This window comes from Rhodamnia argentea, chromosome 10, assembly GCF_020921035.1.
Source record: "Rhodamnia argentea isolate NSW1041297 chromosome 10, ASM2092103v1, whole genome shotgun sequence".
NCBI lineage: Eukaryota > Viridiplantae > Streptophyta > Magnoliopsida > Myrtales > Myrtaceae > Rhodamnia > Rhodamnia argentea.
In genome coordinates, this window is record NC_063159.1 from 10,763,571 (window position 1) to 10,892,281 (window position 128,711).

Here is a 128,711-nt window from a genome sequence, read left to right on the forward strand (position 1 = left end):
AAGCTATTATTTCAACCATAAAAAATATCAAACTGTTACATACGTGATAAATTTATCATAAATTAAGTATTTTTACCATAAAAAATCCTAAACTGGTACACATGTGACAAATCTATCCTCCGTTTATTTTCGTTAAATAGGATTAATACCATGAAAAATCTCAAATTGATACACATGTGACAAATAGAGGGTAAAAGCATCAAACATGTACATCCGGCAACCGTCATATGTCATCCAACTCGGCAATTTGACGATAAAATTTAATGAAAACTAACGGAGAATAAAATTATCACAGGTGCTCCACTTTGGAATAAATTTTTCATATGTGTATCAATTTGAAGTTTTTGACGCTAAAAAAAGTGATTTGCGATAAATTTACCACATGTATACCAATTTAGAATTTTTCGTTGTATTAACCTTTATGGCTTTAAATTGAGAACTAAGTACTTAGCTACCGAATCATTTTTCAAGTTTTGTCGATCATGAGCTGGACAATTCCGATGATGCCCATCAGTCCTCAAGCCACACACATAAATAGCTGCAAAAGATTTTAAGTGAGGTGGGCCCAGCATGCCCAGCCAAAGATTGGATTTTCTTGTGGTTCTTTTATAGCCATGTCCTTCCGAAATTGAAGCGAAAATTGCGGAGAGATCAATTCAATCCATCTCTCTCCGTATCGTCCAACCATATTTCAAGACTCACAGTGCAGTCCTGTAACACGACCGATAACAAACGATAATGGATTCGCGAAACGCACTTACACTATAGCGTCTTCATTCACACTCTCTTTAACCTTTGCTTCAATACTTACACACGACCAAAACATTGCCACACCTCTTTCATACTCTCATCGGCCAAAGCTTAAAACAGCAATAACATGGACGACGACCGACGACCGACGACGACGACACTTTAGGACTCCGACCAAAAAGCTCAGTGCTTGGAGGCGAAACGGTTGACGAGAGCGAGGGCGTTGCTGGTGACCTGGGCCATGTCGACGACCCTAGCCCGGATCGACGTCTTGAGCCGCCCTTCCGTGGCCTTCTCGGAGAAACCATCCATGCAGGTATTCTCGTCCGTCAATGCCGCGCTCACCCACGTCTCCACGTTGCTGGCGTGCCAGACGAAGTCCTGGCCCTTGGATTGCGACCCCATCCCCTTGAGCTCCTTCATCGACTTCCCCAGACGGTCCACCGAGTCCCCCATCTCCTCCAGGCAGTCCTTCACGGCCTCGTACTCTCTCGCCTTGAGCCCCTTCAGCTTCGCCGACCGGGTCACGAAGTCCCTCGCGGCTTGGGCCCTGGCTAGGCTCACGGCCAGCGCCGCTAGGGCCAGCTCCTTGCGGCTCAGCTTGACGGTGTTGGCGTAGGCGGAGAGGGACTGGACGCACAGCGCCGGGTAGCGGGTGGTGCTGCACGAGGCCTTGATGAAGTTGGCGGCGGCGGCGGAGGCGGAAGAAGGAGTGGTCGCGGCTGAGGTGGGGGAGATGAAGAAGTATGCGAAGGTTGAGATTAGGAGGAGGAAGGGAAGGCTGGGTCTTGCCATTTTCATAAGATGTCTTGCTTAGGGGCAGTGGCAGGTGCATTTTATATATTGAGGTGGGAGTCTTAATGATCTTTCGCCGCACGGTGGTCCCACCAAGTATGAAAGTTAGATAAAACAACTGTCACCTGCTAAAGAAGAAACTGTACATACTTTTTATTAAAATATGACTTTACTTGTACGGTATTTCTTTACATAGAGCAACTTTGTCAGAAATGAGATAAGAACGTCTAGATCGTTTCACTATTCTTCCTTATCTAGACGGGGGATCTGTTTTCTGATGGTCCGATTCCCAACCAAGGATCGAAAATCAGATCAAAGTGGCTGATTCCCTGACTATATGAAACCGAGAACCCGACCACCTGCTACTGGATTTGGATCGGTTCAATCCGGTTCTTAGATTGTCCAATGGAACCGATGGCATGTTTCTTCCTCTCTCTCTCTCTCTCTCTCTCTTTTTTTCTCCTCCAATGGACCACCTGTTAAGTGAGCGAGCCAGCAAGCGTGAGTGTGCCGTTCAGAATGAGAGCAGCGTTTTTTCAAATTCGGTAAGAAATAAACAAATTAAATTTTAAATTTTAAAAATACTCAGAGTGAGCCGGACCGAAATTTCCGGTGATCTCAGGAATCGCCCAAAACTAGCAGATTCGTTCTTGATCCGGGCGGTTCCTTTCGCTCCCCCTACTGAGTAACTTTTTCTAAGCATTAGAGTTGGATGACGAGATAAGAATGTATTTCAACATATTAAGCTTCATAATCAATTTTTATCATAACTACTGAGTAGAGAGTCCATGGAACGAAATGAAAAAATTAAAATTAAAAAAAAAAAAAAAAAAAAAAGGGAAAAGAAGAAGCAGAGAAAAGTCATTGGCTCAGAAAAGAACCAAATCTTCAACATAGATGGGCTATAAGATCCGACGGCTAGAGGTAGGAAAAGCAATGATAAAGACGAGTGTCGGGTGATGTCCAAATATAATATAAATGGGAAGACGACAATGACTATATTGTCTTTGTGCAGCCATCCCCCAATCAAGCACACAATCGAGGGGGGGAGCTGTTCAAATGTTTCGGGCGTTTCTAGATGGCGGGCATTATTTTTATGGTACGTTGGTGTGAATAGGGAGGAAAGGGAGCCCATTAAAACTTTCCTACCGACATAACCCGGAATAAATTCGCAGACATTGATCTCTCCTCTCGACTCTGCCAGGTCATCAACCATTTGCTACAATTATTAAGCACAGGGTGATGGTGTCGGATAGCTAGATCTAGATTCAGCTCATCCGTAAAATTATTGTTGCTAGTATAGACTGGGATTTTATTACGAATTGGAGAAAGTGCGCAGGACCTGTGTGGACTTGTCTCGTGTACGGCGGCTGAAGCCGTCTCTCTCCATATTGAAAGGAGCTTCTCCTCATTGCGAGCAAAACAGCACAATAGATAGGATCTAGTCGCGCCCCCAGTCATGAGGGTGCATAATTAGGGCGCAAGGACAATTATTCAGTGGGCCAAAAGGGGTCCTCCCCGTCCTTCTGTCTTGGCTACTAGCCTTTGCAAGCTATGAAAGAAAACAAAACCCTCCATGGGCCCATAGTTGGCCCAATAGAACTCTTCTCTGGCAATAGAATCGAATTCGAGCACAAGTCTTCTGCCTCCAACCCCTTGCAGAATTCATCTGAAACAAATTGTGAGCACAGGTAGCAAACGTTTATATCTTGATTCATCTTTGCATAGACTACCAGAGGATTCCAGCAACTGTTCTTTAACTTTAACCCAGTTGCAAAGGTAAATACCTTGCATTGCAAGGATTATGCAGTTTGTCTAAACAGGGGCTATATACAACCATTGGGAAAAATGCGGGGGAAAGAAGCTTCAAGAAAAGAAGAATCTCCCTTGGAGGCGAAAGCTGCCTCCTTATCATTCAAAAATTAGAATCCCAGATATCTGCCGGGAACTTTGCTAGCGGCACATATGAAGTTTCATTGTGCTCCCTGCATCAGATAGGGGAAAAAATTTATCATAGCCCAGCATCATAAAACAAAATGTGGAGATCGTGCTTTGGGGTCAATTGCCAAAATACTCGTAAGACTTCTAACATGACCCAATAGCAAGCACAGAATGAATGTGAACAAGTAATTCGGAAATTAGCTCAACAGAGAATTCTCAAATATTGTAACAAACATAAGGAAAAGGAAAGTTCTCTGATATAATCTCCAAGCATGGTGCCAAGGCAATAAAATTACATATGGTGATGCATGAAATTGAAGAAAACTGCTAATGTGAAGTAAGAAACAAGATAAACCATGGTAAAAGCCAGTTCGTGAAGCAGGTGAAACAAAACACACCTCACATGCAGCAAACACAGGGCGAACTCGTTCAAAAATCTCATCTTCTGTTCCAATAGCATCAATCTGCAAGCATTAATTCCATGAATACGACAACAAATTGAAGCCTTTTCCCACTAAGTGGAATGGGCTACTCGGATTTTTTTACGTCATTAGGCTCAATATTTAACGAATTCTCTGACTGTGCTAGAATAACAAGTACCTTAAAGAAATACTAAACTAACTATGACATTAATTAACATTGCCAAATAAAAATGGACATTCTTTGATAACTGTTTTGCTATATCCAGGAAAACGCAAACAAACTCCTGAGTGTTCTATGCAAAACCCAAAGGATGCAGCTAAATGCTCAATAACTAGTAACTACCTTGTATAACTTTCCTTTCTTTGAGTAGTGTTCGATTACAGGATGATGTGAAGCCGCAAACACTTTAAGGCGTTTCCTAATAGTATCGATATTATCATCAACTCGGCCCTGCAGAAAGCATACTTTCAAATAAAGCCATTTGATATTGGCTACGCAAACTGAAAAATCGAAATAGAAAACACGAGCACCTCATTACGGCTCAAAACCCGCTTTATCATCTCTTCTTCAGGACAATCAAAGAAAAGAACATTGTTTGGTTCAGCTCCAATCTGTAGTTTGAGACATGGTCAATATTTAAAACTATGTCTGCTTAGCTGAGACTTTGACCCTTAATTTCAGGTTCCATGGATACTAGATTTGTGATTGGACTACAAACTCAAGGAGATCCTCCTGATTTGACTTAGAGGACTTGACGACAATAAAATTCCAATGAAAAGAGTAAAGAAAAAGTTCGTTTAGCAGATGACATAAAGAGACGAAATGGACAATGGAACTTACAATCTGTTCAAATGCTATGCGGTTCTCCTCATTCCGTGGGAAGCCATCGATGAGAAACTTACAATTACCACAAGATTCCATCTCTTTCTGAATTAATTTCACTGTCACTTCTGAAGGAACAATTTTCCCTTCTTTAATAGTGTCAAGAAGCATGGCCCTGAATGGCAAGTTCTACAAATATCATTAATAGGACCATACTAACTGTCACTTCTGAAGGAACAATTTTCCCTTCTTTAATAGGGTCAAGAAGCATGACCCTGAATGGCAAGTTCTACAAATATCATTAATAGGACCATACTAAATTGTGTCCCTTGGGCCCTTGTTAAGCCTTATTAAAGGTAGACGCTGCTTTTTAACATAGAGAACAAGGTACTTTACCCATCTTCACTGTTTGAAGCTATCTCCCGTCTTAACAATTCTCCAGCACTTAGATGTGTATATCCAAAGTTCTCGACAATTTTTGCACATTGAGTGCCCTTTCCACTTCCAGGGCCACCTATACAATACAACAAAAACACATCCGATAACTATGTCTGAGCATCTCATTTGGTTTGACAGCTTTTTCGAGCATATTATTGTAACAATATAGTATCCAAAGCTTTCAAGTTGAATCACTGGAGACCCGTATTTAACGTTATGGGACAATAGATGGAAATCCACTACAAACGCTGCCACATGGTTCAGCTAAAGCTAGTTCTTCTATTACGATTATCCATTCTTCTCCAGTGTTACTTCTCCTCTTTGTAGCTTGAAAAGTGTGCCACTTGAGAATGAGAATGACTTACCTCAGATTTCTTTTTACATTTCTTTGTGTTCTTTCAACAATGTGCATGTATCAGGAAAAAGAGCAGATATATAAAAATGAACTCTACACTAGCTTACCTAGGACAAAGGTTATAAATAGATTTTTCTCTTTCGAGAAATAACCTGCCCCCTGCATTCAAGGAAGAATTGACATCAACCAACAATCTACATTCCACAATTGGAACAAATAAATTTCGAGTCCGGCACGTGAAAAGTCCTGTATCTTATCCACGTCAGAGGAGTATACACACAGAAAAGCAAGAATCAACAAATCAAGCAAGTGCATTAACAATATAATCACTGCAAATTCTGTGGGTATTTGATTTCAACTATCGGGCATTTAGAGGAAAGAGAGAGAACCCATTGATTCAACCAACATTCTCTATGATGTCCCATATCGACTATGGACGAACAAATGACACCATAAATGATTCGCATACATGAAAAAGAAGTCAAAGGTGAAGAAGAAGAAGAAAGATGAACCAGCCCAGCAACATTGACCAGGAGAAATTTTTTTAAGGAAACCAAAGCATTATCTTAACATGGTAGCCCTAATTCAATACGAATTTACGTACCAGTGTTTGAACATCTCAAAAACGATTAGACAGAGCAAACGAGTACCTTAGAGGAATCTGCACAGAAAAATTTCCAGGCCTTCAATGAATATGCTCCCTGCTTTAAGGAAGCCAAAGTCAAGTCCAAAAATATCATATGTAGAATCCATGTTCCAAGAGAACAGCAATGTGAGGATGCAAAGTGAATAGGGTTATACACCAATTCCACAAGTCTGGGCATATCTTAAGCTATCAGCTGCTCGCTGCTTGCTACAAACGTGAATCACATTAAGTCCTCGCTAATACACTAGAAACAAGAGCGTGTCTACCATCCTTACCACCCAAATTCATTCCAAAGAGTCCCTATTCCTCAATTTACAAGCTTTCTAGCAAATGTATTTCCTTAATCCATCAGTGTGTTTTGTTAACTGTTAGGCTTGCGGATTAAGATCAAGTGTGTGACGAGAGACGCACGAAGCCACAAGACTTTCTGAAACTGCCGCTTCTACCATCGTGACAAATCCGAGTCAAATTGGCGCGAACAGAAAAGATCACGACGTAACACGCACTTCAGATGGAATGCGGTGCAGGTACGTGCGCGCGTACGAATTACCAATTCGAATTTGGGATCGCGAGATTGAAGCCACTACAGAGGGGGCTAAAGATGAAACAAAGTGGCCTGACCGGCGACGCGAAAGGTCAAACTAAGCGTCATAGGAACGGAGGTACCTGATCACGGAGAGGCTGACTAGAGGAGAAGATCAACGAGGAAAGCGAAGCAGCGCGCCGCCACATCTCCTTGGCTTGGCAGCTGAAAATGGCGGTTAAGGGCGTTATCGCCTTCACTGAGGAATATAGTCGAACATGTGGGGACGGGGACACTGGACAGATTGTCTCCAAGAGTCATCGGAGCAGGTGCCACCATCTAAAACAAAGGTAAAGGCCAATGAATTCGTCTTGTAACTGGGCCTTTGGTTGCTTTTGGGCCTATTCAAGCATAAACGCGATTAAGCGAAAACTAGTGAGATTGATTATAGTAAATTGGATGTGGAACGTGACACTAATCCCAGAATTGATGTTACTCTAGAGAAATCAACAGTCAATTCTAGTGCATAGGCTATGACTATTTTGAAGAGCTAATTTGTCGTTACTTTGATGAATTTTTTGCGATATCGATGGCCAGCGTCGGCCTACGTAGAGAAAATTCTCCAAATGACCTCCCAAGGGCCTGAATCAGAACAGACTTGGGAGCTAAAAGAGACCACATCTAGTTGCAGAGATTGCCGCAACCGAATTGCAGCTTGAATCCTTGATCAACCGTAACTTCGTGCCTACTAGTTTATCCACGCATTTTGATCTCAAGTTTAGTTTGATGCAAATCTGTCCTTGGACAAAAGAAACTATTAGACAGTTTATAAGTACCTAATATTCCTCATAACCACCAAACCAAAGTGAATAGATGCATAAATCTCCCTCTCTCTTTTTTTGTGTGGCCTCCAATGCATAAAATATACCAAAATTTCAATCTTATGCAGCCCAGAGAACCTGACAACTTCTGGACACTACTTATGAAGAAGCTCAAAGCCAAAGTTCCCACTTTCTCCTTGTCTGTAGGGGTATTTTCTTGCCCATACTTCATCCACATCCATCCACCATAGACCAAGTGAATCTCACACCAGTGATTATTGGTCCCACATTGACCCACATCATCCAACTCTCCAGAGCACACAGCCCGCGATGGATTTAAGTCTAGGCAACAATTTGTCGTTGTACGAAGGGAAGTCATATTAACATCGACATAGCTCTATTGGTTTCTATACATAAACTGAAAGGGAAAAGCACAACGGCTATATGGTATTAACAATATCATTTCAACTTGATATTGATAGTGGAGAACAAAATTTCATTGACTAGGTACATCATGCTTATATATACACAACCACAATGTCGTCGCAATCCCAGGGCTTGAATACGAGATGATCACCGCTGTTAGCATCATTGAGAATTCATCCTCAGTTCCTCTACGCCTTTAGGGAAAATGCCAGCCAGACAGTGTTGACCTTAACCATTCAGGTTATCTAGATTTCATCCGCATAAGGAATCATCACCTCAGTTCAGATGAACAACTCATCAAGAGGTTCTGCCAAACCCATCGTCCTCGAAGGAAAATCATGCTTTGATGCAGTCCTAATTCTCTCAGGAGGGCTTCAAGGAACACATGGTTTGGAAACTTCAGGCGCATCTTTATTATTCTTCACCATCAAATCATAGTTTATGGAAGCTAGCTGAGACAAGTTCTGGAGGTGGAGAAGGATAATTTTAAGGATGAATTGTCATTGTAGAACAAAACTTTAAACTTCTGCTGGATAGTGTTCATATTCCATATTATGTCTAAATTTTAAAATCACATTAACTCAGCATAGGACAACGATAACAGTATGAATGATATTAATGATGATGGTCCTAAAACCCTGATGTCACCAACTTAGAATTGTCTATTGCAAACTTATGTTTAAGTTGATAAGTTGAATTAATATCACTTTCCCTCTTCGCAGCTGACATTCATAAAATGCATATTCCGAACACTTATGATGTCTTGAGCTATCACATATTTTTTCAGCACTGTTAAGATCTCACCTTAAAAGAGAAGTTGCTGAATGAGTACTGCACGGCGAGAGCGGGACTTTTGAAATCTGCCAAACTTCCACATTCGTCTCCCTGATTTACAAGCGTAAAACAAAAGGCACAATCAAGAGTCCGTAGAACTACATTCAGGGGAGACAGAGAACATCACACTATTTGAATTTTAATTCTAGCATAGTTGATCCCGGCAATGAAGCTACACTAGTAACACAGTTTAATCCTAATGGTTTCAGGTTAGATTGATATTTTTTTTGTACCATTTACTCAGTTCAAACTGAATTGGCACAGAAATTCAAGTGCAGATTGGCATGTGCACTTTGATCAGGTTGAAACCCCTCTATACCAAGTCATCTCTTCAGTAGAAAGCCTCCCAAGTACAATGAGTCTATGTTTCTACTTCTAGTGGCCAAAAAGAAAATTGAGGCTATTTTTATGGTGCATGGACTGATGGCCTCCCTCTTCAGAGGGGAATATCATGAAAAAGAAAGCAGGAGTACCTCTTCATCTGGCATGTTACTGAATGAGCTGCCGCTACATGATTCGCTGCAGGTGTCATTCATTTCGTCAAAGTCACTACCTCCTTGAACATCTTCATTCTCTAGGTTCCATATATAACGACTCATAAAATAACTGGTGTCTTGTGGTTCTGCTGATGGTATGAACATGGCCTGCAGTAAAAGAACAGTCATAATAGTCTTCTGCATGTTAAGAATTCTTGACGTACGTAAGGTATCGGGAAAAAACCTTCTGCCTTGCGAGTGTATCCCAATTTATATTCTCAAAGAAGGGATGTTTCTTCACCTGCCAAAAAAGTTTCAGATTCACTCAGCGTCCCTTGTCACAAGTACTGCAGTACAAGGAAAATTTAGATCAACAGTTTGTGAAGACTACCTCCCTGGCTCCAGTTGCACCTAGTCTTTGAACTGGAGTTTCAATGAGCAATCTGAAATTTTTTAAAAAACTTAAATCAGTAGATTACTGAGGTAGAAAAATGGCCAATGCAGACTAATCCGTATCTGTTTGAAAAGTGACCAAAATGGAGTTCAATCATTAGGGCATCTACCACAATTTCGAATGTAGGGACCAAAAGAAAAGTACTTCGCCATATTTATAGAATCCAACACTACTAATTCCAGGACAAATTGTGCAGAAGTATGTAGGGGGGAGAAGTCTATATGAAATGACCATCTCAAATGAGAGTTAGAGGTGAAGACATTCATCTGAAATAATTAAGAGATGTATTCCTTGAATGAAGGGTCTCATCTAGATTTGGTGCTCGAATGGTTAGACTAAATAGTGAGCATTACTCCCTCCAAACAATGACCTTATTCCTTTCTCAGAAGATAATTTGACTGGCACTTCAGATAAAAGCAGAAGCAGCACGGAGCAAATTGTAACATGGGTCGCTCAATCTTACTTATTGATCAAATCGTATGCTTCAAAACTGATCTCCTCTGGGACTTTCGGCCAAGGTATGTCTCTGTTCATGATGTTGTCAAAAATTTGCTGCAACACGAAATGAGCCGTAAGCAAAGATATCGACTTTACGTTTGGCAATGTCAAGTAATTACAATAGCATCCAAATATAGAATCAAAGCACGAAAAAAAGCAGGATAATTGAAAAGTAGATTGCCGTAACTCTTTAAAGACCATAGAATCAAGAGAGCAACTGGAAATGTAGATATCCAGGCAAACAACGTTACTAAATAGAATGACTTAAAGATGCAGTAAAGCTGCCCGCAAACGCAAGATAAGCCTACTAAAATGAATGCAAGTGAATGTTTTCGAAAGTAATGAGAGAGTTAAAAATTTGTCATGAAGGAGGCAATGATGGAGGTGACACGGCAGCAATGGTGATATATTCTTAGTCACGAACTCTTTCTCTTTTGGGGGTAATCCACAAACTTAAACTTAGTTATAAAGCCTATGAGGAAGCAATTACAGAATTCCACAACTTACTATCTATATAACAACTTAAGCTCACCAACTACCGAATTCATTTGAAGTTCAGTAATAGTCAAATGGACGTGATCCAAAAATGGTAAAATATCATCCTCCTTCCTTATGCCTCATGAATAAAGGCATTAATAATTATCTTAATCGATCTGTGCAGCAGCATATGTATTGGATAGATACCAATAAATTAATCAAAAACCATCCAGAATTCCCAAAAGCCCTTTAGTACATAGCTTACTTGTGGATGTTCTGCATTGAATGGCGGAATTCCCACAAGCATCTCAAAAAGAATGACCCCGACGGACCACCAATCTGCAGTTGCACCTGGATAAACAACATTCTTTCCAAATGAATAATTAAATTTTCGCCACCAGGTGAACATTCTGAACCAGTCAGTTATGATCTCATACCGTGTCCCATGCCTAGAAGAATCTCTGGAGCTAGATAATCTGGTGTTCCAACTACCGAGTGTTTCTTCCTCTCTTCTCGTTTAATTGAATGTGGATATTTTGGCTCCTCATCACTAAGAAATCCTGCATTGCAAGCTGGTGGGCCTGAGAAGTCATCGGTGCTATTGATAAGCCCAACCTTTGAAAGCCCAAAGTCTGTCAACTGTAACGGAAGGGTTAGACACAGCAGACTGTCACTGAGCAAGGCAGTACTGAGGTGGTGTGTGAAAAGTTTCCAAACAAGTTGCAACAAAACAATTGCAGAGTATCTAAGGACCAGACAGGAGATTGCAAATTGAATGCTGGTAGAGGGATCTGGAAGCATTGACAAACATGTTTACTTGATGTCTAGATGAGAGCAGGAGCCAAATTTAAGTGCGTTGGAGAAGAGGGAAAAAAAGAATTCAACTTCCGAACTGGCATTAAATCTCAGAAAGACAGGTATATATATATATATATTTTTTTTTTTTTTCCGAGTCATGTAGAGCTTGTAGATTCAAATTCTGCAAACTAATGGGAATGCATTAGAGAGCACAAATGAAGAAGCTGTTCATGTTGCAACCAAAGTGGATCAACCGTTTGTGGTTTTTCAGTAAAAGGAAAACCGCAGTCAATCTTATCTAAGTCTACTCGATCCTAAGAAGACTAATACTGTTTTCAGCTGTTCCAACTCTTAACAGATATAATTCAGAGAGCCAAGACAACACCTTCTCATTGAATCCATTCGACGGACATCTATGATTAGAGAGACATAAATTCCTAGAGGCAAAAAAATGCCACTTCATGATAATCAAAGTGGATTCTGCTACGGATCTATTTCCTAGACTAGTGAGACAAGAACACAAACTTTACGGAACTTAGGCAATGATGGGATTGCAAGCTCTCAGCATCACACCATCTGGAAAAGTTGAATATGTGACCTCATCAAACCTTCTCTAATCTACTGCTGGAAGTCATTAGTTATCTATTGGCATGATTGCGCATAGAACAATTAGCTGAGGGATCATACATTCTGTGTGGCCTACTCCAATTTGGACTATGTAGGAACTACACACTAATGACCGAAAGTTTATTGTGCTATGCGAACTAAAGAAGAAACAAATTTAAATATGGCAAGGACTTAAAACTTTGCTATGAAAATCGAATATTATTGACCTTAATATGTCCATCTTGACCGATCAGCAAATTATCAGGCTTCAAGTCTCTGTGAATGACATTCAGTGAATGCAGATACTCCAAAGCAAGGACCTGAAGAGTGTATAGCTCATCAGACATGTACGTACACAGTAGGCATTGGGGAATAGGAGTTGAAGCATGTATAGCAACAAGTCCTTACTAATTCTGCTATATATATACGAGCCATATCTTTGTCTAAGCAGCCTAAGTTTCTCAACAAAGAGTAAAGATCTCCACCATTTAAATACTCCATGACTAAATAAAGATTTTCCCTGCATGTGAAAGAGTAGAAAAAACGAACCTGCTCAAGAAAAACAATCTATGTGTTAGAAATTACACGAAGAAACAATACATTTTCAGAAAGTGAACCAGCACTGTGAGAAGTGCTCACCACAAAAGGATTGCGAACTGATATGAGGATGTCACGCTCAGCTAAAATGCTTTCAACAGCATTCTTGCGAATCATGTCAGCCTTTTTAAGAACCTGTCAGAATAGACATGTTTCAAGGAACCTCTAAATTTAATTGTCCTTTTTAGCCATTCAACAAATTAAGTGCTTTTTGAGAATCAAATAAGCAAATACAAACACGGAATATATGTGCATTTCAGGTATCTTCTTTTTTCTCTGTCATTTCAGGTACCTTTTACGTCTACTAGGGTGGTGAATGTACCGAATGAACCAAAAAGATGATAGGTTTATGTGCTCAGCAGACTGAGCTTATTTAAGGATGTCTATGGTGGATTAAAATTCGGTTAATCTTGGCATATGCCTTGTGATTGATGTCATTCTCAAAGGTTGCAGGGGGGAATGCATTGAAAGTGAAGCCAATTTCATGCACTAGCAAGCTGATTATTTGGATGAATACTCTCTGTTTATCAAGAAAAAGGTTAAGTGCAGTACAGCAAGGAGCGCATAACATTAAATGAGTTAATCTCCTTGACTCCAAGTACACAGGTGACAGCAACATCTGACTCACAAAGTTCATAGAAACAACCAGAAGTTTAGCAGTACGTGATGCATGGTATTTCGAATATGCTATTTGTTACACAACGTCTGATGTATAAGACCAATTCAACAGGCATATATGCAACTTATCATCTTTAAATTGACAAAAGGATGACTATATTCTGACCTTTATGGCAAATAAATCACCAGTTGCTCTTTTCCGAGCAAGGAAAACTCGTCCAAATGCACCTCTGCTAATGGGTTTTATTATCTCAAAATCTTCTATGGATGTCCTATCCTTACAGCTTGTACCAATGGGGCTTGCACGCAGGCTGCGAACGGGATCATCTTCCATCGAGCTGTCTTCATCATCCATACAATTATCCACTTTTTCATCCTCTATTTGTCCACAAAGATGTACGTATTTTTCCCTGTACATGTTGGAGAATAGTAGCTCACATTTACAGTCACACTTTCTGAACCAGTTAATGACTTTACTATTCTGGAAACGCAAAAGGAAACATTAAGTATACACTCACTGAAGTAACTTCTCTATCCTTCTACCAAATGTCTCCAAAACAAGAGCATCAACCTTTCGGTCCTGGATGACGTACTTCAAGTCCTCTAGACGCTCAAGCATGTACTCCAATGTACTGTACTCAAGGGTGTTCACATTTGCAACAGAACGTGCAATATCCAATAGCTTGTTTATCTGTCAAATAATCTCCCAAATGAAGAAATATAGAACTGGGCTTTACATAAATGTGGTAGAACAGAATAACTTGGTCTGGAAAGGCTAGTACAACTATTAATTAAGGAACATAAGAGTAGAATAATGGGTGTGACTTGGTGTTCAAGGGTCCATAGTTGGTAGAACTCCTTCATAAAGGCCAGCAAAGTTATTGATAGAACTCCTTCATAAAGCAGGAGATTTGAAGAGCTAAAGAGGCATAGACTCTGAAATAAGTGTCCATAGTTGAATACCTGCTGAGAATTCTCAAGTTCTGACAAGATCTTTCCTCCATTCAGCAGCATTTCAATTTGGCTGGTCAATGTTGTTAATAATGGCGAGCGTGGTGTCCAGCTTCCCCCGGAGGAAGTCTTCGAACCAAGACCAGAAACCATCAAAGAATGAGCTTCACCGGACATGTCCCGTGAAGCCTTCAAACTATCCATGACAGAAGCATTAAGAGAGTCAGGGACACACTCGAGCATGTCTTCGGTGTAGCGGGAAGACAGGTCATTCTTTTGGGGTGACAACTGATCTAGCCCCTCATGCATGCATGATGCATCTGCTCTGGCAGCGCGGGGACTTCCTCGTGGAGAGACTGCACTTCTAGGTGTGCTTCTAGGTGTCAGAGATTCTAATATCTTCTCGAGTGTCTCTGCAACTCTTTGGAGTCTTTCATTTACATTTAAGCCCTTCAAATCACACCTATCAGCTATTGTGCATATACGAGAGTGCTCTTCTACGTGTACCGTAGGTATTTCTACCTCACAAATACGACAGATCATCAGATTCTCATATGTCAATCCCCAGGAAACTTTTTTCACTCCTACAGATCCCTCTGAACTTTCAGGAAGGCCAACTAGAGCATCCAGATTATCGATATGACAATCACCGTCAATTCTCGGTTCATTTTTACCATGAAACCGATCAGATGTATCTTTGGAAGGAGTTTCAGCAGCATCAGAGCCTTTATGATTTTTCTCAGCAGCAGAAGGAAGTTTCTTCCAAGAAGACATTCTGTAGCTACCAGTCGATGAAGCGATGCTTTTAGCAGTGCTGACTTCAATGCCATCACCCCCATTACTTAAATTCTTTTCTACTTCAACATGTCCTGAATTTAAAACACCTTGTTCCCGACCATGTGACTTCTTCATCTGCTTACCATTCCCTTCCTTAGCACTTATTGGGCCGCTGAAGTCATGCTGTGAGGCTTCCAAAACTTGCTCTGGATAGACTCCAAGATCACTAAGCTGATGAAGACCCAAAATGTGGTCGTCTTCATAGCCACTTTCCTTCTTAAACTGCACGAGCCTTGTGCATCGAGTGAGGATAAAAAGAAGGCGGGTATGGACTTGCTTAAGGGTCCCCATTGGCAATTCTTGACGCCGGTCATCTAGGTTCTGGACAATGGCTTCACACTTAATCCAAAATTCATTGGGCGACATCTTTGCACATCTGCTTGCGATGACCAACAAATCCTCCAAACTCTCTTTCCACTCAGGATGAGTTCCTGAAGACTTTTCAAGTATACCCACCAAATCTCCAGCAAAAATACCTAGATCAGAATTAACCTCTTCCTTCATTTTGTCAAACTTTGCGCGGATTGCTACCATGATCTCCTGCAGACAACATAAGGAATATGTCATATAAATATGTAAAAAGCCTACTGCCAAGGCAAGTAAAGGCTATAGAAGTGAAGGCTATAGAAGTAATGACCCAGAAATGCTTAGGGAAGTGAAGGACTAAAGAGAACAGAATACCCAAAAGCTGGTGTCGGTACCTCCATGTGTACGAACGCACGAGGCTTCCAAACAGGGAATGGCTTAACCCCTTTTGAATTAAGCTCATGAGAGAAGCTCTTTATATGCGGTGCCTTCTTCTTACGGCCGCTTGTAAGCCGCAGTATGGCTTGGAAACGAGGAGACTGTATTTCTTTAGCAAAAGCTGCATGATGAGCCTACGGGAAGCAGCAAAGCAAATAGCGACAAAGTTGAGGTCGTGTTACTCTCGAAGGACAGGCATAAAAAAAGAAGAGAAACGAATCATGAAGAGGTCTCTTACGTCCAAAGCAGGATTAAGAGATGGTCGCTTCTCCAACGATTTCGACTGACTCCATAGCACCTTTTTCCCTATAACTGCAACTCTTCAACTCAGGCAAATGAGAAACAGACGCAAACTTCCTCCAAGTTAATCAGAACATGGCAGAACAGAACAGTCCAGTAAAATGGCAATAATATTCCCATAGACAAACATCGAAGCAAATATCTCCATCCGCACAGACTAATTTCACCACCGAAAACCACTTGGCACTCACCTTCGCCCTCAGAAGTTGTCCTAGGATGTGGAAGAACCGCTCTCTTGGGCCTCGCGTCCACCGCTTTATGTCCCTTCTCTGTACGCCCTTCGTTGCCCACGGACGCCGACGAGAACCTGAGGTTCGAAGGAGGGGGAGATCTCGTCCTGATCTGGTTCAACCGAAGCGACGACGGGAGAAGCGCGGGCATCGACGGGTTAGGATCGCCGTCGTGGGGTTTCTCGTCGTCGCGATCGTAGCCGCCGCCGTCGCTATCGTCCGCGGCTTCCGACGCCTTGCGGCGAACGGGGATCGGAGGGATCTTCCTGAGCTTCGCCCTGGCGGACGGCGGAGTGGACGCCGACGGCGGCGTCGCCGGGGGCTCCTGGTTTTCTAGAGTCGACATGGGAGGCGGAGGGATGCGGCGCTGCCGCGATCTTCATTGATCATATATTATTAGTGGGAGAGTGATGATGATGCTGCAGAAGAGAGAGAGCGAGCTCGAGATGCTTCGAGACATTGATCTGGAGAGATGGCGCTCAGGGAAAGAGAGGAAGTCGTCTCGAGAAATGGGGGCGTTCGAGGATGACACGACGGTTATTCAGTTTTGAAGGTTTCCATTTCGTAACGTGCTTCCCGCGAACCGCACTGAAGCGCCTCATGATGAGATTGGGAAGTCCTCGGGGTGAAATAATTCCAAACGACGGGCCTGTCACTCAATTTCCTATGACTGACCAATTGCGTTTCGCTGTCACGGACTACTCCGCTCCAACGCGTGTGTCGAGTTTGCCGGATGTCTCGGGAGTCGGACCCTTCTTTTTCCCTTTTTTTTTTATTGGAAAAAAACAGATCGAGTTTTTAATTTTGGCCTACTCCAATTGTTATGACGTCATGTTTCATTAGTTTCCAGAGAGTATAAGAAATCGGAAAGTAAATTCCAATTAATTAAATCGGATGCAATGATCGGTAGAATTCATTAGACGTTCATAATACCATAACTGTTGAATTAATTATTATTAGGGATCCGATCAATTTTAATGTGAATCGTCGCGAGCATTTCTATATATTGTTCGGAACCTTAACAAGCACTAGAATTTCAAATGCTAGTAGTGCTACTTTTATTGAGCTTTTGGATATTAAAATCAGGCTTTTAATAATATAGGGTGGCTTAAATTTCTTAAATTCAACGTTAGTTACCACCGTAGTTTATCTTTTGGCAAATAACAAAATTAATCTTGTGGGATATCCAAATGGGTTAACCACGCGTCAACAGCCAAAAGGATCAGGAAGTTTAAACAAATCAGCCAAAATCATGGACGAAAACTAAAAATGATCCACATAGTTATGGGGCTAGTGTGTCATTATCGAACTTATTGGGGAGCGCATCGTAATTATCCGAAACCTTTAGCCACTCCCACAAAACTCCCACCACCAACCGAAAAACCGAAACGAAAATGGCGATAACTCTCCGCTCTCCACCTTGCTTCGCCAGCAAACTCCGTCATCGTCTCCACCTCTCTCTCGCCACGAGAAGAAAGCTCGCCGTCAAATCTCAAAACCTGTCGAGCGATGAGAATTCGACCGCCGAGACCGACCAGCCGTCCCCCGTCGCAGCTCCGGCCAAGAAGTCCGCGTCGCCAGGGCTGGGATTTGGCTCGAGCCGTTCGTCGTCGAGCAAATCGACCTCCGCCGCGGTTACTAGCAAGATAAAACAGGGAGGGAAGAGAGAGAGAGCGTCGATCATTAGGCGGACACCGGTCGAAAAGCCTGCGTTCTTTTCGAAGGAGGACGAGGGAAATGCGGAGGAGCAGGGGAGGAACGAGAGTGCGTTCCTTCTTACTTGGTTAGGTCTTGGTGGAATCATCCTCGTCGAGGGCATTGCTCTCGCGGCTTCCGGTAATTACTCAATCGATCATGTAATTGAATTTGATCGAGTAAATTGACCTTGAGTTTGGGTGATATACCCTGTTAGAGAGAGGCATGTAGTCAAAATTAGAGTGGACGACCCAAAGCGAGAAGCATGCCGCTTTGTTTATCAAAGCAGACTTCTGAATAAAGTCCAATTGGCATAAGCTTAGCTTAGATTCGTAATCAAATGCTACGTTCTGTTTCCCATTGAATAAGTAGAGGTCACTATACAAGTGAAGACCTCCTTAAAGATTTTACACTTGATAAGGGGGTGTAGAGAATGTTTAGGAAATGTAATACAACATTTTCTTTTATTGAATGAATAAGAAAAAATTAGGGATCTTTATCAAGTGTCCCCAGACCCATAGGCAATACAGCATTTGCTTTCTTACAATGAATACCTCCAAATGAATGAAACGAGTGAACGCATTGACTGAGACGTTGAGCCGAAGAAAAAGAAAGAGATGGTGAGCTTATGAGTGATTGTTATAAATCAATATTGAGTGTTAAGAATCTGCTAGCTAAGGCTAACCAATGATCTCTTAGTTCGTGGTGAATATGCCAGAACCTTAATCTTAGTCCTCTTTGAGAGTTCTTCTGCTCTCAATGGCCGTCAAGAGAGTTGAAAGTGCAACGCATGGATTATAATCAATTATTTCCCCTTCTACATCTGCTTTGGCCCATTTCATAAATGTGAAAATTAACACAAGACATCAGCACGATCGCATGCTTCTTTGCCAATGTTGCTGAAGCTGGACAACGGCTAAACATGATCCAGTTTATTGCATGTACTGGCTCCATTGGCTTAATCAACTGGAAAATGACAAAGAATGCTCTTAGGGAACTTGTTTAAACTTATTAAATGCACTTGGAAGTGTTGCCATTTCTATGTGAGGTGGATGATTTTCTTGTAATGCATCCTCTTTCAATTTTCAGGCTGTCTTGATTGTTAATTTCAATTTTTTTCTCATAATTGCTGTCTTAAGGGCACTTCTTACCAGACAATTTCCAAATTAGTGTGTGATAAGCATTCAGGCATCATGATTTGATTAGCATGAGCTTGTTATCAGTGACACCGACCTCTTTCTATTGTTTAACTAGCCAGTGTCTGTGACCACCTTTATCCTCTAAATTTCTCTGGATATTCTTCTTTTCAACTATTGTGCTTTCGTTGGAATGACAGGAAAGAAGCAATTTATCATGTTCATGCTGATGATTCTTTAAAAGTCCATGAATATGAGGTGTTAGTAGTGATTCCTGTTGGTGTGCTTGGTCTGAATCATATGCTCCCATTTCCTTAATTGCTATGCTGTAGCATAATCTTGGTTGGAAGGTTTAGTAGCACATATCTTGGAGCTTCTTTTCTTTTCTTTCTTCACATTTATTAACCTGTGAGCTTGTTCCATGCCTTCGGGAACTAGTGGATTTTCAGATTTGCATTGATATAAATCTGAAGGAAGAAACTTGGTGACAGTCCAAGCTACTCAAAGCCCCATTCATGCTGCCCTTTGTCTTTGCCGTATTTCTTGTTTCACCTTTTTGGAGTCGTTTCTTTCTTAGAATTCTCGCTTGAACATGTGTTTTAGCAAAGTGGTTATTTAAGAATGTGTCACTCTTGGTGACTTTTTCATGTAACAAGCAGTCAACCTTTTCCTCTCTAATTGCTACGTGCAACTTCCCCAGTCTTACTGAGATATTGTTCTGAAGCATTCAAATGCAGCTCGTGAATCTAACCTTATGCTTCTCTCTGGACTGTACAGGCTTCTTACCAGATGAGTGGGATAAGTTTTTCGTGAAGTATCTGTATCCGTCTTTTACCCCGACAGTTGGCCTGTTTGTTGCTGGATCTGTTGCATACGGCGTTCTGAAGTACCTACAGAATGAAAATCTTGAAGCCGAAGAATGAGTTCCAGTTGATACTTCCAGGTTGTACAAACGACTGACAGTAAATAGTTATGGCTATGCATCACCTCATTTTATTTGGAATTCCTCCCTCTAAAATGTTGGATACGAGCCTTGTGAGCAAAGATAGTTTTTGGACAGCGCGATAGCAACTTCATGCGGTGGACACTGTACTGCATATAGTGATTTTGATCACTAGCCTAGCCATATCATCAGTTTTAAGCGTTTGTGATTCATGCTATTTGATGATGCCTGAACTCACTCTAGCTCAATCAAGGTCCGTGGCTCTCACGCATATCCTCAATCTCTGAGTGCTGGGCCTAGTCCATTCGCCTCTCATAAATCATACTGCAGTGCTGGACTCATCCAAGATGCGGGTTAATTGAAGTGACTCTTCTGCTTCTCGGGTCATGACCATCTGGGTATCATTGGCGAGCAAGACAGGTCATCTAGTTATTTTGTTGGCACTCTTTGTTAACTGGATCAGTCTGATAGAAGTACCCTTAACGCACGATGCATAAACAAATTAAATAGGTGTACCCAGCTGCCCGGTCTTTGCACAGATCATCGTTTTTTTCAGCACGTTTCAGTTACTGAGCCTTGTAATTGTTACCTAATTGCGCCATTATTGCACCGAACTCAAATTAGCTAACAATACCCAACTTGAAAAGTTATACCAGCCAGAGAGCTTCGAAATGTCTCAGGACCATATTTAACTCCGAGCATCAATAAGGCGTGAAGCTCCTGATACGGGGTCGGTGACACTGATAATTTTAGTTGGACATTATAACATCCGTTGCTGACCCTTCATTCGAGGCTGTGCTAATAACAGCACCTATCCTAGCGGTCAAAGTAACAGCATGATTGGGAGACAGCCAAAGCAGCTCTCCCTCCCATGTCAGTTGGATATACGATGGATATACATGCCTGCTAACCTTTCAGTTATAGCTTATAGGCATACCTGTTGCCTGATCAGGTGCATTTCACATATTTCATTCTTTTCGGAAGGGGGAAAAAAAATACCCCCCATGTCATGGTGAACCTCTCCTGAACATTCCACTTAAAAACGAAAAAAAAAAAAAAACTACCCGTCAGGAACTCAACCCAAGTCAAAGGTGAGTCTCATGCGTCAGTTTGTGGATCGCGGCCTCTTTTCCTTGTTCCTGTTCCTAACTCCTCCCGGTAGTTCCCAATGTTTGGCACTTTTCACGTAACCTTATTTATACCATTCCAATACCGAAAGGGGAAAGAGCAAGAAAGGAAGAACCGTAGCTACAGGATGTGCCTACCTTTTTGCCTTTCTCTAATGCTGTTAAATAGGAGTCCACTTTATAGGGGATGATGCATGCAGTGTCTTTTGTCTAGCCAGTGAATGGTTCGTTTTATTGCTTGGACATACCTGCACTGCACGGGGTACAGTCATGTCTGTTCTGTCTTGATCGAAGTCTGAGACATTGTTCGCGATATTGGCACAAAATGAGGTGTCCAGACCGATCAAAGATTTGCGTATCTGGAAGAATGAGATTGCTCCTATGCCATGGAGAAGCTCCATACAACATAGCAGAAGCATTGCAGAGGCAGCGATAGCTCGGTCACCCCCATTCTAGCTTTCTTCGAAAGATACCAAACTATCAACAGCACTTGGGAGCCAATTTATCAACTGCCCTTAAAACATCTGAGAGCTACGGCTGCTAAATGAACGATGCCCATATTCCGGGAATAACCGAGAAGTCTGGTCCCTAATGACCCATGACGGGGTAGATGTAAGCGATCGCAAACCATCGTATTCTGACCATATCAATGTTGTGGGTACGTGGATCATCGAGTGGGACTATGTGACTGCCAGTCTTAAAGTATCGGATGTTTCCTTTGGTCTGAACAGAAAATATCAAGTGGGAAACCTACACACTTCCAGACGTTGGATTAAACAACTGAAAAGGTCATTTAACAAGGAAATGATGTCGGGTCAGTGAGGGGGGGAAAAAGCAGAGCCATTTCTTTTAGTCGCAGAAGGGGCTTTCCTAGGTCAAAAGACGAATATTCAGGCGCCGCTACTGATTTTCAGCTGGTGCCAACTGTAAGCATTTTGTTAATCATTAGAGCAGATTAACTAATGTAATCTAAAGGAAGAGACTCCTATTCCTGATTAGCAGGATCCCACCTGCCATGAGGGGGATGATTGTCTTCGGAGGTCGAATCACGCGTCGTCTTGCTCGGATTTGGTATTAAAACTCGCGCGACGATGCTAACCAACCACCGGGTTCTTTATCCAAATCTCTAAAGGAAAGTTGAGGCGCGGGGATTCTTTGCTTCGCGCACAATACTGGTGGACAAGCCAGTAGCCACCCTCGGGACCTCGTCGTCCATTTCGGACAGCAGGTCTCGGAGGGCTTCTTCCCTGTTTCGCAGTAAGCGGCATAGTTCCATTCCTGATGTTTCGATGCTTTGTTGGTGCAAAGCTAAAGCGAAACACACGCATGAGAAATAGACTTTGGAGCTTATGATTGTCTTATCTGGTCCCAAAAGCATCGAACCTTGGGCACTGGTGAATGGGGACGAGCTTTGCAACTTTCCCAATATGAACACAGCAAACAGCATTAGTCCTATGCTCTCTCTCTGTCTCTCTCTCTTCGGTACAAATAGAAAAGTTGGGAACGTTAAACAGCAAAAGTCGAATGCTTTATGCACAACTTTTAATGCCTAAATTCACTCACCCCGGTTTTCTCCACGGTCCAACGCCTGAGATTTTTTTTCCGGTGGCAACGATGTTGGCAGCTTGGGCTTGAAGATTTGTGGAGCTTTAAGGAAAGAGCCGTGATGTTGTTTCTGTCGGTTCGAGGACTTAACTTTTCCCCCTGGCAAATGGCCTTCATTTAATATTAAGGGGGAATCACGCCCAGAGAAAGACTTTGGATTTCTCCCTTGTTCAATAAGCAATGCCGGTGTTAAAACATCCGGAGGTTGGAGCTAGTTTCGAACTCTTGGCGTCAAAACTTAAATCCAAGCCATAACGGGGAGGAAAGCTATATTTATTTGTACAAGACGTGTTATAACCATGCATTGAAGGCTGAAGCGATGCGGGAATGTGGTTAACATTCGAATTAGATTAATAATGCTTGTCTGAGATCTTCGAAAGTCCTTTGGTTTTCCGACATGATGGTTTGTCGTTTGGACAATTTTCATCTAAGTGTGGGATTTTTTTTCAAACTTTGATATTTTGGAAAGCGGAAGTGGGGGTCCCATCACACACATTCTTTTTCGTGGCTGCATTTCCTAAAAAGTGACCTGAGCAAAAGAAAAGAGAAAGGACGTAATTGACAAATGGGTCCCATCCTCCTCAGAGATTTTAATCGAACGTGCCGCCCAAGGTTTTTTGCAAAATTCGGCCTCTACGTAGCGTCCCCTCAGTCTCTTTTGTCCTTTTTTTCCTCTTCCCTGTTTCCAATATTGAATATTTTCAAGTGAACTAAATTCTACATTTACCAAAAGTTAAAATATTATATTGAATAAATTAAAAATTAAAAAATGATATTACGCATTGACTAAAGTTCGAAAATCATATTCGAAATTATTAAAAATTTAAGATTGAAATCACACGTTGCACCAAAGTTTAAGAATAATTTTTATAATCACCCGTTAAAAAATCTCAATTGTGTATTTATCGCACGAGAGGTTGGAGTAGGTTTTGAATGTGCTACATAGATTTCACTCGTCAACGCAATCTTTTTTTCTTGTTTTTTTTTGTAAGAATCAGATTCTGTTTTTAATCAAAAGATTAATTCTACTTCAGTTACTGCCTGAAAAAAAAAAAAAAAAAAAAAAAGGAAAACTGACTCCTCCTGTCCATAATTGACAGAGCACCCATTTTTCAGCACGTGACATTTCCTGTTGCGGACCAATCGATCCATACGGATTCTGATAAAATGGCCACATGACTCCTGACGTTACAACTTCAGAAATAGCCGATGTACATGTCCGCTGACATTAACATGGGAATATCGGACGGACCGAACGGAGGACACGACAATGGCGAAGCGCACGATTCCTTTCGAGGCTGAAATTTACAAGGTAGTTTTCGATGCTCTTGTCTAGCCTAAAATTTCCATAGTTTAAGTAGCAAAGAAATGGGAAGCGAACTTTTGCATCAGGTCCATTTCATGTATTGAAAGCTGGGACAGTTTCTTTCACGTGCCTAATTAAACACCCTCCCCCAACCCAACCACGACGTTTTTTCGGAGCTGGCCAAGGCAGTAGTACCAAGTACCGTGTAATAACATTCAAATTTGAAGCGGAAAGATCGAATTGAATTGGATGGGTTGCTGTGCTGCTTCCACACCAAATGTTTGCGTGCTTCCTTCATTGCTCGACCCACTCCCACTGTCTCTCTTCAATGCCCAAATCAAACCATTAAACAACCGCCGTCCCAATAAAAGACGAAAGACTTTCCTTTTTGTATACGAGGACAGTATACGATTCTTATTACATATTTAACAGACTTAACTACCACAACTAATCATTCATTACGAGAGCAGAGCAGACCCAGAACACCTCCCCACAAGAATCCAAAGCAAAATGGATAATAGTAATACCCACTTAGAAGTTTTTTCGAATTTGAAAGGAAGGAAGAGGGAACCCTCCAAAACCCAGAAGAAAACAAACGACCAAAAGACCAAAAATCAAAAGGGGAAGAGATCACTACTGATCGAGGGCGTTCGGGCCAGTGCAGTAGCTGACCACATGGTTCCACACCCACTGGACCAGGAACTTCCGTCGGATCCCCTTCATGTTATACGTGGCCCCATCCCCGTCCTCCAGCATCTGCCCCGTGTAGGACCCCCCGCCCCCGGTCCCGTAGATCCCCTCGCACAGGTCCGCGATCTCCACCGGGAAGCTCGGGTCCTGGCCCGCGTACCAGGCGTTGGCCAGCGGGTTCGTCGCCAGCTCGGCCATCTCGTGCCCGATCACGCTCACCATTCCGTCCACGCCGGCGTCGCCGTTCGGGGCCCTCAGCGGCTTCAGCCCAGGTATGTAGTCGGGCACCGCGAACGGGTACGCGCACACGCCCGGGCAGAGCTTGGCGCTGTTGCCCACCCACGCGTACGGGAGCGTGTACCCCACGATGGACGGGAAGGTGAAGTAGTGGAAACCACACACGTTGTTGCAGAAATCCTGGACGTACACGTCGGCGGAGGTGAGCAGCAGGTACAGCCCGCTCTTGGGGTTGATCGGGAGCGGCCTCGTCCTGGCCGTGACGGCGCTCTTGATCACCGACTGTACGGACAGCCTCGTGAGCGACTTGCCGTGGGAATAGAACCGGTCGTTCTTCTCCTCGCCGAGCAGGACGGCCCGGGAGATGTTCTCCCCGGTCTGGTCCGTGTACATCTGGACCGTCCTCCACCACCCGGCCACGGAGGGCCGCTTGACGTCGGTGGCGGAGATGGAGTTGATGAACTCGCGGATGACCTTCTTGTGGGCCTTGGGCCAGGCGCCGTACCAGATGGTGTGGACGGTGATGTTGGCCGTGAGGACCGGGCCCATGTGGTACTTCAGCTTCACGAACTCGGACGAGCCCTCGTACTTCTTAGAATCGCCGAAGATATCGGAGGCGTTGGGCTTCAGGTGGGGCCAGGGCCGCCATGCATCGGAGGGCGCAGGGAGGAGGAGAAGGGCGAGGAGGGTGTGGACGAGAATCGCCGGAAGAAGCAGCGCCGGCCGCCGGACGTCACGCGACAGGCGCATTTTAGTGGGAGACTGGGTTGGTTTCGGGGGTTAAGTAGACGAAGAAGAAGAAGATGAGGGAAGCCAAGTGGAGTGTCGTTCGAGTATTACTAGTTTGTTTTTATATGTGTCCGAAGTGGAAGAGGAAAAAAAAAAATCTAAAAACGACATGTTTTTTCAAATATTTCGGACTTGCTTTTTGTAAGCAAGTGCTTTTTTTTTTTTCTTTTTTTATTATTGGTTATATGAGGAGGCATTGATTTGCGGGTAATGGAGGACAGATAGATTCTTAAAAAGAGTGGAATAGAAAGGGTTGGGGAAGAGGTGGGGGCGTGGGGCGCGGGGCCTACCGTGTGGGGGCCAGGAACGACCATGATGGCAATCGTCGCCATCGGAACGATCAATCTGATCAAGGAGGGGTCGCTTTTTTTTCCTTTTTCTTTTTTTGTTTCTTTTTGCGCGGGAAAATCATAGGATTGGAGGAGGGGTAGTTCGGGGAATTCGGGCGACATTTTTTCCTTTCCTCGTTCGTGTTTTGTTCCCCGGGGGACCGGCGACGGACGCAAGAGGGGTCGGTTCCCATGTGGGTCGATCGCCCAACATTGTCGAATTCGTGTCGTTGTCGTACCTCCATGGCCGTAGTTAGGCCACCTCGAAGAGGGTGGCGTCTACTGTCGGCGTTGCATAATTTCTCCTTGATGGTCTAAGCATTATATGATCCAGAGAAGAGGCAATTACGAGTCCAATCCCCCCCTTTTGTTCTCTTGCTTGACGACGACAAAGTATGGAGGAGCCAATCGAAACGGGTGGGAAAAAAAAAAAAAAAAACAGAGGGGAACAGGGGAGCAACCTTCAATTCCTCTTGCCAGAATTTGTGTTCGAAGTTTTGGGGGGAATGCAGATTCTTGTCTGCTTAGCAGTGGCTTGATGTTAAGGTATCACGGTTGCATGGAAACCACTAGAAACTGACGGGGTTGTCGCCGTGGTTTACATAACTCGTCGCTTTAGCTAGGATTAATTTCGAGTGTCCGTGTTTGCCAAAGTTTTTCTCGATCCACCATTTTAGAATGTCTCGAACGATTTACCACCGTAAATTACGAATTGAACTGTTGAAAAGCACGGGCGACATATCCAAATTGTCAATAGGATTTTAGTACGGAGTTTCTTTATATCATACTCCTAGGCTAAGAGTTAGTTTTTTGTTTCAGCTTCCTCCCATCACGAGATATTTACATCTATCGCTGTTGAAAGTTCAAAACATATTACTTCTTACATTTAGTGGCTTAGGGTACCAATGATAACCATTCTGTTCCACACTCACTAGCCAAAAATAATTTCTTTTTCTTTTTTTCTATTCTATGAAGGAGTTTCTTAGCAGAGAGATGCATTTAAAAACGATACAAAATTTTTATTTTCAGAGCAGAAATTCATTTGATAACAATATTAAACTTCCGCGTTGATCGGCGACCAATGGCCGGTGGCAAGGTGCCGGCAATGGCGGCCGAGGGATAGCAAATGGTGGAAGGGGATCGACAACAGGGGGAAGGCGGCCGGCGACCGACGACCAGCGGATGGCTACCGGGGAACGAACATAAGAAGAGCTTTTATTTCCATTTTTCTTCTAGAAATAAAAAAAAATTAAAACATTTCTACTTCTTATTTCTATTTCAATTTTATTTTTAGATTAAAATTTTATTTCAGAAATAAAAAATTGAAATTACGGTATTAAATGAATTTTTATTTCAAATTTTTTTAAAATAAATAAAATGATTATCATTTGCGTTAAATCCATTCCACGCATAACTTCATTAGTCCATCTGTTCATGGATTGCTTTGATTTATGGGAGGTGGGAGAATGTGCATTTGACAGCAACAAGCAATAATTGCGGATCGATCGATATGAACCCAACCAAAGTTAAAGGAATCGGGGCTAGGACGATAATCCAATCAATAAAGATAGGTGGAGCTCATTGCCAACAAGTCATCTCAATTGCAGTCCCACATTGTCAATAATTAAAGTTCACATATCAAACTATTGTCAATAATTAAAGCTCACATATCAAACTTTCTTACCTTTCCCCATTGAAATGCTAATCCCATATGCTTGATTACTGACTTTATATATTGTTGTATTCATGTGATCAATATCCATCTATAAAATTTATGATGCATCCGTTTCACGAAAATTTTAAAATTTAAAAAAATATATTTTTCGAAAAACAATTGGTGATATTGCTTCGCAAAATTACTTAACAAGAAGTGTTTTCATTATCGATAATAATTTATGCCGATTTCGCGGGCATTGAAAATATTTTTCATTTCGAATTTTTAAGGGATATAAGTGATTATTTTTTCGGAAAATATTTTTCGAATCTTGATTTTTTTTTCGTGAAACAAAGGCACCTTTTAAAACTTTTAGAACGATTACGTTGGTCTATCTGAGTTCAAATCTTTTCAAACCTATATTTATCTTCCTACTTTCCAACATGTTGTTGGAGCCAATACTATACCTTTCGTGCATATACGTACACATCTCTCCTAATTCGGCTTGCACGTTAAACAAAGTGCTAACATATTGCCCGACATCGCTTAAAATCAATTCATGTATGCACTTTATATTCATGCGATCTCCCTCTACCCGATTTCTCAAAATCTCACATTCCAAGGGCAAAGGCATTTTATTTTCTAAAGAACGATGCTAATTACATTAAATCAGATAGCAAAACAAGGATACTAAGGAACGTGATTAGGCTTTTAAATAAGTAGATCATGTGCAATAACCAAAAATAACAAATTGATTACACATACCATTTAATAAACTAATCTTATCTTTTCCAAATTGAGGTATGTGAAAATGTGGGGGATCTTCTGGTGCCCCTGTTCTTCGGCTTGATTTGTCTGTAAAATAGCCTAAACTTTGCCTTGCCTCGAATTACATCGATACCCTTGAGTTTGGGCGTCTTTCTCCAGCATAAGAGTGAGTGGTGATCAGAGGTGATCGATGTCAAGATAAGCCAATTCTAACCCCGAAATCGAAAATTAGATCAAAAAGGTCGGTTCTTATTCCGGTTGTCCTCCCCGCACCAGGACCGTCCTCAAAACTAGGGTTGCTGGGCCTTTTTTTTTTTTTTCCTGTTTAGCATTCCTATCCCGGAAAACCTTTCTCGAGCAGGTATTGCCACAAGATATATTAGGCAACAGTCACTGTAGGGTCGTCCGGGCAAACTGTGTATAGGAGTTGACAAACGAAGTTCCTTGCGCTTACATTTGGGAATTTGACCCGAATCGAGCCAAACACGGCCAAACTTTCACTACAAGCCGATGCGTGTGGAGGCCCTTCTGACAAAAGAGTTTGAAAGGAGAGCCGGAAAAAGTCGTGGGGCGCAGCAGTAGTTGGAGAAAAACATCAAAGCAAGCTGTACAGTGCAGGGCAGGGCAGGGCAGGGCATCTGTGTCAGCTGTCGCCCATTATATAACACACTTACAGGACCAGGTCCAGGGCCAGGATACAACTTTTTCACCGTTCGATGCCATGATTAGGCATTGGCTAATCAATGCGCAAAATGACTGTGTTCGTACGTGTCAAAATGGATTGCCACGTTGTATATCCTGCGTGGCAATGCATTTGCTCACTTTCCTCTGGCCCTTCGTTGCTATATTATATCTCCGGTGGAGCGATACCGACTCGGTGATCTTTTTTGTTTTAAGTTCCATTTATTTCGTTGAAAATATTTTTCTCATTTTTTGATATTTAACTCGTTTAAATAATGAGTTACGGGTAATGTTTCTTTAATCAACAAAAAATATATGTGTAAATCCAAAAAAAAAAATGATTTTCTTTTTAAAAATAATTTTCAAAACGTGACTACCGACTAGATATCGATGCTTGGACCCGAAATCTACGCTACGACACGAAAACCCGAATTCTGATTCTCGAATCCTTGGCACCCGAGCTTGGAACCTCGATGCCCGTGCCCGGATCCTCAACGGCCACACCTAGGTCTATTGTAATCGAGCCCGAAATCCCGACGCCCAAGCCCGGGTCCACAAAGGTCGAGCACGAGATCCCGGTACCCGAGCTCGGATCCCCAACATCGAGCTCGGGACCTTGATGCCCGTGCTTTGTTCCATCGATGCCGCACTTGTGTCAAGGTCTATCGAGGTCGAACTCGGGACTCTAGTGCTCATGTTTGGTTCCCCGACTGGCCAAGCATAAGTTATTGACGCCCGAATTGTATGTGTTTATTTTTGAAAATCCAATCAGAAATTCCCATGTCAAGCGACGCAAAGTATTTTTCAGCTCATTTTTTAGGCTTCAGCCAAACACGAAAAAAATATAATTATTTTCCTGAAAAATATTTTTTTTTTCAAAAATGTTTCATTTTTTACAAAACAAACGGAGCGGTTAGTGAAAACCTCGTTTCCATGTCTCCCTAGCAGATCGATGCAGATGGTCAATTTGCAATATCGGTCGATTACAAGTCTGTGTTGGACGTTAACTTGAAAATCTCTCCTTGCTTGGACTATTCTTGGTGCTGTGATTGCGACGAGCTTTGGCTTTGGCATGAATTTGCCCTTTGCCCAATGAATCACTTTTGGAGAGAAAAGCCACCGAAAGAAGGCATCATCTCATGCCCCCATCACTCAAAACAATGCAATCAGGCAATTCACGTTACGGTGCTCGTTTTCACTTTTGTTACCCGACCGGGACTTCCTCCTGAATTACAGAGCAATCCATTTGTAATGGACCCCCAATCAATGGTTGTACTGGCACAGATATTTTCACAGTAAACTTTTTATGTGAAAAGGCAGCACGCGTCCAGGTTCGACGTCCCCAACACTATCACCATATAGAGACAATAACAATACCGTTGAAAAAAGCACAGAAAATGCCTTGTATATTGCAAATTTATTTCTCTATCGGAATAGAAAAACGCCCAAAAACAAATCTAACTCTATATTGGGAGAGAAAATATGCAAAAGAGATGTCAATTGATAGCAAAATCACTTTCAAATAAGATGACTGTTGAACAATAGTGTACTCGCGCTCAACTATATGAAGCGAGCACCGAAACCGAAGCGAACGAGCACATTTAGAATAGCATATTCTGATTCTTTCGAGGCGCTCGCACTTCAAACTTCCCACATAAAGGAAGTCGACGAGGTCATCCGCAAAATCAATGAAGGAGTCTTGAAAAATGACGAGGACACATAGATATTGGAAAACAAACGCTCTCCCTCGAAAAAGTCCCTAGAGAAGGAGGGGGTTGGGCAGCGCTTTTTTGGGAGGAGGGGAAACTCTAGGTTGGAAAAAATAATAATTATATTTCGTCCCGTTAAGTCCTAAACCATTTTACGATTTACCAATTGAGTCTACCAGTCAATTTTGGCCAGAAATTGCTGGTGTGGACGTCAATCACCCTACGTGGCACGGCCGACGCTGGCCTGGACAATTTTTACTTTTATCTTGATGTTTTTTCGAATTTTTTCTTCATTCGTCATATGAAGAACATGAGAGCCAGACATCAATTTTTCACTTGTTGGCGTGAAAATTTACGAGAAATATCAGTTACTGATGCGTTCAGATTCTTTTATTATATGAAAGATAGATCTGCTATCGACATGAAAAAAAAAAACAGGTCGAAAGCAAGTGGATGTTTCTTGGTCATGGGAGCTCATTTATCATGTTCTGGGTCACAATGAGGCAAGGGATTTGGTCACTTTCCTGACTTGTTGCTGCTGTTTTGAAGATATTGTTTGTCCTTTGTCTCGGCAATAGCAAATTGAGATTGGTCCCATAAGCGCGTCTCGCTTTCTCAGATTTGATCCGGCGTGGGTTATGTCTCCACCAGGACAGGGTACTCTTTTGCTTCTCCCCAGTTTCTCTGTTTGCCTAGAAAAGAAATTTATGGGATCGAGCCGAGGTCGCGTCGCGTTGCGTCCCGAATCCGACCCCATTGCCTGAGGGACGAGTGCGTTTGGGAATGCATTTCGAAGTAATTTTAGGACACTGTTAGGACGATTAAAAAAATGCGTAATCTAATTCGTGTCTCTTTAGCGAACCTAAACAGAGCATTCAGCAGAGTACAGCGAGCTTTTCTATACAGGTCTCACTCAAGTCTATTAGATGCAGTCGCATTTGCCGCCAGTTTTGAACCGTTGAGGACGGATTAGCATGTCTGCTCGTTGCGGGAACGCAGCAAATGCCTGTTAGAGACACGAGGGACAGCAATCTTTAAACGGAACCACACCCAAATCGATCTTTCCTGGCTGCAAATACCTCGTCTGTATGATTATGTTTGTTTGCGTCGATGATGCGCGGTTAGGTGTACCAGCTAGGCAGAGCAGAGCATGGTTGACCTCGATTCATTCATGGATGCAGAGTACTAACCTCTGTTTTCCCTCGTCCATTTTCTTCAGGGCTCAAATTCTTCTTGTCAAATGAAGAGCTTCGAGTCTGTCTTTGAAGTTCCGGTGAGGAAATGAAGATGAAACCTCAAGACATAATATGTTTAAAGCAACTGTTTCAGCCGTCAGCATTACTCCACAACTTATAGCAAAACCAAAGGATTAGGATGAAATCGAAACGCAAAGCAGATTTAATGTATAGAGGTCGCTGAACGAATATCCTTGTCCCGAACTACATGAATCTGTTGAAGACATAAAAACACAATGTCGATAAAAATGGTAAACCCCGAGCAACACCACAACGAAGAGGAGTTGCAAGCCTAATGGAAATCCTACCTAATACTCGCAGCTACACCGGGTCACCCCCTAACTTGTCAGACATAATATGTGCTCAGCATCAATGCTAACGAGGGCTGAGCAACACAGAAATTAATGAAAGAAGATATGAGGAGACACAATGTGAGGAAGTCACCGGCATGGATCAGGGAGTTGCCGGGAATTAGCTAACTAAGGCCGTTAGACTCTTCGACAGTGAAAGAGACTCTATTCTCCGTCATTGGATTCCTCAAATCTTGGACAGGAACCGCATTCTCTCCATTAAAGCCGGAAGTTGTCGTGACAATCGGCTGACCTCCACCATAACTTCCGACTATTTCTTCTCTTCTGTTAAGATTCGTAATAGTCGGGGACAGCGTCGGCGGAAGCTCAACTCTCTGCTTCTTAGGTTTCTGTTCCAGCTGGTGACCCGGAAGGAAACTGCCCACAACGACCTGAAAATCGGAGACCATCAGTGAACTTGGTATACAGAGAAACCTTTCGCCATAAAGGACCTCACACACCTATTTCGATTAACCGTCATAGAGAAATTCTAAAAAATTGTGCTTTTTGGAGTTAGTTTGAATAGCCATGAGTTGATGAGGTCACGCATTTTGCTTACACTCATATACGTCCACATCTCTGTAAGCCTCTTTCCCTTTTTCCTTTTTCCTAAAGCTACAGTTTTTAACCAGCGGAGGCCAATATTTTCCCTCTCTCCTTTCTTAAATGGTCCTGTCACTTTCATATACCTCCAGAAAGCAAATTAAGGCAACTCGCCGTCAAATGGTTTCTAAAAATCAAGACCGTCGCTACTCTTTGAATCACATTAATCTAGCAGCGCAGCAAAGACGCTTAATAGGGCTGGCATTCACCTGCACAGGACCAGCAGCTACCAACAAACCAGCCAGCCCACCCCCAACAACGCGACCATCTGGTCCCGCCAAAGAGACGCTCATCCCACCAGATCTGCTCATTGTTCCTCCACTCTCAATTGGCATATATGACCCAGAAAGCGATAGTATCTCAAACCGCCCCTGCAGGTAAAGGACAAAAGCCTGTGAGCTCTGTTAAGCAAGGACTGGATTTTCAATCTCAGCACTTAGAAGATCTAGCAAGATAATTTCAGCTGTTAAAATCCATGAAGGGATTGTCATTTATGACGATCCATCATACGCAGTTCGTTCATTTTCCTTCCCAACAATAGTTTTTCTCAGGGGAAAAACAAAATTCCACCATTACCGACAGAAGGTCATTATAGTGAATGTAGATTAACAAGATATCTACACACTACGTATCATAGTCGGAAACATCACGATCACACCCTGAATTCATTCACTTTTATTCTCTTTTTTTTTTTTTTTTTGGTAAGGCACTTTTATTCTCTTTTCTTTTCCCTAATATTAGAATCTCTCTCTATGCATCTGTCCGCCGCACTCCAATCTGCGGGTTGCATCAATTTATGTGTCTACTCCTTAGCACACGTTACAGGAAGCCAGTTCCATTTCTATCCTTCCTTTTCATTCCAAATGTCTCTATTAAGCCTCTTTCTTTTTCCCCAGTTTTCTGACGGCGCTGCTTTCAAATTGTGAAGCCACATTAGGGGGAAGTTTAGCAAGAAAACAAGCTTGGGAGAGCATTCATGTTCCTCCCTAAATATTTCGGACATAGATCATATGGATGTTTCAAAGCAAATGGAATCTTGATGCTCAATCACCTCCTTTCAAAATAATTCCTTGTTCTAGGGTTGAATGAAGATTTTAGTTAATTAAAACTCTGCACAACTCTCAAAATTGGTCCATAACTGATCGATCTCAAATCCTTAAACAATCTCGAGGTCTATCGTTTGCATCATAGGAGCAATAACTCGTTGCCCAAGGTTTTCCATTGTAAAGGGATATCTTGACCCAATGATGCAAAGCAAGAAATCAACTACATGGTAAGCAGCATGAAAAGTACATCTCAATTCACTGCTATCCATTTAATTAGCTCAAGTCAAGGAGGCATAAGTGGACCAGACCTCATATGTCAAAGTGCCCCCAGAGGAAGTTGGCTGACGAAGTGTCACATTTGATATCGTACCATTTGCAGAAAGAATGCAAATAGCTCGAGATCCTTGCTGAGAGAATGACATAACTTTCATAGTAACATCCTGCAGAGGTAGAAACAGACATTGACAATAAATAATAAAAACTAAGCCAAAAGAAAGCCGCTGGTTCTCTTATTGGAAGTTTCTTATTGAATTGAAAGAAAGCAAAAAACCCAACTTAAGTAGATTAAGTCTCTTAATGCTCAAAGCTCAAAGCTCTGAGAATTTACTTGTGAAGAGTTTCAAAAGATGGATTATGGAAGGTCATTCTTCTAGGACAAAGGCAATATGCCGGCCAACTGCGAAGATTTGTGTGGTTGAATACCTTTGAGTTTGAGTAAACATGTCCAGTAAAAGAACTTTTACTCATGAAATCAGCCTTTACATTTTTCTGAATGTCAGAAAATGCTCCAATTAAAGCAAAGGTAGTATAATCCAATCATTACCCTTCACAAGGCTCTTTGTTATATTCCCAAGCAGAAGATTTTATACACACACACACACACACACATAGAGAAAGAAGAAGCGAAACCTCTGCAATCACCTTCCTTCCCAGGCATTGCATGATCTGCCATTTCAAGCAAAAAGAAGACCCAAATGTTCGGCCTTTTGTCCATTCACAACTTAAATATAGCCAATACCAATAGGTTTCTACAAAAGCACATCCGGCATACTCGATTGTATCATTTAACAATCATAGATCACCAAGAGGGAATACCACTTTGTTTTTGGATTTGAAGATTAGAAAACCTATCATTGTTAGGTAATCATAAGAACGGTGCCGAGATTCTTACACAGAACATATTCTCATCTGCTGGGAAGATAGTGAATATGCCATGTAATTCACATGTCTCTTAGAGAACCTAAAGAGAGCAACATTCTGTGCTGTAGTGGAACCAGCTACTATAGCTCACTCCAGTCTATTAGACTTTTTTTTTTTCTGTCAAAACGTACCTCCCCAGGATTGACAGTAAGCACATGAGGTGTGAAATTGGCACCAACAAAGTAGGCAATCTTGTCACCTACAAAATAAGACGCTTTATGGAAATTGCTATCAATCAAATAATCTATATTTACATAGTGAAATATCATATTATGAAAAGTCACAAGTAATTTTACAAACGGTTTCTGCAACCACAACAATAAGCTAAACTATCTCCTGCCTCGACAGAATTTACTTATTTACCCCTATTACCTCGGCTTGCTCAGATGATTTTCTATTTGTGAATACCATGGAAATTCAATGACTTCTGACCTCAATCTCAACAGTAATTCAGAACTAGCCAATTAACAAAATTACACGAATTCGAAGGGCTAGTCAATTGCTTTCACTGGCAAGCGTAGCCTACGCCATATTTTTTCTGTCTACTCTGAAATATTCATTACATTGCTAAAACCTCCAAAGTCTTGCATGCTACCATTTTATTTAGTAGCCCCAGATACGAGAAGGAACTTACAATGCACATTATATTCGGTGTTCGGTGTTGCTACTTTAAACTTCTATTTTCTCAAAGTTAGGATCACTCTAACAAACTAAACCAGAATCGTTCTTAGTTGCAAAAAAACAAAAGAATTTACAACAGCAGTGATCCTGTACTAATGGTCAACATCCAAAACTCTGCATTAACTTACCTGGGCTCTCAAACTCAAACTTATGTTTCTTCTTCATGGAGTCAATTGGCCGCCCTCTACCCCGTTGCCATGCTGAGTACTCTCCGGTCAGCGGAATTGAAGCGGAAATTGGCATAGGCGACAACGCCACCCCATCAGGCCCATATTTCCTAGGCCTCCCTCTTTTCTTCTTTACTTCTGTGCTCGGAGTGGCCGTGCTGACCGGTGTCACGGTCAAAGCAGGCGGAGCTGCCACCATTGTGGGTCCATCAACTTGTCCCGGACGTTCATTTAGTGGAGGAGTTACGCTAAATTTTTCTGGAGCTTCATCCCCCTTCAGTGTAACCCCAGAAGTAACATCCTCTTTACCCTCCATATCACATACAGGAAAACTTGACAAGTACCTAAAACCCTAGAAACCCTAAAGCTTGAAACTAAAATTACTACAGTTTGAATTTTTCTTCAGTTTGATCTCAACAAGAATAACGCATTACACAAAAGACACCCAGATTAGAAAACAGAGACCTTAAATCAAAAGATCAAGCACAATTACAGATTTAACAAAAACCATGCAACCAAGAGAGAATCACACTGCTGTAAAAAAGTTTCACCTTCAAATGAACCCCAAAAGACCCCTCTCTGAAGAACCTGCGTGCAAAAAAGTTTCTAAAAACAGGGTTTACTCACTGCAGCAGACACAGTCCAGTGTCCTGGGAGACAAACCTCCACAGCTCTTGGAAAAATTAACAGTCACCCCTGCTGAAGCTTGACTGCACGAAAATTATCAAAAGGGTACCAGAAAATAGCGAGAAAAATTTCTCGGACCCCTGTGACGAAACCAGATTTTCCCCAGAAGCTCTGAAAAATTGGGGGGGTTTCAGCATGAACAGAAGCATGAATAAATAAGGTAGAAATTGGGAAAAAAATAAAATTCATTAAGAAATGGGGTGAACAAAATTGGTAATTTATTATTGTTTATTTAATTGCAAAATCAAAAGTATAAACTACAGTTAAGAAAATGCTTCACGTCCGTCTTGGAAGTTTAATAAAGGTAATCAAATAAATGGAAGGGCTAATAAATTTGAACATTAAATAATATTGCAAATTGGGTAAAGAAAACCACTTTTTTTTTTTTGCAATTTTTTAAAAAACTAACCCCTTTATTTATTTATGCACGCTTAAAGAAATATATACAAAGCTGTAAAGCTAACGCCAGAGCCATGCCTATTCTTCCAACTACTGACATCTTCTTTGTCTTTTTAGTTAAACTAAAGTTGACTAGGTTCAGGGTATCCCCAAAAGCCCTCTCGTTCCCCGATATTTACGGTGGATGCCACTGTGGCGGGTCAGTGGGTAGAGTAGCATGCCGTGAATCTTTCGACAAGCTGCTCTGCATCTTAGGTTGTCTCATTCTCAGTTTCAGAGCCACGAACGAGGGACCATACTTGCATGGAGCCCGTCTGCATGGATGGTGTCAAGGACGACCGTAGATTCAATCGGCCAGTGTTGATGCTAAAAAATCGGCCTGGGCTTCGGATACAAATCAGATATGTTATTAAAAGCCCCAGAATAAACACGAATCGATGGCCAACAATATGACGTGACCAATGCTTGACTGAACCAAACATCAGTGGCACAACGAGACCGGTATGTTACACCGACAAATAAGCAGAGTAGATAAGTCTGCGAATCAAATCTTCCAAAGGATAAAAAGAGCATTTACCGAAAAGCCAACTCATGGGTCTAGGAATAGAGTGTACGGAAGTAACTATCGACGACAGTTGTACCTTGTACTTAACTATGTATAGTCAAAGACAAATCTTTGTAAAAGATCTACAATCAACAACATTTATCACTTTTGCTCTGCAATTTATCTTATTTGCCTTACTTTTATCGTATCTATCTTTATTGTTAAATATATCTTTAGCCCATTTGTTTACTTCCTCTCCAGAATTGCTACAAGAATCCGATTAATCATCAAATCCGAAAAGCTCCACGCATTCGGTGAAAGATCTTTCGTCGTGGACATTTTCGGCAAAATATCTTTTTGACACACCCGGTGAGACAATTCGTGGTTTGATTTGAGGAATTATTGATAGTTAGAACCAAGAATTAAGGTGGCACCACCGACGAGAATCAATCTCCATAGCGGTCGGTGATTGATAACCAGGTTAATGTCAATGTTGTTTCCACTGAAGTTCTCGGTGACATACCACGGGAACATACTCACAACTAAACGAAGTAGTTGGCCCCAGGCCCTATTTTGGTGGCTACTATGAAGAGGATGTTTGAGAAACATCTTAATGAGTTTGCTAACCACGTGGTCAACCATCTCTCTGACGTTCTCAAACCGATGATTGCTGTTATGGAGGTAGGATTGTTGTCCAAACCCAGTTCGTCCAATCAACCATTGTTAAGACAAAAAGAATATCCGCTTGCAAGTGGTGCGCCGACAACATCTACTCTCTCGAGTGGAAGTGGGGGATCAAATCAAGGGAACATCTAGGCAGGTGTCAGGATACTCCGAGGACCGATACTACCGGCCGCCAGAATCAGAGCGGAGTCGTTGGAAACGGTGTTAATAAAGGACATCTTTAAGGATAAGTTTAGGTGTAATAAAGACATCTCCAATTCCTGCAACAGTAGTAACAGACTCATTTTCCACAATAATCTTCCTATTGCTAGGACAAGGTGTAGAAATGTGATCAGATGTAAGTCATATGATTAGTAGTTCCTGAATTAATAACTCAAGAATTACCTAAGAGTGCCGGTGAGCATGCACCAAAGGATTTCTTAAGAGACCCTAACAAACTTCTTATATTTTTCAATCTTCTCACTATTGAAGGTTGTTTTCTCCTAAACTTCTTCATAACTAGCTTGCTCAGTTAGGGGAACCTAGGGCCTTGGCTGTGTTGCCAATTCAACCACTCTCGGCCTGAAGTAGTTGGTTTGCCATTCAATTTCCAATACTGCTCATTTGTATGTCTCGGGTTCTTGCAGTAGGCACACCACAAGGTGTCTCGGTTGTCTTTCCTTGGCGGGTCGCCCTTTTCATCAACCTTTCTGATTGTCAAGGCTAACTCTTCTATTGCTTGTGGTTCGAGCATGACAAATTGATGATTTTCTTTTGCTCGGATAAAGGAAATTGTTTCCTCCAATTATGGCACTTCCTCCTTGCCACCTGAATTCTAACTTGGTTGAAAGAAATCATAGACTCGATCCTTTTCAATAAATTTCTTCAAAATAGCTGCATCTTCCGGATACCGAAGCCGGAATACCCAATAATGATCGAGTTTTTGCCATAAATTCTGCAGAGAATTAGCATACTTGGCAACAATCTTACCTCCTTTCTTCATTACATTGGTTTTTACCTTAATTTCATACACCCATGCTGCATCACGAGCCTTTGAGTACGTCCGTTGAATGGAATCCCGGATCTCCATTGCTGTCGATAGAAACATACAAGTATCGCTTACGGCTGGTTCCATGAAATTCCATAGCCATGACATGATCATGGAATTAGCCTCATCCCACGTATCGAAATCGGGATCTCCTTTCTTATGTCTTGTCCCAAGTAGATGGCTGAGTTTTCCTTTGCCTTTCGGGTTCTTCTTGACAAATTGTGATCACTTGAGATAGTTCTTTCATTCAATCTATAGGTTGGCTTGATATTTTAAAGATCATATGTCATTTGTTTTGAGGTGACCTCCTTCGATTGGTTCCTGGTAGGGGAGGTAGAAACTGTGACTTTGGGTGTGGTCATTTTAGAGAGAGAAGGTTAGGAAGAAAACAAGAGCAGTAATGCCGCTATGAAAAATATAAAAAAAGTAGACTTGATCAATTTTAATGGTGAATTAAATAAATGTGAAATTTGTGCTAAGTCTAAATTAACGAAGAGGCCTTTTCTGAGTACAAAAAGAAACTCGAATTTATTAAATTTGGTGCATAGTGATATATGCGAATTCAATAAAATGTTAACTCGTGGTGGTAAAAGGTAGTTTAACCTAAGTGGATGATTGCGGTAGGTATTTGTACGTTTATATCCTAAGATTGAAAGATGAAACCATGTTTAAGAGATATAAGGCTGAAGTAAAAAATCAATTGGAAAGAAAAATTAAAGTTCTACGTTCTGATAGAGGTGGTGAAGATTTCTTCAATGAATTTTAATCATTTTGTGAAGAACATTGTATTATTCATCAAACTTCAGCACCATACACTCCACAGTAGAATGGTTTGGCTGAGAGGAAAAATAGATGTCTTAGAGAAATGGTTAATTGTATGCTTTCTAATTCAAAGCTAGTAATTAATTTATGCGGTGAAACATTACTTACTGCACATCATATTCATAACAGAATACCATCCAAGAAGAATAACGTAAGTCCATATGAATTGTGGAAAGGTAAAAAACCAAACTTGTCATATCTTAAAGTGCGGAGGTGTTTGGCTTATTATAGAGTACTGGACCTTAAGAGAACAAAGCTTGGTCCTAGAGCTATTAAAAGTGTTTTCCTTGAATATGATGAAAATAATAAAGTTTATAGATTTCTTGATTTTGTCAAATGTCATAGTGGAATCAAGAAATGTTGAATTCTATGAGAATAAGTGTTATATGGACTTTGAAATTATTGAAAATAATAATTCAAGACCAATAGAAATACAAGTAGATTCTCATGAGAAGGAAACAAAGAATTCGAAAAATATGATTGAACCAAGGAGAAGTATTAGAGCGAGAAAATTGAAAGATTTAGGTTGACTTTGTTACTCATGTTTTCCTTGTTAAATGAGACAAAGATAATAACATAATAAATAAATACCTCTTATTATTAATAAACTTAGAAGAGGATCCTAAAAGCTTTGATGAAGCAAAGCAATGTTTTCTAAAGATGCTTCTTTTTGGAAAAGAGCTATAAATGGCTAAATGGATTTGATTATGTCTAATAATACTTGGGTATTAGCTGATTTACCAAAAAGATCGACTCTTATTGGGTGTAAATGGGTTTTCAGAAAAAAGTATAATTCTAATGGTACTATCCAAGCTTTTAAGGCTAGGTTAGTGGTCCAAGGATTTAGGCAAAAGGAAAGAATAGATTATTTTCACACGTATGCTCCTGTAACACGTATAACATCTATTCGAATTTTATTTGCTTTAGCATCTATTTATGATCTTTACTTTCATCAAATAGATGTAAAATTGCTTTCTTAAATAGATATTTAAATGAGGAAATTTATATGGAATAGCCAGAGGATTTTGCACTTCTTGGGAATGAAAAGAAAGTGTGTAACTTGATTAAATCTCTTTATAGACATAAGCAAGCTCCAAAGTAATGGCATGAAAATTTGATTCAATCATACTGTCCATTGGTTTCAAACTTACTCTAAGTTCCCTAAAGACTATGAGGCCTTGGTTTGCTTATACGTTGATGATATGCTTATTTTTGGAACCAATGTGATTGGAGTCAATGAGACTAAAAAGTATATAATTTCGAATTTTAAAATAAAAGATTTGAGTGAAATAGATACTATATTGGGCATCAAAGTTAAAAAGCATAATGTGGGTTACTCTTTGAGCCAAGGAGATTACATTGAAAAAATGTTAAATGAATTCCAGCATCTTGGTTACAAAGTGTTGAGTACTCTATTTGATCCCAATGCAAAGTTAAATTATAATTCTGGTAGGGCAGAAGCACAACTTTGTGAGTTTTATAGGATCTTTAATGTACGCGATGCATTGTACTAGACCTAACATTGCTTTTCTCTGTGTAAGTTGAGTAGATGCACTAGTAATCCAAATATAGAATATTAGAATGTTGTTACCAGAATTTTTGGCTATCTTAAAAGAACAAAAGATTTATGATTGTTCTATAATAATTATTCGGATGTACTAGAAGGATACACCGATGCTAGTTGGATACAAGCGTAGGAGAAAAACACTCCACCTCTAGATGGATTTTCACATTAGGAGGATGTGTTGTATCTTGGCGAGCAAGAAACAAACTTGTGTATTTCACTTAACAATGGAATAAGAATTTATTACTTTAGGAACAGTTGGGAAAGAGGCCGAGTGGACTAGGAATTTGTTGTTGGACATCAAATTGCGGCCTAATCATATATCTCATATTTCTATCCATTATGATAGTTAGGCTACTTTGGCAAGAGCTTATAATATCAACTATAATGGTAAGTCTAGGCATATTAGTCTAAGACATGAGTACATAAAGTAATTGATTCAAGATGGTATCATTACAATTGTCAATTGCCTATGTAAGGTCAAGCAAGAATCTGGCTAACCCTTTCACAAAGGACTGCCAAGAGTGGTAGTAATAATGAGCTCAAAAGATATGGGGCTGAACCATTTAATAAAAATCACCAGTAATGATAACCCAACCAAATACTAGTATATCACTAGTTATATTGTTTAATAGGTAATAATAAGTTACTGAAAGTGATTGTGTGATATTAATATTAGCCCCGACATGAGGAATTAGTATCGTTTGTTACGTTTTTAGAGACTAAATTATATTCTTAATGAAGTATAATACATTAATGTATCATGTTTAAAAGTAACAAAAACACTTGATAGATACTTCACCTATATGAACTTAGAAGTGATGCCGCTTCTTATGAAAGTTATGGTTACTTTCCAAAGAGCTTATGAAAAGGTACAAGCACAAGGTCATAATTGTGCTAAGTAAATTACAAACTTCTTGTTGAAACAAGAGGTTAGTATATGTGCGGTAAGTCCGGTACTATTACTAAAAATAACAAGTTTAAAGCTAGTAGCTACTTGTGATTTTGATAGAGCTTTGAGATACTTACACTAAATGAAGGTTTAACTCAAAAGAGACATTCATGTATATATATTGATCTCATGAAATTTTGGCTATATCTTATTTTAAATTTTAAATATATATTATCAGAAAATATTTGTTTTATAAATAAAGTGGGAGATTGTTGGTATTTGTTTGTATAACAAACAAATAAGGTATTTTCCTTGTCACACATAGGATGGATAAGAGAGTGCAAAACACTTTAAATATGATAAGGCTATTATAGTCTTTCAAATAGAGAAATGAGTGGGTGGGCTAGACCTTACTATACCCACGTGGGGATGCGCGAATATTTTTTTATTTTGAAATTGTGACTGTTCGGACATGAATAGTTGTATCCGAATGTCGATTATCATACACGAATGGTTGTGTTCAAATGGCAATTATCACACATGAATGGCGGTTAGCAAACACGAACGGTCATGTTCGAATTGCGATTTTTCGGACATGAATAGGTGCGTTCATATGGGCGGTTCGGACACCGGGAGGTGTGTTCTGTTAGTATTATATAATGAACAGTTCTATTCATTTTCCACGATTACTTTCATTTTTTTGTTTTCCTTCAAAAGAGAGGCAGCCATCATTTCATTATTTTGCAGAGAATTTTAGGAGATTTACTAAAATTGTTATCCAAGATTTTCACCGTCACTTTGTTGTATCCCGAAGGAAATTTTCCAGAAACCTATAGTAACTTTGTGGGACAAATTGATTATAAAAGAGAGTGATTACAAACCTCAAAATCCGACTACATTGTTATTCCATTTCCTCCAATATTTTTCCAACATCTCATGCATAGAGACGGTGAAATGAAAACCCAATGGCTAATACAAGGTGTGGTTTGTGATACTAAACTCCATTTGGATAGTGAAAAGAAAATAATTGGACCGCAAGTTTTGGTATGAATTTCATGCAAATTAGAGTAAAGAATGTCAGTTCTTATGTGCAAATTATTAACTTTATTTCATTTAAATTATCCTCATGATCGCGAATTTTGCAACTTATATTTTTTTATCAAATTTACGGAAATTTACTCGAAAATGAAATATCACAGTTGATGTATGATTTATACACAATCTACTCGTAAATTATCCTCTTACTTTTGCTTAAGTATTTTTCAAAAATAGTTTCATAGTAAAAAAAAGGATTAAGAAAATATATAACTAATTAATAGAACAATTAGCTTTTTTTTTTTTTTCAGAAACACAATTGTTACTTAGCTATCTACCAAGTAAACTATTTTTTGCAAGAGAGGTACACCAATTTTGTTCCAAATGGAGGGGAAAAAAGACAAAAAGCCAAAAAAAAAAGGTAATTTGTCTGTAATCAATGGTGCACCTCACGTTTAACCTTAATAAATATTGGTAGACAGGAGCATGAGTAGTTTTGTCTCTAGTAGAATACAAAAAAATGAAAAAGAAGAAAAAAAGTTGAAAAATCTTAAGTCATGAGTGAGACCCGTAAGGGATAATGTAGTAAATTCGATGTAAAAGAATATATCGGGAGCCAATAAAGGGGTGAAAATAGTGCAAACCTTATGTAAATGCTAAAAGGAAAAACGTATTGGCTCTGAAAATTTGAAACTTTTATGGAAATAGAATATCAGAAGTTGCAATTTTTATGAAGATATAATGTGCTTTGATGGACGGCACATATTAAGAGAGAGAAATCATATTTCTTCGTTTCTTCAATTTATGCCTCAATCGCATTCTCAAGATTATTGCTTTCACGAGGTTATTCCATTCTCAAGGCTATTGCTATGAATAATTGCCTTAATCTCTCTAGTCATGAATAAACCATGAAAATCTAAGATCCTTTGATTATGGATTTTCTCATAATTGAATTACTTTATAGCTAACAAAGGCAGCAAAGTCTAGATGGGTATGAACACGTTAATCAGAATTTTATGGCCACTAAAATGCGTTGAATGACTATGCAAGACTCATCACGATCTCTTCCTCCTCAAAATGTAGGGAAATTTTCGCACGCTTTTTCCTTGTTGAGGAATGCGTACACCCGGTTCAATGTATAATCCTCGATCAAGAGCGTCGTTTGTCACCATCAGCATTTTGAAGGAGACGATAAAATGCTTTTCCATTTTCTCATTTCTTTTTCCTTTTGCTGCAGTCGGCAACCGTTGCCACCCACTGGCAAGGGTTGCCTCGCCCAAGTCCTCACCGGCCACGGACAAGGCAAACCTCGACGAGATCTAGCGAGAGTCACCTAGGAGAGGCCTGCTTGGCGATGGTGGCCCTTGCTAGATCCGACAAGGGCGACCCTCTCCCAACCCTCTTTAGGCATTGCCCATGGTCGATTTGTGGTTGGCTATCGCCTAAGACCGGCCACCAGCGAAAAGGAAAGAAAAAAAATAGAAAAAGAAAAAAAGAATGGAAAAAAAGGAAAAATAAAATATAAAAAAAAGTAAATGGTGAAAATGCTCTTGATCCCAATGAGGTCATACCCTTTTTTTTTTTAACTAACATAGCAACTTCATGCTTTTATTTGAAACAAACTTCACTGCGGTATTTTATTTGAGAAAATGAGAGCACTTCAAACCTTTATATGAAATAAGGCCTCCTTCGGACTCTCGTTTGAAAAAATGACGACATTTCATGCTCTTATTCGAAATTTTCTCTAAAAAAAAACAGGAGAATTACCACAAAAAAAAAAAAGGTGGTATGGTAGACTAGTCAAATAGGTTTTGTTAAAACATGGCTACTTCACGAAATTCAGGTTCAATGTCGTCCCTTCTTTTGTAACTTTGGTATTTTGGACGACCCTTTATTGATTATGGCTTGAAGTCTAGCGGCTTCGAGCTTGACGGCCATGAAGATTGACCGTCGACCCTCCACATTTGGAGTTTGCCAGATCTGGCTGAGCCGCGATCTGGCAATGGCGATTGCTCATGGAGTTGAGCAACAGGGTCTGTGGAAGATCAGAAGTTGCAGCCTTGCAGATTCGAACGTGGGAAACCAAGGAAGGAGGAGAAGAACCCGGTTAATGAACAAATCCGAATGCTCCATGCCTTCGGTGAAAGATATTTGGTCGCAGACATTTCCGGTGAAAGAGGGGTCACATGATCAACGGCGACTATTCGCCCGGTCCATCTGTGATTTGGATTATGCAAGAACCGGCCCTTAAATTGAAGATATGAATGATCAGGGTTTTGATTGTACCCGTTTCCGAGTTGAGCGTCTAATCCCGTGAACCTGTGGCGTGATTCTTGCAATTTGCGGACAGAGGCGTCGCAATTTCCTTGGAGGACTTCCAAAATGTCATTGACGTCACCGCGTCATCCTCAGTTTGTAACATGGTAACTTATCAAGTTTATATGATAAGGAAGAAGATGCAATTCAGGATTGTTTTCATGGATAATCCGTTTCGACCATAACAAATTTTTTGGTGACGCCGGAGAGTTCTGGATCAGTCCAGGATCGCTCCTTCTCTACAATGAGGGACTGTCAACCTTGATTGCCTCTGCTCGGGTCCCAGGAGGATTGGTATCGGTCGGTCCACTCCCTTCAGTACGTTGTTTTGACATACAGTGACAGATGAGCACTTTCAGAAACATTAATCTCGAAAAGGAGCTCCAATTTCTTGATGCATCAAGCAGTTTTTTTCGATGCATGTAGTAGAACCTGATGGAAATCGGAGGTTCCCATGCGGAAAGAATTACAAACTAGGTGTACGTCAAATTTTTCTAGACAGTACAGCCAATTACAATTGACTTGAACATCTCAAATACCAAAAATGAGAAAGAGAAACCAAGGTCGACCGACAAGCAATAGAACAATCTTAATTACAGTAAACCCCCAAATATTTTTGGTCAGACTTGGATCATTGGCTTTATATTCTCTCTAGGAAGCACAAACCCAGCTCTTCGCTCCTCAAATGAGTATTCTATCTCTTCAGCAATCTCCTTGACTAAGTTTGCACCCAAGGGCAGCGACACCACTGCTGGTGTACTTGTTGTTTGCATGGGGATTGAAATTGTGGAAGGTGTAGTTGGAACGGGAATTGCCATGACTTTTGGAGTCCGGTTCTCTTCACCATTCATGGTAGTAGTCTTCAATGGGGTACTGAACACATTGTTGTTACTAGAAAAGATTTTCTGCAATGGTTCATCCTGTCTCACCAATGTATTGTCCATCGCGTTTGTCGAGCTCATCTTCATTGTCACGGCAGGTGACACCGGTGAGAAGGGTTTCCTTATCATTGGTGAATCAGGTTCACCAGCCATTACAGCATCAAGTGAGAGCTTTTTTAGTGGGAGACCAGCAACATCCAACCCTCTTCTACCTATGCAAACATTGACAAAAATATAAAAGCACTGTAATATGTTATCCTGTGGAGACTTTGAAATTTGCAGAAAAGATCGGACGCTCTCGTCTCTTTTCCAAGACGAATAACCCTTGCGTAAGTTGATTTTGTTAATGACTTTGTTTAACTAGTTCTCTATCTGATGAGTTTAGCATGGAAATTTCTCTTCAAGAAATAGTTCACTAGAAAGCAAGAATTCTACTAAGTTTGATGGCTACAAAACCAGAAAGGCAAACATTCTTTGAAATGTGTGCACTTGCGGAAAAGCACAAAGTTTCGCACATCTTTCTGCTCAAATGTTGCCTTCATCTAATTGTCAGGGAGGTAGCACACTAGTTGTAGCTGACTCACATTATTTAACTTACTACCCTTTTTTGAATTATAATCATCTCATTTGATCAGCAAGTGTATCAGTAGAAAGATACTTACTTGCTGATAATGCTGCTTGGCCATTGTCCTTGTAGTGGTTCAGTTGGTCGACTTGGTTTACACGGTCGCTCTTACGAAGTGGGCGTGCATTAGGAGTAGCTTTCATTGAACGCAATGGATCGGGTTTGGGAGTATGAAGAGTTACACCTCCAAGTGAGAGTCTTCTACTGCTTGCACCACCAGTTGACATCCGAGGAGCTTTCTTGACCAACTGAGTCTTTGAGGGGCTTGGCTTTGATCCATAAAGTGCCTCTTGTTCCGCAATCAGCTGGCCCTGAAGTTTCTTTTGATCCTGAAAAATGAACAATTATTTGCAATCTCATTACATACCAAGAAGAACACTCAGCCGGAAAGAACCTATTTCTGAGTCTAATCAATTAAGACTCGGATTAAATTCATAATTTATATAATACAAAATAATTTTTCATATTCATACTCGTAGTCTACGTTGTTCTTGCTCTCTCTCTTGTCGCAAAATGGTATATTCTTCCAGCATAGAGAGGAGGCGAATCTGCATAGAAGCATACAACAAGGATGTAAGAAAATACAGATAAGTTCGAAGAGAATAATAGTTTCCTGAAGGCTTCAAGTTTCCGTACCCCATCATATGAGAACTCAATGCCTCTCTCCCTCTCCCAAGCCAGTGTCTTTGCAGTCAGTGTCTCTACCATCGCTGTTCCACCAGATATAGTTTGTATAGTATGAAGTTAGTTTGGTTAAACTATCTTAAGATATGAATGCAGTATGACTCATGTTGATCCTTGATGCTCATTACATCTAGACGATGGAGGCCGAGAACATTGTTGCACTTGATACCTGGTAGTTTGTTAACCAATGAACGAGCTTTCTCAGCACGCTTCAGAGTAAGATGGGCTCCTCTTCCAGCATTATACCTATTCTCATCCTGAATGTCAAATAACAGCCGCAATTAAGGAAGTGCATCTTAAGGAATCAATTACTGACCCCCCCCTAAAAAAAAAAAAACTGAATGAATCAATAAACGATATCCAAAGACACCTCACCCTGTTATATTCCTCAAGCCAGCACTCTTCATCACAAGCAGCCAACCATTTCTCAACTTTTTCAAGCAATTCTTTACGGTTCAATGCTTCCTCCTTCACTTCAGCAATTCGAAGTTCAATCTGCTCAAGGACGCAAGCAGCATCAACAGCCCCTACACCAAATGATATATGTACAGCCATGAGCCATTTCAAATTGAAGGCATCTGGATTAAATCCGAGAAAACGACATATTACCAGACTCTACAGCTTCAATAGCATATTCCATCCCAGTGTCAGCTTCTGGGATTAAATGAGTCTTCCTACATATCTCCTCTAGTTCTGATCTCTTCTTCAAAACAAGCTCCTTCATTTTGCTCAACTTGAACTCCTCCAAACGAGCTACTTCTTCTGCAACCTGCACAGCATCTTATTAATCCAGGAACAGATCTATTTGAAACGTTAAACAACGGCAAAGCCTAAGATCTGAATTCTGTTATAAAAGAAAGTGACTCACATAATTGATGATGTCTTCAGAAAGCATTTTGGGTTCAGTTATTTCATGTTCTGATGCAGCTATATTGCTGGTAATGTTCTGAAACATCTGCTGCTCTTCAATTGGGGTATCCATCAAGTTCCATAACTCCAGCATGGTAGTTGCAAGATCTTGAAGCTGGCCAAATGAAAAACAATCTTAAAGCCAAAAACTAGGGATGAACAAGACGAATAGTCCAAATAAATAGTTACCCTCTGCATCCTCTGAAGCTTCGTTTCTCGAAGTTTGTGTATTGCAGTAGCCAACTTTTGAATTGTACTGTCACTCATATCCATGTGTCCTTCAGGGTCAGCTAAACTGGCATGGACCTCAGAAACGATCTGATTAAAATCCTGATCAAGCACTAAACACAAAGCTTTTACTGTAAACAAATGGTCTTGGACCAGCCTCAAGCGCTCAGCCTGTGTAAGAGAAAAGGAGGAAAGTTAGAATATCTCCGTGCAGTACTAAAGAAATGACTGACTAGATAAACTCAGTGAACCTTCTCTTTTTGAAGTTCATAAAGCTCTCTATGGAGTTCTTCAAGCTTCCTTGATGATAAGTCCGTCTCATCCAATCTTGTTTTAGAAGGAGTCGGGTCGAGGGATCCACATATTTCAGTCTTAATTCTCTGGATTTGCTCCAAAACATCAAGAAACTGATTTCTTCTTTCACATTTCATTCTTCTCATCTCCTCTAATTGTGGTAGAATTTTCTTGAATTCTTCTTTCAAGCTTCCAACATTTTGGTCAGGCTGATGAAAAAGAATGCCACTAATATTTCTCTTGAATAATAGCAAATTCTATTCCGCAATAAAAGCTTGGCGATGATGAAAATATTACAGAAGATGCGGTCAATTTCTGATAAAACCCAATGAAGACATCATCGAAAGGGTTACAGATATTTTCTGCCGTAACAATCACCAAATGGCCTCAATAATTAATTGGTAACTGCTGCAGGTTTTTCACTCATTTTTATGACAGCAGACATTACTCTAACTCTCGCTTTCCAAATTCTTCTGTTCCATCCAGACGAAAGCATGCACAAACTCTGTAGTCTCATTTTCTCAGATATTGTTCTTCTAATCAAGCACATAACTCTCTGGCTTATCCCTTTCCTTTGTGTTTTGTGTGCAGACACAGGCGAGAGTGGTGTGTGCCATGGGGTTGGATTCTTATAATAAGAAATTTTTTGGAGGACTGGGGGCTATGGGTAATGGTATGGTTTTAGGCTTCAGAGACTGAAAGTAGGTTGTTATAACTGTTTTCAGATCCTTGCAGTGCTTTTCAATTGTGAGAGGAGTATATTCACTGACAGGAAGATTGAATTCCCTAGCTTGTTAGATAAAATACAATACATGTGTCAAATTAATCAATACAACAATAAAGAGCTTGCATACATCAGAGAGTGCACTTCCTAGCATCACAATCTTTTTTTTTTTTTTTTACCAAAAAAAACTAGCCATATGCAGAGACTAGAATTGATATCTCAAGGAGAAAAATGTTTGTAAACAATTTCATGATATCCACCTGCTTTGTATGTAATGGTCTCTCCCCCAATGCCGAACAGATGGCTGCTAGTTCCGCTTCAGAGTCAGCAATTGCCTGTCGTAGGCGGGCTCTGGATTGGTTAGACTTGTCTACCTTTCTTCTGTATACTTCTAGACATTCTTGTTCAAGCTCTTGCAGCATTTTATCCTTATCAGCATCTGATTCTCCAATTTCATCCCAGATTACCTGTGCATTTGGTTTAAGCGAATAAATCAAACTAGTGTATGGGTTAACACAATTTGATCTTCGAATTTAGTTAACGAATGACAATAGATGATATTGTTGAAAAACCTGGAGTTCGTATAGAAGTGTTCCACATGTTGTCTCCTTTTTGAACAATGGATCATTTAGGAGGTTAGACATTGCCAAAGAACTGCACACGCAGTTACTCTCAGTTATCTTTGGAGCTGAACACTACATCATGATAGGTACAAAGCCAGCAAGAAGTAGACGTCATCAACACAAGTTTGAGCGATAAGCTTTCAATACTACCCGTTTTTCAGCTTTCTATGCCTTACGAGATTGAGCTTAATCCAGAAGTTTTTCCAGAATACTTCCATTCTATGCAGCAGAAACTTTCAATGAATACACGCATTCCATCGTATTTGATTCTGTCTCTATCCTGATTATTTGATTGTGCCTTGCTCGCACTGAATCAGATATTTTATCTATAAATGTGAATTCACATTCTCACGCCAGGATTACGAACATCATAAGAAAAAAGAAAGGTGGAAATATGGGTTTTATTACTTCATCTAGTTTCTTTGAAGCAACTACAACAGTTAAGAAATGCTCTGAGGGCTACAGAAGAAGCATGAGTTATACTGCTCCACAAGGAGGAAGATCAAGCTATAATAATTACTGACAAAGAGCATGAGCTAGGTGGTTCTTTTCGACCCCATTTTTATCCGATAAATTGCTTATATATTCGTCTATCAGCCAATTATTGCGTTATCCATGGTATCGCAATTTGAAAAGATAGAAACTAAAAATGTCCAGCCCTTCCAAGTTCGGAATTATCTTGACCTCCACTTCACATCGCACGCGTCGTGCAAATCTCTCGATAGCACTGAGTTCGACGGAGCATACGAGCATTCTCTCCAGCTCAATCTCACGCGGCACGCCATTATCTAAACTTCTACGGATTCACCTTTCACGCGACAACCACCAAATGAACTTAAAACACCAAATCCAGACTCCAGCGATATACGGAATGTAATCACGACTGGAAGAGTTCATTCAGATCCTAATGCAGATTACTTCATCCGCTCAACCTCCGAGTCGGCTTCATCTTCTCTACTCTCGCAGACAAACGGAGCCTCCTAGAGGAGGGGGTGAAGGGGAGGCGGGTGGAGATCTGAAGACGTACCTGAACCTCGCAGCTCTTCCAATCGCCTCGGCGAAATGAGCTCGGCTTTCCCGAAGGGAATCGATCGGCGACCGTTTGAGCGATTTTGAGGGAGGAAAAGGACCGTTGAGAGCGGATGAGAGGGATTTGTACTTTAATGGCGATTGAGTGAGGGGAGCAAACTGTAAAGTCGAGCTGCGACTGCAAACCAGTTTTGAATTTCAAAATTTCGGCGTCAGGCTCGACTTTGTTTCTAAGTTTACTAATTTTGGGTGTTGGGGGTGAATTTGTCCTTTCGGTTCCCGGTTCGGCCAATGAGAGGCTGCCAGCTTAGCGAAATGTCGAGGCTCTAGCGGAAGACAGTGGAGTGGAGCGTATGTAAGCACTGTCGTCCAGAAGTAAAAATGACGCGACCACGTTCCTGGGCCGACAGCCCACCGTACGTAGTGAAATTATGGGCCTCCTGTCATCCGTGTTTCCGAACTAGATTTCTTTGGACATTTCAGCACAAATAGTTCAAATTTTTGATTTATTGTGTTAATGTGATTTCTAAACTTTGAATAATACAATTTGAACCTCGACTTTGGCCTAATGTACCGTGTCATCTCAAGACTTTTAATTGTCCGATATAGTCTCTGAACTATTGGTAAATATTTAATGTAGTCCCTAAATTATTCGAATTGTTTATATATTCAAAAAACCATCTTGAGCATTTCATCGAAATTCGGGGACCATGATAAACAAATTAAAAGGTCAAAAATGATATTGGATATTGGATCAAAATTCATAGACCACATTACATATTAGATCAAAATTTCATTGACCATTTATGTCATTTTTCCATTCTAATCCAAGTCAATCATAACATTTTCAAACGCGATTTTTTTAATGTCCATTTATCTACATTAGATGACATCCAAAATGCTTGCTCATCAAAGGAATTGATATCTTTAGCTTTGTCATTTCAAATGGGAATAAGTGCAGTGAAAGTTCTAATCCTTGTCGTAACAATGTAATCAAGTTCTAAAACTTGTCAAATTTGTTTAATTGAGTTTTTCTGTTAATCTCCATCCAATTTGGCTAACTTAAAATATCAACGTGGCTTTTCTATTATTTTAGCAATCATACGTGGTGTTGACGTGGCTAAAGTGACGTCGTTTAGTCCAAATCTAATTTTTTTTTCTACCCAAATTTCAATTAAGTTATATTCAAAAATAAGTAACACGTAAAAAAAAAAAAAAAAAACACATGAGCAAGGGCTACTGCACTGCTGCCGCCCCCACAATCACCGCGAAGGGCCACTAGGGCCAGTGACCCTTGGTGAGCATAGACAAGTGTCGCGAGCCTCGCCTAGATCGGGGTTGCAGGCCCTCACTTGCATCTTCCTCCCTTTTTTTCTTTTAGTTTTTGTATTTTTCAAATTTTGCTTAGTTTTAATTTAGTTGAAATGAATTTGTAGTGAAAAATCAGATTTAGACCAGAGTAATATCATTTTAGTCATGTTAGCGTCACATAGGATAAGAAAGTAATAAAAAAGTCATGTCAACAGTTTTTGTAAGACAAATTGGACGGAGTTAATAAATTGGGTAGATTGCACCAATTTGATAAGTGGTTCGAATTTGATTGCATTTTTTTTTTTTTTTGGTTATAAATTTGAAGACTCAATTGCACTTTCATTATAATTTTTCAAACTTTCTGCTCACTTATCCCTTTGAAAAAAATGCATATGGAAAGAGGAAATGACAATGATGATATGTTACATTTTAGAGAACATATGGAGAACAAAATGATTAAGATGGTGTGTGATCGACGTGATAATGATCACGTGTTCTGTAACTATATGAAAATATCTTTAGTTATGTGCGGGATTGAATTAAATTCTTGTGGTACTCCCTGAGCAAATTCATCTTCCACCGGTAAAGATCATGGGATGCGGATCCGAACTCATCCTTGGCCCACCATCCCAAAACTGATTATCATCGCTGGATTGGGTACACGACTAACAATTCGATCCGATTGCACCTTTACGATTATCCCTTTGTTTTAGTGATTTATTTATACCGTGGAAGATTAGATCATATATATTAGATAAGACGCATCTCGATCGAGATCCATCATTTTCACGATTGAGATTCGGCGAATCGAAAAACAGATCAATAGCATGATTAGCGCCGAATTCTTGAGAACATCGATTGTACACATTAAAAGGAATAGTGATCCAATTATCTGTTAAGAGAAACTTTGGAATGAACATAGAGCATAAATTAAATTAGATTTGAGCCGTTAAAAATAGCAGACTCCAAATGTGTCTCTTCAAATTTCGACGGCTCAGATTCTGTTTACTGCATATGATTTTAATTCAATAATCTCTTGCTTATTAGACCCAAACAACCGAAGATAGAACTGAAACTGCTCTCTGAAACTGAAAAAACATCATCGTCGATAGCGAAACTCACAATCTCCAATTCGCATCGGTCCGGGAATCGGAAGAAGAGGATTAATGGCCGCTCGCTCGCTCTCTGTGTTCCCAAATTCGCCCTCGAATCCTCAGTCAATCCCTAGAAGCGCACGCGATTCCCCTGTCTCGCTCGGGTGGAATCGGAGACCGAGCTGCTTGGCGAGCTCGTTCAATGGGAACAAGCTCTCCGTCGTTCCTATCCGATCGAGACAACTCGTTCGCAGATTCAATTCCACCGTGGCGACGGTCTTGCTGAGTCTCCCCACCGGGTATATTAAACCTTCGAGTAATTCCGATTGGAGATGTTTTTTGTTCGAATCTAGCATTTTTTTTTTTTTATTGGCTTTTGGGTTCGCAGGAAACCAGAGAGAGCAGCTACTGACAAGCTCCCAAAGTGAGTTCAAGTATTTTCAAGTGCGTGCGTGTGTTTAACGTGCGATTGTCAATATCGAGGAGAAACGAGTGTGCTGTTGTTTGTCAATAGTTGATTATAACTTCTGGGTTTCTTGAATGGAGTGATGATTGTTAGATGGTCAGCGAGAGCAATCAAGTCGTTTGCTATGGCGGAGTTGGAAGCGAGGAAGCTCAAGTATCCAAATACCGGCACTGAAGCTCTTCTCATGGGGATTTTGGTCGAGGGTTAGTAATAATTGGACTTCAAATTTGTGATATCATCTATATTCATGCACAAAGGTGTAGATTTTGCTCAACCACTGGTTTGAATGAGAATATATTATCTTTTGTCCATGAGGGATCTATAAGTTTGTTTTGCAGTAAACAAAAATTTAAGTTAATGTCTTGACTTTGAGCCTGGATTATATACAAACTGATTTGACCAAAGTGCATGGAAGCTTGGTTAGAGGAGAAGGCTTGAAATATGTTTGTGTTCAGGGTCAGCTGTCAGTTTGACATGAGCTGGCGAAAGTAGAGGTTTGACAAGATTGTATAGAGAGTTTTTTCTGTGAGATTGAGTGAATTTATGTGAGAACACAGAGATTAAACAGTGAGCTATTGAAAAATAAGAATCAATGAGTATTATTGGGTTTTGTTTGAATATGAGACACTAGGTCTGTATAATCCATCCATTAGATTGTTAGTGGAATTGTGTCATTTCTCCTCGTGGCCTAAGTCAAATTGATCAAATCACGCCATTCATCATTATTAAAAAAAATATTTTGGCGCTATAATCATTTTTGCTGTGCAAATTGGTAAATTTCACAACAAAAACTTGGTCATACTATTTGCCGTTGTTTTTCCAGTCTTGTTGCCCAAAATTGATGTCACCGTTTGTACAAGCATACTCCTTTGCTGCTTCAAACTGTATAATGAAAAAGGGAGCATTCCCTTCAGTTTCATATATTCCTCACTGCCTTGTAAATGCTTCTAAAATATGCAGTTCCCTTAGTTAAAATTTGGGACTGACTCTAGTTTATTTAATTCCTACTTCAGGCACTAGCCTAGCTGCAAAGTTTTTGAGGGCTAATGGAATTACGCTATTCAAGGTACGAGAGGAAACGGTGAACTTGCTAGGGAAATCTGACATGTACTTTTTCAGCCCCGAGCATCCTCCATTGACAGAGCAAGCGCAGCGAGCCCTTGATTGGGCAGTTGATGCAAAACTAAAGTCAGGTATTTTTTATTTCATGTGTCTTTTGTAGATCAATTAGAATGGTATGGGCTGCTTTATCTGTTGGATGATCGTCAGTCAATTAAAACCCTAGAGGTGGGGTTTGGCAACCCTTAGATGATAGAATGTCAAGTCTTTGGTTGGGTAAAGAGCGCATAGTTCCTCGACTTCCCTTGTAGGAGACATGTTGGACATTTATAGTTCTCTGCTCTAAGTGAGGCAGTCAGCTATCTCCTGGTAACCTACTTCTGACTGCAGGCCAAGCTATGGGACTTATACTTACTCCTTAGGAATCTATGGATGTTGTGATTTCAATGGGTTATGTTTAACCGTACCAGATTCTTTTCTTTTGTGTTGAGGACCTATTTTGCTCTAAAAGTTTAATCTTTTATGAAACGTGCCTAGGATGTATATCAAGTATATATCTTAACACTTCTCCTCACCTGGAAGCCTGACCTTACATGTGAAGAACAGGATGTTGACATAACCACATCACACAATAAATGGAGGATAGGAAGGAGTAACGGTGAGAAATAGAAAGAGGGAATGCAGATATTGGGAATTTTGACACAAAGCTCTTATACCCCGTTGAGCATCCATTTCTTTCAAAAATTTAAGCTGTAAGAAGCACATAAATATATCAAGCATTTGCCCAACTGGGTGTATTCCATGTTGAAGCAATTGAAAATCATCCGTTAGTTGCTTCTATCAATCGACTGCATCTCTGCTTGAGATTATTTGGATGCATATTTTCATTGTACATATCGCGAGGAGTTTTAGCTTGTCAAGAGAGGCATTATGCAAAGTCAGAGCAGTGATTTGATCAACAGTACCAGAAAATTGGGATCTCCTTCTTTTCATTTCCCATGATACATCCGGTAGTCCTCCAGTTGATTTGATTCACATCCTCCCTGTTTAGAAGACAAACTCCTGCTCATTTCAACTCCTATAGCCTTATCCCAAAGCATTCATGGAACGGTAGAGAGCCTGTCTCTGCTTAGTGGGGTTCAGGTGTTCAGCTTGTCCAATCTGTCACGAATACCCTTGCTGTCAATAGTTCTACCCAGTTGCTGCTTGAACGGATCTGGTTTTACTTGTAATAGGTTTCGCGCGTCTACTTTGTTGCAAAGAAATATTTTTATCTGGCTGTACTTACTGAGTGCTGTGGAAAATTCAGGTGAAAGTGGAGAAATAACCACAACGCATCTGCTTCTTGGGATTTGGTCTGAAAAGGAATCAGCAGGTCACAAGATCCTATCGTCCTTGGGTTTTACTGATGAGAAAGCGGAGGAACTTGGCAAATCTGTAAGTGACACATGTTGATGACCGATGCAACACATGTTGATGACCAATGTCGTCGTCATGTACATTACTAACAGTATTGTTTCTGTACCTTGCAGATGGATAAGGATGTTATTTTGAGCTACAAGTAAGTCTCAAAATGGTAAAGAGGGATGCTATTCGATTATTGCCTTGGGGATCCCACTGGGTGTCAGCTTTCTAAGCTCAGAAGGTTTAAGATGATTGAGGCATGCTTGGAAGTTCAAATGATTCTGCCAAAGCTTTTTTAGGATCAAGGATAGACATGTCTCATCTCACTCTTGGGGGGTCTCCTGTTCAATTCTCAACGGCTCTTTGTAGGGATGCAGGATTGTTTTCCTCGTGAGCATTTTTGCGAGAAAGGGGATGACCTTTTGTTAATGGAAATGAATTTCATACATCTTCCTCGTCCACCAGAAATCTCACTCGTTGCAGTTAAACAGTGTTTGGTGAACGTACAAAATCTGGAAAGAAATGAAGGGGTTAAACTTGGTTGATTTTCTCTTTGACTCTCGTGTTTTAATGTCGTTGGTGTGGCATTGGGAACACATTCAGGAAGCATGTTTTATGTCTTTGTGAACCATTCTGGTTCAGCTTTTGGATTGAGCAATTGCAAATGCTGGTGAATTTTCCGAAAAGAATGTGCAGTCTATGAGGCTACGGTTTTAAGCTGGTGAAAGACCCAATCGTGCAGGTTTTGGCATGAAAGATGGTCTTAGAAAAAGATGTGTGCGAATTGCATTCCGAGTTGAACTGCATTTACGTTGACTAGACACCCTAGCGAGAAACTCGATCAAAGCAGGGGAAAAGAGAAGAACGGATTATTGGCCCATTACGCATGCAATTAGCTGAATATTGGATTGATTTTGTATTTCTGACTTTCAACATGTAGTTGATTAGAGGGAAAGAGCTCCGACGCAGATTCCTCTTCTGCAATCAGAAAGGTTTTGGTCCACCAGAAGCGAGGACGTTCCCATAATGCATGAAAGAAACAGAGCACCCAAGGCCCCCTTGAATCAATGCACCTTCTTCATCATGACAAGTGTCTTAAAGTATCTCCGCTTCCTTTTCTTTTTCCCCCATTAGGGTTGAAGATGGGTCTTGAAAGTGTTTCAGAGCAGAAACTGAATTCCTCAGAGGCTCAAAATTCAAATGCACAGACCCTTTGCTTTGGAACATTCAAGACCCCATCCAGCATGATATCACCAGCCAAATCATTAAACCTGCCTTGTTCCGAGAATCTAAACACAAGAGTGGAACATTCCCCTGTTCAGTCCAGCTTGTGGGTCTCTCCTCCATCTCTGAAATCATGACCTCTGACAACTTTTCCCAAAGTGATCTGACCAGAAACAGCTCAAAAACTTACTCTCCTCTCTTGATTTGGATGTGCGTAGTACGCCAAAGCATGAACAACGCTTCCTTTCTTTTTTTTCCCCTTCTTTTTCAAAAGGAGAAAAATTCCCGTTAATCATGTGGCATCTAACGAGCAATTGCTACCCCCAGGCCAGTTTGTGTCTTGATCTTAGTTGAGATGTCGGGCATGTGCGCGCTTGGGGGGGTGGGGGTTGGGGTGGGGGTGCTCGAGCACGTGCGAGGCGATCAACATTATTTGGTCTACCGCGGACGTACGACGATGATGACACACGTGCATATGGTCTGGATGAACGTATGGAAATTGCTGAAATCGGGACCATTTCCCTTTTCTTGAAGGCACTGTCGAGCAAAAGAGGGACACGAGTCCCTCTTAATTTGCTCTCACGCGCAATATCGTCCCCCCAACTTAGTTTTTTTTTAATTTTTTTTGGCAAAGCTCAACCACAATCGAGTTAGAGTCTTTGGAATTTTTGATCAAAAAAAGCACTCATGATAGTGGGATCCAGATGAGCTTCATAAGTATGAATTCGATAAGGCATGACAATCGGGAGTGCTTTGACGTCGAAAGGGAGCCTCACGTATCCCTTTACATTGCCCTCGAGAATCTTCATTCATGTACACAGTCCAATCTTTTATGACAAGGACCTCCACCGGGGATCGAGTAAAGACGCGAGAGAGGAATTTCGACTCATCATAAGCAATCGAAGATAAGTTGAACGGCCCGCGTGACTAGATGCGCGCAATCGATTGAGTGCGACGCATGCCGCACTTGTCCTTGGAGGCCGCTGGCTAACCCGACTAGGTGGGTGTCGGCCAACTTCGGCCTCGAGTCGGCAGAGGCGAGCTCGGATCCCGAATTCGAGCGTGGCTAGAGATCTGTTCCCGAGTCAAAGGTGGTGGTGGTGATGGAATTGGAAGCTACTGTCCCACGATGTCAAAGGTTCGGGGTGCACGCATCTTCCACTCTCGACAGATGATGGAAATGGCCAGAGGAGTCGACGTCCACAAGCGAGTAAGAGCTCCTCACATGGAGATGTCACGGAAGCACAACATGTCGATTTTGGAATCGACCCTGAAAACAAAAAACCTATGTACACATGTAGTCTGTAGCGGGTCCAGCTGATGAACACATGAAAGTGGATATTTATTGTTTTCTTAAGTGAGTTTTCCCCATTTTATATTGCGGATTTCCTAGTTTGTACCGCGAGTTTACGGAATTAAAATAATGCGCAGACATATATTTTATGAACATATGGTCTAGAGTGAATAAAAAATCTTGTTAGATCACGGAATTTGAGAAGCGGGTTCATTGCATTTTATACTAAAAGATGTAACATCTTCTACGATTCATCGTACATGTCAATCCAGCATGGTTTTTTTTATATGACTAATATTCTTGCTGTGTAAAGCGAAGCTATAGATGGAAACTGCGGCACCGCATCGCAGTTCAGATCCAACCCCCTCCTGATCGCCATGATCTCGACCAATCGCGGCGCGAGAAGTGAGTGCGGTCGTTGGGTGTCTAGTCGGTTAGCAACGGGTCGTAGTTAGGGTACTGTTCCCAACCATTTGTTTGAAGATCTCTTGGATCATCGAAACCAGCGTTGCGGTGTTTGGTTGCTCTTCTGGCTCAGGCGGCTGCAAATCCCGGCGCCTGCGGGGTTCTCCTCAATGTCTATTACCCGATCTTGTCACCCTTTTTTCTATGTTACGTGGATTCACACCTTTGGACAACATTTCAGGCTTGATCTTAGTTCTTGGCCAGTAAAGTTAGATTATCACAAAAAAGAACAAATAAGTTCGACGATTGATATCCGAATCGGCACATGTCATCATTAATCTTCCGCGATATTTTCACCGGACATTCGCTGTATTTCTATTGCGCCATGCACATGTGTACGTGGGTTATGAACGAAATTTGAAAGGGTAAAGCAAAGTTGAATGGGGTTAATTGCAAACTGCATCACATCAGTACAATCAAACACAAATAAAATCTGAGAGAGAGAGAGAGAGAGAGAGAATTCATGATGCTTGAGAGCTGATATAGTCAAAAGGAGAGGGAGTGAAGCACAGCAGTTGGCTATTCATATTGGGACAAGTAGACAAGGGGCACTTGCGGATTGCCGAGTCATTGGTCGGCGAAAAGAAACAAAGGTTACAGGTTTAAAAAGAAGGGACTAATGCAAATTCAGCAAGAACAGTAAGGAACGAAGGAAGGAAGAAAGAAAAACCACCAATTATGGAAAAGCCAAATCGTCCAAAACAAAGAGATTTGTCATCCTTCCTTTTACAGCTACATGAACACTCGATGACGCCCAAATCCGTCCATGTCCAGTGTCCATGTGAGGTGAATGAGTTAGTGGGGTTCTTTCTTCTTCTTCTTCTTCTTGGTTGTGGTGGGGAAATCATTTCCAGCACTATGAAATTATCTGCAGAACATACTTCTTGTCAACTTTCTGGGGCAATGTTCCCTCAAACCCTAGCCATTGCCCTCCATTCATGTCCTCCATGAATATGCCCGTTCAGGTATGTTCAATGTGGTTATTCTCATGAATAGGACATAAGGTGGCGATGACGAGAGATTTCTTATTTTAATGTACTTCGCATCGCTATGATCCTGCTTTGAAGTAATTCATTATTGGGTGTATGCAGCGTCGATCCATATGAATCATCGAATTAAGTAGTCTCATGTGTGATGTGGGTAAACGTCGCATAATTGAATGATCCAATTATATTGAGATGCATGCACGGGATACGTGGAAATATACTTCTTTACACCCTATTTTTCAAATCGAAAGTGCTAGATTTCCAGTCAAATGTGATTTGTGTGTAAGGGCTTCATTGTCCTTAGTGGGTTGTCATCTGCTGAAACCTTACCATTTTTCATGCACTCAGGGATCATTATCATGGATTCCAACATAACATACCAGAACTTATTTAGGACAAAGAAGATCATCCCATTTTCTATTTGCTTCCGCGGTTACTGTTGACTAGCTAGAACAAGAAAATAAGCACCATAATTAGGACTGTTATCTCTTAATATCAAGCCTAAAAATTTAAAAAAACCTTCGAACTAAAACCTCGATCAAGTGTTCCTTGACCGTGCGCAACAAACCCTAGTCAATTTTCTTCCCTTGCTCTTTAATCTAGAGTCATTATTACATATTAGTAGCCACAAACGAATAAAGAAAAGATAAAGGGAATTATGAAAAGACCAAGAGGAAGAGGACGATAAGGGTATGGCCCTCTCATTTTTGAAAAGAACAGCATCTAAAGATTAAAAAAAATGCTTCTTTGCACCCTATAACCAAAGTGACTTGCCGCTTTGATTCCTCGAAGCTTTATTATAGAAAATAAAAGTATCATTTCAAATTTAAAAAATGGGATATGTGCACTAGACATGTCAAAACTTGTCACGAAAGTATAACCGAATCCTAAAACTTTTAAAAAGTGTAATCGAATCTTAAAGCTTGTCAAATTGGTAAAATCAAATCTTTCTGTTGACACCATAATTGAATATATGAAAAATACTAACATGACATTTTTAAATTAATTTCTCTATCATATGTGGTATTTTTTTAATTATTTTTATTCAGATATTATTTAAATTACATTAAATATTAAAAATAAAAATAAAATTTTATGAAAAAACAAAACTAAAAAAAAAAAAAAAAGAGAAAGGTGAGCCTCGCCGAGAGGGGGCTGCTGTAGTCGCCACCCATCACCGACCCCAAGGCAAGAGTCGATGAGGCCTTGCCCAAGGAGGGTGAGGACACTCACATTTGGGCAACGTTGGCCCTTGCCTGGGCTTGGCAAGGCTTGCCTAGGGCTCCTCTGGTGATGGGCGGTGGCAACGCCCCTCTAATGAGGTTAAGGACTTGGTTGCACTTTTTGAAAGTTTTAGGACTTGATTATATTTTCGTAATAAGTTTTAGGGTTTTCACTTAAAATTTTTATAAAATTAGGGTCTAGTTATTCCAAACACTGATCATATAGAGACTTGCTAAGTGTGGAAATCTAGGCAAATCTAACAACCTAATAATCACAAGATTAATTTTCCTCTATGCATTGAAGTTTTGTGTATTGGTTTGACAGGACTCAGTGACGATGCCAACCATTAATAGCAGTTATCAAAACCACAGTAGAATATATATATATTGGTCAATGCATTATATTTGTGATTATCGTTATGAATAGTGCGTTAACAGTTGTCGTTTCACAAGACATGGCGTCGGATTTCCAGACGAGAATTTAAAAAATGAGTAATGAATGTTAAAAGAGAAAGAGAAGCTCACAAAGTCTCATCAAAGCTGAAACATCCCACGAGCATCGTCGCCCCTGCCTCTCTTCAACTTCGCACACCCCCCACCCTCATCTTCTTCTTCTTCTTCTTCTCATAATAACTTTGAGTCGCGCAAGCACATACATGGCTCTGGAAACATGGGTGATCAAGGTGAAAACCGCCATATCCCACGGCCTCAACGCCGTCAAGTCTGGCGCGCCGCACCCCAAGCTGCTCGGCAACAGGAGGCAAAGCGTCGGCGTCTTGGCCTTCGAGATCGCCGGGCTCATGTCGAAGCTCCTCCACCTGTGGCAGTCCCTTTCGGACAAGGACGTCGTCCGCCTCCGCAACGAGTCCGTCTCCCTCGAAGGTGTCCGCAAGATCGTCTCCAACGACGAGGCCTTCCTCCTCGGCCTCGCCTGCGCGGAGATGGTCGAGAGCCTCTGGCATGCGGCGAGAGCTGTCGGCGTGCTTGGCAAGCGTTGCGAAGATTCGAACCTCCGGGACTTTGAATGGTTTCTTGGTGAGTTCGCGAACAGCGGACGCGATTCGAACCATTGGAGCCTGAGCTACAAGGACATGGAGATCTTGACGACGAAGATGGATCGGTACGTCACTGCGACCACGACGTTGCACCGAGAGATGGAGGAGCTCTCAGTACTCGAGAGCAGCTTGCGAAAATCTCTCCAGCTTCATGAACAGCAACACGACTCGTCTTCGTTGTCGTTGTCGGCGAAAGAACAGAAGATCATTGAACTGCAACAGAAGATAATGCTTCAGAAGCAGGAGATCAAGTGCCTCAGAGAGAAATCTTTGTGGAACCGAAGCTTCGATTCGGTGACTTTGACGTTAGCGAGGAGTATATTCACGAATCTAGCCAGGATCAAGCTCGTCTTCGGGCTCGGAAATCGTTACATCATTGTCAGTCCGTCGTCTCTGCCACGCAGCTTGTCGGCTTCTGCGACAGTCCATCCGAGCGAAAATCCTCACCACTTCATATCGGGACCGTTGAGAAGCCCCCAGCGAGAGGATCACCGAAAAAATGATAGTGATGATTCTTCAGCCAATGCCTTCTTCGAGCCTTATTCCAAGCTCCTGAAGCCACCGCCCACGACGCTGGGAGCCGCGGCGCTCGCGCTCCACTACGCGAACCTGATCATCGTGATGGAGAAGATGATCAAGTCGCCGCAGCTGGTGGGCGCCGACGCGAGGGACGACCTCTACGCGATGCTGCCGAGCAGCGTGAGGTCGGCGCTGAGGGCGAGGCTGAGGGGCGTGGGCCTGTGCCGCGCGGGAGACCCGGGGCTGGCCTCGGAGTGGCGGGACGCGCTGACGAGGATCCTCGGGTGGTTAGCCCCACTGGCGCACAACATGATCAAGTGGCAGAGCGAGAGGAGCATCGAGCAGCAGAACAACAGCCTGGCGCAGAGGACGAACGTGTATCTGCTGCAGACGCTCCACTTCGCGAACACGGAGAAGACGGAGGCGGCAATCACGGAGCTCTTGGTGGGGCTGAACTACATATGGAGGTTCGAGAGGGAGATGACGGCGAAAGCATTGTTCGAGTGCACCAACTTGGGCGGTTTGATCAGTATTCCAGTCACCTACAGCTAGTTTTCTCCTAATCCCTCCTAACTTTCCTCCATCCTCATCTCCCTCGCTGCTGCTGCTGCAAAAAACCAAAAAAATCCATTTTTTTCGGCTCACCACTTGCTGCAGAGATCTGGGTTTGTTTTTGATTTCTTACTTTTTCCATTTTGAGGTTCAGATCGTCGGGGGTTTGTTTTGTTTCGGGCCCTGATCGATCATCTGTATGAATATGGTGATATACGACTAGACCCATGTAAAGAAGTGACATGGTTTTGAGGGGTCGATGTAATCGGAGCTTGGCTTGGCCAAATAAAGCTTAGTTCTTACCAACGTCCGTGTCGTCAAATGTTGTAGATAATGTCATTTTTTGTTGTTGTCGTTGTCGCCGTCGTCCACGGTGAGCGTTTGTCTTCGTTGAAGTACGATCGAGTACGATTCCAAATGAATGGTTAGATACTTAGCAGTTGCTCTTTTGCTTGATTCATATTGCCTGCCAGAGTGGAAAGAGAATAGTGCCAACTTAGTCACTGGCCGGGACGAACTAGGGCATGGCATGGGCTTAACCATGTGAAGCTCTCGAGTCCAGTCCACTGTTCACGGAGCTGGGGAACAGCACCTGACCTGGCAAGTTGCTAGTGGTCAAGGATTATCTTATCGAGGGTCGGGGACTAGTGCCCACTCCACATTATTACATTTGCCATGTGCATAATCCCAGAGGGCCGCGGTCAAGTGAATAGTTTCTGAGCATTATCTCCAATTGTTGTCGGCCAGTGCTGCTGTTCTTTCGCAACGCCCTATATTTTATAGCCCTATTCATCATTAGGTTCAGCTTTCAGATCCAGAAAAAAGGGTCGAAAAATGTATCAAAAAAGTTTTAAACCAATGAAATTAATAGCAATTCAATCATAAATCTTTTGTAAAAGTGCCAATTAAGTCCATTGGTCAATTTTAGCAGGAAATCACTAATGTTGACAATTTTTTTTTAAATTTTTTTCTTTCTTTTTTTTTTTCCAATTCATTTTGGTCAGCGAGGGCCTAGGCCGCGAAGGCACTCGCCATATTTGGGTGAGGGCCACGACCCTCACTAGCTGCCGGCCATGGTCGTCGGAGATCATGGTTGGCCAAAATGAAAGTAACAATATAGAAAAATAATAATAAATAATTTAATTTTAAGGAAATTATTAAAAATGTCTATGTCAGCATCGGTTGCGCCACGAAGGATAGCTGAGTTCGTGTTAGCAATTTTCGACTAAAATTAATCGGATGGATTCAATTGGCATGAATGCAAAAGGGTTACAGACTAAATGATCGAAGAGAAAATTCCATTTAAAGGCCCGAAGTACCCTAATTTTCTCAACTAAGGATTTGAAGTAACCTTTGTTTTAGATAAGGGCATGAGTGCCCTCATTGTTTTAAATAAGGGTCCGAAGTAATCATGATTTTTTCAAATAAGGGCCGGACCTTGCCAGCTAAAATTATGACCAGTGAACGGCATTTTCATCAAAATACAATTTTAACTTAATTTTTAGTTAAATTAAATTAAGAAATAAAAAAAAAGTTAACATATAAAAAAATATATGGGGGGCCGGGGAGCCGCCTCACACCTATGGTTGCTGCCCCGCCAACCCTCGCTAAGGCGCCGACTACCACGATGACCATTGCCGCCACCCCACCATCCACATACGAGAGGGTTGCCTCATGCCTATGTTTCTTTTTTTTTTTTAAAGGTTTTTTTTTAAATTTAAAAAAATAGAAAAAGGAAAAAAAAAACATAGAACAAAAGGAAAAAAAACAAATTAAAAAGTAGATGACAAAAATGCCCCTAAACAACCTAAGAGAGGCCTTTTTTAAACCAAGATAGTCACTTCAGACTATTATTTGAAACAATATCCATTTTAAGTCTTTATTTAAAACAATAAAGGCACCTTTAAGCCCATATTTGAAATAAGAAAATAACATTCAATTTTTACTCTTATTTGAAAAAATAAGGACACGTAAACCCTCATTTGAAATTTTCTCTTGATCCAATTGGGTTGCTTAGACTTCAATTGGAATCAACGCAATAGATTTAAAAAAAAAATTATACTTTCACGAAAAAAATCCCATTAGTTGTCAATTCTACTCGAATGAAGATGTGATCAAAGAGTACTAGGAAAAGCAGTTTCTTAACCTTAGAATCGTGTGATCTTGAGTGAGATATATGCCACATGGCCAAGACATGGCAGATGTATTTAATGAGAACTGTGCTGGAACATGATCAATTCCGGTTTGCTTGAGAACGTAGATTACCTGTTGGTTTGAAAAGGCTCCCCCGAATGCCCTACTGCTCATGACTAAATGAATCGTCCATATGAGCTACTTATCTAATCAAGCAAAATGCATATACAGCATGAGCTTTTGCTTCAGAGCTGTACTCTCAAATCAATCACAGTCGTAAACTAAGATCCCATCCCACCATTCAAAATGTTATAAAAACTACTCCCAGATGCTTACTGCAAGAAGCACCGCAACAATCACCATGTCACTTCGAGTAAGATAACGTATGGATGCCTCGTTAATAATTTCATTTACATCAAAAGCAAGAACCGTCTAAAGACTCTTCCTCTTGGGAGTTCCTGGACCAGAATGGTCAGGAAAACTGCTTGGAGAGAAGATTACCCCGAACCCAAAAATAGCGTTTCACGAGACGGAAGTAATCAAAAGGAATTCGAACTGAAAATTAAGGTACAGTTAATCACAGATGAGAAGCAGGATGTCTTCTTGACATGGCCAATACCATGTCGATCAAGGAAATCAGTGGAATTTTCACCATAAAGGATAATAACCTCCAGTCCAATATCAACTCCCAATGCAATGCATACAAAACCTCATTGCTACACCTCAGTGCTCCCTATGATGTCGGATCTGCATTATGCCATCCCTTGGTACATGGTGGAATAGTCATGAACTCATCAAATTCCTTAACGTGAATGTCACAACATTTCCACTGAGGCACAAACATGGAAAATTGGTTAAAGATATGATTCGACAAAAAAAGCACCATCTACATAAAAGTGTACAGTAAGAAGTTTTTCATTGAAGAAAGATATCATACCCCTCTCATCCTGTCGTGGAAAACAGCAGGCCCAGGATGGTAACAGCAGGCTGTCTCATGATTATCCTTCTCTTTGAAAGTTTGACCACATGCTTTATTTTTGCAGGTCTGCGGCTCGTTTATGTCCATTATTTTCTTTTGTGGAACCGCAGAGATCTCGACATCCTTACTGCTTTCAACAACAGGTTCAGCATTTGCATTTGCCACATCTATGTTCGTTTTTCCGGTTCTCGAACCTGAGATGAAATCACTAGTTCGGATGCATGAAATGCTGAAAGTAGCATGAGCTATAATAGCTTCTCACTAACAGAACTTTACACGGTAAGCTCAGTAATCATCTATACTATATACTATACATAAATGTGAGTCACAAGTGATGGCGCTATGAAATCTCTCTATCTAATGCTCATATTAACCTAAGGCCAAAGAAGATGAGATCAGTAATTATGAGGAGATTCTTTGGGAGAGATAGCTGCATCATTCACTTCAAATAGCCAACTCATATGATTTCATTCTACTTAACAATCGGATATTAGCTTGAGGCACAACATTAGTTATTGTTCGTAATATGAATGAATAGATTCTGAGGGCTGCAAACTTATTCAAGACAACTATCATTTTCCATCCAAAATCTTGGGAAGTAAGCTCTACCCATATTGGCATTTGAAACGGAAAGGTTCAACTTCTACAAGAAGTTGCAGTCGATAAGAACTTGCACATTATCGATTTAATTAAAGGACTTATATGTGAAAAATGTACTGCGATGAAAACTAAAAAACACTACCAATTAAAATTGAAGGAATCCTGTATGACTTAGGTACCATGATCAGAGCAGAAGAAACCCTGCTGACATCTCGAGCAAGACTCTTTTGATGATGCATTAGTTGCAGGAGCAGCAATGGCGGTAGGTCTTGGAGTCCTAGTAGCAGTAACTGCCTTGGTTGATGGCTTTTCAGTAGTGTGTTTGCCAGTCTTACATCTAAATCAATGGAAAAAGGCCCCAATGTCAACATCCAGCTCAAGGAACCCTTCCAAATAAAACGATTATGTAAAGTTCACTCATCCGAATGGAACCACTGCATTTATCGCATTTATCTAAAGAGACAAACTCTACATATACATCCAACATAACTATTGATGTCATAAAGACGGGCTTTAGCAAGTGCCATTTTATTTCATTCTGCAGAAACATCTTTAAATGCATGTCCGAGTTCGAGCAAATGCACGTGCATTTGACACCACCTTGGACAAGTTCGATAATCTTAACAACCAGTGACATACAGTACCATTAGTACTCTTTCCACATGGTAAAAGACCTGACTTGGAGGCGCTTGATTTTCTTTGCTACTTACAACATAAAACAGCAGAAACATTATCATATTCTAGTGCTTTTTTTTTTGGGTGTTTCAAGTTCTAAATGAAAATAATTATTTTTTGACCAAAAAAAAAAAAATTGCTTCCAACAATAAACAGATGAACGTATACACTACGTAATTGTCACAATAAACAACTACATAGTTTTTTTTTTTTCCACAGGAAACTTTTATCCCATTAGACTATTTTACATGTACTCATACACTTAAAAACACCATAAACACTTTCCAGCATCTGATTTACCCAATAACACGGTCAAATAATGGTAGACTCTCAGCATCGAGAGGATGAATGTAAGAGCACGGGTCATCAAACAGGAAACATCTATGAGAAAATGTCATTCCTATCAGGTCCCAATACCAGGGAAATTGCAGTTCTACAGCATGTGGACATGCTCATGCTAAGTCATTGCCATCACGAAGTTAAGCAAGTAAAAACACATACATACCCAGGAATTCCCAGAAACTCACTGAAATCATGACTTCTCTTTTTGCAACAACTCCATTCTTTCATCCCATCTTTAAATATAGGCTGCAGAGATTAGCATTTTGATTTAAGTTAAGGCAACGAACGGAGGTACAAAAGGGCAACCAAAGGAGATTGTGCTGTGATTAATAGAGAGGAAAAGCAATCGAGAGTGAAACCTACTCCCTGATGATGAGAGGAACATGCCGTCACGAGCAACCAGCAGCGATGCACAAAGAAATAAAGATTAATCAGCAGAGAACAATGCTCGCTCTCTTTACAATGAAACCCCAAATTTAAAGCACAAAAGAAAGTAAAACATATTTTCATGCATGATTGGCAACAACCGCAATTCCGTATTTCTTCAATTCAGGGACGAAGATTTCCATGTCGCCAGAGGATACGACTTTACGCCACTTAACATGTGAATCATAGCAAGGTGAGGAATATAGACCTCCTCGTCTCTGATTGCTCTTGGCCATTCAGTCTCAGTTGGATCAGAATTAAACCTAGGAACTAGCAAACCATTGAATAGTGGGTCGCAACTAACGCATCCGGCAAAAAGCATGTAATCGATCCGACGCAGCGTGTGAAGATGGACTTGAGCATACCGCGTCGTGGAATCGGCAGGAACCTTCTGGATTGTCGTCTTCGGAGAAGGAGGCATCGCAGCCGATTCTCTGGCACTGGATTTTCGACATCCTCCCTCTCTCTCCGTCACTGTCTCCCTCGCTCGAGCTGTTGAAGTCAATGCGAGTCAAGCTTTCGCCGATCTCGAAGTAAGAAGCGTCGAATCAGACTCCACGAGTAGCTTCGAGGATCGAAAGCTCAATCAGGTAGGGTAGAGCCATTGGATTGGTTCATTTGCTCTAAATGAAGAAGACGATTCCAACATGCGATGGGCCGCATCGTGATGAAGCGCAAGCCCATGCCCCGTGTAGAAGATGCAACGATGGGCATTTTTGTCCAATCACTATTAAGGGTGTGTCATTAGCTATTCGAGGTGTGAAAATCGCTTTGTCCATTTGTTTTATCCTCGATCCTTACAGAAAAAGAATTTGCAAATTACTTTCCCTTCTTCAATTGTCTACAACCCTAAACTCTGGATTTCAAGTTTGTGCTTTATTCTCGCTACTAATGCAATGATTTGTGTCACAGTGAAACACGTTTTACCAATTTTTTTTTTCTCTGCTGATGTTAGTCGAACAACATTTGCGCAATCATAAAACAACCTCGACATTACCCAGATTGGTCGGCTCAGCAAATTTCCCATGCCCGATCCCGAGAAAGAATGTTTCTCTTGATATTCGAAAGAATATTTCTCCTGATATTCAAGGCTCGCAATACGTAATCTCATCTCTTCGGCTATCCAATATCAACTATTATGATTGTAGATATCAAAATGTCATACCTATTCTCCATAAACTTCTTTTCCTTTCCACACAAGCACAATCCCGTACCACTAGGAGTGTCAAAAAAGCTCGAGTAGGCCTAACCCGACCCAGCCCGAAAATTCACCTAATTTTTGGGCCTTTTCGAGCCAGGCTTCGGTATTGTCCGTGTAAGGCTCGAGCTAGGTCAAGCCGGCTCTAGTTTTTTTTTACACCCACATTTTCTTTTTAATTTTTCTTTTTTTATATTCTTTCATTTGACAAACTTGTCAAGTACTTTTGATTCTAAAAAAAACGAAAAAAAAAGAATCCGACCTGACCCGACCCGACACGAAGAGTTAGGGCATATGTAATTCGAGCTCGGGTCGGGCCAAGCTAGGTATTGTTTAGTTTCAGGCTGGCTCAGGCTGGGCCCTGTTGACACCCCTACGAACTACATGGTAGACGATTTAGGCAGACAATTAGGGTAAAGAAGCTATTCTCCAGACATGACTGAATGGCGATATGTACACTATTAGCCACAAAATCCTTATGTATGTACAGAGAAGCCGTGAGCTGATTCCGATTCTATTGTGCAACTTGGAGTATCAACTGGACCCTCGTGAATGTATCTGAAAAGAAGTGCGGCACTGAAGCCTTCAGTATTCACAATTGATAGAAATGCACGTGCTGTTCCCGGCCAAAGAACTCGTTAACCTTGGAATAATTACAGGAATATGTTATGCACCTCTGGAAACCTTCTCCTGTGAAGGTAAACAATTCTAGTGAGTGTTGCAGCAACCAAACGATCACGAGAAAATTAGACCAGTAACCAAATGATTACACACGAAAATCAGACCAACTCCTATCACATTAAATAAGACTTTAACATTTCACACTAGCTAAAATCATTACTTGCTCCTAACATACGCACGAGAGACAGAGACAGAGACAGAGAGAGACAGAGAGACCTCATTCTGTGTGCCGCTTTCTGAAGGGAACCAATGCATGAGTACACCCAAGTTCACCACTGCAGGTATCAACCTGAACAGCAGAGGAGTCGTCACCTGCAAGATCATGCTTGATTCAGAAATGGTACGCAAAAAGGATGAGGACAGGCATTTCTATGATTTGGTCGGCTCAAAGACATTTAAAATCTGCGGGCTAAATTACAGACTATTGCCAACTAATAGCAGCCCCAAGAAATAGTTACAGTGCTTACTAATCGGTAGAAAGCTGATAATTAAATGTTAGTTACAATTCTATACTTATTAGCTTTTCTTTCCTATGTGACAAGTAACTTCTCCATAACAACAAGCACCCAATATTATGCTTAATTAACTTCTCTAACTTTTTAATAAAGAACGTAAAAGTTGCAACCTATTAGCTACTAATAACTTCTCCATGCTGTCAATAGTAACTTAACATATGAGAAAGTACTTGCTCATGTATCAATAGTCAATATTAGCAACTTCCTCAAGTTAATTGCTGCTTTATAAGAAGATTTTAACTTTTCACAGAAGAGAGGATTTTCCTATGTTACTCCTTCAATTTACCAACTCCTAACATCTTAGAAGCTTACTGAATGATCGGTGTATCAAGTACCAGTTTGAGGATGTCAATGATCCAATGGTTCAATTAACTCGTTAAAGTTGGATGGTGGAAATTCACCGCGTGTTTTTACACCATGGCATTGTGGAAAAGAACCCCACAGATCATTCAGCTAAAAGGAGACTTACCAGACTAAAGGCCGTCGTCCCAAGAAGAAGAAGATACATTTTCCCCTGCATGCCAGGAAATGTTTAATTCAAAAACTACAACAATGATGAAGGTTCTGCAAAAGATGCTTGAATAGGTGAAACTCGGGACATGTCATAAAAACGCAGAAGTTCAGGATGCTGATTCTCGTTGGAAAGCCAAATAAAGTATTGTGAGGCCAACATTCCATTATTCCACTTGAAAAGCAAATGAGAGCTACTGAAGAAAATTTACAATCAAAAGTATTTTCTGAAGGGACAACCAGGAAGTTTTTTCCATCTCAGCATAATATGCTTCTTTCCTTCGTTTTCATTTTGAAAGAGGTACTAAGGGTAAACCAGCAATAGAAAGGAAAAAGTTAAACATAGAGAGCAGCATAATGCATCATAAAGAAAGGAATCACCTCAACAAGATTAAGATTTGAGGCGCGGCTGAGGAGAACAAAGGCAAATTCTCCAATTTGAGCAAGCAACACCCCAACCTACAAATCCTTATACATGTTAAGTGACCCTCACATTATGTTTGTTCAAGAAATTGATGCTAGGTTGAATGCCTTACAAGAAATGACGTCCTCACACTGTATCCAAAGGCCTTCGTAACCATTGCAGCAACTGCTGTCTTAATGACAATAACCAACAAAACTGATGCCAGAAGTATATCCACATGATTCCAAAGAAAATGCACATTTATGAGCATTCCGATGCTAGAGAGAAAGAGAGCAGCAAATAGATTCCGAATAGGTTCCACCTGTAACACAACAAACTTTAATGTTAAAAGAAAATTCCCTTGTGAATGGGTCGGTTTACAACCCAATGAGGTGGCAAGCTTGGATTTTCCTAACCCAATCTGACCCCAAATACTATGATTCTACCCGTGTGATGCAGTGACAAACTGTAATTTCTGACCGACAGGAACATGTCGTGCCCAGAGAGTACTGAAGATGTACTATCCCTAGCCCCCTTCTTCAGAGAGAGAGAGAGAGACCTAGTCCTATGTACACAAAAAGAATAAAAAATACAAGAGATGTACACTTGCAAAAGAGCTGAAAAGACCAGGCCCAAAATTGACAGAGAAGACAATTACCTGATCAAGAGTATGCTGTGCGAAGTCAGTGGTGGATATCATAACTCCAGCAACAAAGGAACCTAGCTCGAGACTGAGGCCCAATTTATCACTGCTCTGAGAAAATGTCAGCAAATCAGTGGATGAGAAGCCATGATAACTTTTTAGCAGCACAGGGAAGATCACAGATGAAACTCACTTCAGAAAGCATTAAACACGACTCTATGTAGAGGGAAACAAATCCCTCCCTCCCTCCCTCCCTCTCTCTCAAAGGAAATGAATCTGTCCCTCCACTCCCTCTTCCTCCCCCACAACCTCTCTCTCCCTCCCTGCCTCTCTCTCTCTCTCTCTCTCCCCGCTTTCTTTTGTTCCTCAACATCGTGACACTTACCCATGCAGATAATAAGCAGAAAGCAACGGCAGCAAGCTGGTATAGTTCGTTTGTCTACATCACAAAATAAAATAATATATGAGCTAAAAATAGAGACAGCTGCAGAACAGCATAATTACTGTTTTAGATATAAAATAAAACAAAAGGAGACGTGAATTTCCTAAAACCTCACCTGTGATGATAACTGTATCATCAGCTTCAGAAAGCGGGGTACAAATGACCAGGATAAAACAGAGGCAGCAGTGAGATATAGGGCCAGTACAAGAAGCCTGCAATCAAACATAAGACAGATGCCACCGAGAGTTCACTCACATATGGGTGCTGGTAAAAAGAACACACAATTGGGGGAAATGATATTAGCCACCAGAGTAAAGAATACATTAGGCATGCTAATAATGATTCTCAACCAGGGCCCAAAGTGCCAAGAAAGATTATGTGAGTTTCAGTTTCATCAAATCCCTTTCAATGTAGACTTTCATTGTCAAAATTTCATGTATTGGACATAAATTGAACCAAGTACAGAACTTAAAAATAGGAAATGAAACCAAACTTACAGCTTCCCCATAGATATCATTCCTTGAAGTAGGCCACTATTACCGCCCAAAACTGGCAGTAAAGCAAACAGTAACCCAACAGCACAATCCTGAGGCAAAATGGGCGAGAAATCACAGAAATTAACACCACGATCTGTATGTGTGAACTTAGGTTTCTACTCTTTTGTCAGGTTATATGACAATTAAGTACCTGGAAGATTAGAGTCCCGATGGTCACCTGACCATGAAGAGCATTACTGCTATTTCGTTCCACAAGAAATTTAACCACCTGCATAGAGGAGAGTTAGAGGCATAATCGTAGATTTAGATTGGTGTGGACACTGGCATCAAGACAATGTCCGGATGAGTACCACTGCCGTTGATGACATTGATAAGAAAGCACCCACAAAAACGCCCTCCGACAACTTAGCTCCACATACCTGAAAATTGACAGATAAGATTAAAATCTATTTCACCGGAATGCAACGACGGGTATTAGTTAAAATACCATACTGCTACTGTACCATGGCACTTAGCCCACACAAAAAAATGAATATCACAATTTGAAGTAGCCCTCCTAGGACAGCAACAGGCCCCACAGCTTTTAACTGCACGAGCAGCAAGGTAGGATAACCTTAATAATAAGGACAACGGAAGATTAAAAATCCATATGCATAATACTATTGTCAGAAGATGCTGATCTGTGAGCACCATACCTTTGTCAAAGAGAACTCTAGGCCCAAAGCGAAAAGGAGGAAAACAACACCAAATTGTGCCACAGTCTCAACCTATTAAAAGAAAAGTGATCTGTAAAAGATATTTAGGGTCACCAGCAGGGCCAAGGTTCTTAACAAAATTTGGAAGTACCAAATCCATTGTTTTTATTCCTATGGAACAGAAGGATGACACCATGTGTGTGATAAGTGGAAATTGACCATAAAAACAAAGACCAAGATAAGTACATAATAATTGAGGCCAAAAATTGACTTCACATTCCTTATCCTAATTGGAAATGCAGTTTCACCACCGTACGTAAGAATATCAGCAATGGACACATGGACAAACCCACTGATTGAGCTTAAATTCTTTCGAGGATTACGACCAGAGAAAGTGCTCTGCTGCAAAAATTCATTTTCTTCTATAATTAGCTGCTCATAGCAACACTAGTTTTACATATGCCTATATAAAGTTGTGAACAAACAAAATAAAGAGGGAAGTCTTTTCATAACATAGTACTTATTCTGATGAACTCATACAAAATTCAACTCTGTTAAGATGCTAAATAGAGTAGAGTAAGGGTCTATTCGAAAACGGTTCACTTTGCATAATACCTAACCCACACAAAAACATACATTGTGATTATGTCATGAGCTTAAAATATCTCCGACAGGAAAACAAGGAAGAATGTGGGAGCCGGAATTAAGATAACTCATAATACCAAAGGCCAACATGGAGAGATATGAAAGAACCATTAACCGTATTTTCACAACCTGAGTATATGATGATGACAACACAATCAGCAAGAAGAAACTTATGAGATGGATAATGAAAACAACTGATAGTTATTCAGGAAGTGATAATAATTGAGGAAGATAGATTTGAGCTACTTATGATAACACACCTGAACCATCTCGTGAATGAATTTGAGACCACCAGGTCCTATGATTGAACCAGCAAGAAGATAACCAACAATAACCTAAATCATGCAATTCTGAATTATAATAATCTGCCATTTGTAGGAGGCAGAACAAATTGGCCACAAATGAATAGGGATATTGAGATGCTATTTTATAAACTACTTACTGGCTGTCCCAGGCAAGAACTAATGATTCCACCAATGGCGGCAGAAACTATGACAACCACCAAATCAGATATTAATCTGCAGAATAAGGAGCAATTCAATAGGCATGCAAATCAAACTTGCAAGAGATCTCCAAATCCATGAGCCCTAATTTGCAATACTGCCTCCTCATCGCATTATGAGACATGTAGAAATTACATAAAATTCATGCTCAACAGACAGGTTAGAGGTAAAAAGATATCAACCTCACATCAACTTGAAGTATGGGATATTTAGATTTCTTGTTTGACATCACGAACTCGTTATCCTGCCAATGCCCACAACAAGAAAGTTAGCTGCGATAACATCCGAAAAAAGAATGATGGCTAAATTTTCCCATGAGTTCCTACTTTTTGTGCATACCTTGTTGTCAATCAAGGTTGTAGTGTCATCAGAATCTTCATTTTCAAGGGAGAAAACATCTTGAAGCTGAAATGGCTTTGTACCACTGATATTACCCGAATTCAAAATTCAGTGTTATGGCGTGGCAAACAAAGATTACTCCTGAGTCTGCTTAATTTACATGAGATTACAGATAATTTTACATACTTCGTTTCTCGTGTATCATTTCTTTTGGCCTTGTCGTGAGTAATTTTAGCTACAGTCTCGAGCACTGCCTGTAGGAACATCATTGATATACGAAGAAAGAAAGCAGAAAAAGAGGTGTAAGTGCCCACAACAAATTACCCATATCCATGCACACACACACATGCACATACAGGCTCCGATGTGCACACACATCATGCAAGCAAGACGCGCCCAATGCCCAGTGGACAAAAATATGAGGACAATCTACTAGAATTATGTTAAAACAGCTTCAGAAATTTCATCCATAAAGATAGAAGAGATGTGCATACTTCTCTCAGAAGTCGAGCAAACTGATGCCATCTGGAACAGTAAACACTACAAAGAACCAACTACTTCTTTCTTAAAAAGAAAACCACAGTCAAAGACAAAAAAAATATATACATAGTTCCTCTTTCATCTGAACTGAACTTAATTAAGAAAAAATAAAAACAAATTTCCTAGTCATAAGCTACTCTAGCTGACCTATATTGAGTCACATCAAGCCAAACAAAGATCTCGAGAACAAGAGCCTTCACTAGGCTGTGGTATATACGATTTGAATATGTTGTGCAGACAGATGCTACTAGAAAATTTTCAGATAAGAAATCAAACCCACTTGCTGACCAGCTACACTGTTGTTGAAGCTGCTTTCTTCGGTTCCTAGAAATAACATTAAGAACAATAAAATAAATCCGCTACGTTATCACAAACAAACTAAACATAAAAGAGAAAAGATGTGAAGACCAATCACCAAAAATTTCTAGGAAATCAACAAAAATAGTCGCAATAGTAAATGCATAAACTCTGGAAGTGGGGGAAGAAATCAAAGACAGAATTCTCTGCGTTTGAACTCAATCCTCGCTATGGAGAAAGATCATCACGCTGCGGTAACAGATAGGAGAACTTAGTCCAGAGGGCCATTCATTGCTATGCAAAATCATGTTTCCATCACTAACTAAGAATTCAACAAACCAGAGACGAGTGAATCCTTTATCCTCCCCGTGCTTTTTTGTTTGCACAACTGCCCAGACATATCAATCGCTAATTTCACACATTTTAAAACAGAGGCATTGAACACGCGAATCAACAAGTTCAATTGATCAAACACATCTGAAGCTTCATCGTGACTAACGCAAAAGTCATTCAACCGCTAGAAAAGTACCCAAAATTTTAAAACAGAGCAAAAGTTGGGAGACGAACAGGTCAAAATCGAGGGCGCACCTTCGGGCTGTTCGTTGTCGGAGAACTCCTTCTCGAGAACCCGGTCGAACATCTTGGCGATGCTCCCCTCCCCGGATTCCGGCGCGGTCGAGTTGAGGAGATTGCCGTAGAACCTCTCTCGTATCTCCTTCTCAGATCTGGCCGTGGCAGAGCCGCCCATGCAGAGCAAAATCAGCGCAATGCAATGGCAGAGCCCGCACATTGCTCGCCCCGAGCTCGCGAATCGCATTGCGTCGCGCACGCCAATCTCTCTCCCTCTCTCTCTCTCTCTGATTCTGTCTCTCTGTATTCAATTCACGTCCGGATTCTGAAATTGCATAGAGACAGAAAGAGGAAGAAGCAGAAGAGGAAGAAATCCTCAGGAGACAGAGAGAGAGAGAGAGGGAGCAGGACAAGAGAGAACACCAACTTTGCAGAGGGAGTGCAGGTGCGGTTGCCTTCAATCTGGCCTCGCCAAGAGGGACTCGTTGCAGAGAAGGGGGGAGAGGATCCGGTGCGGTCACGTCCACGTGGAGGTCCGCGTGCGAGACGATGACGTCCCTCCCGCTCTTAAGTCTTAACCACCCCCTCATTAACTTTTCCCATCGGCGGCAAAAGAGAGAGAGGACTTATTAACCATTTGCGGGTAACCGTCCCACGTTAATGAAGGATTATCAATCTATAATTTGATTTGATTTGATTTAGTCCAAACTACTAATTAAGAGAATTAGTGAAAGCAAAAGGTCGCCAAAAGGAAAAAGGTGACTACTATGTGTTATCCCCTTACCGTTGAAGTCAAATTATGCTTCACCCGCAAGGACATAGAGATATTAAATACAAAAGATTTCTTCAAAAGAAAGCACGCGAAAAGCACGTGACTTTTAAGTTCATCCTTAACTCTGCATGTTTCTAAGAACTGGAGTATGTTTACGGTCTTACGTGCACACTACTAGGAGGGGACAAGAATAGCAAAATAGTTAATTATTAGATTGTACGAGCGCTCCGAGAAACTTAAAGCAAAATAATTATTAGGATGTAATTGTGGGATGTCAGTTAATCAAATTGTGGCTAGCTTTTTCTCGTTTTCTCGATATTCTTTTCTTCTATTCTCGTTTTCACATAGTCGTCTTCTTCAACCTCCACAAATGATAAGATTTGAGCTAGATCTTTCCCTCCTTCACTTTTTCTTCATGTTTTGGCTACTTTGGTTCTTTGTACTCTTTTTCTTACCTTTTTCTCGTTTTGAGTAGTTTTTCCCTGCCGATGTAGTATGAATCTAGAAAGTTTTTTTCTCCCTTTTCAAGGAGGTTTCTATCTTGATCTAGTCTATATTTTGGGATATTTGCGTATATGATTTCAAGGTTTCGCTTCCCTTAGGCTAGTTGGTAAAGATCGAAGGAATTTCATAAAGGTTTTGTTTTCGCGGGTGTTAGATATGTACTCATTCAACCTCGTTACATCAAAAGACAGTTGATTTTGGTTTGAAAATTTCACAAATATGCTCTTTAAGCGCGTAACCCATATGCTTATTTTGATGATTCATCTCATTATATGGAGTTTGTTTGTTTTGAAATTGTCTTGGATTCGGATTGTGATGTTTCTCTCTTGTATTTCCATTGAAATAAATGGAATGTTTGTTTAACAAAACAAAAATAACTATTTGGATACAATGACTCGAAATAGTTGGAATTGCCTTGTGATGTATAGGTTCGGAATAGGAAGAGAAAATTCCAAAAAATGACCTGAAATGTCATCATTTTTTCAAATAAGGATCCAAAGTAAACCGTATCCTCATTTTCTCAAATAAAAATCTGAAGTGAATATTGTTTCAAAGATTATGACGTGCCTTCATCGCTTCAATTAAGTGTCCGATCAAAGACATTTTTGTCGATTACTCTTCTTTTTTTTTCCTTTTTCTTTTGCCTTTCCTTCTCTCCAATGGCCGATCTCAAGTGATGGTCACCCATCGACGGGGGCCTCTCCGAGGCAAGGGGAGGGTAGGCCTTGCCCGAGTGAGCCGAAGGCTATGCATGCTTGGGCAACGCTACGATTGCCCATGTTAGCCTCGTTCGAGCGAGTCAAGGGAGGCTCTCACCTAGACAAGGGCAACCCTCGGCTCGCCCAGGCAAGAAGGGTAAAAGAATAACAAATGATGAAAATGCTCTTGGTCAGACCATTCTTTGAAATAATTATGGCACTTCAAGGCATTATTTGAAACAAGTTCCAATTTAGCCCATTATTTGAGAAAATAACGACACTTTGAGCGTTTATTTAGAACTTTCCCTAATAAAATAAACTTATGCCTTGAACTAGTTTGGTGAAGAACTTTTTTTCACCCTAATCCCTACTTTTCAGGAGAGAATCAGCTGAACTATTTATTATTATTTTTATTTTTTGGATCGAACGGTTGAACTAGTTTGGTGAAGAGCTTTTTTTTTTTTTTTTCTCCTTTTGGATCCATCTTCCTTTGGGCTGTAAATCTAACGTATGTCTTATGACCCACAAATAGCAATTAGAGTTGATTTGAGCGCTCCTTTTATATCTATGGAGAAACTTATGAATTTCCCCGAAAGTTTCTCTTGGACATGCTACCTTTATTGTTTTAAAGACGTCCGAAAGTTGCTCAGGACCGCTTAATCAATTAACCATGATTATTGTGCGTTAAAGATGTCGTGAATTTCAACATTGTAATGTTAGCCGGTCATTATTTTCACGCGAAGTGAATTAAACCCAAAAGAAAACCTTATATTTCACATCCGAAGAAGTAATTAATTGTTTGCCGATCGAGTTTGTCTCGGAATCCAATCTCATTGATTTGGCCTTAGCACGTACGATATCCGGTCGGCTGGGCCTTAATTTCTACGACAAGGCTGATGAATAGATGGAGAAGGGCGCGTCTTCCGATTCGGTTCCAAAGACATGTCCGATTGTATCAGAGAGCCCAGCAAATTGAGGTTTCTCTCTTGGGCTTCGTCGGGCCATGTCGTTTTGGGTCAAACGGATCCTTCGCGTCACCGAAGGACGACAATTTTCAAGCGAGTTGGTCGAAAGCGAGAAATTGGGATTTGAGTTAGTGCCCCTTCAAATTCGAAAATTTAAAAAGACAAGTTTCGATAGAGATGCTCTAACAGTTAATCATCACTGGACACCACAAAGCAGAAGGAAGCACAATGATTAAAGCCTAATCCCACTTTTACGAGCACCTAGAAAGACCGAAAAAGAGAGGAATTGACGATATTCCATCCCCAAAAGTTGAAGTAAACACGGCATGACTCGCCTGATTAGACCTCACCCATTATACCAAACGTGGTTAGGCAAGCTTGGAATTTTCCGGCGACTGATGATCGTCCTCGACAAGTGTTAAAACGCCGTATGCGAACGTAACTTGCGCTAGCAATCTTATGCATTTTTTGCAGCGTTGACCGGGGTCGATCACGCACCGTCCGTCGGACGACGAAGGCTCGGACAAGTGCGAGTTCAGGAATACGTGCGAACCCATCATTGGCCTCATTAAAGTTCACTTCAATATCGAAAAATGACATGCGGACTGCAATTATACACCCCGAAACCCGACTACTGTTATGTGTCGGCAATCCTCGAATGCTAGTCCAGAGGATGGTCCTTCTGTGGCTGCATGATAAGCATTCTATGCCTAGCCTTACCATCCATAACTCGCATTTGAGCACAACTTAGCTGATCTGAAAGGGTCCATTACCTGAACTCTTGGACCCCCAAATGAGAAATATCCCATAGTCAATAGTTAAATTCAAGCTCAGCTCAAGCTGGATCGCAAGTTCGAACTCGGATTACCATAAACAATTCATTATGTCGCACCCGATCTCCGATCTCGAGTTACCGCAACCTCTATTTTTTGATATAATTATAGCAGGTTGACGGATCAACGAAAGTGAGCACAGTGAGATATATCTTTTCGGTTCACGCGTCTCTTCAATTCATGTGTACCTTCATTTCATGTGATTTTTCGCTCTACTACAGTTTCTAACTTTAATATTGTAGTTATTAAGAGTTAATGGCTCAATCAATGTGAGAATAATCGATATGGCTCTTGAGTTCACGCCCTTACCATTTTCTGCAGCTATTTTCGATGTCTATAAATAGACGTATATATTATATTCATAAACACCGACTAAAAAGAAGAACTTCTGGAAGTATTCCTCTAATTTTCTCCATAGTCATTCTTTGAGTATGCTGATTTTCAGAAGTATTTGACCGAGTCATATTCATATAATGTTGATACGAACAGGTTCAAGATGTTTGCAAAATTATACACGGGTCGACACACGCTTACAAGATGCCGGTGGAAAGCCAGCTCATCTTGAATTTAACACCGGCTTCGTTCACATGATAGAGCATTCCCTGTATAAATCTTCGCATTCGTGTGAGTAGGAATTCGATTTTCATTTGCCTAAAGTCGTAACTATGTTTGAAAGTCCCCATCCAGCGAGCTGTCACAATCAATCTTCAAACTCGACGAGAGTCGCCGCTAGTCAAGAGGGCATTCGGCGGCGTCGATACGTCCTTAATAGGAGACAACTAAGGTCGGCATGGGACGCCGACGCTGCAGTTCAAAGTACAGCTAGCTTCAAGAGGTGCAATCAGGTCCCGCAACCCTTGAATTGACTCCCCGACAGCCATCGCCAGTTTTGGCTTTAGAAAGGAAACGAATGAGAGGGTGGGCAAGTGTCGTCGTCTCCGAGAGGGCCCGCGTTTCACGGCCCACGTTTCGGCTTCGCGTCATGTTACATGTCCGCTCTCTGCACCCCTTTCGAATTCACTCCTCGGTCGCTACAGACCAAGATTCCAAAAACCCGGAACGATTTAAATAATTAGTGAAGAGAAATTACCGAATCAACTAACCGTAAGCATGGATTGTAGTTTTTTATTAGCGTCAGTTTTATATTGAAATAGTTTAATTTTTCATTGTTTCTTCGCTTAAAGCCTATTTGGTACAATTTTTTCTCCGACCATTAACCCCGAAAAGGATATGACACAGCTTATTATACGTTCGAAAAAAAGTTATCTCACTCAATTTTAAGGCACTGTAACTTTGGAACATGTATTGTAAAATATACATACAGACCACAACAATTCGTACCGACAATGTGTCACAGCTAGAGAGTACAGCGACGACATATCAAGCGGACATATGGTAACTTACTGATTAATTGAAAAATTAATGCAACGATTAATTGTTCCGGGATAAAATCAGGAAATATATAGATGCGACTATTAAATCACCCTCCGAAGAAGGTAAGGAATCACTACCCTCGCTCCCGAGTCAAAGTTAAAAAGGAGAGACCTGCAGAGGGACACCGATAGCCACGTGTCCGTCATCGGAGAGACCATAAGGTGTCGGTTGCGCTCGTAGGCTGTAAAGCCAGCCTACACGTGGCAATCCTTCCGTTCTCGGTTGCCTTCCATCCGAAGGACCGAAACAAAACCCAACCCAACCCTACCCAACCCCATCGAGCTAACAGAAAAGAAGCTCAACCCCCACTTCATCCGCATCGTCCATCTCTCATCGTTGGCCTCGAAATCACCATTTTTTCCGGGAAGGACTTCGCCGGAAAAAGCTCTCCTTCCACTTTAAAGGCCTCCCTCCGGGATGCTTCCCATCTCTGATCAGCCTTCCCCGGAATCGCAAAAGAAGAAGACCACCGCCTCCGACTCGTTACTCAGCCGTAAGAACTCGTTCAACTCGCTCGCCTCGGCTCTCCAACCCTACTTCTCCCTCCACAACCCTCGCACATGGCTCTTTCTCGCCATCATTTCCCTCCAGATCTTGATCCTCTTCATGGCTCGCTCCGTCCCCCTCCCGCTCTCCTTCCCCCACGCCCGCCACCACTTCCCGGGGCCTATTGCTGCCGCTCGGCTCCCCTCCTCCGCCGCCGCCTTCGTTTCGCCGACCGATCCTCCGTCCGCGGACTCCGACCAATGCGGTTCAGGTAGTTTTCCGAATTACGCTCTCTCAAGCTCAAATTGCATCGATTATGGAAATGATGCGCCTCTCTGTCCGTATTTTGTCCGAATTATTTTCTCCGAGCAAAATTTATTTTCTCTAGACACGAGGTTTTAATAGTGAACAGCTTATAAATGCACATCTTGTAATTGCGGTAGCTTTTTGTTTGGGCAGGGAAAATTTACGTGTACGAGCTTCCGAGTTTCTTCAACCTGGAGATTCTCAAGCAGTGCGACAACTTGAATCCTTGGAGCTCGCGATGCGACGCGCTTGCTAACCAAGGGTTCGGCCAACCCGCCGCTGGGCGCTTGGCAGGGATCGTACCGGAGAAGTTGGCGCCCGCGTGGTTCTGGACTGACCAGTTCGTTTCGGAGATAATCTTCCACAACCGTATCCTCAAGCACGCGTGCAGGACGATGGAGCCCGAATCAGCTGCGGCCTTCTACATACCGTTCTACACTGGACTCGCGGTGGGCAAGTACTTGTGGTCTAATTCCAGCGCCAAGGACCGCGATCGCCACTGCGAGATGATGCTGAGCTGGGTCCAGGATCAGGTGCCCTACAAGAGATCCAACGGCTGGGATCACTTCATCAATATGGGGCGCATCACGTGGGATTTTCGCCGGTCCAAGGACGAGGACTGGGGCTCCAGCTGCATCTACAAGGCGGGGATGAGGAACATCACGCGCCTCCTGATCGAGCGCAACCCCTGGGACTACTTCGACGTTGGCGTGCCCTACCCCACCGGATTCCACCCCCGGTCCGAGTCCGACGTGGCGGAGTGGCAGGACTACGTCCGCACGCGGCCGCGGCCCGCGCTGTTCTGCTTCGCCGGGGCCAAGCGTGGCGCGATCAAGAACGATTTCCGAGGCATCTTGCTGAGCCAGTGCCGCAACGAGTCAGACGCGTGCCGGGCTGTGGACTGCGCGGGGGCGCGGTGCTCCAACGGCACAACCGAAATCCTGGAGACCTTCCTGGGGTCCAAGTTCTGTCTGCAGCCGAGGGGGGACAGCTTCACCCGCAGGTCCATCTTCGACTGCATGGTGGCCGGCTCGATCCCCGTCTTCTTCTGGAGGCGGACCGCTTACTACCAGTACGAGTGGTTCTTGCCGGGCGAACCGGGGAGCTACTCGGTTTACATAGACCGGAACGAGGTGAAGAACGGGACGTCCATCAGGAAAGTCCTGGAGAGGTACAGCGAGGAGGACGTGAGGAGGATGAGAGAGAGAGTGATCGAGTACATACCCAAGCTCGTGTACGTGTTGCCGGAAGAAGGGCTGGGGAGGGTGAAGGACGCGTTCGATGTGGCCATGGAGGGGGTTTTGAGGAGGTTTAAGGAGCAGGAAGAGTGGAGGTTTAAGTGGCGGTGAGTGCTGTGCTTAGTGACGAGAAGAGGGTAATTGCACACACATTTCTGAGGTACGCGGAATTTCTGGAAGCCTGCTTCGCGATTGTTACTACTAGCCTACTAGGATAGATTATCGAATTATAAAGATTATAAAGAACATCATCTTCATCTTCAAAGATTTCAAGCAGGTTCTTCCACTCAGTTTCATTCTTTTTGCAGCAAAGTGCGAAAGTGACCTCCGTTAATGTAATTCCCTTCATTTTTTCTCCGTCAATTTCGCATTTTTTTTTTCCCTTGGGCTACTGTATTCTTTTAGCCGCTTGTTGTAGAGAATAAAGTGTAAACCGGGGCAATGCAGCCTCGGTTGTTCATAGATTCATATTTATTGGGTCGAGAAAACATGGCTTTTGGTTTTTTCCTATGTTGTTGGGACCCCTGGGCTGGGCAAAAAAGGACCATCCTGCGCTGTGGCATGTGGAATCTGGTAAAAAAAGGGTCAGTAAAAAGGTCTCGAAGTTGGTAATGGGACGTGTTTTGTCTCTTCTGGTTAACAGTGGCTCGGAGTCGTAATCATCATCAACTCCTCCGACTGCTGTTTTTTTAATGGCCATCTCCGAGATTCACATGTTTGAGTTTCCCGCTACGTAGTCATCAGTTTCTGCGATTTTTTCTTTTTCTTTTCTTTTCTTTTTTTGGTGGCCGTAGGAGCGTCCCGATCCATGATGGAAAGATCCAATTTAATCGAATTGAAGTGTCTGGGTACAGATCAATAATTCCAGTCGGTTTGGTTACGACATAATAACAATTCATTGTTTGATTGCGAACGCACGTGCTCCAATTTGTGGTGCAAGTTCCGGACTAGCAATTTGATTGAGGCCTACACAGACAGTAGGTAAGGGACTACGGCTGTGATAGCGATACCGGCACAGCAGACCATATTTGCTGTGCAGTCCCAAAGCTCGTAGATTTTAAAATTTTGTTCCGAAGGGAGAATTGTAGATATAGGAGACTGTATCGTACTGAGATGAAAAATGAAATGGTAGTGCAATTTTAATTTGTTGGTGAGAATTGATTCAACGCCTTGCATTTCCTTTTGAGTCATGTTAGCATGACAATATGATAATATTAACGGTGAAATATTAAGCATAAGATCAGAGGTGGGTCCGATTATAATTGTTAAATATTTTTTTTATTCATAATATTTAAGATTAAAATTGCACCGTCATATCGTTACACTGTCAATTTCTCAAGTTCCTTTCTTCTTTTTGCTTCTTTGTCTTGTCCACTTCCTCAACCAATTCATATGGCAAGGCTTTTTTGACTTACGTATCTCTAACCCTAAGGTTACTAGATTTAATTGTAGGATAAATAATAGCACTTGAGCTCATACCTGAGCATGAGCCGATAACTCTTGTTTATTTAGAATGAATCGAATGGCCGTTTTTTTTTTTGGGGTCGAAAACTCTATATCTAAATCGAATACACTTGGCGTGGAATACTGGACTTAATAAGCGGAGGTAATGTAAACTCCCAGTTTGGGAGAGAAGGGTCTGGCCTTAAGCCCGTTAGCTACTAATATAACATGGCCTGACTGATTCCAATTCGAAGGAGCGCTAGACACCGTGCAACCCCGACCAGGCCGAAGCCCAAATAATTGTACAGTCAAGATTGTCCGAAGGAAGTCAAAAGTCCGACGAAGAGTAGAACTAGAACGTAACAGTCCTATGACTTTGATTGGAACGCATTCCATTCATTCCCACACACAACTTCCATTACTAAAACAAGAATGTTCCATCTTCACTAGTCAAATATGTTGTGAAGATAAAAAACAGAAACATTTCTAGTCCTGATTTCTTTCTAACAAAAACAGACGTAGTCAAACCCGTTTCTTGAAACCCGCAATAGAGCTCTCAATGAGTAGATATTCCCGTGGGCTTGATGTCTCGATGTCATCGATAGCCTTTTTTCTTGTGACGTTTGATGAAATGACGGAATCATCCGAAATTAGTCTTAAAGACATTAATTATTCTGGGGACACATGTATTCGGTGCCTTAAAAAAACAAAAAAAAAGCGTTCATAACTAAACACATGTAAGAGATTCCCTAAAACAACCTCGTTAGCGTAATCAATAGTGCCCAGATCAATGCATCGGGTGGACAATAATATCCCTAATCCTTGATTTCCGCTATGCACGATAGAACCGTTAAATGAAAAAAACAAATCAAAAAGGTCGTGCACAATGTCTTAAGACCTGGCCACCATGGGCCCCACATACTTTTTGTAATTTTCCGCATAAATCCTCTTAATATTCCTTCACGTTTCTTCTCTCCCCCTTCTTCCCCTCCAATCTTCGGGGAGAAGCCGATTGGCCATCACACGTTCGACTCGCAGCGGTCAATCCCGCTGCTTTTGCTTTGCGATCCGCGGATGTCATGACGATCGCCGTCTCTTCCCTCCTCCTGCTTGCCTTCTCCTTCGTCCTCTCGGAAGCCCAGTCGAGCGTCCTCCCGCTGCAGCCTCACGCGCTGCCGTCGCTTAATCTGAGTTACATCCAGGTAAGATCCTCCGATCCAAAGCACCTGGTATTTGGACAAATTCGGAGCCGTTTCCGGTTCCTTTCCTCGGCGATTGATGGTGATTCTGTTGCTTGGCCGATGAAGAAACTGGGAAGCTGCTCTTACACGGTCGTTGTCACCACGAGTTGCTCTTCTCCCTCGTACACGCGAGATCAAATCAGCATAGCCTTCGGCGATGCTTACGGCAATCAGGTTCGTCCGCGACGTTCCCGTTTATTGCGGTGTGTTGCATCATGAAGCGGTCCTCACCTTGCTGCTTATTGCGTCTTCTAGGAATTTCATTGACGCGCTTGATGAGAAAATTTGTATTCCGGGCAGTTGTTTACATGTGGAATTTTAACTGGGGGAAGGCTATCCGGTCTGTCACTCAACCTTTAGGCCTTTTCTGGTTTCCAATGGAGTAGTCGTAATTTATACACATGATTGCTAAAAAGTCCCTGCATTTTTTTGGGTTCTTTCTGGGGATTTTGTTTTGTTCTTGGAATTCGACGTTTCGCTCCCTCTTAATTCCCGCAAACATTAATTTTGCCGAAATATCGATGCCTAGATCTATGCCCCGAGGCTGGACGATCCATCAACCAGAACATTTGAAGGATGCTCTTCGGACACATTTCAGATAAATGGACCGTGCGCCTACCAGATATGCTATGTATATTTCTACAGGAGCGGACCGGACGGCTGGAAACCGGATAGAGTGGAGATTTACGGACACAATTCGAAGGCAGTCACGTTCTACTACCGCACCTTCATTCCAAGTGACATCTGGTACGGATTCAATCTCTGCAACAGTGCCGCTTCTTCAACTGGGCAACCTAACTACAGGTTCTTTTTCCACATGGTGTATGGATTTTTAGTCAGTGCTTTCCTGAACTTCTGTAGTTAAGACTTATCTCTGTGTTCCCTTTGCATGTTGTTGCTGTATTACTGTGTATATCACACTGTGTTGTTCATAAATCAATTACAAACCATGCGTCTCGAATGACATCTTAGACTCAAGTTATGTATAGTAATTATAGTGATCTAGTCATCTCTGGTATTGAAACCCAATAAAGAGTCGCTGTCGGTCCTTCTCTTAGTGTAGGAGATGTCACAATGCTCATGGACTCGTCGTTGGCTGCGTTGCCGACATTTCGAAACATTGCGATGTGGTTCTCTTGCCATGTCTTTTGGTGGTTAGATGTATGTAGTTAATGGCAAATTCCACTTCTTACATGGTTTTGTTGTAATTGATCTGGGTTACTGACTCCTCTGTGTAAGGTTCAACCTTCATCAATCATAATCTACAAGGATGGTTCAGATCCTATCCTCCAATTTCGTCTTTGCTTATGTTCAGTGAAACGGAAAAGTTCATTGAAAAAGAAAAAATCCATTTGGAACCTTTTTTAGGTCAAACGTACTTGTTGGGACGTAAGCGAAAATGGAGAAAAGTTTATCTTTGAACTCTTTTCATCGAATTTGGAATTAACATGATGCTCCGGCATCTGTTTTTAATATCAAGCTACAATTAAGACCTTGCATAGCTCGGAAATTTCTAAAAAGCGCAAGGTTGGAGAAGATCATAAATTATTTTCATTCCATAGTCATGAGATGCAAAGTCCTACCGTGGGCATGGTCGCTTTCGCCTGCAGTTGGCAAGGCTGGCCTCACTTAGATCTTAGCAAGGCAGCCTCAGCCAGTGGCTAACGAGCTTCGGCAACCCTCGTTACTCACATTGTGCAAAAAAAAAAAAAAAAAAAGGAAGGAAGGAAAAAAGAAGAAAAGGCAAAACAGAAGAAAAGTGAAAAAATTGACAAGATTTAAAAAATATTGAATAATTATAAAAAATTATTCGCGCAGTTTCGGCTGTGCTACTCAAAACTGGTACTTTGTCCAAGTCTTTAAGGCAATGCGCCTTGCACTTTCTTTTTAGCACTTTCGGATCCTTTGTGGTTTTTCTTTATTCTTTTGTTCAAGAGATCCAACAAAACGAAAGAGAGAGGTTTGAAAAGTGCAAAAAAGAAAGTGCAAGGCTCGATACCCTAAAGACTTTAAAGGCAATGTTGGAAAAATTTGGATAATAAACTTGATTACACATCACAACTTGGCCCTATTTCAGAGCATGACGAAGAGTAAATGTGTCACGAGTGTACCGATTAGTAATTTTTTGTGACCGAAAAAATTAGTTTTACATAAATTTATCACAAGTGTAAAAGTTTGGGGTGTTTGGTGATCGAGGTAAATTCATTACAAATGTATCATTTTGAAGTAAATTTGTCATTGATGTATTAGTTTGGAGTAAATTTACCACGGATGTACCAGTTTGGAGTAAATTTGTCACAAATATATCAATTTGAGGTTTTTGGTGATATTAGCCTTATGGGATTTTCACGTAGACTTGGTCCACATCATCATACCAAGTTACATGTGTCATCCATTTCAGCAAATTTAATCGTGAAATTTGATGAAAGCTAGATTTGTCATAAATGTATCAATTTAAAGATTTTTATGGTCAAACAATTATTTTGGAAGAAATTATTTTCAGTGGTATTAATCCTTTTTTTTTTTGTGTGGATTGAGCAGCAAGGGTCGGTGTTAATTGCGGACTGTTATGCAATTTGAGAAGCCATTGAATGGATGATGTGGACGAGAGAATCAAGTAAATTTTGACGTGTTGGCCAGCCATTGTCTAAGTTGGGATTTTCATGTGGTGACAACGACCAAATTGATTCCAAACATGATCGAAATTTGGCCTCTTTCCCTAAATAATATCAACCTTGGTCCCAATTTTGCTTTGAACTTTTTTTATTGTCAGAAAAAAAAAGTCAAAATTTTAGGTTCAATCACAGATCTGTCTCGAATTTAGGGCCAGTCCCAAAACAATCCCGATTTTTTTTTAATCTAAGAGAAAAATTACCAATGTTCACTCTAGTCTCAAATCTACCCCATTAGCCATTTGTCCAAAAATCGCTGTTAGTCGTCATTAATTTTCATATCCTCGAACCGGTTCATTTTGAAGATAATTTACCATGCCACTTTGTCGATACGAATTTGTTATCTAGGTGGAAATGCCAATGGACTGCAGGAGTAGATTTGAGAAAAGAATGAAAATCGATGATATAATTTAGAGAGAACAAAATTCAGGGCAAATATGGATTATTGAAAAAGAATATGACATGCATTTGGATATTTCCTCGCTGATTTCATATTTTCTCTTCCTACTTATTATCGGGTTTTATAACATAATCTATTCATCTATTACATAGAAAAGCAAGAACTCATAGTCATCTGGTTATGACCGATCTAAACCGGCCTATTGAAGTTCTCTTACGTTTCTGGACGGTGAAAGTAAGACCAAGCTCATAAACTTATTATCCTAGGTCGAAACAAGCCGATAGGATCCCCCTTTTGACGTCTCCTAGCGAACCGACATACTGGTTTCGTTAGCACTTGATGCCCAATTTTCTGACGAGTTTTACTACTTTCGAATTGTTAGGATGCAGATGGAAGCTGGTCATATCGGTTTGCATCGCTTTCTAGTTTCCCTACTTCCGAATTGTTAGGATGAGGAGTTTTCCTACGTCCCCAACCCTTTCTTTCTAGTTTTAATTTTGTCCGTCACTTTCTTCTTCTTCTTTCACTAGGTGGAAACACTCAATTTTATTGATTCGACCGTCCATGTGATGTGCTGAACGACGCCGCTGCTCTCGGCATTTCTTTTTCCTCTTCTATGTTTCATTCCTTTTCCTTAAAACATTTTTCCACAGTGGTCTTGATCTTTTTTTCTTTTTTTTCCTTTGACAATCGATGCAAGAGCGTTCCACGTTATTGAACGGTTTGTCGGCAACCCTTTTTTTGAAGTTGCATAGAGTTTCTCGTGAAGCTCGTGCAAAAAGACAAGACGGTACGATCAGTGATTAGGGTAAAAAAGCGAGAACAACAAATATTTGATTAGCCGATCAAATGCATCCTTTGTATACCAAGTGAGGTGAACTGAAATGTTTTCTTCTTCATGGTCTCCTACGTTTTTTATGCTTTTAATAAACATCTCTTACTTTTGTGTTTTGTTAGGGTAAAAAGTTTAGTACAACGAAGATTTGATCGGCCGACCAAATGCGTCTTTTGTATATTAAGTGAGGTGAATTGAAATGTTTTCTTCTTTACGGTCTCCTACTTTTTTGTGCTTTTAGCAAAAAAAAAACGAGTATAAGGAAGATTTGATTGGCCGCGTCCTTTGCATACCGAGTAAAGTGAACTGAAATGTTTGGGTCTTCGCTATACTCACAATTCTCTTTTTATACCAAAAACATAATAGAAAGAAGGAGACTATTAAAAAGAAAGCATTTCAGTTCACTTCACTCAATGTGCAAAGGACGCGTTCAGTCGGCCAATCAAATCTTCGCTTAAAAAAAAAAATGATGTTTACATCTTGTTCAAATGTATAAATTATTAATTTGTGACCTGATAGGGATTAAATACACCAATGTGTAACATATATTATGTCTCGAATGCTAAGAATTACTGCATTGGCATGCCGCACTTGAAAATTGGGATCAAAATTGTCCTCCAAGTGAAAGTTTTAACGAGCAAAAAATATCACCAAAAATTCTAAGGTTCGCTCAACCTTTTTTTTTTTTGGCTGCCAAAGCCCTCGAATTTGTAACCATATGAAAAAAAATTAACTTTTACCTACGACAAAAAGAAAAACCCCAAAATTGTGACACCAAGATTTCTAATTTATTTTTTTCGTGTTACCATTATCCCAAATTTCATGAACGTGACAAAAATTCGGGGTATCTGTAATTAGTATAGTCCATAATTTTTTGATGATAGTAATTCGTTGATTACTACTGAAAAGTTGGTTGTCTATCTTTCGTGATACGATTCGACCCCAAAAAAAAAAATTGTTTTTAATGGAAACGTCAATGTTCTCGGTACAAAAGTTGAAATGGCCAGCGCCCGACTAGATTTGACCCGACCCACAACCGGATTACATGACAAACGAAGAAAGAAATCAGACAACCGAAGAAGACGGGTTACAACTTACATGACAAACGAAGAAAGAAATCAGACAGTTGTCGTTGGTTTGTCCCGTTAGAAATGACATCAACCGTCCCGGTCTCGCTTCACTCTCCACCGAATCAATCCAGGTGGTGGTAGAGTCCAGAAAGAACTTCTTCTTCTTGCTTCTCCTCCAAGTTCGTAGCCCACAAAGCCTAGCCATCGCGGATTGGAGATCGATGATTTGAGAGAAGCCGGTCGCCGGAGCTAAATGGGATTCTTCAAGGGAGCCAAGTCCGCACTCGACGCCTTTCGCTGTTTCACTAGGGCTTCCACTCAATTTCAGCAAGGCTCGAGGATTCACCGACCCGCGGCGTCGACTCTCGCTTCCGGCGTATCGAAACGGGCTCCCGACGTCGTCGCTCCGTGTCCTCTGGTCCTTCGCCGATTCAGCTGTTACGGTGTAATCGGCAGGAACCGGTGCAATCCGTTTTCGAACGGAGCCAAGCGATTCTACTATGTGGATCGATACCAGGTGCAGCATTTCAAGCCGCGAGGGCCGAGACGGTGGTTTCGGAACCCTAGGAACGTGCTGATCGTGGTCTTGGTGGGTTCTGGGGTTTTCATCACGGTGTACTTTGGGAACTTGGAGGAGGTGCCGTACACGAAGCGGAGGCATTTCGTGCTCTTGTCCAGAGACTGGGAGAGGAGACTCGGGGAGACGCAGTTCCAGCAGATTAAGGCTTCTTTTAAGGGCAAGATATTGCCGCCGATCCACCCGGAGAGCGTCAGGGTCAGATTAATCGCCAAAGATATCATTGAGGCGCTGCAGAGAGGTTTGAGGCATGAACAGGTTTGTCAACAGAGAAAAATTAATCGACTGAATTGAACATTTGAATGCATTACTCTGTCCTTCTTTACTTTATTTCCTATCTTCAAATCGATGCAGGTTTGGCAAGATATAAGTTATGCCTCGCCAGACACTTTTGAGGGCAGTGAGAGAGGTGCTCATGATACTCTGATGGCTCTGAGCGATAAAAAATCAGAAAAGCTAGAGGAGACGTGGTCCCGTGAAGATGAGCTTCTTGATGATAGTTGGGTTGACCAAAGCAGGAACAAGGGTCGTGGGCGCGGATCGAAACCCACGACCTCACATCTGGAGGGCCTTAATTGGGAGGTCTTGGTGGTGAATGAGCCTGTTGTGAATGCATTCTGTCTGCCAGGTGGGAAGATTGTTGTGTTCACTGGACTATTTGAACATTTTAGGACAGATGCAGAGATAGCAACAATAATTGGACATGAGGTATCCACTCGATTCAGGGAATAGTGAACCTCTCTGGATAGATTGAATACGCAGTATCCATCCAATAATTGATAGAAATTATCTTTGTTTCTGAATCAGGTGGCACATGCTGTGGCTAGACACTCAGCTGAGATGATTACGAAGAATCTGTGGTTCAATATCATGCAACTGATACTTTATCAGTTTGTCATGCCTGACATTGTTAATGCAATGTCATCTCTTTTCCTAAGGCTTCCATTCTCAAGGAAGTACGTAGCCATCTATCCTCTCTTTTCTGTTGGCTGTTTAGCCAGAGCCTCTATCTCTCTCTTCCCCCTCCCCCTTTCTTCTGGCAAACAAATTCTTCTTTTCTTCTCTGGATGGGTGGTAAGTCTCTTGTTTGGATTTTGCTTTGTGATCAGTTTCATGTGTGAACATCCTTTGACTTTTTAGTATTTGGGTTTTGGGTGGTCATATGCAACATATGTGGGGCGTCTTTGATTGTCTAGAATTCCTGCTAGACTTGAGACATCAAAGTTTTGCACACAATGCCACTTGCTATGAAGTGAACTCTTTCTAAAAGTGAGTAGTTGACTGAGCCAGTGCCATCTACTTTCTCCACGGTTACGGAGTCAGTCTGTTGGGAAATATTTCTCTACAAAGATTTGGCCCTGGTTTCTGGTTTCACTGACTCTTGCAGTACAAGAAACAAGTAGGAAAAGGTGTATGATCAAGGGATTACTGCCCTTTGATGTTTGTAAACTAAGTCCCAGTCTCCTGTGACCCCACCTGTTACTGCTAAAACTTTGCGACTGTAAATATGGAATTGATTACATTTGCTTTGGGGCAGAATGCAGAATCTGCTTAAGTAAATAGAGAGCATACAACAATGGGTTACCCCTTTCTTTTTCTTTGAATGTTCGAAATATGAGAGTTGGTTTTTGGTAATTGCTTTCCGTCTCTTTGGAAGTAAAGTATTTGCTCGATATGCTCTACTAGGACAGTCATTCACAAGTGCTGCAAAGCTGATCTCATCCAAACCTTGTTTTTTCTGTCTGTAATAGTGTTACTTGGTGACTGTGAGAAAGGTGCTTTGATGCTGTTTTGTGGAGTCCTTGGGGAAAGATCTAGAAAAAATTTGCATATGCACAATGGACGGTCTCCTGTTTATGATGTCGAAATGTAATTCGAATGGTATCCCTACATAAGATCTTCTATCTAATTTTGTTACTCCAGCATTCTAGTTAAATTTCTTCTTTGAGCAATGAGGCCTTGATGTGGTTTTCTCAGGGTGATTGTGATGCCCAGCAAACTGACATGCTGGTTTTGTGGACTCTTTGATGCTTAATTTTCTGAAGATTTTTCCTACCTTCGAATTGTTAGGATGGAGATCGAAGCGGATTATATTGGTTTGCTGATAATGGCTTCCGCTGGGTATGATCCTCGAGTGGCACCTAAAGTATTTGAGAAGTTGGGTAAGGTGACTGGAGACTCGGCGCTGAGAGACTATCTTTCTACTCATCCATCCGGGAAAAAGAGAGCGCAGTTGCTGGCTCAAGCGCCAGTCATGGAAGAAGCTCTCATTTTGTACAGGGAGGCTATATCGGGGCGCGGAATTGAAGGGTTCTTGTAGGTTATCATGGGCACGTACAGGAATAATACCCCTAGAGAGAGGGAGAGAGCGTGTACAAGAATGTTCATGGCTTTGGTTATTTTCAATGGTTTCCCATTTTCCTTTAAAAGAGGAGATTGAGAGAATATTTTTAGGATGATTTTCATTGTTGTAATTTTAAAATATTTATAGTACATGTACAAGGATGGCAGCAACTAAAAATATGGAGAAAATCTCAACTAATTGACAGTTATTAACAATAATGAGAAAGACTGAAATTATGGAGGATAATTTGATTCTCTTATACGTCCCCTCAAAATGGAGTTTCTGTCGAAAACGCCGATCTTGGCTCGAAGTGTTTGCACTCGCTGTTTTGATAATGGCTTGGTAAGGATGTTCGCTAGTTGGTCATGTGTGGAAATGTGAGAGATTCTCCGATGTTCATCTTTTGCAAGCTCACGAACGAAATGGTAATCAATTGCAATGTGCTTCATGCGAGAGTGGAAGATCGGATTGGCACACACATAAGTGGGCCCAATATTGTCACAGTATATCGTGAGTGTTTGAAGTGATTGCATTCCCAATTTGGTAAGCAAGTTTTGAACCCAAAGTAATTCTGATGAGGTAGCGACAATCGCTCTATATTCGGCTTCTGTTGATGATCGGACAGCAGACTGCTGTTTGCGGGAACTCCATGAGATAGGATTGGCGCCAAGATAAACAGTGAAGCCGGGTGTGAAAGCCAACCGAATCACCGACCCAATCTGCATCCGAATAGGTATGTAAAATGGGCTTTGTATCTTGCCGCAAGTGAAGCCCATGGGATAGGGTACCTATAAGATACTGAAGAATTTGTTTAGTGGCAGGCTAATGATTTAATGTTGGCTTGTGCATAAACCGAGATAATTTGTTGATAGCGAATGAAATATCGGGTCGTTGATTAGGAGGTATTGAAGGGCACCGACGACGCTCCGAAATTCAATTGTGGATGTGAACCCCAAATTGTTGTGGAGTGAAAGTGGAGTATCGGTTGCCATTGGAGACCCAACATCCTTTGCTTTAGCCATTTTATGCTTTTCAAGTAGATCTCGTATGTACTTATGTCGCGATAACAAAAGACCGATTCCAATGAAATAGCCTAAGGTCCCCAAATCTTTGACGGAAAACCATTTGCATAATATTGCAATGAAATCATTGAGAAACCGAGTGTTGTTGCCCGTAATAACAAGATCATCAACATATATCAAGAAATATGTCTCTATGCCATTTTATGAGTAGATAAAAAGGGAGTTATCGGCCTTGAAATTAGTAAATGAATTGACTATTAGAAATGCACTTAACTCATTGTACTAGGCTCGAGGAACTTATTTGAGCCCGCAGATAGCTTTCTGGAGTTTGCACACATGGTCGGGTTTTGCGGGGTTTTTGAAACTAAGAGGTTGCTCCATAAACACTTCATCTTGTAGCGTTTCTTGTAAAAACGCGTTGTTGACATTCATTTAGCGTAGTGGCCAATTTCGAGTGAGAGCTAGAGTGAGGATAATGCGGATTGTGGTAGGTTTGACAACCGGGCTAAAGGTTTCCTTAAAGTCGGTTCTCGATCTTTGCTGAAATCCTTTGGCGGCAAGACGCGCCTTGTATCTCTCGATGCTGTCGTAGGATTGACGCTTGATCCTCTAGACCCATCTACAAGCAACAATATTCATGGAAGAATTTTTTTGAGTTAGTTCCAAAGTTCCATTTCGAATTAAGGCATTGATTTCTTCGGACATAGCGGAGTGCCATTGGGGATCACTCAAAGCTTGAGTAAGTCCACTTGGTTCATAAGTTTGAGGTAGAGTATGTTTTGTGGTGAGTGTATGTAGTTGTTTAGGCTTGAAAATGTTGTTTTGAGAGCGTGTGATTATGTTATGGGTGCGGACGGGGTGATTTGGGTTTAGCAGGTTTGGGGGTCGTTCGATTAATAGTGGGGAGGGTGAGGGGCTAGTTGGTGGGACATTACTTCCGGTGGAAGTGCCTTTGGTTGAGTGGTAGCTGTTACTTGGTGAGGTTGGAGGTGTGACACTAGTGGTATATGCATTAGATAGAGGTGTGTGTGCAATATTAGAGGAGAGATTACTTACCGAATTGTCGGGTGGATTGGTTGGCAGAACTTGCGCGTCGACCGAGCTACTAGGAAGAGCGCTTGTCACGACTAATGGCGCATTCAGAGCATGAGCAATATATGACACAGTAGATGACCAAAGAAGAGGAGTTTTGGCTACGAATGAGGGGGAGGACTCGAGTACGTTCAAAGAGGGGGTATGGGAAGACGGTTTCATTAAAGATAACATGACGTGAAAGGAATATTTTTTGGATATTGGGATCAAAACATTTGTACGCACTTTGAATCAAAGAATAACCAAGAAAAATACATGGGCGAGAGCGTGGTAAAAACTTATTTTTTTGTATGTGGTGAAGCCACGGGTAACAGAGGCATTCGAAAATTTGAAGTTTGAGGTAATTTGGGAGTTTGCCAAAGAGGCGGTGATATAGAGACTTAAGATTAAGAATATCCGTGGTAGACGATTTGTGAGATATGTGGCGGTTTGGAAGGCATGAGTCCAAAAGGTGGGAGGTAGGCCAGCTTTGTGTAGTAGGGTTAATCCAATTTCGACAATGTGATGGTGACGCCTTTCGGCGATGCTATTATGCTGTTGGGTGTATGAAGGAGTGGTTAGGCGTGAAATTCCGTGTTTTGCTAAAAATGGTTTGAGCTGAATGAATTTTCCGCCCTCATCAGAATAAATAGTTCTTATTTTCTCTTGAAATTATTTTTGGAGCAGTGTTTTGAATTGTTAAAAAATAGGGGCAACATTGGATTTGTTGTGAATAGGATAAAACCAAACATAACGAGTGAACTGGTCAATAAAAATAACATAATAACGGAAATCATCAATAGATAAAATAGACACTGGACCCCAATGAACAATAAGTCAAATGGATGTCTACCTTCTAAAGTTGAAGAATGAAATGGTAGTTTATAACTTTTATTGCAACAACAAGAGTCACATGGTAACTTATTTCCTAGACTGGACTCATTTAATGACGGAAGTGAAAAATGCTTAATGGTATGATGTAAAATATCGATAGATGGATGACCTAAACGAACGTGCCACGTAGTTGCTCGTGTCCACTTACTAACCAAGGCCGTGTGTGAGACATATGGCTACCAAGAGGATGGCGGCATCCGATAAATGTCATCTCTAAGTTCCCCTCGAAGTAGTGTCACCCCCGTGCGAAGTTCCTTCACCAAAAAATGAGTGGCAAAAAATTCAATCGAGGCTCAGTTAGTACGACAGAATTGCGAAACCAAAATTAAATTTTTGGTTATGTAAGGAGTGTGTAAAACATTAGACAATTGGAAGGAAGTATGCGGGTAATTTAATGTTGTAGAACCGATGTGAGTGATACTCAAACCCGAGCCATCGCTAATGAATATCTCATCCGGGCCTTCAAACTCGCTATGCAAAGATAAATTAGCGAGATCACTTGTAATATGATGTGAGTCTACCGAATCAATCAACCAACCCTCTTCTCGGGTTGAACTTAGGCCAACATTTGCAACTGGAGCATAGATTGCGCCTCGAATGCGGAAATAATTTTTGGCAGAGTGGCCCACACGATCCCAATATTGACAAACGAGCTTGGAGCTGTTGTCTTGTGGAGACCGTGACTCACTGCTTCTGTGATCTCTTCGCCGGTTTGAATTACGAGCGTCAAGGGAATTTCTGGAGTCTCAAGCAAGCTGTCCATAACGGTTAGAGTTCCATTGGGATAGGACTCTCGGAACTCGATTGTTTCGAATGGAAAAATTGGCTGTTACCGACAAGACTTCAGCTGTCGTTTCTTCATGTTGAAGGGACATTTCATGGGCGACTAATTTTTCGTAAAGTTCCTCGAAAGTGATTGTGTTTTCATGAGCATGAATCGCTGCTGCGATTTCCCGATATTCCGATCCTAATCTTCGAAGAGCATGGATGACAAGGTCATCATCATGGAGAGGTGAATCAATCATTGCCAACTCATCCGCAATAGATTTTAGTTGCTATAAAAAATTAGAAATGGAACGAGAGTTGTGTTTAACCGTTGATAATTGATCCTTGAGATGCATGACGCGGGATCGAGATTTGCTTGCGTAAAGTGTTGCAAGTTTGTTCCGTGCATTTTGCGATGTTGTACAAGAGGCAATAAGAGGAATGATGGCTTCAGAAGTAGAAGCAAAAATCCTGTTGAGCAAGAGTTGGTCTTGTCTAATCCAATGAAGGTGGGCGGCATTCGGGATTGTTTGATTGCGGCGAGTAATTTCTTCCGGTGGGCAAGGGCGCGTTCCGTCGATGAATCCTTTAAGGTCATATTTGACTAGTAAGGACATAAATTGAGCCCGTCAAGAATCGTAGTTAGTGAAAGTTAGCTTCATGGGAAGTTGCACACCGGTTGAGATTACAATAAGTCCGATTGAAGTGACCGTAGGAATTTCGGTTGAAGTGGCTGCAGGAATTTTGGGGAGAATTGTTTTAGAAGCAGAATCTTTGGTAGCCATGGCTAAGGTAAAAGAAGACAGAAAAACAAGTTAAAAAAAAAAAAAATTAGAGAGGGCTCTTAGGAGCAGAGTGCTCTGATACCATAAAAGATGAGTTTGAGAGGATATTTTTTAGGATGATTTTCATTGTTGTAATTCTAAGATATTTATAGTAAATATCAACTAATTGACAGCTAGAAAATCTCAACTAATTAACAGCTATTAACAATAATGAGAAAGACTGAAATTACGGAGGACAATTTAATTCTCTTGTATCCTTAAACTGTAACTACAGCCATCTTGTGTCGTTTCAGCTTTTGGGCTGCGCTTATAGAATAACACCTTGACAGGATCGAGGCTAATTCAGCTAAACGAACTATCTGAATGCAACACTTTTGGAAGATGCCTAGATTTTCTCCTGTAACTCGTGTAAAAAGACCAGACGGGTACGGCCAGCTTTAATGCTGAGTTGATCTATGATCAATGTCCAAATTGTGAAGATGGAAATGCGTTGGTACTCTCATTACATCGGTTAACATGATGACGTATGGTGTAGAAAGCAGAGAGGCGGATGAAGACACGGTCGTTGGACATTGGAGGACCTTTTCCGAAGAAATGGAGCCTTCTCCGAAATGCTTCCAGTGTTGCACAGACAAGATTCTCGATGTCCTCCGACTCGTCAACGATACCTCAAATGGCTCGATAAGGAAGCAGCTCCCCGTGGGTGTCTCGTGATTTTCATTTTTCCGCGGTGGTAAGGGGTGCAGATGCTTGAACTCCGATGGCCGGGTTTCACGACTGCAATCTCCCGGCTGATCGACGAATGCAAGAACATGAGAGAGCTCAAACAAATCCATGCCCAGCTAACCAAATCACCATACATTCCCAGCCACGAAGCTCGTTCCCTCATCACTCGCCTCCTCTTCTTCTGTGCTCTTTCTCCTTCTGGCTCTCTTAGCTATGCCACCTCTGTTTTTAGGTGCATAAATAATCCGAATCTCTATATCTACAACATCATGATTAGAGCTTATTCGTCTAAGATAGACGCCCACAACAGGGAGCTTGGGTCCTGTCGTTCTCTTGGTTTGTATAACCGGATGCTTGTCGATGGCATTTCACCTGATTGCCTCACTTTTCCGTTCCTTTTGAAGGAGTGTGCAAGTCGAGTTGACACTGACACAGGACAGGCCATTCATGGCCAAGTCGTAAAGTTTGGATTTGGTTGTGATATTTACATTAACAATTCCATGATTTCTATGTATTCTGCGCGGTGTTGTCTCTCACACAGTGCTCGCAAGTTGTTCGATGAAATGTTGGACAAGGATGTTGTTTCGTGGAACTCGATGATTATGGGGTATTTGAGAAGTGGAAATCTGGATGCGGCGTTGGACCTATATAGGAGGATGGAGCAAAGGAATATTGTAACTTGGAATTCGATCATTACAGGTTTTGCTCAAGGGGGTAGGCCGAAGGAGGCTTTGCAATATTTCCATGAAATGCAAAGTGCTGGCGGTGTTGTTGTTAAGCCCGATAAGATTACCATAGCAAGCATCCTCTCAGCTTGTGCTTCTCTTGGTGCGCTTGATCATGGGGAACGGGTGCATACCTACTTGAGTAGAAGTGGCATAGAGTGTGACGTGGTAATTCAAACAGCTTTAATTGATATGTATGGTAAATGCGGAGCTGTGGATAGAGCACTTGAGATCTTTAGGAAAATGCCCAATAAGGACAGCTTGGCATGTACGGCTATGATATCTGTGTTTGCACTTCATGGATCAAGTGAAGAGGCTTCTAGTCTTTTCGAAGAGATGGAAAAATTAGGAATGAAACCCAACCATGTGACCTTTGTTGCGCTTTTGTCTGCTTGTGCCCATTCAGGTTTGGTCCAGAAAGGCCGCTGGTATTTTTATGTGATGAACAGTGTTTACTCAATGGAGCCTCAGGTTTATCACTATGCTTGCATGGTCGATATGCTTGGCAGAGCAGGACTTTTTGAAGAGGCTGAATGTCTCATCGAAAAGATGCCCATGGAGCCTGATGTGTTTGTTTGGGGTGCACTGCTTGCTGCCTGTCAAATGCATGGTAATGTTGAGTTAGGAGAAAGGGTGGCAAAGTACTTAATTGTTTTGGATCCTCTGAACCATGTATTCTATGTGAGCTTGCGAGATATGTATGCCAAAGCTGGTAGAATCAAGGATTTAAAGGTCATTAAGTCGCTCATGAAAGGGAGACAAATAAGGAAAGAAGTTCCTGGACAAAGCATGATAGAAATTGATGGGATTGTTCATGAATTCTCAGTGAGAGGATCATCTGAAGTGAGGATGGAGGAATTGCTCTTTGTTTTGACTTGTCTATGTGATCAATGCTGATGTATACGTGGATTGTTTAAGTGACAGCTGGATGCGTGTTCTCTAAAGATCAAGACGACTCTTCTGTTCCTCTGCCTTACTCAAATGTCAGGACAACAGAAGCTTTTCCAGGACTTCAGAAATGCCATTAGTTTCTGGGAAACTCCTGTAAATATGAGTTGGAAGGTCTTTGTTTTCATAGATTTAGCATTTTTTAGAAGACTCAGAACTAACAACTAAGATGCTTCAAAGCATCAATTAAGAAATACAAAGACTTTCGAGGTATATTCTCTTTTCTGCGGTAGCTTTACTTTGTTACAGATATATGTTTGTGCTTACTAGTTTCGCCACAAAATCTAGATTTTTGTTTGTCCTCCCATTAATTTCATGTTTCTTGGGCTTGTGGTAGTTGCAAACCCAATGATTCATCAAGATTTTGCTGATCAGACAGAGATCAAGACCGTAAAGTAACCTGAAATTGACTGGGGCTTTTCTAACTTATATCATCATTTCTTAGTGGCTAACATTAATTGGAAAATACTTCTATTCTTGTTTCTGTAGAAGCCTTGCACTTTTCTAGATTGTAAGAGCATATCATAGTCCTTTCCACTCTATTACTGGCTCGTCTTGGTTTGAGTTTGTCCCAGCCTCCAGGCACTCAATAGAAGTTTCAACTATTGAATCAAGATGCATTTCCAGTGCAGTGTTCACTGTCGACCATAGCCATCCTTTTATCTATGTGTTCTTTTGGATCAATTAAATTTGATTATTGGGTCCGTCCAGATTGAGTTTTACTGATTTTTATTATGTTTAATCGAAGTTTTGTGGTTCACTTGCTTTGACTTTCATAAAAATCCAAAGCATTTGAAACTTATCACAAAATGCATATATTGATATGTAGATTCGCATATAATATTTTCACAACTTTTTGAAATTCAACAATTGAATTTTGTTGGGAAAACAAAAAATTATTTATTGGTTTTAATTAAGCTGAAACAATCAAGCTGTAAGCAAAACTTAATTCCATCTTTTCCTTGGGCTGAAAAATAAGGCATAGTTTTGTGGGTCTTATCCAGTTGGAGGGATCAGCATAAATGATGATTTTGCACTAAACCAACCATTTCATTCCCCCAAAATCAATTTCTTTATGATGTTTGGGCTTTAAATATGATAAATGTGGATGTGTGGGAAACGGTGGAGTATATCATGTGGACTTTAGAATAGAATACCTGATGTTGATCCAAAAAGGTCCACATTCCCTATCAATAGAAAAAGCTTTTCTTTGTCTTTAATGTTTAAACGGATACACAATTGCTTTGAATAGAACAAAGTTGGGGTCTGAAATGGCAGAAAGTTGTATCGCTACATGAAAAAATTATCTGCTGTCAAGTTTTCAGGTCCTTCACAGAAAAGATAACAATGATGGGATGAGAAAATGACATTTCCCTTTTGCTCAGGACACCATGGAGGTACAAAAAAAAACCTGATTAAGCAGTATAAATGATGGTTAAAAGCTTTTGGTAAATCGCGCATCTTTCTTTTACAGGATCACCATTCGGCAGTTGTCATGATTCGTGCTCTCTATCTTGTTTGTCATCTTCTTCCTTGTTGCTGGACTACTCCAGGCAGCTAATTTTGTTTTAGCTGTGCTTGGAGGATGTCTTCTTCTTGTGTTGATATTTGTAGTTACATATTCATTCATCTACATGAGAGAGTTATTGTCAAACAATCAAAGGCCTCCAGTCGCGGGTCCAATCTTTAATCAACTAATACACTTCAACCATCTCTTCGATTACCAAACATTGCTTGCACGGAGATACAGCACTTACAGGATGATTGTGCCAACACACAGTGAAATTTACACTGCTGATCCAGTGAATATTGAGTACATTCTGAAAACTAACTTCTCTAATTATGGCAAGGTACTGAAAGTCTTTATCATCTGTTAGATTGATCATTGCTCTCGTTCTGACAGCTCCTTTGCCATTTCAGGGGGAATACAATTATAGAATCATGAGATATCTATTTGGTGATGGAATTTTTGCTGTGGATGGAGAAAAATGGCGCCACCAACGAAACCTTGCAAGCTTTGAGTTCTCGACAAAAGTTTTGAAAGACTTTGGTACTTCAATATTCCGGAGAAATGCTGTTAAATTAATCATGAAGATCTCGGCAGCAGCAGGAGCAAAGCAAATAGTAGACATGCAGGTTTTGTGCATGTATAAACTACAGATTTTAGGGTACTGATGTCATGATTGTTAAAAATCTCGTTGATGATGATCTCTTGAGGAATACCATATCTAAAAAATGTCCCCAATTGCATGTTGCAGATAGGAAAAGCATACACGCATAGAATTGAGATAGTTTCTCACATAAATTGTTGTGCTTATTCTTTTATGTCTGTCCATTCAGCCAAATTTAAATCAATGATTTCTTGAAGTTGATGAACAAACCATGTCCATGGAAATCACTCAGACAGTTTCTCTTTTCTTTTCCAATTCCTTTTTGTTGGCAGGATTTGCTGATGAAATCAACTTTAGACTCGATATTCAAGGTTGGATTCGGAGTGGAACTTTATACTTTATCTGGCCCAAATGATTCTGGGAACAGTTTTACCAAGGCTTTCGATGATTCTAATGGTATTGTGTACTGGTGTTATGCCGATATCCTGTGGAAAGTCAAAAGGTTCTTAAATGTTGGTCTGGAAGCTTCTCTTAAGCGAAATCTCAAAACTATTGACAACTTCATCTTTGAATTAATCCGCCTCAAGAAGGAGCAGATGAAAACTGGAATGATTGATGTGAGTACACTTCTGTTAATTGTCAATCATCTGTTCTCCCCGCTATTAATTAATAGATTTGTTTCTGGCTGCAGAGTGGTAAAGAAGACATATTGTCAAGATTTTTGATTGAGAGTGAGAATGACCCCGAGAAAATGACTGATAAATACTTGAGGGATATAACTCTCAATTTTATCATCGCTGGTCGGGATACATCTGCCAACACTCTCACTTGGTTCTTTTACTTTCTCTGCAAATACCCTTACCTTCAAGATAAGGTTGCCCATGATGTAAGAAGGGCAACGGGATCGGAGGATAATACCTCTGCTGAGGAATTTGCGGATTTGATAACGGAAGAGGCCTTAGACAGGATGCACTATCTGCACGCAGCTCTGAGACTCTCAGACTATACCCAGCTGTACCAGTGGGAAGATGTGGTTGGTTCCCCTGTGAAAATCTGGCAACTGGAATGCTGGCATTCCTTAGTTAATGAGAGTAGAATTATTGGCTGCTTCCTTTTTGCTCCTTTTTTTCTCACTAATCTTCCATGCAACAGCTGATGACCGACACTTGATAGGTTGGTTAGAAGGCTTAGACCCAGAGTTATATAACTGCCTTAGAAAAGAGTCAGGTCCATACTCTACACTCTTTTCCTCATCCAGCTAGGAAGTGAGCGATATAACAGAAACTTAAGTCGGGAAATGCAGAGTGGAAGGGATTACATTTTTATCTTTATGTGACCTTCGCCTGATTTGCGTCTCTTAATTTATTGACCATGGTAATCTGTGAAAACAGATTTTTCCATTGATGTCCCGTTCTCATGCATTAATGATACAGTCAGAAATGAATTATGACATAGCATCCTCGTATAGTTGTTATTTTAGTTCAAACTCTGGGCCTTACTTGCTTTTAGCAATGTAGGATGGCAAGTGTGCGTCAGAGGATGATATTCTACCTGATGGCTTCAGAGTCAAGAAGGGAGATGGTGTCAACTACCTGACTTATGCCATGGGAAGGACGACCTACATATCGGGAGACGCTGCAGAGACGTTTCTTCCCGAGCGATGGCTGGATGACGAAGTCTTCCGACCAGAAAGTCCTTTCAAGTTCACTGCATTCCAGGTTATTGAATTATTTTGAGTTTGAGATTGCTTGGAAGTTCACTGTGTTCCCAGTGTCGATCTTAAGTTGAAGAACAAATTACCATTCCCGTTTTGAACTTTAAAACTTGAAATGCTTGCACTCTATCAGGCCGGGCCCAGGATTTGCTTGGGTAAAGAGTTTGCTTACAGACAGATGAAGATCTTGGCTGCTCTTCTGGTGCACTTTTTCAAGTTCAGGCTTGTCGATGAGAAGGACGCGACATATTGGACTATGTTCACCCTTCACATGGATCAGGGGCTTCACTTGCGCGCACTTCCTAGGTTCTGAAAATAATTATGTTCGTTTTTCGCCCGTTGATCCCTTTCTCGTGTGTGTATGTATTGCTTGGAAACCTTTGCTTCATAAATTTATAATTCCAGCTAACGGTACTGCTCTGTCCTTTGTATGAAATCGAATACCTACTTCATCTTGTTACGTGAGTAACATTCAAATAAAAGTTTTGAGATGTCTGACAGTGTAGTATGGTGACTGAGTTAGCTCCTCAGTTATATAGTAGTATGACATCTTGCTTCCTACGATGTCACGTGGTAAGCAAGGAGAGGAGCAACTCACATGTCTCAATAGGTCTTCCAATGTGAGGGACCTTGTTGTACCAGACGATGATGCTAGTGCTACAAGGTTTGGAATTTCCATTCTTTCTTCATGCTTTTTCATTTTTCAGCTTTGGAGAAAAAGAGGGCACCTTACATTTTCTGTTTTATTGATCACGTGTGTGCTGGGCCAAGGGACCTGGTCAGTCAAGCGACTTCCTGTCCTTGGGTTGCCAAAAGGGGTCAAGATGCAGGCCAATGGAAGAGATGAGAGGCAAACCCTTTGATTCGGTGATCCTGACCCTCACCACACTACCGTGGACCACACCTCCTTTGAGCCTGTGAAGCCTCTTGTACCCCACGGTGGTTCCTTGAACTATCTTCTTGCCATCCACGTAGATCTCGTGCCGTTTGATGCGTTGACCAAGCCCCACTGCTTCTTGGATCCTGACCACGTTGAATCTGAGCCCTCCGTCCGTCCCCCTCATCTCAATCCATTGGTCCACCTCACCAGCATCTTCTTCATCCCCCGGAGCCCAATAGGTCCACAAGTGGTCGCCGTCCAGCACATTCTCCGGCCCAAACCCGCCGTCCTTGCCTCCTCTTCGGCTGCTTGCTTTCATGGAGCACTTCTCCGCTAAATTGACTGAGAAAATGGTGTCCAACGCATTCCTCAACTCCTTCAATCTGTGCACATCTGTCTCTGATACGAGGCCTGTCGTGTTTGGTGGCACGTTGAGAAGGAGCACGCAATTTCGTCCCACCGACTTGTAATATATTTGGAGCAGTTTGCTTAGCTTTTTGGGGGATTGCGACTTGTGCCAAAACCATCCTTCTCTAATTGAGAGGTCACATTCTGCCGGCAGATAATCAGTCCTTCTCGGATCACCGATGTTTAGATACCTGGCCAATCAACAAAAGAATCGAAATCCACCAGCTTTTTCCTAATTAAAAAAAAATGTAAAGTGAAAGGGCAGTACAAGGAAGATCATTAGGAGCTTCTCTTATCCTGATGTGATAGAACTGGACTAATTAATAGTCTTTCGACCCCTTACTTTTGATAACTTGATGATTTCCTACTTTAGATTAGCTCAGTTTAATTCAGACTATTCCCGGTTAGGTTCCTCGAAAGATCATGAGAGGATAATAACATAAGGGGGTTACCCTTCAATGCTGGCATTCCCAATGGAGAGAGAGGACTTGTTAATGGTGGCCCTACAAGTAGTCCCTGCAAATCCATCCTCATTCCCAACCCACCTCACATCCGGACCTGCGTCTGAAAATATGTTGATCGAGCTCTGCAGTTCCTTCACCATGGAGAACCACTCCGTGAAGTAATACGTCATGTTCACCGCACTTGCATTCTTGAATCCGTCGAACCATATCTCCCTCATACTCCCATACCTAAGGCCCCACATAACACAAAAATTCAAATGACAAATTGCGGCTCGCATGCGTCATCATATTCTTGATCTTACTTGGTGAGAAGCTCTTGTAGTTGTGCTAAGTAATACTCATTGTACTTCAAATTTTGTCCATATCTAGGCTCGTGCCTATCCCATGGGGACAAGTACAGCCCGGCATCGACCCCGCGAGCCTTAGCCGCATCCACAAACTCTCGAACCACGTCCCCTTTCCCGCCTTTCCAACGGCTGCTCTCCACGGAGTGATCGGTGTACTTAGAAGGCCACAAGCAGAACCCGTCGTGGTGCTTAGCAGTCAAGATCATGAGCGAAATCCCGGCGTCCACGGCCGCGCTCACCCACTGGCTTGTGTTGAGGCTGACCGGGTTAAATATAGCCGGGTCCTCAAGTCCAGTCCCCCGCTCGAGGCCGGTGAAAGTGTTGACGCCGAAGTGGAGGAACATGATGATCTGTCTCTGTTGCCATTTGAGCTGGGAGTAGGAGGGTAGAGGGAGAATTGGCAATGGGGGAGTAGGGACTCGCTCTCTCGTCGAAATGGCCAGCGTGAACAACAAGTGAGAGACTAATGTGGTTAGGGACAAAGCATGTGGAAGCTTAACCATGATCGACAATTGTGCTTTGTGACGATTAATGTCGGTACTATTACTATATAGGCCCGTAGTGAATTGGGAAGAAGAGAGATCGAGTTAGGGAACCGGACAGAAGTTGCGGGTCGAGATTCTCTGGATTGAGTCCGGGCCAAAAGAGAAGCAAAAAAGATGACGGGGTGAATTGATTTTCAATCACGTGTTGCTTTCGATAGTTTCGCATTAGTGCGACTCATGTTGTTGTCGTCACGTTTGGTTTTGGATTTTGTCGGTTGCTATCATTCACGGGTCAATTGAAAAATTGGAAAATTTCCCTTGAAGTAATTTTAATTTGGGGACACTTGAAAAACAGCAGCAGTTCCACCATAAAAGTGAAAATTTCTCTCAAATGAAAATCATTTCAATCCACATATGACAAGAAGCTTACATATGCAAAAACTTGCTAAAAAAAATTCAAAAACAATATACGTTCTTTGATTGGTCGATCGAACCTTTACAAATGGTAAACTTAAATGTATTTATAACACACTGTCAATGATGATATACAAACAATTACATGTGCCAAACGTGGCTCATATTATTTAGCGACATTTATCTATAAACAGCTCGACGTTCGATCTTATCGGTTTCGCTTTCTCATAGTTACATTTTACGTCGATGTTTCATCTCTATTCCAGTCAACTGAGTTGGCATATACTCATCAATTCTTCTGCTTCTACACTTAGCCATAACTTGATGTTTGCTATTGATAACCTCGTCAACTAAACTTAAACTTATCGACTAATGACCTAACATTTGGTCATTTTTTTTGTGTGTGTGTTAACGCATGTCTCCTTTTATAAGAATTGAATAAAATGAAAATTCTTTTAAATATTTGGTGTGCCGTCATTAACTTTGTAATGAGAAGTGACGTCATCTAATGTTCATACCTTTTCATTTTGTACTTTAGATTGTTGGATAGGTTGCCAACAAAAACAGTTTTAGTGGCCTACCTCGTTAGGTTTGATGATGATATCGTCGACGTAGACCTTCATGAACTCGCCAATTATGTCGTAGAAGATGAAATTCATTGCTTGATAAAGGTCCATTTGGTCATGTTTTTGTGTTAACATAAGTCCCCTTTTAAAAGAATTGAATAGAATGAAAATTATTTTAAAAAGTCGTGCGTCATCATTAATGTAATTGAAAGCGATGTCATCAAATGTTCATACTCTTTAGATTGTTGTATAGGTTGCCAACAAACATAGTTTTAATGGCCTACCTCGTCAGATTTAATGATGACATTGTCGACATAGACTTCCATGAACTTGCCAATTACATCATAGAAGATGAAACTCATTGCATGTTGATAAAAGGCCATGGCATTCTTTAATCCAAATGGCATCGTTGCCCATTCAAACGTGTCGATAGTTCCCGGACATCTGAATGTTGTCACCAGTACATCTTCTTCAACTATAAATGTCTAGTTATACCCTGAATGTCCATCCATCAAAAAGAGGATCTCATTTCCCGAGGCCGAGTCGATTGACATATTGGCAATTGCCATATTGAGGACTCTAAAGTTGGTACGTGCTCATTTTTTTGGGATAAGTGCATTGGGAACCCTAAAACTTGTTACAAAAGTGCAATTGAGTCCTAATTTTTTTTAAAAAAAGTACAATTAATAAGTCATATTAACTATGTTCAACTTGGCTAACGAAAAAATCTGATGTGATTTTTTAATTATTTTCTTTTCTACGTAGCTGACGTGGCTAAAACATGAAAGATAAGGTCAAAACGTCGTCTTTTTAGTCCTAATCTTGTTTTTTCAATACAAATATTAGTTATATTAGAAAACATTTAAAAAAGAGAGGAAAGAGCACAAAATGGCCACTGCTGCCCCACCATTGTCGAAAAGGTCCAACAACAGTGGGGTGACGGCTGCCATTGGTGAGGGTTAGCCAGCGGCCCTTGCCCTCAGCCCCCCCAAAACAAAAAAAAAAAAAAAAAAAAGAGAGAAGAAAAGAAAAAATTAAAAAATTATTAATATTGTTAGCGCCAAACGCGCCATGTAGAATGGCCAACATCATCGTCAATGATTTTCTGCTAAATTGGCTGGATGGACTTAATTAGCAAACATGAAAATATTTAAGATTGAATTGGCATAAGTACAATAGGTTGAGAACTTCTATAGTAATTTCCGCAAGATAATTTTTCTCGACAAATTCTTCTGATTACAAGTGCTTAGTAGGAGGAGGAAGGCGTGAAATCAGTTCGAGAAGTCTAATCTCCAACAAGAGCTTTTAGTTATGGCGTTGCTGCTTAATTATAGATTGCTAAACCAATGGAGATCTTAATCACACCTTCGTGAGATGCATGCACCTCATGAAACTGCGCAGACTTGGTGACTGATATATGACATCATATTGGATAACAGGCATGTGTGCCGTAAATCGCGCGTCAAGGCATGGCGCCATGTTGCAACACCTCCAACATATTACTCAAGACCACGAGAAATGAATCGAAACTATTCGGCTATTCTAGAAAAAAAAAATGCATCCTTCGTATTTGTAATATATATTGAAAGATATTCTGTTGAAGAATATTAGATTTCTCCTTCTCGCTTTTACATTTTCCTTTTTATTTATGGTGGTGTGTCTGCTAAGCTAAAGGGACCTTTTCATTAGAGCCACTTCCCGTCCTTGGGTTGCCAGAAGGGGTCAAGATGCAGGCCAATGGAAGAAACGAGAGGCAAGCCCTTCGATTCAGTGATCCTGACCCTCACCACACTACCTTGGACCACACCTCCTTTGAGCCTGTGAAGCCTCTTGTGCCCCACCGTGGTCCCTTGAGCTATCTTCTTGCCATCAACGTAGACCTCGTGCCGTTTGATGCGTTGACCAAGCCCCACCGCTTCTTGGATCCTGACCACGTTGAATCTGAGCCCTCCGTCCGTCCCCCTCATCTCAATCCAGTGGTCCGCCTCACCACCATCGTCTTCATCCGCCGGAGCCCAGTAGGTCCACAAGTGGTCGCCGTCCAGCACATTCTCCGGCCCAAACCCGCCGTCCTTGCCTCCTCTTCGGCTGCTTGCTTTCGTGGAGCACTTCTCCGCCAAATTGACAGAGAAAATGGTGTCCAGTGCGTTCCTCAGCTCCTTCAATCTGTGGACATCGGTCTCGGATACGAGGCCTGTCGTGTTAGGCGGCACGTTGAGGAGCAGCACGCAATTTCGTCCCACCGAGTTGTAGTATATTTGGAGCAGTTTGCTTAGCTCTTTCGGGGACTGCGACTTGTGCCAGAACCATCCTTCTCTGATCGAGACGTCGCATTCTGGTGGCAGGTAATCGGTCCCTCTTGGATCGCCGGTGTTCAGATACCTAGACAATCAACAATAGAATCGGAATCCATCAGCCTTTTGAGTAAAGTGAAAGGAAAGGAACAAGAAAAGTCACTAGGATCGAGCTTATCTTATCCGAATGTGTAGAACTGGACGAATTTATAGTTCCAAAAACGAGCGGGCGAGCGAGCAAGCTCCTACTTTTGTTTGATAGCTGGATGATTTCCTGCTTTAACTTTAGCTAAGTTTACGTTTCCTCGAAAATCAAAATGAGGAATCGAGACCTTATTAGCCTAACCTATCATCGTTTGTCAAAGTATACAAAAAGGGAAAATCATCAAATATAAATATTTTTTGTCACAGATGTTTGAATTTGCTTCTCAAAACTAGAATCGAACCGTTAGGGTGAGCAGCTGAATGGAACCGAATTGCAACTCGAACTGAACTTTCGTTTTGGGTTTTTCGAACGGAGTAGAGAGCCGAAGATTAGGGTTCAGGGCCATTTTTTTTTTGGGGGTGGTAAGAGGTTGAGGGCCATTTCGGGAGGGTTGAGAAAGAAGAGAGATTTTAAGTTGGACGTTTAGTTTTTGTTAAGAATTTTGGTTATGGTTCGATTAGCCAAACCGAAATAATCCAAACCGAAAAATAGAATGGTTATTTTTTCATAATCTAAACTGAAACTCGAGCCTAACCAAATCGAAAATGTACAAAATTTCGATACTGTTGGGTTTCGGTTTCGGTTTGGATCTAACACCCCTAAATTGATAGTTATGGAACAAACCCAACAAATTTGCAGAGCAGCAGGTCTGCTTGTGGGTGACCTAAGACACCAGACTGTGGTACTAGAACCAAGTTTGGTCTTCGATTATGCCCAGTTGTCACTCCATTATGCCTCTCTCTACTCTACACCCACTTTGTTCGTAATATTAAACTCCATGTCTGTACCTTGTTAATCTGAATCTGGCGAGTTATATAAGCATTCATATCTCACCAGCAATTTTAAATTGACCCACCGACTAGGGCAGCAAGTTATATAGCCATGCATTTCTCATGAGCAATTATGAATCGACCCAGTTCAATAATTTCTTCACTTCTTCTTCAAGGAACATGATTGCGAATCCGCCTCGGACGGGCCGAAATCAGGCCGACTATGACCAAAGCGGGGAAACCGGCCCTTCTCCTCGACTGTTATGACGTCCAATGCCGCCGCACCTGGTCTGAATCAGGTGTCGCGGTTGATTTTCGGCGTACGTACATGCAGCGTCTAAGGGAAAACCGGGGGAAAGATAATGGAAGGGAAGCTTCACGCACAAGACAACACGGATGGGATAGGGCTTACCCTTCAAGGCTGGCATTCCCAATGGAGAGAGAGGTCCTGTTAATGGTGGCCCAACAGGTGGTCCCTGCAAATCCTTTTTCATTCCCAACCCATCTCACATCAGGACCTGCGTCTGAGAATATGTTGATCGAGCTCTGCAATTCCTTCACCATGGAGAACCAATCCGTGAAGTAATACGTCATGTTTGGCGCGTCCGAACCCTTCGCTCCGTCGAACCATATCTCCCTCACGTCCCCATACCTAAGCCCACACAACACCAATTCAGACCAAGAAAGAAAATCACGGCATGCATTGTTTTCGATCTTACTTGGTGAGAAGCTCTTGCAGTTGCGCCAGGTAATACTCATTGTACTCCAAACTGTCGCCATATCTAGGTTCGTGCCTATCCCATGGGGACAAGTACAGCCCGGCATCGAGCCCACGAGCCTTGGCCGCATCCACAAACTCTTGAACCACGTCCCCTTTCCCGCCTTTCCAACGGCTGCTCTCCACGGAATGATCGGTGTACTTGGACGGCCACAAGCAGAACCCGTCGTGGTGCTTAGCAGTCAAGATCATGAGCGAGATCCCGGCGTCCGCGGCCGCACTCGCCCACTGGTTCGCGTCGAGGCCGACCGGGTTGAACACATCCGGGTCCTCGTGCCCGGTCCCCCACTCGGAGTTGGTGAAGGTGTTGACGCCGAAGTGGAGGAACATGATGATCTCCCTCTGCTGCCATTTGAGCTGCGAGTAGGAGGGTAGAGGGAGGATTGGCAACGGGGGAGTCGGGACTCGCTCTCTCGTGGAAACGGCCAATGCGAACGACAAGAGGAAGACTAATGTGGTTAGACGCGAAGAAGGTGGAAGCTCGACCATGATCGGACAAAGTGTGTTTGGTCTCTGCTTCGTGACGATTAACGTGGGGACTAATATAGGCGAATGTAATGAGCGGATGAGCCAGGGGACAGAACAGAAGGTGGGCGGGGCGTCGAGATTCTCGGGGTTGAGCAAGGCCAAAAAGAGGATCAAAAGATTGGGGAGTGAATTGGTTTTTTCGATTTTGGAATGTTGCATATGATGCTTGCTTTTTCTCAATAGTGCGCCTCAAGTTGCTGTTGACGTCGCGTCTGGTTCTGGTATTGGGTAGGTTGCTATCGTTCACGGGTTCATTGATTTTTGGATCTTCGCCGCAAAGCTTCAAAAAGCAGCCCGGGAGAAAGGTCGTAAAGTGAGTGCGCTTCGGGCTGGAGAACAGGTGTCGTGTTGCTTGCACTACTCCCTTCTTTGCTTGCTTGGGGTATGATTTACTCATCATCTTTTTTACTCCGGGCTGTATGTGGCAAGTCCGGAAAAAGATAGGATGAACAGGAGAAAAAGAGAAAGCAAATTTAACGACTTTTAACTTTTGGGTCTTATTTCGATGCACAATCTGTCAATAAAATATTGAAATTTTTTTTAAATAAAGGATTGAAATGATGAAAATGCCATTGGTGAGATCATTTTTTGAAATAATGAGGATATTTTAGACTCTTATTTGAAACGTGATTCACTTCAAATTTTTATTTACGATAATAAAAGTACTTTATGCCCTTAATTGAAATTTTCTAAAAAAAAAAAATACACGAAATTGTTCTGAATTTGTGACATATGTCATCTGCAACATCTTTTTGAATCCATCGTTGCACGTATCATGCAGTTAACATAGATCTTTTCATGGTAACTTCTTTTTCTTCCATGGTTGTGCACTGCTGGCACGGCAACGAGGACGACCCTCACTTAGCAATTTTCAACCGTAATTGGCTGGAATTATTATTAATGCGATAATGTTTATGACTAAATTGAAAATTTTAGGATTTAATTGGTACTAATGCAATGTATTTAGGATTTTTTGGGTACTTTTCCCGCAAAATTGCTCTAGAAAGAAGTTTCGTTAGGGAACACTTGAAAAATCGTAGCTCATCATGCCACAATATCCAGATTGTGAAAATAAATTGTATTAATATGTTTAAGCGAAAATCACTCTTTATCTCACTTCTTTTTGTTCTTTCCCATAAATTAGGGATATACATCGGTCACAATCCAACCAGGGAACCAAATGGGACAGGGCAGTTCTAGGTGTTTTTCGCGTGAATCGATTCGGCTCTCGGTTCTTGAGGAGAAACTAGATCAAACCGACTCAGAGTATATTACTAGTATATTATTTGTCAACAAGGGCAAAATGTTGAGCTTTATTGTAGGAGTGAGCTTTATTGTAGGAGTAATCTCTTCTTTACTAGTAACTTTCTTCTTATTAGTAATTTCATTTTACACTAAGTAACTTTCAATATATTTAAGAACTTTTGAGAAAAAGAAAATAAAACATTTTAAAAAACTAGTAATTGTGCCTTGGACTTTGAGGTTTTATTCATCTTTCCACCTCCCAAAGAGGAAGAACTATTTTTGGACATCTAGAGCGTCAATTGTCGTTATGGTTCGGTTGATTGCTAATACTCTAGTAAGAGCCGTGATGAGCAGCTGTGCTCTGATAGGCACTTTGTTGACTAGTCATGGGAGTGAGGATTAAATCCACGACTCTCGAGACAACTTGGGGACCGAACCAGATCCGGTTTGGTTCTAGGGTGGATAGGGAACGTTCTAGGTTTCGCAAACTGGGAGCCAACCCTATCCTATCCAGTTAATTATTTCAGGGTGGAATCAACCCACCTTGGAACTGATTAAGCCTATGATAAAATCATATTGATATTACCCCCATAAACACATGGTTAAAAAAGAATTAGGGCTTTGCTAGTACAACATTTTTTAGGTGACTCAGAGAATAATAATATGTTTTCGGCCACATATTCTTGAAAGAGTGGACCTCACATAATTTTAATTAATTTTTTTTGTGTCTCAAAATAAGCTGTTAATCTAGCAATGATTCAAGAACCGTTACATAATCAATTCTCATTGACTTATTACCAAATTACTCTCGAATTAAATGATAATACAACATGGAAATCTTAAGATGGATACTCCACGTGGTGGGGTTTGTGGAATTGGCTCAACAGTATGGAACATATTTTTTAGTATAAGAAAATCAATGAAATGAATTTAGTATTCATATTCCCAATAGAATGGCTGAGTTATCAAGTGCGTTTAAATGCGGTAGATCCCGTTTCACGATCATCAAGCCAAGCCTTATCCAACACAAGTAGACGAGGCAATTTTCCAAATACCCTACTTTACAAAAAAAAAAAAAAAAAAGAAGAAGAAGAGTTTAGTATTTGAGTAAGGCTTATCAACACAAATTGACTTGTGGGTTTCTAATCTTCTCACCAGAAAAAAGAAAAAGAAATCTCAAGGCCCATTTGTTACATAAAAATACACTTAACATGAATTTTGTTAGTGGAAAGGTGACGTGGCAATTTCGTACACTTTAAGAAGTACCAATATTTTCTTTTGGAAATATTTCAAATAAGGGCATGAAGTACCATCATTTTTTCAAATAATGATATGAAGTGAATCTTATTTCAAATAAGGGCCTAAAACACCCTCTTTATTTCAAATAAGGGTTTGACCAAATGGCATTTTCAGTATTTACTTTTTTACTTTTTATGTTTTTCTCTTTTCCTTTTCTTTTTTCTTTATCTTTTCCCCTCCCCTCCCGGGCAATCGCCGGCCTCACCGCCTTGATTGGCGTCAAGTGACCCTCACCATATCTCAGCAAGGGGCGAGAGTAGCGCTCACCCCAAGCATCGGATGAGGTTAACCCTCGCTGGCATCAGACGGCCCTTGCCGGATCCCGACGAGGGCAACCCTCTCCCCAAGCGTCGAGCTAGAGCGGCCCTTGCTCGACCCCGAGAGGGAGGCTCTTACCCGCCTAGGAGAGGGCGACCCTCACTCGAATCTGGCAACCTCCGCCGGTGGCCCAAGGAGGGAAGAGGGAAAAAGACAAAAGAAAAAGGAAAAAAGAAAAAAAATTTACAAAATAAATGACTAGAATGCCTTTCGGCCATTAGGAGTGTCATGGTCCGGGCTGGTCCGGTCCCCGTATGGAATTGAGGACTTGACTTGTAGTCCGGGTTCTCAAATTTTTGGGACCAGAGACCGGATCGGGACGAGACCGAACCAAGACCAGTGGTCCAGTCCTAGTGGGATCGCTAACACCAACAGCTTATAGAAATATAATCTTTGGATCTAAACTAACAACTTTCAATTTCAACCATCCAACCTAATAATACATACACATGACCATCATATTACTATCATATAAGATCAAAGTGACCGAGCAAGGATGGAGACGAGGAGAGGAAGCGATGAATTGATGACTCTAGTGGCCGCGGTAGGTCTCATTAGTGGTTGCAAGATGCTAGTAGAGCGACGATGCTAACTAGCGAGAGATGGGACTGCGAGAGGAGCGAGCGGAGAGACGAAGGCGCGAGGAGCGAGTGCCGAGCAGAGCTACGTTGCGAAAGCGAGATGCAAGAGCCGAGCGAGCAGAGGGGTGAGTATCGAGCGGAAGATAGGAAAATTATGTTAACTAGTTCTTCAAAATTTATTAATTTTTTTTTCTAATTGTGTAATGAATTGCTAGTCATAGAATATTATTCTCGTCAGACTTAAACCTAACTTATAATTATATATACTTTAGGCGGTTCGGTCCGAGTGGGCCGATTTGATCCCATCTACCATGGAATTGGGGACCGGACCGTCAAGGACCGAACGAACCCATCCGGTCCGGTCCAGTTTGCTCACCCCTATCGGCCATACCCTTTTTTGAAATAAAAGAAGCACTTCAGGCTCTTATTTGAAATAAAGTCCACTTCAAATCCTTATTTGAGAAAACAAACGCACTTCAGACCTTTATTTGAAATTTTCCTTTTCATATTTATGTGCACCAAAAAATGTGATATTAGTTTTCTTTAAATGAAATAAAGGGACCCTTGTAGTTACGTGGGATTGCTTGGCTTATACGTAGCATTCGAAACATGTAGCCCAGTCATAGGCTAACTAGTTCCAACAATAATTGGCTTTTGCTTTTCCTTCTTTTGTCCTTAGTCGAGTCATGCGACCATGCCCATGTGTCCTCAGTCCTTACAGATGCAGCTATGATGTTTGGTTGAGCTGTTGCTGTAACCTTTTCCATAAGTTCCAATGGTGAAGACAAAGTGAGGCATCCCCGCCCATGGATATTTTGCAATTCATGGTACTTGGCACCCGGAAAACGAATGCGTCGGTATCAGGCACACGCTGTTCATTGAGGGCATTGATAATCGCATGGGACGCAATGACTTTTCTGATATTCTTTTGGAGTATGGAAATTCATGCGATGTTTGTCATTAGATCACGTGAATCTTATGTGCGGTTAGTATGATTTAATGACTGAGAATAAGCGGACTTGCATGGTCCGAGAACTACTCCGAGACGCAATTAAAGCGAGACAGATTGGTACGTGAGCTACTAAGGGTTTTATTGCGATGGCTGACGATGATATTACTCTAAGCAATGCTTGATCGAGGGGTTATAGCAAGCGCCTTCAGAGATGGAAAAATCAAATCCTAGGATTGAAAAGGAGCCGAAAGATCATGTTTGGAATGGCTTTAGAATGATTAGAACCTTGAAATTAGAACCCTTGTCATATTACTCAAAAAATACATTTCCATAAATTAAGCCAAAATCACTAGATGTCGCATTCTTAACTCTTTTAATTTTGCCCATAACAAACCAAAGAAATGTATCGATTCCCTAATCTGTACTCTTATCAAGTAATAAGAAGATAAAAAGACATACAATCGGTACATCTCTTCGGACTTATCAATTCATCCTAATCTATACTTTGGACCATACGGACATCCCAAGATGGCAATTTTCTGTCCAGCCTTTGGGCCCAATCGGAACTTCATGTACTTTTTCGTAAATTCTCAAACAAAAATGGCATTACCCATGAAAACGTGAAAGGATTCGCGATCGATATGAACTAATTTTCTTTTGATCGATTGCATTTGTGCTTTCTCCATGTAAACAAGCAGATTCCTTGTCTGTCCCGCTGAGATTCTATTTTGTGTTTTGTAGAATCAATAAAGCATACACCAACGGTGAATCTTCGCCATCTCACCATAAGAAGATTTTGTTTCCTCCATGTGAACAAAACCTATTTTGGAAGATACGCCGAACATTTTGTTTCTGCTTTTTTAATATTTGATGCATCCCTTCTCAATTTTTAGGATTTCGTACACGGGATGTCTCTTCTAATCAAGGTAGATCTGTTGACACCGAAAATCAGCCTTAACCTCAAATGGTCATGGAGCCATGGGAGCGTCATACTATCTAAAAGCGGTTAAATATAAAGGTCGGCGGCACCACGAACTCAATACATTACATTGACGGCTAAGCGGAGCAATTAGGTTAGTGCCTAAAACTGTTTAGAAGATAAGGAGAGCAGTTACCAAAGTCAATCCGAGAATTTAAGAATAAGATGCACAAGAGTAATATCAAGCGACGGTTATACTTGTACTAGGCTATAAGCAGTCGAAAACAACTCTTTGTTCGACAATAATCAATCATTAATTAAAAATACTTATCTTTTGTTATGCAATTTATCTTATTTGCATCTACCTTTTATCGCACTTTACTTTTATCGTCCTATTTATCTTTTGTCATTTACTTTATTTTCTGTCCGGAATCGTCACAAGAACCCATAAACAATAAATCCGAAAGCTCTACGCTTTCTAGTGAAAGATCTTTCGCGTGAACATTTCCGGCAAAACAAGATCGTTAAAACAATGGTGCCTTAATGGAACAATGGGTTCACATTCCTCACGAAGAATAATTTTACTAAGGTACCATGGTGGGATCATGCCTAGAAGTGTCAAAGTGGATCTTTGACCCACTTTTTAATTTATTTTTATTTACTTAGGTCATATATGGATTCACTAAATTTTAAAATATGGGTCAAATATACGTTTAGGCTTATAAGAATAATCCTAAACCCAAATATGGGTTTTAACCCAACCCTCCTAAGTCCATCTTCTCCCTCTTCATTTTCGTTCGCGTTTCCTCTTTGATTTGATTACAGAGTCTCACTCCGTCTTCATGACGACATGGTGACGGCTATTGCTGTTAGAATATTATAATCAATTCTGTTAGATACATTATGATCATGATTTTGTGCAATGTTATGATTGATTCTATTAGGTATATTACGATTACAATCCTATGTGTCTCTCAGAATCAAACATAATAGTAGAACAATTGCTGCCCTAATTGACAGCTCCGATATGATCATCGCCTCCTCCCTCGACAAATCCACCATCCTCTGGCACTTGACAAGGTCTGTTGGTGTTTGATTGTACAACAAACAAATAAGACTTTTTTCCTTGTCTCATGTGAGAGCGATGAGAGAGTGTAAAACACTTTAAATATGAGAAGACTATTGTAGTCTTTTAAATGAAGAAATGGATAAGTGGACTAGACCTTATCATACCCGCGTGTGGGTGCGCGATTTTGTCTGTTTGGACATGAACGGTTGTGTTCGAAATGATGGTTTTCACATTTGAACGGTCATGTCCGAATTATGACTTTTCGGATATGAATGGATGTGTCCGTATGGCAGTTTGGACATCAAGAGATGTATTTTATTCGTACTATATAATTGATAATTCTATTTATTTTCTATTGTCTCTTTTCCTTCAAAAGATAGACAACCATCTTTCTAATGTTTCGTAGAGAGTTTAGGAGATTTACTGTAATTATTATTCAGTATTCTCACTTTGACTTTGTTCAGGAAGGTTTTTACATGAATGTGTAAGAGGAATGTGTTGCTTGGACAACTACGATTAATGCGTGCGTTAGGTTTGGATCAGATGCGAGGCTTTGAGGTTGCTTCTAGATGCTCTTGGGATTGGAGCCGCGCAAACTGCAAGACCTATGTGTATCTTAAATTTCTAGACGAAGCTTGATGCTGTCTAGTTCGAATCATTTTCGAAATATAAATTCTAAATGTCACAATTTAACTTTTAACTTGGTGAACTAACAATTAAGAAGCTATACATGCTCGCATGTTGAAAGAGTTCCTATAAGCAAATGTTATTGTCATGTCAATGATTAGCTGATCAAACTTTCTCTTATAAAAAGTTCTTTATAATTATTTCAATTTATGGGTTGCTTTTTTTTTTTTACTGATTTTTTGTGTTTAGTTTTCTCTTTTAATTTGATGTGAAGTTTTTATTCGAGTAACAAGCTTAAAGTGGGTTGAAGTTTTCCTAGATTGAGTTAAATGATAATGTATTTTGGTAATATAAGTCGGGTCGGATATGAGTCATTAAATTTGCATTACATTAAAACGGTTTGAAACGGGTTAAATGTGTTAATATGGGTTGAACCATTTTTGATCCGACCTGCCCATTTGACAGCTTTATCACGCTACACATTCGCGAACAAGGTAGATAGCAAGCAACCTATAAGTGCATGAACTCCACCTATATCGATTTAAGGGAAAATTCGAAAAAAGGACCTCAAATGCTCTCATTTTCTCAAATAAGAGCATGAAGTACCCCGATTGTGTCAAAGGAGGGCCTGAAGTACATATTATTTCAACTAAGGGCTTAAAGTGACTATATTAGTCTCAAAAAAGGCATGAGTCATTTTAGCTTGGGACATTTTGGTCATTTACTAAACGATTACATAAGTGCAAATTTCGGCCAAACAGTACATGTGATTTTTTAATTTATTTTTTAATATTACGTGGATTTGTTTTTAAAAAAAGGCAGTACACATGGCAAAAGAAAAAGCCAAAATTTTAAAAATAATTTCACATAATATTGAAAAAAATTTAAAAAAAAAAGCTAAATAACTAAAAAGTAAGCTAAAAATTAAGGAAAAAAAAATCGGATGTTGCAGCGTAGCCCTCGCCGCCCCCCTGCGGGCAATGGGCAGTGTGGGTGGGGGATGGGTCGGCGGGGGTCGCCAATCCCCAACCAATGGCCGGTGCGAGGTTGAGCCCTCGCCGCCCATCGGCAGGGGTTGCTAGCCATTGGCCGGTGTTGGCGATGGTGGGGCGGCGGCAACGAGAGCTGTGCAAGCCCTCGCCGCTACAACTAATGTCTTTTTTTTAAAGCTTTTTTTAGTTATTTAGCTTATTTTTCAATTTTTTTAATATTGGGTGAATTTTTTTAAAATTTTTGGTTTTTTCTTTTGCCGATCGGGATCCTTCGACATGCCACGTAGACACCACATAAGATTTCCAATGATGTTCACAGGAGTTGGCACTCAAATAATCGTTTTTAAAAAAAATTGGCACATAAGTGATAAAAAAAAAAAGTATTGGCACTAAAGTGAACGCCGTACACAAATATTGGCACTCCAAGTGTCCTTCCGCCTTTTCTTTGTTTGGTGATTTGTGACCGAACATATTTCTATTTTTTTTTTCTCGGATGGAAAATGATTTTAATCCATGGCTTTATATGAGGTAAAAAAGAAATTCAATTTTTAAAATTTTTATTTTTATATTATGTATTGTTTATATTTATTTATTTATTTGCTTTTCTTTTTTCCTTTTTTCTTCTATCTCGTCGGTCGCCGGACCATAGCGAGGCTCGGCATGCTCAAGACCGGCGAGGCCAAGCCTCATCAGGTGAGCTCAAGATTGTTGAGCTTTGCTATAGGCGCAAGCCGGCGAGGCTCCACCTTGCTTGAGATTGGAAATTATTTTCAGCGAGCTAAATGGGTGAAAGTTTGGAAAAAAAATTCTTGAAAAACACTTTCACTCAAATAAACACACCCTAAATGTGATGGGGAGTGATAGAATTATTAAATATTAGAAATACGCATTCATCTACTAAGTTAAGCTTTCGGAACAGTTGGTTCCATAAAAAATATTTGGCCTATATGCCCATTACTCTACCAAGGATCGTGCATGGTGAAGAAATGAGATAAGAACAACATGAATGCTATAACTTTCATATGTTGTTTATTTGAGGGTCATAACTCTCGTATGTCATTCGTCTTGCTCACCAACAAGCCAAAAGCCAGAAGGCCTCCAAGTACGATCTCCTCCACTCTCTAAGGACCCTAAGAGCCTTCGAAGACAAAGCTTACTATTCCACGTTCCGCGAGGAGGATGACGATGGGAAACTCAGGTTCACCCTCAATCGGGACGTGTTGCAAGCTGTGGGAGAGACGCTCCGGTCGAACACGAAGGTCCTCGGGATGAGAGGTGCACGGAGAAATTCTGGCACGGCCTCTCCATCCTCCGGAAGAGGTTCATCGACAAGTCGTGCGAGATTTACGTGCCCAACTTCAAGACCGTGGTGCAACACTTTTGCTTGCCGACCTTGGGGCGGCCCGTGATAAGGGAGATCGCGAAGGGGCTGAAGCTCAGGGAGGTGGACATGGAGGCTTCTCTGATGACGCTGTACAGGTTTGGGAATCAATCGTCGTCGTTGTGGCACGAGTTGGCTAACATGGAGGCTAAGTAGAGAGTGAAGAAAGGGAACAAGGTGAGGCAGCTCGGAACGGGGAGTGGGCCCAAGTGCATCAGCCTCAGCCTGGAATGTGTTCGGCCCATTCTCGAGGAGTTCGAAAAGGGCCCATGGGCTTCTTGCATTCATAAATACCCGGTCGCCATCGATGAAGTTGTCGTTACTTGACCGTCAACATTCTAGTCAGTCGAGTACACACTTATTAAATTGTCGGTCATTTTCAGGGAGATTTTCCCAACAATTTATGGAATTAAAGTCAGACAGATGATTTCCTTCCCACATATGATCTATTGTTTAAGAACTGAGCGTCCCTAATGGAAGAGTTTATTTTTGTATTAAATACACAAAGACGAAGATAACTGTCACGATCAGTAATTACAAGAGAGATTACATTTCACTTTGTAATTGTCACTGTCTACATTATTGTTTGTCCAGAATTTGAGTTTTATCACGCGTGAACACGAGTGATGTGCTTATGCGGATGATACATCCACGACCCGGCTTTAAATTTAGAGGATCGTAATCCGTCCATCCACATTTGCTCATACTCTTTGACTCATGGCGGTTTATGACAGGCAAATTGACGATTGAACAGCCATCGGAATGTCCCTGCATATATAAAAATTGCTGTCACAGAAGAAAATGATGCTCTAATGATCCATGGACCGTAGGAAATTCAACCTCCGGTAATGGTGATTGCACTGACTCTTCGCTATCTGGCTATGGTGGATTGTGCAATGGAGTTAGATGTAGATGCCCCACACAAATGTTTTGATCCCCAATTCTGCAGCCGGGCCCGAACAGGACATCAAATATTTTTAGAAGTTATGCCCATATTTCATCTTTTGGCACCAGAAGAGATCGATACTCGTAAGATTTTAGTTTGTCAAGAGCTGCTCGTGCTTGTGGTTATTACATTGCTAATCAATCTAGATAAAGGTCATGTCATCTCAGCATTACTCCCAAAAGTGGTGCTTGGATTGGAATTCGAGTTGATTAGACACGAATATTCGAGCTCGTTTTGACTCTAATGACCAAGGCACGATAGAACTTAAATTTTCAAGCACGAGTTAGAACCTGACTCCATTAATCAATTAATTAAACTCTAAATCGGGAAAATTAACAAAAAGTCATAAACCATTGCAATTGTGCCAATTCAGTCCTAAACTTTTTATAATTATGCCAATTCAATCTATTCGGCAAACTTTGATTAGCTGGTGTTAACGTGGACGCTAACCAGCCGACGATCTAATATTAAATATTATTTTCAATTTTTAATCTTTTTTTTTTTTATAATATTTTTTTTCTTTGGTTTTCTTTCTTTTCGAGTTTCCTTTCCCTTCCCTTCCCTCTTCTTCGGAGAGACAGTCAGGCCTCGCCATGTTCAGGCAAGGCTCGACCTAGCCCAAAACTAGGCTAGCGAGGCGAGGCGAGGCGAGGTTGTCCTCGCCCGTCCACTGCGAGGCTCGGCCTCGCCTAGCCATAGCGAAGCCGATGCGGCCGTCCTTTGGCCGATCGCCGAGCTCCGGCAACCGGTTGGAGGAAGAAGAGGGGAGGGAAAGAAAAAATTAAAATTAAAATTAAAATATTAGGTCGCACGTCGGCCGGTGTCTACGTCAACGCCGGCCGATCAAAATTCATCGGATGGACTAAATTAATACAATTGCAAAATGTTTAGAATTAATCGGCAAATAAAAAAAATTTAGGACTGCATTGACACAATTGTAATAAGTTTAAACTTTTTTAGTAATTTTCCCACTCCAAATCACGAGCTTGAATCTTGAAATGTTCAATTAACCTCACAAGCTGCTCGAGTTAAGTATTGCAAATTCAAGCTTGACTCGGCTAAATACTTGAGCTATTTGAACTCGAAAATAATTGTCCCCGAATGCGAGTGAAATGTTCGCCAAACTCGAGTAGTTCACAAACAACTTGAGGTCGCTTGCACCCTTATCATAGTTTCCCTAGAACCCCAAAAAGCGTTCTACGCAGCAAGGTGAAGAATGTAGCACGACTATTACACTTGCGTTCAACTCTTCAATTTCAGACCTTTTTCCACAGTCCTGCTCCTTAGTTTATCATTGATTCCACTTCCTTCTTGAATGTGTTCCCATCATCCATGCGCGCCTGCAATTTTTGGAGATAATAGGTCAGGATTCAGGAAAGGACGAATTACGTTTGGGCTTATGATTCTTAAGGAAGATTTAAAATCTCTGCAAACAAATGAAAAGATTTGGATGATGGAGAGCTTGATGTTCAGCAACCGATGTGCATTCGCTTCAAACTTGAAGTTTGTATCTTAGGGACAAATGTAATCGTCAGAGAGATTTTGCAAACGACCAAACTACTTTCCCACGGTGAAAAGATGTCTTGTCCAAGCATATTAACTTCGTATGACTTTAACGGGGCTAAAGGTATTTTACCTGTACCACCCGCCAATGGGAAAATTGATTAAAAAGTCCAAAAGTTATTGCAGTTTCGCCAATTCAATGGTTTAAGGTCAATCATATAATCATTTTCATTGAACAATGGCACTGGAGGAGGAAGATTCCAAAATTGCTCTTGAAAGAAGTCGTGTTAGGGGGACATTTTAAAAAACAGCAGCTCTAATCATCGTGCCACAGTATCCAGATTGCGAATATAAATTGTGTTTATGTGTTTTAGCGAAAATCACTCTTTATCTCACTTTAGGCTCCCGCTATTTTCACCTTCTTATTGGATCCTCTATCACATTAGATTAGCCACATTATCCCTTGTGTGTCCCATTCTTGGTATAATATTATTTTTTACCTTTTTTTCTTCTTTCTTTTTTGATTTTACTAAAAGAAAAACTTACCAATGTCCCTTCCAAATAACCTTTTTTTTTTCACCTGAGCTGCATCTTATACACAAATTATATTTTAATGTTTCCTTCATGTTTGTCTTTTTCTGAACTTATTTTTCATTATTATAATCCAAGCAAGCACTAATCATATACTAGAGTAAAGCAAAGTCAGTTTTATTTGCAAATTGCTTACTTGATTTCCTTAGGTTATTCTTATGATCACAAATTTTTCGACTCTTAATTTGATCTTTGGAGAATCTACTCAATAATGAAATATTATAGTTGACGTATGCATTATACACAATGTACTCATAGATTATCCTCTTACTTGTGCTTAAGTAACTTTTTCAATAATAGTTTTCTAGTACAAAAAACTAAAGAAATATACAACTCATTAATAAATAGTTAGCCTTTTTTTGCTTGTCAAAATACAATAATTAACTAGCTATTTACCAAATAAAATATTTTTTTGCAAAAGAAGTACACCGATTTTGTTCCAAATGGAGAAACAAAAGGCGAAAGGCCAAAAAAAAAAAAAAAACAAAGAAGAATGCCAGCATTAGTCTTAAATTAAGAGTATGCCCCACATTTAACCTTAATAAATGTTGTTTGAGAGGAGCATGTGTAGTTTCATCTCTAGTAAAATTGAAACAAATGAAAAAAGAAGAAAAAAAGGGTAAGAAATATCTTAAATCAAGAGTGTGAGCTACAAGGAACAATGTAGACAATTCAATGTAAAAGAGGGTGTCAAGAGCCTATTAGGAGTGGAAATAGTGTGAACCCTCACTTTATTTCTATTTTCGTAAATTAGGGGTGTGGAACACTCTTGGTTCTGGTCCTATTTGGTAACTGGATTGAACTGAGTGATTCTTGGTGGTTCCTTATTCCAAGGGAGGAACCGTACTGAACCGGCAGAACCAACCTAGAGTGTTTATATATATATATATATATATATATATATATATATATATATATATATATATATATTATTCATCAAGGGAAAAAGGTATAGATTAATTGTGAGAGTAATCTTTTTTTTTTTTTACCTAGTAACTCTTTGTGAT

The 128,711-nt window shown here is 41.1% G+C and overlaps 17 protein-coding genes across 27 annotated transcripts; 7 read left to right on the forward strand and 10 right to left on the reverse strand.

The window, feature by feature from the left end:
- Positions 1-767: 767 nt before the first annotated feature.
- LOC115742766 (21 kDa protein-like) lies at positions 768-1,589 on the reverse strand. Its single transcript, XM_030677254.2, has one exon. The coding sequence runs from the start codon at positions 1,549-1,551 to the stop codon at positions 934-936; it is 618 nt and encodes a 205-aa protein (XP_030533114.1). The 5' UTR covers positions 1,552-1,589; the 3' UTR covers positions 768-933.
- Positions 1,590-3,133: 1,544 nt separating this feature from the next.
- Positions 3,134-7,190, reverse strand: LOC115742769 (UMP-CMP kinase). Of its 3 annotated transcripts, none has more exons than XM_030677259.2 (9): positions 6,837-7,043; positions 6,175-6,225; positions 5,632-5,683; positions 5,128-5,245; positions 4,750-4,906; positions 4,440-4,520; positions 4,252-4,359; positions 3,885-3,950; positions 3,134-3,530 (listed from the first exon to the last, which is right to left on the reverse strand). In XM_030677259.2, the coding sequence occupies exons 1-9, from the start codon at positions 6,900-6,902 to the stop codon at positions 3,519-3,521; spliced, it is 711 nt and encodes a 236-aa protein (XP_030533119.1). In that variant the 5' UTR covers positions 6,903-7,043; the 3' UTR covers positions 3,134-3,518. The 3 variants fall into 3 exon arrangements, with proteins under 3 accessions (XP_030533119.1, XP_030533118.1, XP_048127677.1); XM_030677258.2 differs by having other exon boundaries at positions 6,175-6,228; XM_048271720.1 differs by lacking the exon at positions 4,440-4,520 and having other exon boundaries at positions 6,175-6,228; positions 6,837-7,190.
- A 750-nt stretch (positions 7,191-7,940) lies between these two features.
- LOC115742641 (probable serine/threonine protein kinase IRE) lies at positions 7,941-16,853 on the reverse strand. Its single transcript, XM_030677054.2, has 17 exons — positions 16,322-16,853; positions 16,069-16,142; positions 15,788-15,964; positions 14,262-15,626; positions 13,817-13,989; positions 13,465-13,708; positions 12,723-12,815; positions 12,492-12,632; positions 12,311-12,403; positions 11,117-11,318; positions 10,945-11,030; positions 10,168-10,256; positions 9,642-9,693; positions 9,495-9,551; positions 9,248-9,418; positions 8,745-8,825; positions 7,941-8,404 (listed from the first exon to the last, which is right to left on the reverse strand). The coding sequence occupies exons 1-17, from the start codon at positions 16,704-16,706 to the stop codon at positions 8,315-8,317; spliced, it is 3,573 nt and encodes a 1,190-aa protein (XP_030532914.1). The 5' UTR covers positions 16,707-16,853; the 3' UTR covers positions 7,941-8,314.
- Positions 16,854-17,697: 844 nt separating this feature from the next.
- Positions 17,698-20,308, forward strand: LOC115742643 (protein LPA2). Of its 2 annotated transcripts, XM_048271884.1 has the most exons (3): positions 17,698-18,196; positions 19,392-19,449; positions 19,969-20,095. In XM_048271884.1, exons 1-2 carry the CDS (start codon positions 17,755-17,757, stop codon positions 19,430-19,432), a joined length of 483 nt encoding a protein of 160 aa, XP_048127841.1. In that variant the 5' UTR covers positions 17,698-17,754; the 3' UTR covers positions 19,433-19,449; positions 19,969-20,095. The 2 variants fall into 2 exon arrangements, with proteins under 2 accessions (XP_048127841.1, XP_030532916.1); XM_030677056.2 differs by lacking the exon at positions 19,392-19,449 and having other exon boundaries at positions 17,702-18,196; positions 19,969-20,308.
- A 4,223-nt stretch (positions 20,309-24,531) lies between these two features.
- LOC115742642 (protein EXORDIUM-like 3) lies at positions 24,532-25,928 on the reverse strand. Its single transcript, XM_030677055.2, has one exon. It carries the CDS (start codon positions 25,847-25,849, stop codon positions 24,806-24,808), a length of 1,044 nt encoding a protein of 347 aa, XP_030532915.1. The 5' UTR covers positions 25,850-25,928; the 3' UTR covers positions 24,532-24,805.
- Positions 25,929-32,406: 6,478 nt separating this feature from the next.
- LOC115742722 (AT-hook motif nuclear-localized protein 6-like) lies at positions 32,407-37,360 on the reverse strand. The gene is made up of 5 exons (XM_030677173.2): positions 36,273-37,360; positions 35,595-35,662; positions 34,572-34,703; positions 33,427-33,588; positions 32,407-33,006 (listed from the first exon to the last, which is right to left on the reverse strand). The coding sequence occupies exons 1-5, from the start codon at positions 36,625-36,627 to the stop codon at positions 32,740-32,742; spliced, it is 984 nt and encodes a 327-aa protein (XP_030533033.1). The 5' UTR covers positions 36,628-37,360; the 3' UTR covers positions 32,407-32,739.
- Positions 37,361-46,641: 9,281 nt separating this feature from the next.
- LOC115742729 (65-kDa microtubule-associated protein 3-like) lies at positions 46,642-52,493 on the reverse strand. 3 transcript variants are annotated; one of them, XM_030677182.2, is made up of 14 exons: positions 52,344-52,481; positions 52,277-52,301; positions 51,199-51,321; positions 50,887-51,093; positions 49,860-50,111; positions 49,570-49,779; positions 49,340-49,495; positions 49,081-49,240; positions 48,847-48,998; positions 48,641-48,728; positions 48,424-48,497; positions 48,261-48,335; positions 47,825-48,116; positions 46,642-47,374 (listed from the first exon to the last, which is right to left on the reverse strand). In XM_030677182.2, exons 3-14 carry the CDS (start codon positions 51,268-51,270, stop codon positions 46,902-46,904), a joined length of 2,211 nt encoding a protein of 736 aa, XP_030533042.1. In that variant the 5' UTR covers positions 51,271-51,321; positions 52,277-52,301; positions 52,344-52,481; the 3' UTR covers positions 46,642-46,901. The 3 variants fall into 3 exon arrangements, with proteins under 3 accessions (XP_030533042.1, XP_030533041.1, XP_030533040.1); XM_030677181.2 differs by having other exon boundaries at positions 51,199-51,280; positions 52,344-52,470; XM_030677180.2 differs by having other exon boundaries at positions 51,199-51,280; positions 52,277-52,493.
- Positions 52,494-54,662: 2,169 nt separating this feature from the next.
- LOC115742760 (ATP-dependent Clp protease ATP-binding subunit CLPT1, chloroplastic) lies at positions 54,663-58,298 on the forward strand. The gene is made up of 6 exons (XM_030677243.2): positions 54,663-54,982; positions 55,072-55,107; positions 55,243-55,352; positions 56,163-56,342; positions 57,518-57,645; positions 57,741-58,298. The coding sequence occupies exons 1-6, from the start codon at positions 54,756-54,758 to the stop codon at positions 57,771-57,773; spliced, it is 714 nt and encodes a 237-aa protein (XP_030533103.1). The 5' UTR covers positions 54,663-54,755; the 3' UTR covers positions 57,774-58,298.
- Positions 58,299-63,300: 5,002 nt separating this feature from the next.
- On the forward strand, positions 63,301-65,290 carry LOC115742768 (protein PSK SIMULATOR 1). Its single transcript, XM_030677256.2, has one exon. The coding sequence runs from the start codon at positions 63,461-63,463 to the stop codon at positions 64,928-64,930; it is 1,470 nt and encodes a 489-aa protein (XP_030533116.1). The 5' UTR covers positions 63,301-63,460; the 3' UTR covers positions 64,931-65,290.
- A 2,309-nt stretch (positions 65,291-67,599) lies between these two features.
- On the reverse strand, positions 67,600-70,693 carry LOC115742650 (cysteine and histidine-rich domain-containing protein RAR1). The gene is made up of 6 exons (XM_030677066.2): positions 70,451-70,693; positions 70,023-70,025; positions 69,823-69,905; positions 68,822-68,979; positions 68,001-68,236; positions 67,600-67,892 (listed from the first exon to the last, which is right to left on the reverse strand). The coding sequence occupies exons 1-6, from the start codon at positions 70,538-70,540 to the stop codon at positions 67,797-67,799; spliced, it is 666 nt and encodes a 221-aa protein (XP_030532926.1). The 5' UTR covers positions 70,541-70,693; the 3' UTR covers positions 67,600-67,796.
- A 969-nt stretch (positions 70,694-71,662) lies between these two features.
- Positions 71,663-79,144, reverse strand: LOC115742649 (K(+) efflux antiporter 5). The gene is made up of 20 exons (XM_030677065.2): positions 78,582-79,144; positions 77,977-78,020; positions 77,343-77,410; positions 77,157-77,241; positions 77,000-77,061; positions 76,757-76,832; positions 76,575-76,649; positions 75,670-75,741; positions 75,478-75,561; positions 75,325-75,393; positions 75,165-75,242; positions 74,975-75,063; positions 74,593-74,689; positions 74,421-74,474; positions 74,051-74,146; positions 73,526-73,714; positions 73,371-73,448; positions 72,949-72,993; positions 72,181-72,276; positions 71,663-71,973 (listed from the first exon to the last, which is right to left on the reverse strand). The coding sequence occupies exons 1-20, from the start codon at positions 78,808-78,810 to the stop codon at positions 71,950-71,952; spliced, it is 1,710 nt and encodes a 569-aa protein (XP_030532925.1). The 5' UTR covers positions 78,811-79,144; the 3' UTR covers positions 71,663-71,949.
- Positions 79,145-84,036: 4,892 nt separating this feature from the next.
- Positions 84,037-86,240, forward strand: LOC115742737 (xyloglucan galactosyltransferase XLT2). The gene is made up of 2 exons (XM_030677197.2): positions 84,037-84,526; positions 84,715-86,240. Exons 1-2 carry the CDS (start codon positions 84,187-84,189, stop codon positions 85,908-85,910), a joined length of 1,536 nt encoding a protein of 511 aa, XP_030533057.1. The 5' UTR covers positions 84,037-84,186; the 3' UTR covers positions 85,911-86,240.
- Positions 86,241-88,213: 1,973 nt separating this feature from the next.
- Positions 88,214-89,507, forward strand: LOC115742652 (embryo-specific protein ATS3B-like). Its single transcript, XM_030677070.2, has 3 exons — positions 88,214-88,444; positions 88,550-88,657; positions 89,013-89,507. The coding sequence occupies exons 1-3, from the start codon at positions 88,322-88,324 to the stop codon at positions 89,346-89,348; spliced, it is 567 nt and encodes a 188-aa protein (XP_030532930.1). The 5' UTR covers positions 88,214-88,321; the 3' UTR covers positions 89,349-89,507.
- A 4,054-nt stretch (positions 89,508-93,561) lies between these two features.
- LOC115742613 (mitochondrial metalloendopeptidase OMA1) lies at positions 93,562-96,461 on the forward strand. 2 transcript variants are annotated; one of them, XM_030677005.2, is made up of 4 exons: positions 93,562-94,295; positions 94,392-94,745; positions 94,845-94,993; positions 96,108-96,461. In XM_030677005.2, the coding sequence occupies exons 1-4, from the start codon at positions 93,714-93,716 to the stop codon at positions 96,355-96,357; spliced, it is 1,335 nt and encodes a 444-aa protein (XP_030532865.1). In that variant the 5' UTR covers positions 93,562-93,713; the 3' UTR covers positions 96,358-96,461. The 2 variants fall into 2 exon arrangements, with proteins under 2 accessions (XP_030532865.1, XP_048127080.1); XM_048271123.1 differs by having other exon boundaries at positions 96,015-96,115.
- Positions 96,462-101,210: 4,749 nt separating this feature from the next.
- LOC115742615 (cytochrome P450 704C1-like) lies at positions 101,211-107,561 on the forward strand. 5 transcript variants are annotated; one of them, XR_007196654.1, is made up of 6 exons: positions 103,275-103,527; positions 105,238-105,453; positions 105,761-106,045; positions 106,120-106,451; positions 106,946-107,146; positions 107,276-107,414. XR_007196654.1 is itself a non-coding variant. In XM_048271121.1 (5 exons), exons 1-5 carry the CDS (start codon positions 104,952-104,954, stop codon positions 107,453-107,455), a joined length of 1,098 nt encoding a protein of 365 aa, XP_048127078.1. In that variant the 5' UTR covers positions 104,206-104,951; the 3' UTR covers positions 107,456-107,561. The 5 variants fall into 5 exon arrangements, 1 of the variants encoding a protein (XP_048127078.1); XR_007196653.1 differs by lacking the exon at positions 103,275-103,527 and adding an exon at positions 104,206-105,167; XM_048271121.1 differs by lacking the exons at positions 103,275-103,527; positions 106,120-106,451 and adding an exon at positions 104,206-105,167 and having other exon boundaries at positions 107,276-107,561.
- Positions 107,562-107,908: 347 nt separating this feature from the next.
- LOC115742612 (alpha-L-fucosidase 1-like) lies at positions 107,909-109,759 on the reverse strand. Its single transcript, XM_030677003.2, has 3 exons — positions 109,197-109,759; positions 108,883-109,122; positions 107,909-108,621 (listed from the first exon to the last, which is right to left on the reverse strand). Exons 1-3 carry the CDS (start codon positions 109,742-109,744, stop codon positions 107,922-107,924), a joined length of 1,488 nt encoding a protein of 495 aa, XP_030532863.2. The 5' UTR covers positions 109,745-109,759; the 3' UTR covers positions 107,909-107,921.
- Positions 109,760-112,361: 2,602 nt separating this feature from the next.
- Positions 112,362-115,473, reverse strand: LOC115742611 (alpha-L-fucosidase 1-like). Its single transcript, XM_030677002.2, has 3 exons — positions 114,695-115,473; positions 114,388-114,627; positions 112,362-113,088 (listed from the first exon to the last, which is right to left on the reverse strand). The coding sequence occupies exons 1-3, from the start codon at positions 115,438-115,440 to the stop codon at positions 112,392-112,394; spliced, it is 1,683 nt and encodes a 560-aa protein (XP_030532862.1). The 5' UTR covers positions 115,441-115,473; the 3' UTR covers positions 112,362-112,391.
- Between the last annotated feature and the right edge of the window lie 13,238 nt (positions 115,474-128,711).

Excerpts from the sequence above, each read along its gene's own strand:
- LOC115742641 (XM_030677054.2), bottom strand. The coding sequence starts at position 16,706 with ATGTCGACTCTAGAAAACCAGGAGCCCCCGGCGACGCCGCCGTCGGCG. Across the intron at positions 15,965-16,068 it reads CTCTTAATCCTGCTTTGGAC|GCTCATCATGCAGCTTTTGC; the intron begins GTAAGAGACCTC and ends TGCTTCCCGTAG. Across the intron at positions 11,031-11,116 it reads TCTTCTAGGCATGGGACACG|GTGCAACTGCAGATTGGTGG; the intron begins GTATGAGATCAT and ends TTGTTTATCCAG.
- LOC115742652 (XM_030677070.2), top strand. The coding sequence starts at position 88,322 with ATGACGATCGCCGTCTCTTCCCTCCTCCTGCTTGCCTTCTCCTTCGTC. Across the intron at positions 88,445-88,549 it reads TTAATCTGAGTTACATCCAG|AAACTGGGAAGCTGCTCTTA; the intron begins GTAAGATCCTCC and ends TGGCCGATGAAG. Across the intron at positions 88,658-89,012 it reads GCGATGCTTACGGCAATCAG|ATCTATGCCCCGAGGCTGGA; the intron begins GTTCGTCCGCGA and ends ATCGATGCCTAG.
- LOC115742650 (XM_030677066.2), bottom strand. The coding sequence starts at position 70,540 with ATGTCGAAAATCCAGTGCCAGAGAATCGGCTGCGATGCCTCCTTCTCC. Across the intron at positions 68,980-69,822 it reads GAGTTTCTGGGAATTCCTGG|ATGTAAGACTGGCAAACACA; the intron begins GTATGTATGTGT and ends CCATTGATTTAG. Across the intron at positions 68,237-68,821 it reads TTTCTTCTGCTCTGATCATG|GTTCGAGAACCGGAAAAACG; the intron begins GTACCTAAGTCA and ends ATTTCATCTCAG.
- LOC115742768 (XM_030677256.2), top strand. The coding sequence starts at position 63,461 with ATGGCTCTGGAAACATGGGTGATCAAGGTGAAAACCGCCATATCCCAC.
- LOC115742611 (XM_030677002.2), bottom strand. The coding sequence starts at position 115,440 with ATGCAACATTCCAAAATCGAAAAAACCAATTCACTCCCCAATCTTTTG. Across the intron at positions 114,628-114,694 it reads CTGCAAGAGCTTCTCACCAA|GTATGGGGACGTGAGGGAGA; the intron begins GTAAGATCGAAA and ends GTGTGGGCTTAG. Across the intron at positions 113,089-114,387 it reads GGGAATGCCAGCCTTGAAGG|GTATCTGAACACCGGCGATC; the intron begins GTAAGCCCTATC and ends TTGATTGTCTAG.
- LOC115742642 (XM_030677055.2), bottom strand. The coding sequence starts at position 25,849 with ATGCGCCTGTCGCGTGACGTCCGGCGGCCGGCGCTGCTTCTTCCGGCG.
- LOC115742766 (XM_030677254.2), bottom strand. The coding sequence starts at position 1,551 with ATGAAAATGGCAAGACCCAGCCTTCCCTTCCTCCTCCTAATCTCAACC.
- LOC115742613 (XM_030677005.2), top strand. The coding sequence starts at position 93,714 with ATGGGATTCTTCAAGGGAGCCAAGTCCGCACTCGACGCCTTTCGCTGT. Across the intron at positions 94,746-94,844 it reads CAACAATAATTGGACATGAG|GTGGCACATGCTGTGGCTAG; the intron begins GTATCCACTCGA and ends TTTCTGAATCAG. Across the intron at positions 94,994-96,107 it reads AGGCTTCCATTCTCAAGGAA|GATGGAGATCGAAGCGGATT; the intron begins GTACGTAGCCAT and ends TCGAATTGTTAG.
- LOC115742643 (XM_030677056.2), top strand. The coding sequence starts at position 17,755 with ATGGCGATAACTCTCCGCTCTCCACCTTGCTTCGCCAGCAAACTCCGT. Across the intron at positions 18,197-19,968 it reads CATTGCTCTCGCGGCTTCCG|GCTTCTTACCAGATGAGTGG; the intron begins GTAATTACTCAA and ends TGGACTGTACAG.
- LOC115742649 (XM_030677065.2), bottom strand. The coding sequence starts at position 78,810 with ATGCGATTCGCGAGCTCGGGGCGAGCAATGTGCGGGCTCTGCCATTGC. Across the intron at positions 75,243-75,324 it reads CAATGTCATCAACGGCAGTG|GTGGTTAAATTTCTTGTGGA; the intron begins GTACTCATCCGG and ends TCCTCTATGCAG. Across the intron at positions 73,449-73,525 it reads GTGTGAGGACGTCATTTCTT|GTTGGGGTGTTGCTTGCTCA; the intron begins GTAAGGCATTCA and ends AAGGATTTGTAG.
- LOC115742615 (XM_048271121.1), top strand. The coding sequence starts at position 104,952 with ATGAGAGAGTTATTGTCAAACAATCAAAGGCCTCCAGTCGCGGGTCCA. Across the intron at positions 105,168-105,237 it reads ACTTCTCTAATTATGGCAAG|GGGGAATACAATTATAGAAT; the intron begins GTACTGAAAGTC and ends TTGCCATTTCAG. Across the intron at positions 105,454-105,760 it reads AGCAAATAGTAGACATGCAG|GATTTGCTGATGAAATCAAC; the intron begins GTTTTGTGCATG and ends TTTTGTTGGCAG.
- LOC115742729 (XM_030677180.2), bottom strand. The coding sequence starts at position 51,270 with ATGTCTAACCTCCTAAATGATCCATTGTTCAAAAAGGAGACAACATGT. Across the intron at positions 51,094-51,198 it reads CACTTCTATACGAACTCCAG|GTAATCTGGGATGAAATTGG; the intron begins GTTTTTCAACAA and ends CCAAATGCACAG. Across the intron at positions 48,729-48,846 it reads GGCTTGAGGAATATAACAGG|GATGAGAATAGGTATAATGC; the intron begins GTGAGGTGTCTT and ends TTTGACATTCAG.
- LOC115742612 (XM_030677003.2), bottom strand. The coding sequence starts at position 109,744 with ATGGTTAAGCTTCCACATGCTTTGTCCCTAACCACATTAGTCTCTCAC. Across the intron at positions 109,123-109,196 it reads CTACAAGAGCTTCTCACCAA|GTATGGGAGTATGAGGGAGA; the intron begins GTAAGATCAAGA and ends GTGGGGCCTTAG. Across the intron at positions 108,622-108,882 it reads GGGAATGCCAGCATTGAAGG|GTATCTAAACATCGGTGATC; the intron begins GTAACCCCCTTA and ends TTGATTGGCCAG.
- LOC115742760 (XM_030677243.2), top strand. The coding sequence starts at position 54,756 with ATGGCCGCTCGCTCGCTCTCTGTGTTCCCAAATTCGCCCTCGAATCCT. Across the intron at positions 56,343-57,517 it reads TGATGCAAAACTAAAGTCAG|GTGAAAGTGGAGAAATAACC; the intron begins GTATTTTTTATT and ends TGGAAAATTCAG. Across the intron at positions 57,646-57,740 it reads CGGAGGAACTTGGCAAATCT|ATGGATAAGGATGTTATTTT; the intron begins GTAAGTGACACA and ends TGTACCTTGCAG.
- LOC115742769 (XM_030677258.2), bottom strand. The coding sequence starts at position 6,902 with ATGTGGCGGCGCGCTGCTTCGCTTTCCTCGTTGATCTTCTCCTCTAGT. Across the intron at positions 5,684-6,174 it reads TCTGTGCAGATTCCTCTAAG|GGGGCAGGTTATTTCTCGAA; the intron begins GTACTCGTTTGC and ends CCTTGAATGCAG. Across the intron at positions 4,907-5,127 it reads GCTTCAAACAGTGAAGATGG|GGCCATGCTTCTTGACACTA; the intron begins GTAAAGTACCTT and ends CTTGCCATTCAG.
- LOC115742737 (XM_030677197.2), top strand. The coding sequence starts at position 84,187 with ATGCTTCCCATCTCTGATCAGCCTTCCCCGGAATCGCAAAAGAAGAAG. Across the intron at positions 84,527-84,714 it reads CTCCGACCAATGCGGTTCAG|GGAAAATTTACGTGTACGAG; the intron begins GTAGTTTTCCGA and ends TTGTTTGGGCAG.
- LOC115742722 (XM_030677173.2), bottom strand. The coding sequence starts at position 36,627 with ATGGAGGGTAAAGAGGATGTTACTTCTGGGGTTACACTGAAGGGGGAT. Across the intron at positions 35,663-36,272 it reads GTTTGAGTTTGAGAGCCCAG|GTGACAAGATTGCCTACTTT; the intron begins GTAAGTTAATGC and ends CTTATTTTGTAG. Across the intron at positions 33,007-33,426 it reads TAGCTGCTGGTCCTGTGCAG|GTCGTTGTGGGCAGTTTCCT; the intron begins GTGAATGCCAGC and ends TCCGATTTTCAG.